The sequence below is a fragment of the Amphiura filiformis genome, chromosome 2 (genome assembly GCF_039555335.1).
Source record: "Amphiura filiformis chromosome 2, Afil_fr2py, whole genome shotgun sequence".
Classification (NCBI taxonomy): domain Eukaryota; kingdom Metazoa; phylum Echinodermata; class Ophiuroidea; order Amphilepidida; family Amphiuridae; genus Amphiura; species Amphiura filiformis.
In genome coordinates, this window is record NC_092629.1 from 97,227,695 (window position 1) to 97,362,840 (window position 135,146).

The 135,146-nt window shown below is 39.4% G+C and overlaps 2 protein-coding genes, 2 long non-coding RNA genes and 2 other non-coding genes across 8 annotated transcripts in view; 4 read left to right on the forward strand and 2 right to left on the reverse strand.

Moving 5' to 3' along the window:
• The window catches only part of LOC140137758 (uncharacterized), a 13,350-nt gene extending 4,101 nt beyond the window's left edge, over positions 1–9,249 (forward strand). Inside the window, exons 2-3 of the long non-coding RNA XR_011856895.1 lie at positions 7,485–7,582; positions 8,673–9,249. This is a non-coding gene — a long non-coding RNA (uncharacterized lncRNA). The remainder of the gene's footprint in view (positions 1–7,484; positions 7,583–8,672) is intronic.
• A 9,165-nt stretch (positions 9,250–18,414) lies between these two features.
• Positions 18,415–31,777, forward strand: LOC140146882 (uncharacterized). Its single transcript, XR_011858334.1, has 3 exons — positions 18,415–18,532; positions 29,129–29,226; positions 30,313–31,777. It is a non-coding gene; the product is annotated as an uncharacterized lncRNA (long non-coding RNA).
• A 21,215-nt stretch (positions 31,778–52,992) lies between these two features.
• Positions 52,993–66,873, reverse strand: LOC140146883 (uncharacterized). Of its 3 annotated transcripts, XM_072168773.1 has the most exons (7): positions 66,769–66,873; positions 63,652–63,790; positions 63,067–63,131; positions 62,807–62,847; positions 61,317–61,537; positions 54,536–60,577; positions 52,993–53,927 (listed from the first exon to the last, which is right to left on the reverse strand). In XM_072168773.1, exons 1-6 carry the CDS (start codon positions 66,847–66,849, stop codon positions 59,838–59,840), a joined length of 1,287 nt encoding a protein of 428 aa, XP_072024874.1. In that variant the 5' UTR covers positions 66,850–66,873; the 3' UTR covers positions 52,993–53,927; positions 54,536–59,837. The 3 variants fall into 3 exon arrangements, with proteins under 3 accessions (XP_072024874.1, XP_072024872.1, XP_072024873.1); XM_072168771.1 differs by lacking the exon at positions 62,807–62,847 and having other exon boundaries at positions 63,026–63,131; XM_072168772.1 differs by lacking the exons at positions 62,807–62,847; positions 66,769–66,873 and adding an exon at positions 66,434–66,538 and having other exon boundaries at positions 63,026–63,131.
• Positions 66,874–67,374: 501 nt separating this feature from the next.
• LOC140145335 (scavenger receptor cysteine-rich domain-containing group B protein-like) lies at positions 67,375–119,981 on the reverse strand. Its single transcript, XM_072167091.1, has 5 exons — positions 119,563–119,981; positions 99,533–99,847; positions 92,819–93,142; positions 68,101–68,424; positions 67,375–67,619 (listed from the first exon to the last, which is right to left on the reverse strand). Exons 1-5 carry the CDS (start codon positions 119,630–119,632, stop codon positions 67,375–67,377), a joined length of 1,278 nt encoding a protein of 425 aa, XP_072023192.1. The 5' UTR covers positions 119,633–119,981.
• On the forward strand, positions 97,723–97,795 carry Trnav-gac (transfer RNA valine (anticodon GAC)). Its single transcript has one exon. It is a non-coding gene; the product is annotated as a tRNA-Val (tRNA).
• On the forward strand, positions 98,604–98,676 carry Trnav-gac (transfer RNA valine (anticodon GAC)). Its single transcript has one exon. It is a non-coding gene; the product is annotated as a tRNA-Val (tRNA).
• Positions 119,982–135,146: the final 15,165 nt, after the last annotated feature.

The window sequence follows — 135,146 nt, forward strand, 5'->3', positions numbered from 1 at the left end:
ATTAAACTTTGTGATAGATGGTCTAATCACATGATTATTCTTACCTTCAAATGTATCAAAAATATGTGTCCTGAATATTTATGTAATCAATTTGACTTTGTCCATAATGTTCATGATCACAAAACAAGGAGTCATTCTTCTAACACATTGATCATGCCTAAATATAATTCTAATAGTGGTAAATGTACATTTATTGTAAGAGCTTCAAATTTATGGAATAACTTGCCACCATCATATCATATAAACCTTGAAACTCTGTCTTTGCATCAATTCAAGACGAGCATCATTATTTCTGCTAAATCATAATCATTTATTATCATATTGTATGTATTTTTGATTTATATCGTTCATGTACTTGAGATGCATTATTTTCTTTCTTTCACATTATTATTCATGTTCTTGTATATATTTTAAACATCATGTTATTTTGTAAATATTCTGTAAAAATGTTGTAAATATTGTTGTATGAGGGCCTGCTTGGAAAGCAGTGCTTGCCACTGAAGTAGCTTAAATCCATCAATAAAGATTTCACAAATAAAAAAACCCTCGACTTTAAGTAACTCGGGCCCCGACTTAGTAACTCTGGGTCTGAGATAGTAACTTGGGGCTTCAACTTAGTAACTCGGGGTCCGAGATAGTAACTCGGGGCCTCGTATTATTAACTTGGGGTCCAAGATTGTAACTCGGGCCTCGACTTAGTAACTCGGGTCTGAGATAGTAACACAGACCCCGAGATAGTAACCCGGGGTCCGAGATAGTAACTCGGGCCTCGACTTAGTAACTCGGGTCTGAGATAGTAACTTGGGGCCTCAACTTAGTAACTTGGTATCTGAGATAGTAACACGGACCCCAAGATAGTAACTCGGGGTCCGAGATAGTAATCCGGGCCCCGACTTTATAACTCAGGGTCCGGGATAGTAACTCAGGGTCCGAGATAGTAAGCCGGGGCCCCAACTTAGTAACTCGGAGTCCGAGATAGTAATTCGGGCCCCCGACTTTATAACTCAGGGTCCGGGATAGTAACTCAGGGTCCGAGATAGTAAGTCGGGGCCCCGACTTAGTAACTCGGAGTCCGAGATAGTAATTCGGGGCCCCGAGATACTAATTGGGGATCCGAGATAGTAGCTCAGGGTCCCGAGATACTAATTCAGGGTCTGATATAGTAACTCGGGCCCCGACTTAATAACACGGGGCCCTTAGATAGTAACTCAGGGTTCCGACTTAATATCTTGGGGTCAGAGATATAATAACTCGGGGTCCGAGATAGTAACTCGGGGCCTCAACTTAGTAACTCGGGGTCTGAGATAGTAACGCGGACAACGAGATAGTAACTCGGGGTCTGAGTTAGTAACTTGGGGGCCCCAACTTAGTAACTCGGGTACCGAGATAGTAACTCGGGGCTTCAACTTAGTAACTCAGGGTCTGAGATAGTAACACGGACAACGAGATAGTAACTCGGGTCCGAGTTACTAACTTGGGGGCCCCAACTTAGTAACTTAGGGCCCCAACTTAGTAACTCGGGGTCCGAAATAGTAACTCGGGCCCCGACTTAGTAACTCGGGGTCGGGGAGAGTAACACGGACGACGAGATAGTAACTCGGGTCTGAGTTAGTAACTTGGGGCCCCAACTTAGTAACTTAGGGCCCCAACTTAGTAACTCGGGGTCCGAAATAGTAACTCGGGCCCCGACTTAGTAACTCGGGGTCTGAGATAGTAAACCGGGGCCTCGACTTAGTAACTCGGGGTCCGAGATAGTAACTCGGGGCTTCGACTTAGTAACTCGGGTCTGAGATAGTAACACTGACCCCGAGATAGTAACTCGGGGTCTGAGATAGTAACTCGGGCCCTGACTTATTAACTCGGGGTCCGAGATAGTAACTCGGGGCCCGACTTATTAACTCGGGGTCCGAGATAGTAACTTGGGGCCTCGACTTAATAACTCGGGGTCTGAAACAGTAACACGGACCCGAGATAGTAACTCGGGGTCTGAGATAGTAATTCAGGACCCCAATTAGTATCTCGGGGCCCCAAGTTACTATCTCGGACTCCGAGTTACTAAGTCGGGGCCCGAATTACTATTTCGGACCCCGAGTTCCTATCTTGGGTCTGTGTTACTATCTCAGATACCAAGTTACTAAGTTGAGGCCCCAAGTTACTATCTTGGACCCTGAGGTACTAAGTCGAGGCCCTGAGTTACTATCTCTGACCCCCAGTTACTACGTCGGGGCCCCGAGTTACTATCTTCGACCCCCATCTCAGGGTCCGTGTTATTATTTCAGACCCGAGTTACTAAGTCGAGGCCTGAGTTACTATCTCGGACCCTGGTTACTATCTTGGGGTCCGTGTTACTATCTCAGACCCCAAGTTACTAAGTTGAGGCCCTGAGTTACTATCTCTAACCCCTAATTACTAAGTTGGGGCCCTGAGTTACTATCTCAGACCCCGAGTTACAATCTCTGGGTGTGTGTTACTACCTCAGACCCGGGGTAATAAGTCGAGGCCCCGAGTTAATATCACGGACCCCGAGTTACTAAGTCGAGGCCCCGAGTTACTATCTCAGTCCCCGAGTCGGGGTCGAGTTACTATCTCAGACCCCAAGTTACTAAGTCGAGGCCCTGAATTACTATCTCGGACCCTGAGTTACTACCTCGTACCCCGAGTTACTAAGTCGGGGCCCTGAATTACTATCTCAGACCCTGAGTTACTATCTCGGGGTCCGTGTTACTGTTTCAGACCCCGAGTTATTAAGTCGAGGCCCCAAGTTACTATCTCGGACCCCGAGTTACTATCTCGGCCCCGAATTACTATCTCAGACCCAAGTTACTAAGTCGAAGCCCCGAGTTACTATCTCAGACCCTGAGTTACTATCTCGGGGTCCGTGTTACTGTTTCAGACCCCGAGTTATTAAGTCGAGGCCCCAAGTTACTATCTCGGACCCCGAGTTACTATCTCGGGGAGAGTGTTACTATCTCAGACCCAAGTTACTAAGTCGAAGCCCCGAGTTACTATCTCAGACCCTGAGTTACTATCTCGCGGTCCGTGTTACTGTTTCGGACCCCAAGTTATTAAGTCGAGGCCCCAAGTTACTATCTCTGACCCCGAGTTAATAAGTCAGGGGCCCTGAGTTACTATCTCGGACCCCGAGTTACTAAGTCGAGGCACCGAGTTACTAAGTCGAGGCCCCAAGTTACTATCTCGGACCCCGAGTTACTATCTTGGACCCAGAGTTACTAAGTCTGAGATACTATCTCGGGCCTATCTTGGACCCAAGATACTAAGTCCGGGCCCGAGTTACTAACTCAGATATCGAGTTACTAAGTCGGGGCCCGAGTTACTATCTTGGACCCTGAGTTACTATCTCGGTCCTGAGTCGAGGCCCCGGGTTACTAAGTCGGGCCCCGAGTTACTATCTCGGACACACAAGTTTTAAGGTGTATTTTGGACGAAAAGAATTCCCCGTTTCATCTCTACATAATCATATGACCTATTTTTTCGCGATTGCACGAACAAGTATACGTAATTCGTGGCAACACTGATTAGTGTATATTTCTATGCTGGGCTTTTTTCATGAGCCACTCCCGTCTAGGCGGAAGTACCTATACACCCTACGCAAGTCAATTGAAGCCGTACAATTTATCGCTAATTTACGACCATAAAATTTAGACACTTCTCTTGTCTGTATTAGCATCAACTCTCTCATGTCACGTTTTCATGTCAGAAATTAACATAACTCCCGAAACCGAAAACAGAAATTATCTTCGTTCAACTTTTCAGTAGGCAACAAAAGACTAGAATAAACACTCTAGTGTATGCCACAACTTTATCATGCTCACAAGTGAAACAGGACATTGAAGTTCATGATTCCCATTGTGCTACATGTGTATACCACTCTCATGTGTACAACAATATTATCACTATAGATGATTTCCATTGTGCTATACAACATTCCCATGTATACTACAACTTTTATCACAGGTGGAACAGAGTACTATAGATGATTTCCATTGTGCAATACAACACTCCCATGTATACTACAACTTTATCACAGGTGGAACAGAGCACTATAGATGATTTCCATTGTGCTATACAACACTCCCATGTATACTACAACTTTGTCACAGGTGGAACGGAGCATTATAGATGATTTCCATTGTGCTATACAACACTCCCATGTATACTACAACTTTATCACAGGTGGAACTGAACACTATAGATGATTTCCATTGTGTTAGACAACACTCCCATGTATACTACAACTTTATCACAGGTGGAACAGAGTACTATAGATGATTTCCATTGTGCTATATACAACACTCCCTTGTATACTACAACTATATCACAGGTGGAACTGAACACTATAGATCATTTCCATTGTGCTATACAACACTCCCATGTATACTACAACTTTATCACAGGTGGAACAGAGTACTATTGATGATTTCCATTGAGTTATACAACACTCCCATGTATGCTACAACTTTATCATGGGTGGAACAGAGTACTATAGATGATTTCCATTGAGCTATACAACACTCCCATGTATACTACAACTATATCACAGGTGGAACTGAACACTATAGATGATTTCCATTGTGCTATACAACATTCCCATACTACAACTTTATCACAGGTGGAACAGAGGACTATAGATGATTTCCAATGTGCTATACAACACACCCATGTATACTACAACTTTATCATGGGTGGAACAGAGCACAAAGATGATTTCCATTGAGCTATACAACACTCCCATGTATACTACAACTTTATCATGGGTGGAACAGAGTACTATAGATGATTTCCATTGAGTTATACAACACTCCCATGTATACTACAACTTTATCATGGGTGGAACAGAGTACTGTAGATGATTTCCATTGTGCTATACAACACTCCCATGTATACTACAACTATATCACAGGTGGAACTGAACACTATAGATGATTTCCATTGAGCTATACAACACTCCCATGTATGCTACAACTTTATCATGGGTGGAACAGAGTACTATAGATGATTTCCATTGAGCTATACAACACTCCCATGTATACTACAACTTTATCATGGGTGGAACAGAGTACTATAGATGATTTCCATTGAGCTATACAACACTCCCATGTATGCTACAACTTTATCATGGGTGGAACAGAGTACAAAGATGATTTCCATTGAGCTATTCAACACTCCCATGTATACTACAACTTTATCATGGGTGGAACAGAGTACAAAGATGATTTCCATTCAGCTATACAACACTCCCATGTATACTACAACTTTATCATGGGTGGAACAGAGTACTATAAATGATTTCCATTGAGCTATACAACACTCCCATGTATGCTACAACTTTATCATGGGTGGAACAGAGTACTATAGATAATTTCCATTGAGCTATACAACACTCCCATGTATACTACAACTTTATCATGGGTGGAACAGAGTACTATAGATGATTTCCATTGAGCTATACAACACTCCCATGTATGCTACAACTTTATCATGGGTGGAACAGAGTACAACTTAGATGATTTCCATTCAGCTATACAACACTCCCATGTATACTACAACTTTATCATGGGTGGAACAGAGTACTATAGATGATTTCCATTGAGCTATACAACACTCCCATGTATGCTACAACTTTATCATGGGTGGAACAGAGCACAAAGATTATTTCCATTGAGCTATTCAACACTCCCATGTATACTACAACTTTATCATGGGTGGAACAGAGTACTATAGATGATTTCCATTGAGCTATACAACACTCCCATGTACACTACAACTTTATCATACAACACTCCCATGTATACTACAACTTTATCATGGGTGGAACAGAGTACAAAGATGATTTCCATTGAGCTATTCAACACTCCCATGTATACTACAACTTTATCATGGGTGGAACAGAGTACAAAGATGATTTCCATTCAGCTATACAACACTCCCATGTATACTACAACTTTATCATGGGTGGAACAGAGTACTATAGATGATTTCCATTGAGCTATACAACACTCCCATGTATACTACAACTTTATCATGGGTGGAACAGAGTACTATAGATGATTTCCATTGAGCTATACAACACTCCCATGTATACTACAACTTTATCATGGGTGGAACAGAGTACAAAGATGATTTCCATTGAGCTATTCAACACTCCCATGTATACTACAACTTTATCATCTGTGGAACAGAGTACAAAGATGATTTCCATTCAGCTATACAACACTCCCATGTATACTACAACTTTATCATGGGTGGAACAGAGTACTATAGATGATTTCCATTGAGCTATACAACACTCCCATGTATGCTACAACTTTATCATGGGTGGAACAGAGTACTATAGATGATTTCCATTGAGCTATACAACACTCCCATGTATACTACAACTTTATCATACAACACTCCCATGTATACTACAACTTTATCATGGGTGGAACAGAGCACAAAGATGATTTCTATTGAGTTATACAACACTCCCATGTATACTACAACTTTATCATGGGTGGAACAGAGTACTATAGATGATTTCCATTCAGCTATACAACACTCCCATGTATACTACAACTTTATCATGGGTGGAACAGAGTACTATAGATGATTTCCATTGAGCTATACAACACTCCCATGTATGCTACAACTTTATCATGGGTGGAACAGAGTACAAAGATGATTTCCATTGAGCTATTCAACACTCCCATGTATACTACAACTTTATCATGGGTGGAACAGAGTACAAAGATGATTTCCATTCAGCTATACAACACTCCCATGTATACTACAACTTTATCATGGGTGGAACAGAGTACTATAGATTATTTCCATTGAGCTATATAACACTCCCATGTATGCTACAACTTTATCATGGGTGGAACAGAGTACTATAGATGATTTCCATTGAGCTATACAACACTCCCATGTATACTACAACTTTATCATGGGTGGAACAGAGTACTATAGATGATTTCCATTGAGCTATACAACACTCCCATGTATGCTACAACTTTATCATGGGTGGAACAGAGTACTATAGATGATTTCCATTGAGCTATACAACACTCCCATGTATGCTACAACTTTATCATGGGTGGAACAGAGTACAAAGATGATTTCCATTGAGCTATTCAACACTCCCATGTATACTACAACTTTATCATGGGTGGAACAGGACACTATCTATTGTGCTATATAATGTAAATTATTTGTAGTATCCTGTCCCTCCTGTGACAAAGTTGTGGTATACAAGGGAATGTTGTATAGCACAATTAAAATTATGATTTAGGTGTCCTTCCCACCCGTGACAAAGTTGTGGTATACAAGGGAATGTTGTATTGTTTAAATCAAATCATCTTTACTATCCTATCCCACCTGTGACAAAGTTGCGGTATTCATGGGTATCTTGTAAAGCACAATTTTAATCTTCCATATTTTACCCACATGTAACATTTATGTTTTTTGTGTTTTATATTTTAAAGAATGGTGCAAACTTCATGAAGTAAATGAACATGTGAAGCCATTGGCTGCGAGTTTGGGTGTCAGGGCATCTGATGTTTTGCAATTGATCTTCCTAGAGGTGAGTTAAGGTTTACACTATATGTTTTGGGCAGAATTTTCGGCCGAATGTTAAATAAGTTTAGCTTAGATTTGCATGTTTCATAAATGAAAATTTGCAATTATTTCTTGATATTTCTTGATTTGTTTTTTAATATATCTAAGCAATAGTTTTGCCATTTTAACCCTCCCAAAAAACATCATGCAAATGGGGTGGAAATGACACTACTTATATCAATCATTGGGATTTCCTTAATAAAACCAATACCATTCCTCATGTGTGTCAGCTTTACTTGTCTCAATATTCGAATGCAAATGCTGCTAGTTCATGCTACCTTCTAACTCGCCTTATGAAAGACGTACATAGAACATATTGACCATTTTAGGTGGCATTTTGTCTTTATTTGTATTTTCAGATAGCTAACTCAAATACTACACCTTACAGATACAATAGCTAGCTATGTCAAATCCATTATGTTCATTTAACTTAAATCAGCAAAGAAAAGTGTTTAAATGGGATTTTGTGAATTTGCATAAGTCAAAAAGCTGTTTTGAAAAATCACATCCTGTACGATAATTTTAAAGTAATTCTGTGCACAACACCATAGTTAAGTTTGCCACCTTAAATATCTACCGTATATAATTTTTAAAAATTCTGTGACTTATTTATAATTCTATTACTCTTACGACCCATTATTCAAAATCGCGCATTGTGATTTTTTTAAACACGTCACATGAGAGCCCATTATTCTGCAATAATGGGTCAAGCGCTGTAACACACTCTACGCACAGCATTACGCTGTGCAATATTTCCGCGATACACGCTCCACCTTGAAGTAAACAACTGAAAATATTTGTGCCAAAAATGATATTTTCTTTTAAATCGCACTATTTTCTGGTAATAGAATAGAAATAAAGGGTGCAGCATTATCCTTTACACGCAAATAATGTGTCCTTGGCAGTAAAAACGTTTAAATAATGGGTGAGGACACATTATTTGGGTGTAAAGGATAATGCATTACCCTTTATTTCTTAAATAAAAGGAAGGTCTGAAAATGTTGTGTTAATTATTATTAATATTCATGTTATTCTCATTAATAACTTTTCTGCAGGCACTAGCACTGTCTAAGGAGTAAGGATTCCTTCAATAGTTTGCAGATTGAAGCAGCCTTTTAACAGGCAACAACACAAAGAACAAGAGAGTATAGAGAATCAAGAATGCAGCCAATAAGAACTGCCCTGAAGTCTTTGGATGTCATTATTGGAACTTAATAACAATCCATTGTCATAGTCCATTTGGGACAAGATCAAGGCACAAACCACCAGATAGTAGATGCCATGGTCCTTGAAACCAATTGATATTTTATGTAGTTGCTAATTTATAATAGATTACAGGGATACAATGTAGGCCTATATGATATGTGCAGCCACTGTCATCTGTGTATCAAATATAACACAGAGGTTGCATACTGGATTGCAGAGCTGGATTGATGGAATCATCGCCAACTGTTAGCATAGCAGGAGATAAGCTATGTGTATGATAATTTGATGCGCCAATAGAAAACTCTATCTCCTCATCATTTAGCTTCCAGAGATTTTATGGTCATCCAGTGTTTTATTCAGTGATGCTAGATGAGGCTGTTTTCATGGAGTTTGGATAAGATACATTAAAATATCTGTATAACTGAATGTCATCACCGTAACATATAGAGAGGTTTCTTGATTGACAAGTGTATAATATTATGGTGAATGACATACATGTAACAGGGCCAATCATGGATCCTTGTGACAGGCTTTGTCGTCTAGATTTTAAAGGGGAGTGGTTACTCACTCTCTAGTATGATGCTAGGCGAGTGGTCAAATCATTCTCTAGCATGATTGCTAGGAGAGCTGTTAACATTGTATTTGAACACAGATATTGGAACATCTGTGATTTGAAGTGATGATTTTTATGTGAGCTGGCTATCTGGTGAATATAACTGGTATTACCATATAGTCACATAACAGTAAAAAATTAATTCTTAAGGTTGGTCTTAACCCTCAGGGAATTATGGGCCTCATAACTGCTAAATTTTGGTCTTTTAAAATGACAAAGACTTGATGAATTCATATGCGAGGTCAAATTTGGGCAAAATGCTCAGTTATGGAGAAAATTAAAAACAATTTTACCCAAATTTTCATGGGCATTGTACCAAAAAAAATTCTTTACAAAATTAATTTTAAAAACCTATTTTTATTCATTTTTTAAAATTTTGACCAACTTTGAGAAATTTTTACCAAAACTGGTTGAAAAATGCTCAATTTGCCGGAAAAAAAAAAAACATGAAAAAAGCCTGATTTTTCGCTCAATTTTCATTTTTTTTTTGGTGAAGTTGATCAAAATTTTAAAAAGTAAATGGTCCTAGATATCTATACGCTGGCGAAGTTACGTAATAATCGGATTAACTACCATAGCAATAGGTACAAACAATTTTTGATTATATCGCGCTGCACTTACTACGTTCATGCGGTACCTCTGCATTGAACCATAGATGTCAAAGAAATGTTAATCACTTGCACCTGTAAGATTAGTCTCTTTGAAAAGAGCGGTATTGTATTCAATCTACTATATGATTGACGACAGGTGATGAGTGCAACCTGCTTGTAGTGCAGCGCGGTATATTCAAAATTGTTTGCACCTATTGCTATGGTAGTTAATCCGATTAATTACGTAACTTCGCCAGCGTATATCTAGTTTTTTTTGAAAAATAAAATTTTTACTGAAGAATGTTTTTGTTGTTGCCAAAAATAATTTGGGTAAAAAATTGGTTTGAATGTAAAGGTTTCTTGATCAATTTTCATGAGCACAGCAATGAAATTCAGACATGGAACTTTCATAACTTTCAGCTAACTCCAATTAGGCTGGAATTAGCAAAGTCAAACACTGAAAGAGATGCAAATTATTATAATTATATTCTCACAGTACAGGGTGTCCCAGAAAACATCTCCAGAAATAGACAATATCATCAAAATATTTTAAAAGCAGTGGGTAGCTCATTGTGCACATTATATACACAAATTTTATTTTAATTCGGTTGGCTGGATGCAAAGAAATGAGTGATTGATCACACAATGCACACATCAACAACTCATTCCAAGTTTGATTAACAGGCACTTTTGTCACACTTGCTCACCCCTTCGTAAAGTTTGTGTATCTCATTCAATTCAGTCCTCTGATCTATTTTATACGATGGTATTATGTTAATCATGCTTGCACTGAAGGTGAAAAACGTGAGTGAATATAACATTTGATCTGCCTTTATTTGATACACAGTGCCTTAATTGTAAGAAACTTAACATGGATTGCAGAAATTGGATAGCTATACAATTAACAGATTTAATTCTTTACGCAATATGTTAAACTTTCAAAAACCCAAGAAATACATGATTAAGCTTAGAGCTTCTAATTTTTATACTGTGCTATATTATGGTTAATGTTTTAATTTTTTAAGTTAAAACTTTGCATTCATGGCAATATTTGAAGCAACATTTTGTCCAAGAAAACTTTGATTTTTGCAAGCTTTCCAGCTTTAATTCTTTGTGTTGTGCAATATGTTATATTGCAACTTTCCAAAGAACATGTGAGCCAAGAATGACAATGATCAAGTGCTTGTACATCTTTACGTGTAATTTTGATACCATGCAACATTATGTTCAAATTTTAAAAGATTTACATTTTACATAGCCATTTCTTGGAAAATTCCAAAACATTAATTATTGTGTGAGAAAACTTTTTTTTCAGCTGGAATTCTTTATACAATAATTCTTTATGCAATAATTATATTAATATTAACGAAAAAATATATTTACAAGTACCAAGCACCATTTTAGATTCAAGCTTTAATATCACACAGTATTTTCACATTTTAACAAAAGTTTATTACATGTTTAGCAAAACACAGATTGTGTAAGAAGAATAAAAAGAATTTCACCAAACAAAACACAAAGTCAATTGATAAGCATTAGTGTGCATTGTGTTGAATGATCTTTCTTTCAAACTTAATGAAATGAATTGAGATGTATGTTATGTAATCGCTCATATCTTTGCAATCAGTCAACCGATTCAAGTGTGTAAGATGCAGAATAAGAGGGGCTACATGCTGTTTTTATGTTTTTGGATTTGGATGCTTATTTGTCAGCTTATGTCAAAATTCATTCACCTTGTAATCTTTTTCTGGAACACCCTGTATATTAATTTAATTTGCTAGGTAACAGTAAGGAACTTCTTTAAAAGTTTTGCAAATTTCAATCTGCATAATTAATTAGAGCTGATTTTGACTTCTCAAAAAAATTAGTCATAATTGAAAATTATGCAGATTGAAATTAGCAAAAAGTTAAATGTAATGTGTTTCTAGATAGCCCTTACAGCTACCCACATTGCAACATTATAACATTTCCATTAGAGATAGAATTTAACTTCTTTCCACAAAATGTTAGTTTTCACTGTCAGATATGTCCTCTTTTAAATTTGGCCTGAGCAAATGATGCAATAAAAAGAAAATCACTGTATAATACCAGCACATAAGCCGCCAATGTGAGCCACTCCTTCAAATGTGACTGGTGTCGGTCCTGCACGCCTTGTATGGAGAGTATTGTGAACATTGTGTGTTAAGTTTTGAAAAACATGAGGTTGTTCTCCTCAGCAAATGTTACAATATGACCTGATTTTAAAAAAAATTGTCAAATCAGCAGTTTTAGGTAAAAAAATCCTTTAAGATGGGTAGGGGTTTCAGATTGCCATCAGCACACCCCTGTTAAAATTTAATTTGAGCCCCCTCCCCCAACATTTTTTGTTTCAAATGAATGAGCATCAAGTCAGAGTGAGAATCTTGGATAAATCTGCAATATATGATTAAAAGTAAGTTTTATTCAAAGTGTCATATTAAGGGACTGTGTATTCTCAGAAATGCATTAATTAAAAGTGCTGTAACTTTAAATTAAACAAAATTTAATGCAAGTATATATTTTTGTTATGCAAAAGTATTTTTTGAAGAAACTTCAAAAAAGCACATTGTTTTGCCTTAAATTATTTGGAACACACTGTACCCAAATTTGGATTTCATGTTTTTTTTTTGTAATTAGACACTCCATTCATGGAACGGTTTTTCATGATTTGGATATTAGTCTTATTTTTGAATTTTTGAATTTTCGTCTTATTTGGTCAATAATTCAAAATAAGGCCTAAGCGCGAGTCTAGGTTACAAAAAAAACACAAAATCCAAATTTTGGATTTTTCCTTCCTATAGACTAGTGTGTTCTAAACAATTTTAGGCAAAATCATGAGGTTTTTTCTTATTTTCTTCAAAATTGTTCTTTTCACCCCAAATTTGTATTTATATTTAGATAATTTCCTTTCCAAAAATGTATACTTTTATCTTGGATTAGTAACTTTTGGGCCATTCCATTTAAAATCCACACCACCCCTGTGGAAGATTTAGCTAAAGTCTTTCAAAGAGGGAGTATGAGTTTTGAATAGAATAAACCATTGGGTAACTTCATTTGAAATACTCACTCCAGCTGTGGAAGATATAGGTAAAGCCATAATACAGAGGGGAGTATGGGTTTCAAAATGATAAACCCTGACCAGTTACATTTGAAAAACATACTCCCTGTGGATTTCAACTGAATACTAGCCCATTATGCATTTCTGAGAATGCACAGTCCCTTTAAATATAATAAATTAAATGAAAATATAAATCATAGTCAATTGAAAACATACCAGTTACATTAAATATCATTTATAGAAAAATAAAGTTATCTATTACTTGACTGAGTTTGTGTACCAAACCAAATTTGATTGATGGGAACAAAGAAAAATATTGTTAGTAAATTGCATGTGTATGTGATTGTGACATGCATAAAAACAGATGGTTGAGTGGTTCTAATAATTGCACAAGTGCATGATTGCTATTATTGTATGTAAACGAGAAATTACGTAACTTTTAGTATTTCAATTTTAAGTGTTCTATTATGATGCTATAATAATAAACAGTTCAAGAGAGAAATTAAACATTAGCCAGTGTAATTATTGCATGTTTTACTGTCTCTTACCAGGTATTATGACTATCATCAGGGTTATAAATATATTCACCAGTGTTGCAATATGTCGGCAAAATTCATGACATTTTTTTTTTTTGAAAAAGGCACAAAAATCATGGAAAAGTTCAGGGAGGAGACTGGATGTGATATGTCTATTTTTGACATCACTATTGGGTCACTATCATGAAATCTTCACAAATAATTAATTCTAAATCATAAAATGTGTTATGTGTTTGCTAAATCAAAATGTGACATGATCTAGTCCATGGGGGCCAAAGTCGGCAAATTTGAAATTGAGATAAAAGCAAAAATATGGAGTAAAAAACAATAAAATACATAAGAAAATACACATCACAAAACCTCATAACTTTAGAACCAAGTATGCTAGACCCTTGGATGTTTTCAGTATATGATAGCCTAATGATACTAAAATGTAATAATTAGAGTAACTCAATTTTCAAAATGCCTCCTTTGGCCCCATGGAGCAGATCGTGTCACAAATTATGTTATTCCAAAACCACTTTCAGCATTGTAGTTTCGTAAGGCTTGTACTTTCATAATGCGTGTCCTGTACTGCCTTGAAAAGTCATGAATTTTGGTTTAAATTACAAACATTTCATAAATAAATGTGGAATGTATTGTTAATTGAAATTCAAAGAGAAAGTGACCATCCAAACTTGTTAAAGACAGGCATTCAAGAAGGAAGCAATAGGCCTATATCATATCAATAATGGGTGTTTGGAGGCCAATGGAAGTACTATGACTACCACAAACAAAATTGATGGATACAAATGAAAACCCAGCCCATCCCCAACATGCCATTAAACCTAGAATCCGTACCCTAAAAACCCAACCTGAATTACCTTAAACCCCAAACAGTACCCTTAAACCAAACAAACACGTACCCTTAAAGCCTAACTACTTGTACCCTTAAACCCTAACACGTACCCTTAACCTCCAAAACGCAGGACTAACCTTAAACCCCAACACTTACCCTTAAACCCAAACATATACCTTTAAAATTCCCAACAAGTTAGCCCTAACCTTTAAACCCAAACCCAACCTACCTGTACCCTTCCTTAACCCCCCAACATGTAGGCCCTGGTCCCCAAACTATATGTACCTATATGTCCAACAAGTCAGACCTACCCTTTAAACCCAAACCCAACCTGTAGGCCTACCCTTAAACCCCAACACGTAGGTACCATTATTCCCCAAACTGCACCTTTAAACCCCAACACGTAGGCCAAGGCCTATCCTTAAACCCAACCTGAACTGCCTTGAACCCCAACCAGTCCCTGAAACCCAACATACAAACATGTACCCTTAAAGCCCAACCGCATGTACCCTTAAACACCGACACGTACCCTTAACCCCCAAACGTAGGCATACCTTTAAAGCCCAACATTTACCCTTAAACCCCAACATGTACGTGTACCTTAAAAACTCCCACAAGTCAGACCTGCCCTTTAAACCCAAACCCAACCTGTAGGCCTACCCTTCCCTAAACCCCAACATGTAGGCCCTTGTCCCCAAACTGTAGACCTATACGTAGGCCTAACCCCAACATACGTACCTTTAAAACTCTAACCTAAAGTCAGGCTTGCCTTTAAAACCCAAACCCAACCTGTAGGCCTAACCTTATACCCCAATATGAAGGCCCTGCCCTAAATCCCCAACCTGTACCTGTAGCTGTAAACCACAACACATGCCCTTAAACCCCATGACATCTACGAAACTCCAACATGTACCCTTTAAACTCCAAACCACCCCCCTGAAACCCATGTAGGGCCGCGTACCTTTAAAATGCCCCCATCCATTACCTGACACACAATGACAGGCCAGATCATTTTGGAATTTGGAAACCGCATAGGCTTAATTCTGTGGCATAGTTTAAAAAACACTGAAATATTGTCTAAAAACGTGACAACAGCGAGCAGGAAATTGTGCATACTATTTGCCACCGTTTTCCTATTGTTTTTCTGTGCCTTTTATGTATTGCAAGATGCCCAAAACACACGTGCCTCCTATTTTTCTGTAGGCCAATGCTCTTTAGCCTGGCTTCAACATTTTGTTTGAGCTTGGTCATATCAAGACCCAAGCGTGTCTCGCACGGAACGACCATTTAAACAAACAAACGAAAGTAGGCCTAAATATTATACCACCTATGGCTAGAATTTTCTTTGGATGTGGGGATCCAAATTTACAAAAGTGAGCGTCAATGAAATTGCGACCCCCCCTCACCGATACACCTACTTACCCCTACGCTAAAATTTTATTGAAATCAGTCTTTTTGAATAAATTAAACACACTATCTGTGGTCATTTGTGACTCTCTATATTTTGGTCATCAATTTGTTTTTCTTTCAAACCTCCCCGCCCCCCCTCCGTATAATTGGGACCCATCCCTTTCCGAAGAAAATGAGAGCCCCCTAAGCCCTACTAAAACACAGATCCCATGGAAGTATCAATCCGGAGCAGACGCCAGTACCAATCTGTTAAATACAGCCTTGGATACCTTCATCAAATGAACGGGTTATTTTCTCCTAACATTATGCAAATACGAAAATACCAACATGCAAATTAACCTCAATGCACACCGAGTGTATATAAGTACTATCACCATGATATCATAGTATACTACGACTCTGTCACGGTCAAAACGTGATGAACCACTGGTTTTTCATGGCAACGGGATCATCGCGCAGCACCGGGGCCGGAAATGCCAGTCTTAACTTAAAGTTTCACCTTTGTCCGGCCATTATGGACATCTCACACCATTAATGATGCATCACTGTAGCATGTAGGGGCTTTATCCGTCTTCCATAGGCTGAGATACAGCTACTTTTCCGTAATTTTAAACATTTTTTTGCAAATTTGACGTTTTGACCTCTTTAATGACCTTTGACCCCAATACAAAAAAAACCTCATATACACCGCTAAAATGCATTGTTACAGTTTAAATTTAAAAATCTACTATGCTTAGTTATGGAGATAAAAATTCTTGAAGTTATTTACCTTAAAACCGGAAATGACGTCTAAATGACCTTTGACCAAAAAAATAAAAATACAGTGCATACATCGGGTAACACTAATGCATATATGAAGTTTATGTCACTCTGGTCTGGTTACGTTTTGAGATTTAAAAAATGAACATATTTGATGATTTTTGGTTTTGACCGGAAGCGACCCTTAATGACCTTTGACCCCAAAACTGTAGACACCCCAAAGACCCTGGTTAGTAGCAATGCATGTGTGCTAATGACAACACTCTGCTGTGTAATTTGTAAAAACAGTGATTTTTTAAATATTTTTAGCTTTCAGACCGGAAATGACCCCTTAATGACCTTTTGACCCAAATTCTGTGAATAATTTATAGGCACTGGATATAGCCGATGCATATGTGTAAGTGACATCATCGTACTATGTTATCTGTGGCAGAAGAAGCATTTTGAAGATATTTGGTTTTATACCGGAAATGACCCTTAATGACCTTTTGACCCCAAATTTGTGAATATCCTATAGACACTGGATATAGCCGATGCATATGTGCAAATGACGTCATTGTAGGATGTAACATGTAGGAGAAGAAGCATTTTGAAATTTGTTGCCAGAAAGAAAGAAAGAAAGAAGAAAGAACTAGATCTGGTTACAGATCTGGACCTCGCCGGGGCCGGAAATGCCAGCCTTAACTTAAAGTTTGACCTTTGACCGGCTATTATGGACATCACACACCATTAATGGTGCATCACTGTTGCATGTAGGGCTTTATCCGTCTTCCATAGGCTGAGATACAGCTACTTTTCCGTATTGTTAATCTTTTTTTTTTCAAATTTGACGTTTTGACCGCCTTAATGACCTTTGACCCCAATATAAAAAAACCTCATACACACCGCAAAAATGCATTGTTACAGTTTAAACTAAAAAAATCTACTATGCTTAGTTATGGAGATAAACATTCTTGAAGTTATTTAGCTTAATACCGGACATGACGTCAAATGACCTTTGACCAAAAAAAATAAAAATACCGTGCATACATCGGGTAACACTTATGCATATATGAAGTTTATGCCCCTCTGGTCTGGTTACGTTTTGAGATTTTAAAAAATGAACATATTTGATGATTTTTGGTTTTTGACCGGAAGCGACCCCTTAATGACCTTTGACCCCAAAACTGTAGACACCCCAAAGACCCTGGATAGTAGCAATGCATGTGTGCTAATGACAACACTCTGCTATGTAATTTGTAAAAACAGTGATTTTTTGAATATTTTTAGCTTTCAGACCGGAAATGACCCCTTAATGACCTTTGACCCAATTTCTGTGAATAATTTATAGGCACTGGATATAGCCGATGCATATGTGTAAGTGACATCATCGTACTATGTAATTTGTGGCAGAAGAAGCATTTTGAAGATATTTGGTTTTATACCGGAAATGACACCTTAATGACCTTTGACCCCAAATTTGTGAATATCCTATAGACACTAGATATAGCCGATGCATATGTGCAAGTGACGTCATTGTAGGATGTAACATGTAGGAGAAGAAGCATTTTGAAATTTGTTGCCAGAAGAAAGAAGAAAGAAGAAAGATCCGATAGCATCACAAGACCTAGCCGGTGTCGTGTGCCAGACCCCTCTCATGATGAAATCGTAGTAGTATATATGAATATTAATGAACTCTACGTCATCCGCGTCATACATTTTTTTAATAATCGACTCGTACAGATCGTGAATGATTTTAAAAATAGATCTAGCTCGTCACCAGTCACCACAGTGAAATTAATTAACACACACACGGCGGTTGAATTTTAAACCACAGTATTATAGAAAAGTGTACTTTTGTTCCAGTTTCTAACCAGTAATTTCGGAATTCAAGCATTTTAAACAACAGTAAGTGTACATTTCGTCCAGTTTCTTACCAGTTGCAATGAATTATGGTAGTCATGGTAGTGTAAGCTTACCAATATTAATACCAAAAGCTGTGATAGTTTCTGCACTGTACATACTGTACAACTCTGTACAGTGTGAGTATGTACGCGAGTATAACAACTTGAGCAAGTCACAATATTTTCTCAAGTTGATTTATCCTTTCTATAAATAGCGACGTATACAGAAAAAATATACACAACCACGTTCTCCGAGTACTGTACATACTACATAGTATAATTTAAAACTCTAGTCCGGTACTCATGGACTATAGCGGGGTACACCCATCGTATGTGTACATTACTACATGGACCTAATCCATGGGTTCCTACAAGACCGATGACTGGACCGATGACACACATTCGATAGGTGTATCGTATAATATGTGTGAGTTACGGCTTTTGACAATTGGCTCCTAGTCCTAGCCTGAGGTACTCACACGTCCGTCACTACGATTTCCACTAGGGGTAGCGGGGTGAATGACCCCTAAATTTAAAAAAATATTAATTTTTCACCCTCTATTGGGAATATGTGCAAGCTCGGGGGTGAAAACTGACCCTCTAGCTACTTTTGGACCGTACTCCTACCCCTGACTACACTGCAAAATATTTTTCACCCCCAAGATTTAATTTTCACCCCATGTATTTGGATTTTCTGCAAGCTCTGGAGTGAAAAACACAGGAAAACAACCCCCGACTTTTGGGCCTTAATGCTGTAGGCCTACCCCTGATTTCCACTGTCCTTCTCCGTACGAAGGTCTGAGACTCCTGAGCATATCTGGTCCAGGGTACACATAAAATACCACGTTTTCTCATAAATACCACTTCCTACCATTCCTCACGTGAAGATGAGACTTAAACAAAACATATTTGGTGCATGTTCGTAAATTTTGAGCACATTTGAGGATGGAAAATGTTTTGAATTCTTTCTATAAATAGATGCCGTCAGTGTGACGTCATCACCGCGACGTGAGTTCACGGTGCCCCGTTTTTACGTACGTAGGGCATTCATGGCCCTAGTGAGGAAGGAACAGGGCCATGTTGTTTCGGGCTAACCTAGTCCATACATTCAACATATAGCGGGGACTCTAGTCGTCTCTACAAATATGTCAATGACAGCAAGAACATGATGAAGTCTAACTTGGAATTTGCACATCATCTTGATCTTGATACTGCCCAACAGTCCTAGAGGAGTAAAACGGTTAGGTTGATATGCGCATGCATGCAAATTTTAGTCTATAGATTTCTTGTAGATGTTGGGTTATGTTGGTTTTAAATTGTGTGGATCTATTATGTTTAAGGGGGTACTACACCCCTAGCCAATTTTTTGCTTATTTTTGTGTTTTCTCAAAAATCAAAGTGCATTGGTGACAAGTAAGATATAGGGCCTAGATATATGTATATTATAGAGACAAGGACTATAACTACTGCACTGAAAATTCAGCAACTCAAGGCAAGTAGTTATTGATTTATTGATCAAATATTGGTTTTCCCTAATTTTTGACTGTAACTCCACAACTGCTGTCTGTGCTGAAATAAAATTTCCAGTGTAGCAGTTGTAGTCCTTGCCCCTATAATATACATATCTTGCTTGTCACCAATGCTCTATAATTTTGAGAAAATGTAAAAATAGGCACAAAATTGGGCAGGGTGTAGTACCCGTTATCCAAATGATTTGATCGAGTAATTTATCAACTACCATGTATCCACGACAACACAATACTATAGGGACTGTGCAATAATTATGTCTACACCCAGGGTGATGTCTACACCCTGGGCCCTTAATTACTTAGTAACTCGGGGTCTGAAACAGTAACTTGGACCCCGAGATAGTAACTCGACTTTAAGTAACTCGGCCCCGACTTAGTAACTCTGGGTCTGAGATAGTAACTTGGGGCCTCGACTTAGTAACTCGGGGTCCGAGATAGTAACTCGGGCCTCGTCTTATTAACTCGGGGTCCAAGATTGTAACTCGGGCCTCGACTTAGTAACTCGGGTCTGAGATAGTAACACGGACCTCGACTTAGTAACTCGGGTCTGAGATAGTAACTTGGGGCCTCAACTTAGTAACTTGGTATCTGAAATAGTAACACGGACCCCAAGATAGTAACTCGGGGTCCGAGATAGTAATCCAGGCCCCCGACTTTATAACTCGGGGTCCGGGATAGTAACTCAGGGTCCGAGATAGCAAGTCGGGGGCCCGACTTAGTAACTCGGAGTCCGAGATAGTAATTCAGGGCCCCAAGATACTACTTGGGATCCGAGATAGTAGCTCAAGGTCCCGAGATACTAATTCAGGGTCTGATATAGTAACTCAGGCCCCAACTTAATAACACGGGCCCTTAGATAGTAACTCAGGGTTCCGACTTAATATCTTGGGGTCAGAGATATAATAACTCGGGGTCCGAGATAGTAACTCGGGGCCTCAACTTAGTAACTCGGGGTCTGAGATAGTAACACGGACAACGAGATAGTAACTCGGGTCTGAGTTAGTAACTTGGGGCCCCAACTTAGTAACTTGGGGCCCCAACTTAGTAACTCGGGTACCGAGATAGTAACTCGGGGCTTCAACTTAGTAACTCGGGGTCTGAGATAGTAACACGGACAACGAGATAGTAATCTGGTCTGAGTTACTAACTTGGGGCCCCAACTTAGTAACTTAGGGCCCCAACTTAGTAACTCGGGGTCCGAAATAGTAACTCGGCCCCGACTTAGTAACTCGGGGTCTGAGATAGTAAACCGGGGCCTCGACTTAGTAACTCGGGGTCCGAGATAGTAACTCAGGGCCTCGACTTATTAACTCGGGTCTGAGATAGTAACACGCACCCCGAGATTGTAACTCGGGGTCCGAGATAGTAACTCGGGGCCCCGACTTAGTAATTGGGGGTTAGAGATAGTAACTCGGGGCCTCAACTTAGTAACTTGGGGTCTGAGATAGTAACACGGACCCCGAGATAGTAACCCGGGTCCGAGATAGTAACTCGGGCGTCGACTTAGTAACTCGGGTCTGAGATAATAACACGGACCCGGAGATTGTAACTCGGGGTCCAAGATAGTAACTCGGGGCCCCGACGTAGTAACTGGCGGTCAGAGATAGTAACTCGGGGCCTCGACTTAGTAACTCGGGGTCCGAGATAGTAACTTGGGGCCTCAACTTAGTAACTTGGTATCTGAGATAGTAACACAGACCCGAGATAGTAACTCGGGGTCCGAGATAGTAATTCGGGCCCCCGGCTTCATAACACAGGGTCCGGGATAGTACGGTAACTCAGGGTCAGAGATAGTAAGTCGGGGCCCTGACTTAGTAACTCGGAGTCCGAGATAATAACTTGGGACCCCGAGATACTAATTGGGGGTCCGAGATAGTAGCTCAGGGTCCCGAGATACTAATTCAGGGTCTGATATAGTAACTCGGGCCCCAACTTAGTAACACAGGGCCCTTAGATAGTACCTCGGGGTTCCGACTTAATAACTTGGGGTCAGAGATATAATAACACGGGGTCCGAGATACTAACTCGGGGCCTCAACTTAGTAACTCGGGTCTGAGATAGTAACACGGACCACGAGATAGTAACTCAGGGTCCGAGTTAGTAACTTGGGGCCCCAACTTAGTAAGACGGGGACCGAGACAGTAAGTCGGGGCCTCGACTTAGTAACTCGGAGTCTGAGATAGTAACACTGACCCCGAGATAGTAACTCGGGGTCCGAGATAGTAACTTGGGGCTTCGACTTAGTAACTCGGGTCTGAGATAGTAACACTGACCCCGAGATAGTAACTCGGGGTCTGAGATAGTAACTCGGGCCCTGACTTATTAACTCGGGGTCCGAGATAGTAACTCGGGGCCCGACTTATTAACTCGGGGTCCGAGATAGTAACTTGGGGCCTCGACTTAATAACTCGGGGTCTGAAACAGTAACACAGACCCGAGATAGTAACTCGGGGTCTGAGATAGTAATTCAGGACCCCAATTAGTATCTCGGCCCCAAGTTACTATCTCGACCTGAGTTACTAAGTCGGGGCCCGAATTACTATCCCGGTGGGTTCAGTTTGTATTTAAAGGTAGGACGTATGACCGTTCCAGGATTTGAAAATGACCCCTATTTCACGGGGAATCAAGGACATTTGCAGCAATTTTACCCCTATTTTGCGTGAAATCAAGGAAAATTTGCCCCAAATACCTCCCCTATTTTTATCATTTTGAGGACGCATTTTCATTTCACCCCCTTATTACGAGGAATCGAGGACATTTTTCCGAAATAAATACCCCTATTTTTACCATTTCAAGGACGCTTTTGAATTTCCCCCCTATTCACGGGGAAATGAGGACAATAACGAAAAACTGTAGCGGTAAAACGCGGACGAAAGTCCTAGAAATACACCCTATTTTTCATTTCAAGGACAATTTTGCTCCAAAACACCCCTAATTTGGAAAATCGCGAACATTTTTGTCCTCGAAAATTCCGCGGACATTTCTTGAAAAGTACCCCTTATTGGAACCATCATGCGTACACATTGTTAGTGAAGACTGAACCCACCGGGATTACTATCTCGGACCCCGAGTTCCTATCTTGGGTCTGTGTTACTATCTCAGATACCAAGTTACTAAGTTGAGGCCCCAAGTTACTATCTTGGACCCTGAGGTACTAAGTCGAGGCCCCGAGTTACTATCTCTGACCCCAGTTACTACGTCGGGGCCCTGAGTTACTATCTTGGACCCCAAGTTACAATATCAGGGTCCGTGTTATTATTTCAGACCCGAGTTACTAAGTCGAGGCCTGTGTTGCTATCTCCGACCCCGGGTTACTTTCCTGGGGTCTGTGTTACTATCTCAGACCCCAAGTTACTAAGTTGAGGCCCCGAGTTACTATCTCTAACCCCTAATTACTAAGTCGGGGCCCCGAGTTACTATCTCAGACCCCGAGTTACAATCTCTGGGTGCGTGTTACTATTTCAGACCCGAGTTAATAAGTCGAGGCCCCGAGTTACTATCACGGACCCCGAGTTACTAAGTCGAGGCCCCGAGTTACTATCTCAGACCCTGAGTTACTAAGTCGGGGTCGAGTTACTATCTCAGACCCCAAGTTACTAAGTCGAGGCCCTGAATTACTATCTCGGACCCCGTTACTACCTCGTACCCCGAGTTACTAAGTCGGGGCCCTGAATTACTATCTCAGACCCCGAGTTACTATCTCGGGGTCTGTGTTACTGTTTCAGACCCCGGGTTATTAAGTCGAGGCCCCAAGTTACTATCTCGGACCCCGAGTTACTATCTCGGGGTCAGTGTTACTATCTCAGACCCTGAGTTACTAAGTCGAGGCCCCGACTTACTATCTCTAACCCTGAGTTACTATCCCGGACCCTGAGTTATAAAGTCCGGGGCCCGAATTACTATCTCGGACCCCGAGTTACTATATAGGGTCCGTGTTACTATCTCGGATACCAAGTTACTAAGTTGAGGCCCTGGTTACTATCTCGGACCCCGAGTTACTAAGTCAAGGCCCTGAATTACTATCTCGGACCCCGAGTTACTAGGTCGGGGCCCTGAATTACTATCTCAGACCCCGAGTTACTATCTCGCGGTCCGTGTTACTGTTTCAGACCCCAAGTTATTAAGTCGAGGCCCCAAGTTACTATCTCTGACCCCGAGTTACTAAGTCGGGGCCCCGCGCTACTACCTCGGACCCCGAGTTACTAAGTCGAGGCACCGAGTTACTAAGTCGAGGCCCCGAGTTACTGTCTTAGACCCTGAGTTACTAAGTCGAGGCCCCAAGTTACTATCTCGGACCCCGAGTACTATCTTGGACCCAGAGTTACTAAGTCTGAGATACTATCTCGGGCCTATCTTGGACCCAAGATACTAAATCCGGGCCCGAATTACTAACTCAGATATCGAGTTACTAAGTCGGGGCCCGAGTTACTATCTTGGACCCTGAGTAACTATCTCGGGTCCCGAATTGAGGCCCCGGGTTACTAAGTCGGGCCCTGAGTTACTATCTCGGACCCGAGTTACTAAGTCGGGCCCGAGTTACAGTCGGGGCCCTGAGTTACTATCTCGGACACACAAGTTTTAAGGTGTATTTTGGACGAAAAGAATTCCCCGTTTCATCTCTACATAATCATATGACCTATTTTTTCGCGATTGCACGAACAAGTATACGTAATTCGTGGCAACACTGATTAGTGTATATTTCTATGCTGGGCTTTTTTCATGAGCCACTCCTGCCTAGGCGGAAGTACCTATACACCCTACGCAAGTCAATTGAAGCCGTACAATTTATCGCTAATTTACGACCATAAAATTTAGACACTTCTCTTGTCTGTATTAGCATCAACTCTCTCATGTCACGTTTTCATGTCAGAAATTAACATAACTCCCGAAACCGAAAACAGAAATTATCTTCGTTCAACTTTTCAGTAGGCAACAAAAGACTAGAATAAACACTCTAGTGTATGCCACAACTTTATCATGCTCACAAGTGAAACAGGACATTGAAGTTCATGATTCCCATTGTGCTACATGTGTATACCACACTCTCATGTGTACAACAATATTATCACTATAGATGATTTCCATTGTGCTATACAACATTCCCATGTATACTACAACTTTTATCACAGGTGGAACAGAGTACTATAGATGATTTCCATTGTGCAATACAACACTCCCATGTATACTACAACTTTATCATGGGTGGAACAGAGTACAAAGATGATTTCCATTGAGCTATACAACACTCCCATGTATACTACAACTTTATCATGGGTGGAACAGAGTACTGTAGATGATTTCCATTGAGCTATACAACACTCCCATGTATACTACAACTTTATCATGGGTGGAACAGAGTACTGTAGATGATTTCCATTGAGCTATACAACACTCCCATGTATACTACAACTTTATCATGGGTGGAACAGAGCACAAAGATGATTTCCATTGAGCTATACATCACTCCCATGTATACTACAACTTTATCATGGGTGGAACAGAGTACTGTAGATGATTTCCATTGAGCTATACAACACTCCCATGTATACTACAACTTTATCATGGGTGGAACAGAGTACTGTAGATGATTTCCATTGAGCTATACAACACTCCCATGTGTACTACAACTTTATCATGGGTGGAACAGAGCACAAAGATGATTTCCATTGAGCTATACAACACTCCCATGTATACTACAACTTTATCATGGGTGGAACAGAGTACTGTAGATGATTTCCATTGAGCTATACAACACTCCCATGTATACTACAACTTTATCATGGGTGGAACAGAGCACAAAGATGATTTCCATTGAGCTATTCAACACTCCCATGTATACTACAACTTTATCATGGGTGGAACAGAGTACTATAGATGATTTCCATTGAGCTATACAACACTCCCATGTATACTACAACTTTATCATGGGTGGAACAGAGCACAAAGATGATTTCCATTGAGCTATACAACACTCCCATGTATACTACAACTTTATCATGGGTGGAACAGAGCACAAAGATGATTTCCATTGAGCTATACAACACTCCCATGTATACTACAACTTTATCATGGGTGGAACAGAGTACTGTAGATGATTTCCATTGAGCTATACAACACTCCCATGTATACTACAACTTTATCATGGGTGGAACAGAGTACTGTAGATGATTTCCATTGAGCTATACAACACTCCCATGTATACTACAACTTTATCATGGGTGGAACAGAGCACAAAGATGATTTCCATTGAGCTATACAACACTCCCATGTATACTACAACTTTATCATGGGTGGAACAGAGTACTATAGATGATTTCCATTGAGCTATACAACACTCCCATGTATACTACAACTTTATCATGGGTGGAACAGAGCACAAAGATGATTTCCATTGAGCTATACAACACTCCCATGTATACTACAACTTTATCATGGGTGGAACAGAGCACAAAGATGATTTCCATTGAGCTATACAACACTCCCATGTATACTACAACTTTATCATGGGTGGAACAGAGTACTGTAGATGATTTCCATTGAGCTATACAACACTCCCATGTATACTACAACTTTATCATGGGTGGAACAGAGTACTGTAGATGATTTCCATTGAGCTATACAACACTCCCATGTATACTACAACTTTATCATGGGTGGAACAGAGCACAAAGATGATTTCCATTGAGCTATACAACACTCCCATGTATACTACAACTTTATCATGGGTGGAACAGAGTACTGTAGATGATTTCCATTGAGCTATACAACACTCCCATGTATACTACAACTTTATCATGGGTGGAACAGAGCACAAAGATGATTTCCATTGAGCTATTCAACACTCCCATGTATACTACAACTTTATCATGGGTGGAACAGAGTACTATAGATGATTTCCATTGAGCTATACAACACTCCCATGTATACTACAACTTTATCACGGGTGGAACAGAGTACTGTAGATGATTTCCATTGAGCTATACAACACTCCCATGTATACTACAACTTTATCATGGGTGGAACAGAGCACAAAGATGATTTCCATTGAGCTATTCAACACTCCCATGTATACTACAACTTTATCATGGTGGAACAGAGTACTATAGATGATTTCCATTGAGCTATACAACACTCCCATGTATACTACAACTTTATCATGGGTGGAACAGAGCACAAAGATGATTTCCATTGAGCTATACAACACTCCCATGTATACTACAACTTTATCATGGGTGGAACAGAGTACAAAGATGATTTCCATTGAGCTATACAACACTCCCATGTATACTACAACTTTATCATGGGTGGAACAGAGTACTGTAGATGATTTCCATTGAGCTATACAACACTCCCATGTATACTACAACTTTATCATGGGTGGAACAGAGTACTGTAGATGATTTCCATTGAGCTATACAACACTCCCATGTATACTACAACTTTATCATGGGTGGAACAGAGCACAAAGATGATTTCCATTGAGCTATACAACACTCCCATGTATACTACAACTTTATCATGGGTGGAACAGAGTACAAAGATGATTTCCATTGAGCTATACAACACTCCCATGTATACTACAACTTTATCATGGGTGGAACAGAGTACAAAGATGATTTCCATTGAGCTATACAACACTCCCATGTATACTACAACTTTATCATGGGTGGAACAGAGTACTTTAGATGATTTCCATTGAGCTATACAACACTCCCATGTATACTACAACTTTATCATGGGTGGAACAGAGCACAAAGATGATTTCCATTGAGCTATTCAACACTCCCATGTATACTACAACTTTATCATGGGTGGAACAGAGTACTATAGATGATTTCCATTGAGCTATACAACACTCCCATGTATACTACAACTTTATCATGGGTGGAACAGAGTACTGTAGATGATTTCCATTGAGCTATACAACACTCCCATGTATACTACAACTTTATCATGGGTGGAACAGAGTAGGCCTACTATAGATGATTTCCATTGAGCTATACAACACTCCCATGTATACTACAACTTTATCATGGGTGGAACAGAGCACAAAGATGATTTCCATTGAGCTATACAACACTCCCATGTATACTACAACTTTATCATGGGTGGAACAGAGTACAAAGATGATTTCCATTGAGCTATACAACACTCCCATGTATACTACAACTTTATCATGGGTGGAACAGGACACAAAGATGATTTCCATTAAGCTATACAACACTCCCATGTATACTACAACTTTATCATGGGTGGAACAGAGCACAAAGATGATTTCCATTGAGCTATACAACACTCCCATGTATACTACAACTTTATCACGGGTGGAACAGAGTACTGTAGATGATTTCCATTGAGCTATACAACACTCCCATGTATACTACAACTTTATCATGGGTGGAACAGAGCACAAAGATGATTTCCATTGAGCTATACAACACTCCCATGTATACTACAACTTTATCATGGGTGGAACAGAGCACAAAGATGATTTCCATTAAGCTATACAACACTCCCATGTATACTACAACTTTATCATGGGTGGAACAGAGCACAAAGATGATTTCCATTGAGCTATTCAACACTCCCATGTATACTACAACTTTATCATGGGTGGAACAGAGTACTATAGATGATTTCCATTGAGCTATACAACACTCCCATGTATACTACAACTTTATCATGGGTGGAACAGAGCACAAAGATGATTTCCATTGAGCTATACAACACTCCCATGTATACTACAACTTTATCATGGGTGGAACAGGACACTATCTATTGTGCTATAATGTAAATTATTTCTAGTGTCCTGTCCCTCCTGTGACAAAGTTGTGGTATACAAGGAATGTTGTATAGCACAATTAAAATTATGATTTAGGTGTCCCTTCCCACCCGTGACAAAGTTGTGGTATACAAGGAATGTTGTATTGTTTAAATCAAATCATCTTTACTATCCTATCCCACCTGTGACAAAGTTGCGGTGTTCATGGGTATCTTGTAAAGCACAATTTTAATCTTCTATATTTTACCCACATGTAACATTTATGTTTTTTGTGTTTTATATTTTAAAGAATGGTGCAAACTTCATGAAGTAAATGAACATGTGAAGCCATTGGCTGCGAGTTCGGGTGTCAGGGCATCTGATGTTTTGCAATTGATCTTCCTAGAGGTGAGTTAAGGTTTACACTATATGTTTTGGGCAGAATTTTCGGCCGAATGTTAAATAAGTTTAGCTTAGATTTGCAAGTTTCATAAATGAAAATTTGCAATTATTTCTTGATATTTCTTGATTTATTTTTTAATATATCTAAGCAATAGTTTTGCCATTTTAACCCTCCCAAAAAACATCATGCAAATGGGGTGGAAATGACACTACTTATATCAATCATTGGGATTTCCGTAATAAAACCAATACCATTCCTCATGTGTGTCAGCTTTACTTGTCTCAATATTCGAATGCAAATGCTGCTAGTTCATGCTACCATCTAACTCGCCTTATGAAAGACGTACATAGAACATATTGACCATTTTAGGTGGCATTTTGTCTATATGTATTTTCAGATAGCTAACTCAAATACTACACCTTACAGATACAATAGCTAGCTATGTCAAATCCATTATGTTCATTTAACTTAAATCAGCAAAGAAAAGTGTTTAAATGGGATTTTGTGAATTTGCATAAGTCAAGAAGCTGTTTTGAAAAATCACATCCTGTACGATAATTTTAAAGCAATTCTGTGCACAACACCATAGTTAAGTTTGCCACCTTAAATATCTACGTATATAATTTTTAAAAATTCTGTGACTTATTTATAATTCTATTACTCTTACGACCCATTATTCAAAATCGCGCACTGTGATTTGTTAAAACACGTCACATGAGAGCCCATTATTCTGCAATAATGGGTCAAGCGCCGTAACACACTCTACGCACAGCATTACGCTGTGCAATATTTCCGCGATACACGCTCCACCTTGAAGTAAACAACTGAAAATATTTGTGCCAAAAATGATATTTTCTTTAAATCGCACTATTTTCTGGTAATAGAATAGAAATAAAGGGTGCAGCATTATCCTTTACACGCAAATAATGTGTCCTTGGCAGTAAAAACGTCTAAATAATGGGTGAGGACACATTATTTGGGTGTAAAGGATAATGCATTACCCTTTATTTCTTAAATAAAAGGAAGGTCTGAAAATGTTGTGTTAATTATTATTAATATTCATGTTATTCTCATTAATAACTTTTCTGCAGGCACTAGCACTGTCTAAGGAGTAAGGATTCCTTCAATAGTTTGCAGATTGAAGCAGCCTTTAACAGGCAACAACACAAAGAACAAGAGAGTATAGAGAATCAAGAATGCAGCAAATAAGAACTGCCCTGAAGTCTTTGGATGTCATTATTGGAACTTAATAACAATCCATTGCCATAGTCCATTTGGGACAAGATCAAGGCACAAACCACCAGATAGTAGATGCCATGGTCCTTGAAACCAATTGATATTTTATGTAGTTGCTAATTTATAATAGATTACAGGGATACAATGTATATGATATGTGCAGCCACTGTCATCTGTGTATCAAATATAACACAGAGGTTGCATACTGGATTGCAGAGCTGGATTGATGGAATCATCGCCAACTGTTAGCATAGCAGGAGATAAGCTATGTGTATGATAATTTGATGCGCCAATAGAAAACTCTATCTCCTCATCATTTAGCTTCCAGAGATTTTATGGTCATCCAGTGTTTTATTCAGTGATGATGCTAGATGAGGCTGTTTTCATGGAGTTTGGATAAGATACATTAAAATATCTGTATAACTGAATGTCATCACCGTAACATATAGAGAGGTTTCTTGATTGACAAGTGTATAATATTATGGTGAATGACATACATGTAACAGGGCCAATCATGGATCCTTGTGACAGGCTTTGTCGTCTAGATTTTAAAGGGAGTGGTTACTCACTCTCTAGTATGATGCTAGGCGAGTGGTCAAATCATTCTCTAGCATGATTGCTAGGAGAGCTGTTAACATTGTATTTGAACACAGATATTGGAACATCTGTGATTTGAAGTGATGATTTTTATGTGAGCTGGCTATCTGGTGAATATAACTGGTATTACCATATAGTCACATAACAGTAAAAAAATAATTCTTAAGGTTGGTCTTAACCCTCAGGGAATTATGGGCCTCATAACTGCTAAATTTTTGGTCTTTTAAAATGACAAAGACTTGATGAATTCATATGCGAGGTCAAATTTGGGCAAAAATGCTCAGTTATGGGGAAAATTAAAAAACAATTTTACCCAAATTTTCATGGGCATTGTACCAAAAAAATTCTTTACAAAATTAATTTTTAAAACCTATTTTTTATTCATTTTTTTAAATTTTGACCAACTTTGAGAAATTTTTACCAAAACTGGTTGAAAAATGCTCAATTTTGCCGGAAAAAAAAAACATGAAAAAAAGCCTGATTTTTCGCTCAATTTTCATTTTTTTTTTGGTGAAGTTGATCAAAATTTTAAAAAGTAAATGGTCCTAGATATCTATACGCTGGCGAAGTTACGTAATAATCGGATTAACTACCATAGCAATAGGTACAAACAATTTTTGATTATATCGCGCTGCACTACTACGTTCATGCGGTACCTCTGCATTGAACCATAGATGTCAAAGAAATGCTAATCACTTGCACCTGTAAGATTAGTCTCTTTGAAAAGACGGTATTGTATTCAATCTACTATATGATTGACGACAGGTGATGAGTGCAACCTGCTTGTAGTGCAGCGCGGTATATTCAAAATTGTTTGCACCTATTGCTATGGTAGTTAATCCGATTAATTACGTAACTTCGCCAGCGTATATCTAGTTTTTTTTAAATAAAATTTTTTACTGAAGAATGTTTTTGTTGTTGCCAAAAATAATTTGGGTAAAAAAATTGGTTTGAATGTAAAGGTTTCTTGATCAATTTTCATTAACACAGCAATGAAATTCAGACATGGAACTTTCATAACTTTCAGCTAACTCCAATTAGGCTGGAATTAGCAAAGTCAAACACTGAAAGGGATGCAAATTATTATAATTATATTCTCACAGTACAGGGTGTCCCAGAAAACATCTCCAGAAATAGACAATATCATCAAAATATTTTAAAAGCAGTGGGTAGCTCATTGTGCACATTATACACAAATTTTATTTTAATTCGGTTGGCTGGATGCAAAGAAATGAGTGATTGATCACACAATGCACACATCAACAACTCATTCCAAGTTTGATTAACAGGCACTTTTGTAACACTTGCTCACCCCTTCGTAAAGTTTGTGTATCTCATTCAATTCAGTCCTCTGATCTATTTTATACGATGGTATTATGTTACTCATGCTTGCACTGAAGGTGAAAAACGTGAGTGAATATAACATTTGATCTGCCTTTACTTTGATACACAGTGCCTGAATTGTAAGAAACTTAACATGGATTGCAGAAATTGGATAGCTATACAATTAACAGATTTAATTCTTTACGCAATATGTTAAACTTTCAAAAACCCAAGAAATACATGATTAAGCTTAGAGCTTCTAATTTTTATACTGTGCTATATTATGTTTAATGTTTTAATTTTTAAGTTAAAACTTTGCATTCATGGCAATATTTGAAGCAACATTTTGTCCAAGAAAACTTTGGTTTTTGTAAGCTTTCCAGCTTTAATTTTTGTGTTGTGCAATATGTTATATTGCAACTTTCCAAAGAACATGTGAGCCAAGAATGACAATGATCAAGTGCTTGTACATCTTTACGTGTAATTTTGATACCATGCAACATTATGTTCAAATTTTAAAAGATTTACATTTTACATAGCCATTTCTTGGAAAATTCCAAAACATTAATTATTGTGTGAGAAAACTTTTTTTTTTTTTTTTAATTCTTTATACAATAATTCTTTATGCAATAATTATATTAATATTAACGAAAAAATATATTTACAAGTACCAAGCACCATTTTAGATTCAAGCTTTAATATCACATAGTATTTTCACATTTTAACAAAAGTTTATTACATGTTTAGCAAAACACAGATTGTGTAAGAAGAATAAAAAGAATTTCACCAAACAAAACACAAAGTCAATTGATAAGCATTAGTGTGCATTGTGTTGAATGATCTTTCTTTCAAACTTAATGAAATGAATTGAGATGTATGTTATGTAATCGCTCATATCTTTGCAATCAGTCAACCGATTCAAGTGTGTAAGATGCAGAATAAGAGGGCTACATGCTGTTTTTATGTTTTGGATTTGGATGCTTATTTGTCAGCTTATGTCAAAATTCATTCACCTTGTAATCTTTTTCTGGAACACCCTGTATATTAATTTAATTTGCTAGGCAACAGTAAGGAACTTCTTTAAAAGTTTTGCAAATTTCAATCTGCATAATTAATTAGAGCTAATTTTGACTTGTCCAAAAATTAGTCATAATTGAAAATTATGCAGATTGAAATTAGCAAAAAGTTAAATGTAATGTGTTTCTAGATAGCCCTTACAGCTACCCACATTGCAACATTATAACATTTCCATTAGAGATAGAATTTTAAACTTCTTTTCCACAAAATGTTAGTTTTCACTGTCAGATATGTCCTCTTTTAAATTTGGCCTGAGCAAATGATGCAATAAAAAGAAAATCACTGTATAATACCAGCACATAAGCCGCCAATGTGAGCCACTCCTTCAAATGTGACTGGTGTCGGTCCCACGCCTTGTATGGAGAGTATTGTGAACATTGTGTGTTAAGTTTTGAAAAACATGAGGTTGTTCTCCTCAGCAAATGTTACAATATGACCTGATTTAAAAAAATTGTCAAATCAGCAGTTTTAGGTAAAAAAATCCTTTAAGATGGGTAGGGGTTTCAGATTGCCATCAGCACACCCCTGTTAAAATTTAATTTGAGCCCCCTCCCCCAACATTTTTGTTTCAAATGAATGAGCATCAAGTCAGAGTGAGAATCTTGGATAAATCTGCCATATATGATTAAAAGTAAGTTTTATTCAAAGTGTCATATTAAGGGACTGTGTATTCTCAGAAATGCATTAATTAAAAGTGCTGTAACTTTAAATTAAACAAAATTTAATGCAAGTATATATTTTTGTTATGCAAAAGTATTTTTTGAAGAAACTTCAAAAAAGCACATTGTTTTGCCTTAAATTATTTGGAACACACTGTACCCAAATTTGGATTTCATGGGTTTTTTTTTTGTAATTAGACACTCCATTCATGGAACGGTTTTTCATGATTTGGATATTAGTCTTATTTTTGAATTTTTGAATTTTCGTCTTATTTGGTCAATAATTCAAAATAAGGCCTAAGCGCGAGTCTAGGTTACAAAAAAAACCACAAAATCCAAATTTTGGATTTTTCCTTCCTATAGTGTGTTCCAAACAATTTTAGGCAAAATCATGAGGTTTTTTCTTATTTTCTTCAAAATTGTTCTTTTCACCCCAAATTTGTATTTATATTTAGATAATTTCCTTTCCAAAAATGTATACTTTTATCTTGGATTAGTAACTTTTGGGCCATTCCATTTAAAATCCACACCACCCCTGTGGAAGATTTAGCTAAAGTCTTTCAAAGAGGGAGTATGAGTTTTGAATAGAATAAACCATTGGGTAACTTCATTTGAAATACTCACTCCAGCTGTGGAAGATACATTGTATAGGTAAAGCCATAATACAGAGGGGAGTATGGGTTTCAAAATGATAAACCCTGACCAGTTAGGCAGTTACATTTGAAAAATATACTCCCCTGTAGATTTCAACTGGAATACTAGCCCATTATGCATTTCTGAGAATGCACAGTCCCTTTAAGGGGGTACTACACCCCTAGCCAATTTTTTTTGCCTATTTTTGTGTTTTTCTCGAAAATTATAGCGCATTGGTGATAAGTAAGATATGTATATTATAGGGGCAAGGACTACAACTACTGCACTGAAAATTCAGCAACTCAAGGCCAGTAGTTATTGATTTATTGATAAAATATTGGTTTTCCTCATTTGTGACTGTAACTCCACAACTGTTGTCTGTGCTGAAATAAAATTTCCAGTGTAGCAGTTGTAGTCGTTGCCCCTATAATCTACATATCTTACTTGTCACCGATGCTCTATAATTTTTGAGAAAATGCAAAAATAGGCACAAAATTGGGCAGGGTGTAGTACCCCTTAAATATAATAAATTAAATGAAAATATAAATCAATTCTCGCTATTCGCAATAAGGGGCGCCGCCAGCTGGATTTGCGATGTAATCGTGATGTATCATGGGAAAGGTCGACATCAAGTCCGCGCAATACGAATATTACCATGCTATTACATAGGAACACGTGACAATATTTTAGTTTGTCAATATAACGGTATTACACGCAAATCGATAGAGAAAAAATTAATTGTGCACATTTCAAATCACATTATTAAGTATTAATGAGTATCGATTCGCGTGTAACACCTTTATTTTGACAAACTAAAAAAATATTGTCACGTGTTCCTATGTAATAGCATGGTAATATTCGTATTGCGCGGACTTGGATGTCGACCTTTTCCCATGATACATCACAATTACATCGCAAACCGCTGGCGGCGCCCTTATTGCGAATAGCGAGAATTGAAAACATACCAGTTACATTAAATATCATTTATAGAAAAATAAAGTTATCTATTACTTGACTGAGTTTGTGTACCAAACCAAATTTGATTGATGGGAACAAAGAAAAATATTGTTAGTAAATTGCATGTGTATGTATATTGTGACATGCATAAAAACAGATGGTTGAGTGGTTCTAATAATTGCACAAGTACATGATTGCTATTATTGTATGTAAACGAGAAATTATGTATAACTTTTAGTATTTCAATTTTAAGTGTTCTATTATGATGCTATAATAATAAACAGTTCAAGAGAGAAATTAAACATTAGCCAGTGTAATTATTGCATGTTTTACTGTCTCTTACCAGGTATCATGACTATCATCAGGGTTATAAATATATTCACCAGTGTTGCAATATGTCGGCAAAATTCATGACATTTTTTTTGTTTTGAAAAAGGCACAAAAATCATGGAAAAGTTCAGGGAGGAGACTGGATGTGATATGTCTATTTTTGACATCACTATTGGGTAACTATCATGAAATCTTCACAAATAATTAATTCTAAATCATAAAATGTGTTATGTGTTTGCTAAATCAAAAATAATTATGTTATTCCAAAACCACTTTCAGCATTGTAGTTTCGTAAGGCTTGTGCTTTCATAATGCGTGTCCTGTACTGCCTTGAAAAGTCATGAATTTTGGTTTAAATTACAAACATTTCATAAATAAATGTGGAATGTATTGTTAATTGAAATTCAAAGAGAAAGTGACCATCCAAACTTGTTAAAGACAGGCATTCAAGAAGGAAGCAATATATCAGATCAATAATGGGTGTTTGGAGGCCAATGGAAGTACTATGACTACCACAAACAAAATTGATGGATACAAATGAAAACCCAGCCCATCCCCAACATGCCATTAAACCTAGAATCCGTACCCTAAAAACCCAACCTGAATTACCTTAAACCCCAAACAGTACCCTTAAACCCAACAAACACGTACCCTTAAAGCCTAACTACTTGTACCCTTAAACCCTAACACGTACCCTTAACCTCCAAAACGCAGGACTAACCTTAAACCCCAACACTTACCCTTAAACCCAAACATGTACCTTTAAAATTCCCAACAAGTTAGCCCTAACCTTTAAACCCAAACCCAACCTACCTGTACCCTTCCTTAACCCCCAACATGTAGGCCCTGGTCCCCAAACTATATGTACCTATATGTCCAACAAGTCAGACCTACCCTTTAAACCCAAACCCAACCTGTAGGCCTACCCTTCCCTAAACCCCAAACTGCACCTTTAAACCCCAACACGTAGGCCAAGGCCTATCCTTAAACCCAACCTGAACTGCCTTGAACCCCAACCAGTCCCTGAAACCCAACATACAAACATGTACCCTTAAAGCCCAACCGCATGTACCCTTAAACCCCGACACGTACCCTTAACCCCCAAACGTAGGCATACCCTTAGAGCCCAACATTTACCCTTAAACCCCAACATGTACGTGTACCTTAAAAACTCCCACAAGTCAGACCTGCCCTTTAAACCCAAACCCAACCTGTAGGCCTATACCCTTCCCTAAACCCCAACATGTAGGCCCTTGTCCCCAAACTGTAGACCTATACGTAGGCCTAACCCCAACATATGTACCTTTAAAACTCTAACCTAAAGTCAGGCTTGCCTTTAAAACCCAACCCAACCTGTAGGCCTACCCTTAAACCTCAATATGAAGGCCCTGCCCTAAATCCCCAACCTGTACCTGTAGCTGTAAACCACAACACATGCCCTTAAACCCCATGACATCTACGAAACTCCAACATGTACCCTTTAAACTCCAAACCAACCCCCTGAAACCCATGTAGGGCCGCGTACCTTTAAAATGCCCCCATCCATTACCTGACACACAATGACAGGCCAGATCATTTTGGAATTTGGAAACCGCATAGGCTTAATTCTGTGGCATAGTTTAAAAAACACTGAAATATTGTCTAAAAACGTGACAACAGCGAGCAGGAAATTGTGCATAGGCCTACTATTTGCCACCGTTTTCCTATTGTTTTTCTGTGCCTTTTATGAAGTATAATATTGCAAGATGCCCAAAACACACGTGCCTCCTATTTTTCTGTAGGCCAATGCTCTTTAGCCTGGCTTCAACATTTTGTTTGAGCTTGGTCATATCAAGACCCAAGCGTGTCTCGCACGGAACGACCATTTAAACAAACAAACGAAAGTAGGCCTAAATATTATACCACCTATGGCTAGAATTTTCTTTGGATGTGGGGATCCAAATTTACAAAAAGTGAGCGTCAATGAAATTGCGACCCCCCTCACCGATACACCTACTTACCCCTACGCTAAAATTTTATTGAAATCAGTCTTTTTGAATAAATTAAACACACTATCTGTGGTCATTTGTGACTCTCTATATTTTGGTCATCAATTTGTTTTTCTTTAAAACCTCCCCCGCCCCCCCCTCCGTATAATTGGGACCCACCCCTTTCCGAAGAAAATGAGAGCCCCTAAGCCCTAAACACAGATCCCATGCAAGTATCAATCCGAGCAGACGTCAGTACCAATCTGTTAAATACAGCCTTGGATACCTTCATCAAATGAACGGGTTATTTTCTCCTAACATTATGCAAATACGAAAATACCAACATGCAAATTAACCTCAATGCACACCGAGTGTATATAAGTACTATCACCATGATATCATAGTATACTACGACTCTGTCACGGTCAAAACGTGATGAACCACTGGTTTTTCATGGCAACGGGATCATCGCGCAGCACCGGTGTCCCGGCTAGGTAAGAAAGATCCGATAGCATCACAAGACCTAGCCGGTGTCCCGGCTAGGTAAGAACTAGATCTGGCTACAGATCTGGACCTAGCCGGGGCCGGAAATGCCAGTCTTAAAGTTTGACCTTTAACCGCTAAACTTTGACCTTTAATCTTAAACTTAACATTTGACCCCTAGACCTTTGGGGTCATAATTTTTTTCATGTTTAGAATGTCGTAATAATCATTCCTGTATCACCACCTTAATCCTCCTTCTTTCTCCCCCCTCTCCTTCCCCAACTCAACCCTCCGTTTCTCATGATCTCCCCTCCCTCTTAAATTTCAAATAATTACTCTGTTTTGTACCAATCGGCACCTTAATCTCTCCTCTCCCCCTCCCTCTCTCTTAAATTTCAAATCATTACTCTTTATTGTATTAAGGTTTATTAAAATAATGCGACTTTTGCTGGGTAACTTTAAAGACCCCAACCCCACCCCTCTACCTTACTCCTTTCTCTCACCCTCCCGCCAGCTGTCCCTCCCCTTACCTCCCAAGTTCCTCTATTATTTCCCCTACCCCACCCTCCGTTTTTCATAATCTCCCCCTCTCAATACTCCAAATACTATTATTACTCTGTTTAGTACCAATCGCCATCTTAATCTCTTCTTCCCCAAATAATCTTTATTGTATTATTAAAATAAAAATGCGACTTTTGCTGAGTAACTTTAAAGACCCCATCTACCTTACTCCTTCTTTCTCTCACCATCCCGCCATTTATGTCTCCCTCCCAAGTTCCTTTATTACTTCCCCACCCACCCTCCGTTTCTCCCTCCTCTCTTCAATTCCAAATAATTACTTTTTTTGTAACAATCGCCACCTTAATCTCTGCTTCCCCTCTCTCTCTTAAATTCCAAATAATTACTCTTTATTGTATTGATAAGGTTTGTTAACATAAAAATGCGACTTTTCTGGGTAATTTAAAGATCCCTCTCTCACTCCCTTAGTCCTTCTTTCTCTCACCCTCCCTCCATTTGTCTCCCCCTCCCGTGTTCCTCTATTACTTCCCCTATCCCACCCCTTCGTTTCTCATGATCCCTCCTCCCTCTCTTAAATTCCAAATAAATACTGTGTTTTGTACTAATCGCCATCTTAATCTCTCCTTCCCTCTCTATAAGTCTTTATTGTATTTATAAGGTTTATTAGAATAAAAATGCGACTTTTCCCTGGGTAATTTAAAGATCCCCTCTTTCTCCCTTACTCCTTCTTTCTCTCACCCTCCCGCCATTTGTCTCTCTCTCTCCCAAGTTCCTCTATTACTTCCCCCACCCACCCCTCCGTTTCTCATGATCTCTCCTCCTCTCTTAAATTCCAAATAATTACTGTTTTGTACTAATCGCCTTCTTAATCTCTCCTTCCCTCTCCTCTTATATTCCAAATAATTGCTCTTTATTGTATTCAGGTTTATTAAAATAAAATTGCGACTTTTGCTGGGTAACTTTAAAACCCCCCTCTCTACCTTACTCCTTTTTCTTACCCTCCCCCCCATTTGTTTCTCCCCCTTACCTTCCAAGTTTATCTATTACATCCCTCCACCACTCCCCTTTCCATCATTTCTCTCAATCTCCCCTTCCCCTCTCTTAAATTCCAAATAATTTCTGGCTCTCAATCTCTTCTTTCCCCTCTCTTGAATTCCAAATAATTAAATGACTTCACTTTAGGCCGTATAAAATTAATGTTTTGGTTCTCGTCCAGAGGATTTTCATGAATTGATGAGGAGGGAGGTGTTTTTTTTTTTTTTTTTTTCAATGTAAAATTAGCATTGTCAGTAGTTTTCGGTCTTCTCCAACAGTGCTCGAGGAAACGATGAGGCCCTTTTTTTTTTTTTTTTCAAATGTGAGATTCTGAGGGATAAACCCCCTAGAGTACCACAAAAAGACTTGGAAGTGATGCTTGTTCTCTAATAAACTTATTTATATGTATGAAGATTTCATAAATCATTCCAAAGTCTAAAAAAATTGAAAAATCTAAAAAAAAAAAAAAATCTGACAAATCCCAGAAATTGAGGAGGGAGAGAACGAGAACCAAAATATTAATATTACACGGCCTTATGTTCAAAGTATCATGAGCATGATCAGCACACGTTGAGTGGGTAGTAGGCGGCGAATCTCAGAGTGCAGTGCTTGTATGTTTACATGACTACTCACATGATATGGCACGTCACCCAAACGGTATCGCTTTCCAATTATTGTATGTCTCGATTCTTGTTTATGTCATGGTCTAGGAAAAGTTGATAAAAATTGGAAATTGAACGCTGAACATTAATATGTATACATGTAGCACATGTATCATCATGCATGATCATCATGGTCGTCATGATTCCCTATCATGATGATGATGATGATGATGATGGTGATGGTATGATGATGATGATGATGATGATGATGATGATGATGATGATGATGATGGTGATGATATGATGATGATGATGATGATGATGATGATGATGATGAGATCGGTTCTACCTTATGATGATGATGATGATGATGATTCATCATCATCATCATCATCATATCATCATCATCATCATAACCATAATAGGCTCTACCTTATTCTTCTTTCTCTCACCCTCCCGCCATTTGTCTCTCTCCCTTACCACCCAAGTTTCTCTCTTACTGCCCCCACCCCACCCACCCGTTTCACAGTCTCTCCTCCTCTTTAAAATTCCAAATAATTACTGTGTACCAATCGCCACCTTAATCTCTCACGCGTCACGATTCTCGAGTACCCTGCTACTCAAGTATTTTATCTCATGATTGACAGGCACTAATTGACAGGCAAAATGATGGATTACCCAATTATTACAGTATGTCCCACTTATTTTTAGTTTCGTAAAATCGGAGGAACATATCTACAAGGTGTGCTTTTTCTAAAATTTGTAGGCAAAAACGGATAAATTACTTCAAATATTGTGGCTATTTCAAAATTTAACCCTTGACTCCAAGCAATGGGTAATGACCATGCTGTCAGTGCAGATGGCATCAACGTACTATGTTACATGTCGCAGATATAATTTTTAAAAGCTTTTTAGACTCGGACCGAAATGACCCCTTAATGACCTTTTGACCCCAATTCTGTGAACACCCTATAGGCACTAGATATAGCCAATGCATATGTGGAAGTGACGTCATCGTACTATGTAATTTGTGGCAGAAGAAGCATTTTGAAGATATTTGGTTTTATACCGGAAATACCCCTTAATGACCTTTTGACCCCAATTCTGTGTTAACCCTATAGACACAAGATATAGCCGATCCTTATGTGCAAGTGACGGTATTGTAGGATGTTTTATGTAGGAAGAAAACCATTTTTAGCTCAAATCACATTTTTGGCTCATTTGACCCCTCTGTGACCTTTAACCCATTAAAAGTAATGTGACATGTATAGTCGTAGTCAATGATGATTGTGACCAAGTTAGGTCAAAATCGGTCAAAGCATGTCCGAGCTGGAGCAAAAAATGTGTATATTTGTTGCCAGAAAAACCAACCGATAGCATTTCAAGACCTAGCCGCAGTCCCGGCTAGGTAACTAGATCTGGCTACAGATCTGGACCTAGCCGGGGCCGGAAATGCCAGTCTTAAAGTTTGACCTTTAACCGCTAAACATTGACCTTTAATCTTAAACTTAACATTTGACCCCTAGACCTTTGGGGTCATAATTTTTTTCATGTTTAGAATGTCGTAATAATCATTCCTGTATCACCACCTTAATCCCTCCTTCTTTCTCCCCCCCTCCTTCCCCCAACTCAACCCTCCGTTTCTCATGACCTCCCCTCCCTCTCTTAAATTTCAAATAATTACTCTGTTTTGTACCAATCGGCACCTTAATCGCTCCTCTCCCCCTCCCTCTCTCTTAAATTTCAAATCATTACTCTTTATTGTAAAATAATGCGACTTTTGCTGGGTAACTTTAAAGACCCCAACCCCGCCCCTCTACCTTACTCCTTTCTCTCACCCTCCTGCCAGCTGTCCCTTACCTCCCAAGTTCCTCTATTATTTCCCCTACCCCACCCCTCCGTTTTTCATAATCTCCCCCTCTCAATACTCCAAATACTATTATTACTCTGTTTAGTACCAATCGCCATCTTAATCTCTTCTTCCCCAAATAATCTTTATTGTATTATTAAAATAAAAATGCGACTTTTGCTGAGTAACTTTAAAGACCCCATCTACCTTACTCCTTCTTTCTCTCACCATCCCGCCATTTATCTCCCCCTCCCAAGTTCCTTTATTACTTCCCCACCCACCCTCCGTTTCTCCCTCCCTCCAAATAATTACTTTTTTTGTAACAATCGCCACCTTAATCTCTGCTTCCCCCTCTCTCTTAAATTCCAAATAATTACTCTTTATTGTATTGATAAGGTTTGTTAACATAAAATGCGACTTTTCCTGGGTAATTTAAAGATCCCCTCTCTCACTCCCTTAGTCCTTCTTTCTCTCACCCTCCCTCCATTTGTCTCCCCCTCCCATGTTCCTCTACTACTCCCCCTACCCCACCCCTTCGTTTCTCATGATCCCTCCCTCCCTCTCTTAAATTCCAAATAAATACTGTGTTTTGTACTAATCGCCACCTTAATCTCTCCTTCCCCCTCTCTCCTCTCTATAATTCCAAATAATTAGTCTTTATTGTATTTATAAGGTTTATTAGAATAAAAATGCGACTTTTCCCTGGGTAATTTAAAGATCCCCTCTTTCTCTCTTACTCCTTCTTTCTCTCGCCCTCCCGCCATTTGTCTCCCTCTCCCAAGTTCCTCTATTACTTCCCCCACCCCACCCCTCCGTTTCTCATGATCTCTCCCTCCCTCTCTTAAATTCCAAATAATTACTGTTTTGTACTAATCGCCTTCTTAATCTCTCCTTCCCCTCTCCCTCTTATATTCCAAATAATTGCTCTTAATTGTATTCCAACTACCTTCCAAGTAGTTCCAACCCTCCACCACTCCCCTTTCCATCATTTCTCTCAATCTCCCCTTCCCCCTCTCTTAAATTCCAAATAATTTCTGGCTCTCAATCTCTTCTTTCCCCTCTCTTGAATTCCAAATAATTAAATGACTTCACTTTATGTTCAAAGTATCATGAGCATGATCAGCACACGTTGAGTGGGTAGTAGGCGGTGAATCTCAAAGTGCAGTGCTTGTATGTTTACATGACTGCTCACATGATATGGCACGTCACCCAAACGGTATCGCTTTCCAATTATTGTATGTCTCGATTCTGGTTTATGTCATGGTCTATGGTCTCAGGTCGTCATCATTCCCTATGATGATGATGATGATGATGATGATGATGATGATGATGATGATGATGATGATGATGATGATGATGATGATGGTGATGGTATGATGATGATGATGATGATGATGATGATGATGATGATGATGATTCATCATCATCATCATCATATCATCAACATATCATCATCATCATAACCATAATAGGCTCTACCTTATTCCTTCTTTCTCTCACCCTCCCGCCATTTGTCTCTCCCCCTTACCTCCCAAGTTCCTCTCTTACTGCCCCCACCCCACCCACGTTTCACATAATCTCTCCTCCTCTTTAAAATTCCAAATAATTACTGTGTACCAATCGCCACCTTAATCTCTCACGCGTCACGATTCTCGAGTACCCTGCTACTCAAGTATTTTATCTCATGATTGACAGGCACTAATTGACAGGCAAAATGATGGATTACCCAATTATTACAGTATGTCCCACTTATTTTTAGTTTCGTAAAATCGGAGGAACATATCTACAAGGTGTGCTTTTTCTAAAAATTTGTAGGCAAAAAACGGATAAATTACTTCAAATATTGTGGCTATTTCAAAATTTAACCCTTGACTCCAAGCAATGGGTAATGACCACGCTGTCAGTGCAGATGGCATCAACGTACTATGTTGCATGTAGCAGATATAATTTTTAAAAGCTTTTTAGACTCGGACCGAAATGACCCCTTAATGACCTATGACCCCAATTCTGTGAACACCCTATAGGCACTAGATATAGCCGATGCATATGTGGAAGTGACGTCATCGTACTATGTAATTTGTGGCAGAAGAAGCATTTTGAAGATATTTGGTTTTATACCGGAAATTCCCCCTTAATGACCTTTGACCCCAATTTTGTGTTAACCCTATAGACACAAGATATAGCCGATCCTTATGTGCAAGTGACGTTATTGTATGATGTTTTATGTAGGAAGAAAAGCATTTTTAGCTCAAATCACATTTTTGGCTCATTTGACCTCTCTGTGACCTTTAACCCATTAAAAGTAATGTGACATGTATAGTCTTAGTCAATGATGGTTGTGACCAAGTTAGGTCAAAATCGGTCAAAGCATGTCCGAGCTGGAGCAAAAAATGTGTATATTTGTTGCCAGAAAAACCGACCGATAGCATTTCAAGACCTAGCCGCAGTCCCGGCTAGGTAACTAGATCTGGTTACAGATCTGGACCTAGCCGGGGCCGGAAATGCCAGCCTTAACTTAAAGTTTGACCTTTGACCGGCTATTATGGACATCTCACACCATTAATGGTGCATCACTGTATCATGTAGGGGCTTTATCCGTCTTCCATATGCTGAGATACAGCTACTTTTCCGTAATTTTAAACATTTTTTTGCAAATTTGACGTTTTGACCTCCTTAATGACCTTTGACCCCAATATAAAAAAAACCTCATTTACATCGAGAAAATGCATTGTTACAGTTTAAATTAAAAAAATCTACTATGTTTAGTTATGGAGATAAAAATTCTTGAAGTTATTTAGCTTAAAACCGGAAATGACATCTAAATGACCTTTGACCAAAAAAATAAAAATACTGTGCATACATCGGGTAACACTAATGCATATATGAAGTTTATGTCACTCTGGTCTGGTTATGTTTTGAGATAAAAAAAAAAATGAACATATTTGATGATTTTTGGGTTTTGACCGGAAGCGACCCTTAATGACCTTTGACCCCAAAACTGTAGACACCCCAAAGACCTTGGTTAGTAGCAATGCATGTGTGCTAATGACAGCACTCTGCTATGTAATTTGTAAAAACAGTGATTTTTGAATATTTTTAGCTCTCAGACCGGAAATGACCCCTTAATGACCTTTGACCCAAATTCTGTGAATAAATTATAGACACCGACCAAAGTCAAGTCACATGACCTAAGCATGTCACCATCACATGTTATTTGTGGAAGAAGAAGCATTTTAGAGTAAAAATCACATTTTTGCCATTGTGAGCAGGTCAAAGGTCAAATGGAGTTCAATGTCATGTCACATGTGGGGACATGGTCAGTGGTGTTTGTGACCAAGTATGGTCAAAACTGTCAAAGCATAACAGAGCTAGGGCGAAACGTGGCAAGTCACGCACGTGTTGCCAGAAAGAAGAAAGATCCGATAGCATCACAAGACCTAGCCGGTGTCCCGGCTAGGTAACTAGATCTGGTTACAGATCTGGACCTAGCCGGAGCCGGAAATGCCTGTCTTAAAGTTTATGGACGTCTCACACCATTAATGGTGCATCACTGTAGCATGTAGGGGCTTTATCCGTCTTCCATAGGCTGAGATACAGCTACTTTTCCGTAATTTTAAACATTTTTTGCAAATTTGACGTTTTGACCTCTTTAATGACATTTGACCCCAATATAAAAAAAACACCATATACACCACGAAAATGCATTGTTACAGTATAAATTAAAAAATCTACTATGCTTAGTTATAGAGATAAAAATTCTTGAAGTTATTTAGCTTAAAACCGGAAATGACATCTAAATGACCTTTGACCAAAAAAATAAAAATACCGTACATGCATCGGGTAACACTAATGCATATATGAAGTTTATGTCACTCTGGTCTGGTTACGTTTTGAGATTTAAAAAAATGAACATATTTTATGATTTTTGGTTTTGACCGGAAGCGACCCCTTAATGACCTTTTGACCCCGAAACTGTAGACACCCCAAAGACCTTTATTAGTAGCAATGCATGTGTGCTAATGACAATACTCTGCTATGTAATTTGTAAAAACAGTGATTTTTTGAATATTTTTAGCATTCTGACCAGAAATGACCCCCTTAATGACCTTTGACCCCTTATCTGTGAACACCCTATAGACACCAACCAAAGTCAAGTCACATGACCTAAGCATGTCACCATCACATGTAATTTGTGGAAGAAGAAGCATTTTGAAGATATTTGGTTTTATACCGGAAATGACCCCTTAATGACCTTTGACCCCAAATCTGTGAACACCCTATAGACACTGGATATAGACAATGCATATGTGCAAGTGACGTCATTGTAGCATGTAACATGTAAGAGAAGAAGCATTTTGAAATTTGTTGCCAGAAGAAAGAAAGATCCGGTAGCATTTCAAGACCTAGTTGGTGTCCTGGCTAGGTAACTAGATCTGGCTACAGATCTGGACCTAGCCGGGGCCGGAAATGCCAGTCTTAAAGTTTGACCTTTGACCGGCTATTATTTGATGTCAGTGATTGATATTATGGACATCTCACACCATTAATGGTGCATCACTGTAGCATGTAGGGGCTTTATCCGTCTTCCATAGGCTGAGATACAGCTACTTTTCCGTAATTTTAAACATTTTTTTGCAAATTTGATGTTTTGACCTTCTTAATGACCTTTGACCAATATAAAAAAAACCTCATATACACCGAGAAAATGCATTGTTACAGTTTAAATAAAAAAAATCTACTATGCTTAGTTATGGAGATAAAAATTCTTGAAGTTATTTAGCTTCAAACCGGAAATGACGTCTAAATGACCTTTGACCAAAATAATAAAAATACCGTGCATACATCGAGTAACACTAATGCATATATGAAGTTTATGTCACTCTGGTCTGGTTACGTTTTGAGATTAAAAAAGAACATATTTGACGATTTTTGGTTTTTGACCGGAAGTGACCCCTTAATGACCTTTGACCCCAAAACTGTAGACACCCCAAAGACCCTGGTTAGTAGCAATGCATGTGTGCTAATGACAACACTCTGCTATGTATTTTGTAAAAACAGTGATTTTTTGAATATTTTTAGCTTTCAGACCGGAAATGACCCCTTTAATGACCTTTGACACCATATCTGTGAACACCCTATAGACACCGTTCAAAGTCAAGTCACATGTCCTAAGCATGTTACCATCACATGTAATTTGTGGAAGAAGAAGCATTTTGAACATATTTGGTTTTATACCGGAAATGACCCCTTAATGACCTTTGACCCCAAATCTGTGAACACCCTATAGACACTGGATATAGCCGATGCATATGTGCAAGTGACGTCATTGTAGGATGTAACATGTAAGAGAAGAAGCATTTTGAAATTTGTTGCCAGAAGAAGAAGAAAGAAGAAGAAAGAAGAAAGATCCGATAGCATCACAAGACCTAGCCGGTGTCCCGGCTAGGTAACTAGATCTGGTTACAGATCTGGACCTAGCCGGAGCCGGAAATGCCAGTCTTCAAGTTTATGGACATCTCATACCATTAATGGTGCATCACTCTAGCATGTAGGGGCTTTATCCGTCTTCCATAGGCTGAGATATAGCTACTTTCCGTAATTTTTAAACATTTTTTGCAAATTTGACGTTTTGACCTCCTTAATGACCTTTGACCCCAATACAAAAAAAACCTAATATACACCACGAAAATGCATTGTTACAGTTTAAATAAAACAAATCTGCTATGCTTAGTTTTGGAGATAAAAATTCTTGAAGTTATTTAGCTTTAAACCGGAAATGACGTCTAAATGACCTTTGACCAAAAAAATAAAAATACCATGCTCACATCGGGTAACACTAATGCATATATGAAGTTTATGCAACTCTGGTCTGGTTACGTTTTGAGATAAAAAAAAATGAACATACTTGATGATTTTTAGTTTTTGACCGGAAGCGCCCCCTTAATGACCTTTTGACCCCAAAACTGTAGACACCCCAAAGACCCTGGTTGGTAGCAATGCATGTGTGCTAATGACAACACTCTGCTATGTAATTTGTAAAAACAGTGATTTTTTGAATATTTTTAGCTTTCAGACCGGAAATGACCCCTTAATGACCTTTGACCCAAATTCTGTGAATAATTTATAGGCACTGGATATAGCTGATGCATATGTGCAAGTGACGTCATTGTAGGATGTAACATGTAGGAGAAGAAGCACTTTGAAGATATTTGGTTTTATACCGGAAATGACCCCTTAATGACCTTTGACCCAAATTCTGTGAATAATTTATAGGCACTGGATATAGCCGATGCATATGTGCAAGTGACGTCATTGTAGGATGTAACATGTAGGAGAAGAAGCATTTTGAAATTTGTTGCCAGAAGAAAGAAGAAACTAGATCTGGTTACAGATCTGGACCTAGCTGGGGCCGGAAATGCCAGTCTTAACTTAAAGTTTGACCTTTGACCGGCTATTATGGACATCTCACACCATTAATGGTGCATCACTGTAGCATGTAGGGGCTTTATCCGTCTTCCATAGGCTGAGATACAGCTACTTTTCCGTAATTTTCAACATTTTTTTGTTGCAAATTTGACGTTTTGACCTCCTTAATGACCTTTGACCCCAATATAAAAAAAAACCTTATATACACCGAGAAAATGCATTGTTACAGTTTAAATTAAAAAAATCTACTATGCTTAGTTATGGAGATAAAAATTCTTGAAGTTATTTAGCTTAAAACCGGAAATGACGTCTAAATGACCTTTGACCAAAAAATAAAAATACCGTGCATACATCGGGTATCACTAATACATATATGAAATTTATGTCACTCTGGTCTGGTTACGTTTTGAGATATAAAAAACGAACATATTTGATGATTTTGGTTTTTGACCGGAAGCGACCCCTTAATGACCTTTGACCCCAAAACTGTAGACACCCCAAAGACCCTGGTTGGTAGCAATGCATGTGTGCTAATGATAACACTCTGCTGTGTAATTTGTAAAGACAGTGATTTTTTGAATATTTTTAGCTTTCAGACCGGAAATGACCCCCTTAATGACCTTTGACCCAAATTCTGTGAATGATTTATAGGCACTGGATATAGCCGATGCATATGTGCAAGTGACGTCATTATATGATGTAACATGTAGGAGAAGAAGCATTTTGAAGATATTTGGTTTTATACCGGAAATGACCCTTAATGACCTTTGACCCCAAATTTGTGAATATCCTATAGACACTGGATATAGCCGATGCATATGTGCAAGTGACGTCATTGTAGGATGTAATATGTAAGAGAAGAAGCATTTTGACATTTGTTGCCAGAAGAAAGAAGCAGAAAGAAGCAGAAGAAGAAAGAAGAAAGATCCGATAGCATCACAAGACCTAGCCGGTGTCCCGGCTAGGTAAGAAGAAAGATCCGATAGCATCACAAGACCTAGCCGGTGTCCCGGCTAGGTAAGAAAGATCCGATAGCATCACAAGACCTAGCCGGTGTCCCGGCTAGGTAAGAAGAAAGAATTGAGAAGAGACAGAACAAGCCGACATCCGTCGTCGGCTTGTAAGAATTGAGAAGAGACAGAACAAGCCGACATCCGTCGTCGGCTTGTAAGAAAGAAGAAAGAACTAGAGCAACTGTGCCCTTTGCAAGGGCACGAGGTAAGTTAGGCGGATGATTGTGACGATCTGATCAAGCAATACTGTGCTGGGTGCTGGATAGTATTAATTTTAATAAGACTGTTTCATAAATTGCCGTTTTAATATACCTTGATCGTGGAAAGCTGGCATTTTGAAAACTTGACCTTTGACCTCATTATTGCCCCTTAATGACCTCAAATGAATTTTAAAATATTTTAAACATGTTTAGAATGTCATAAGGATCATTGCATTTAAATTTCAGCTCAATTGGAGCAATTTGAAAAAACTTGACCTTTGACCCCTTTATGACCCCTTAATGACCTTAAATAAATTTTAAAATATTTTAAACATGTTTAGAATGTCCTAAGGATCATTGCATTTAAATTTCAGCTCAATCGGAGCATTTTCGGTTAAAATGACCTTTTTGACCCCTGCGACCCCTTGGATGACCTCTGACGTTAAATAACTCATAGCTTTTGTAGCCAGCCACCCAATACTGCTTGTGACTGAGTTTGGTCGAAATCCGATCAAGGATGTGGAAGTAGTAGCAAATTGTGAGAAGAAAGAAGAAAGTGGAAGAAAGAAATGGCAAGAAAGAAATAAGTTAGGCTGCCCGCCTAACTTAACTAGAGTAACTGTGCCTTTGCAAGGGCACGAGGTAAGTTAGGCGGATGACTGTGACGATCTGATCAAGCAGCAATACTGTGCTGGATAGTATTAATTTTAATAAGACTGTTTCATTAATTTCGGTTTTAATATACCTTGATCGTGGAAAGCTTGCATTTTGAAAACTTGACCTTTGACCTATGTATGACCCCTTAATGACCTTAAAAGAATTTTAAAATATTTAAAACATGTTAAGAATGTCATAAGGATCATTGCATTTAAATTTCAGCTCAATTGGAGCATTTTGAAAAACTTGACCTTTGACCCCTTTATGACCCCTTAATGACCTTCAATAAATTCTAAAATGTTTTAAACATGTTTAGAATGTCATAAGGATCATTGCATTTAAATTTCAGCTCAATCAGAGCATTTTCGGTTAAAATGACCTTTTTTGACCCCTGTGACCTCTTGGATGACCTGTGACGTTAAACAACCCATAACTTTTGTAGCCAGCTACCCAATACTGCTTGTGACTGAGTTTGGTCGAAATCCGATCAAGCATGTGGCAGCAGTAGCAAATTGTGAGAAAGAAGAAAGAAAGAGGAAAGAAAGAAACGGCAAGAAAGAAATAAGTTAGGCTGCACGCCTAACTTAAGAAGAATTGAGAAGAGACAGAACAAGCCGACATTCGTCGTCGGCTTGTAAGAAGAAGAAAGAATTGGAAGAAGACAGAACAAGCCGACGTTCCGTCGTCGGCTTGTAATAATTATCTTCCAGGTGCTATTTCAAAATGGCCATTTGTTTCTAGACATGCAATATTTCATGTGCATTACATTAGGTCAACGAATTATATTTTAGCCCTTATGAAAGAAAACAGGTTTTTTAATCTATCCCTATTATTTAACATAAGAATAATACAGTTTGTCTTTACTACTCAGTACAGTATACGAACACCACACCCAGCAAACACAAAAATGTTCTTAAGAACACGTTTTGGTTTTATTCAAATGTTTTAAGAAAATTGAAATGTCGCGTTATATAACATGTATAAAGGTCAGTTTTCGGTCACAAAAACGTTTTTAAAAGAGTTTAATGGAAAACACTGCAACAGCATTGTCAAAATGTTATTGTTAAATATTTTTGCAAAATATTTTGTCAACTCTAGAAAAACGTTTCAGAATGTATATGGGTATAAACGATTATAATAATACGACCAATAAAACAATTAAGAACTAGTAGAAGAAACATTAAAGAATTACGAGGAGAAGAAGAAGAAGAAGAAAAATAGAAGGAGGAGGAAGAAGAAGAAGGCAAAACTATAATGAAGAGAAAATAAATAGCCTGGCTCGATGAATAGAAAAAAGAAGAAGTAGAAGGGACGAAGAAGAAGAGAGGAGGAGGAAGTAGAATAAAGAAAATCAGGAGAATAGCAACTTCACGGTAAGTTTGATTTCCCGTATGACCATTACAAGAGCACATAATCATGTTAATAGCTTTGTGATAAGAAATAAATGACAATATCCACCATAATACGTCCACACTGCTAATTATACATAGGATCTGCGATTATGACAAATATACATAAGGGAAAATGTGACGAAACTGGTTTTTGTTATTTTTTTTCCTATGGGCTACTCTTCATACGATGATCGTACCATCAGGGACAATAGTTTTAAATATGATGTGGTCTTTATAGCACAACAAAAGTGTAATTTCTAAACTTTACATGATAAATATTTTATAACATGTAAACATGCATTACGAACCTGATAATTTGAACATGATCAGATGTCCACGTAACCATGGTAACTGTTGCTAATTTGGTATAATGTGCATATAAAATAGGGGTTATAATAGAATGTGAGGCGTGCTTAAGGTTAGCAACTATTCTAAACTTGCGATTTGGTAGTTCACAGCATAACGGGCATTTGTAATGATATAAGTGTACCCCAGGGTCATGAATTATAGAAGGGTAAAGATTTCTTGGTAAGGCAAAAGGGGGTACAAAGTTTTTTTTGACAGGCCAAGAAACTTATGCCGTCAGGTTTAATTTGGCTTCCCCAAAAAAATCAAGCATGAATAAAGGGATGGGGAAAAGGTTGTTTGGCATGTGGAGGGGAGGCCAAAGATCTGTCAGCGTGTCGAAAGGGGTGGCAAACAAATTTTGGCACAGACCATTTTAAGAATGCACAGGTACATATATATTATGTATAAGATCTGCTAATTGAAGGTTTTTAACATATCACATGTATAAGACTCTAAAAGACACATACTACGTATGAAGATTCCATTTAATGCTTTTCAAAATGGCTGACATTGTTACCATGATTACACGACCGAGTTGCTTTGATTAAACACACATTGTACATCAAGGTTTACTGTTATATAGCTAGGCACAACGGATATACACCAATATAGTGCTGATATCGGTATATTTTTATAACAAAATAAGTAAACGTGTTTGAACTTGTAAACATGTAAAATAATTATTTACAAACAAAGACGACATAACATACAATGCTGATTGATACAAAATAAATACTTATACAAGAAATATACAAAAAGCACATATATCGAAAAACCAACCAAATTTAGGGACAGGTCAAATTTTCAGCGAATTGGGTACTTTTAAAGGCACTTCTGCCCAAATGGGTTCTTGCCTGGTATCTTGGCCGAATTCTTATAAATATATTTACATTAGTATAATGCACAGGCTTATACATAGAGATAAAATAGAGATGAAAACCGCAGCTTGATTTCTGTATTCTGCCCGAGTCCTCGCTTTGCACCATCCACTGCACCAGACGAGTTGTTGTGAATTTGGTTTCCAGTCCATATAGTTTAGTTGGATAAAGGACCTAGAGTGCACCCTCGGAAATCAACTTCTAATCAACATTCAGAAAACATGCGTAAAAAAGATAAGCTACGTTGTAAAAAATCAAAAGTGTCTCTAAGGGTCAACAGGGATCAAATTTCATCAGGGTAACATATTCCGCTGGTAATAACGATTCAGAAAAAAGTATAGTGTGACATTTGCGACATACCGTTCTTGAGTTATAAGCAGAAATGTCAAAATGGGGTGTGTGGGTGGGGACAGTTTATTTGGCCACACATACGCATGTTTTCTGATCTAGCAATATTGATTAGAAGTTGACGCTAGGCCTTACTTCCAACTAAACTAATAGTACCAATCAGATGGGCGGGATGAAACTGTTCCGAGGGTGCACACCATAGGCCCTTCTTCCAACTAAACTAATTGTGCGCTTTTAAAGGCACTTCTGCCCAAATGGGTTCTTGCCTGGTATCTTGGCCGAATTCTTATAAATATATTTACATTAGTATAATGCACAGGCTTATACATAGAGACAAAATAGAGATGAAAACCTCAGCTTGATTTCTGTATTCTGCCCAAGTCCTCGCTTTGCACCATCCACTGCACCAGACGAGTTGTTGTGAATTTGGTTTCCAGTCCATATAGTTTAGTTGGATGAAGGGCCTAGAGTGCACCCTCGGAAATCAACTTCTAATCAACATTCAGAAAACATGCGTAAAAAAAGATAAGCTATGTTTAAAAAAAAAAAAAGTGTCCCTAAGGGTCAACAGGGATCAAATTTCATCAGGGTAACATATTCCGCTGGTAATAACGATTCAGAAAAAAGTATAGTGTGACATTTGCGACATACCGTTCTTGAGTTATAAGCAGAAATGTCAAAATGGGGTGTGTGGGTGGGGACAGTTTATTTGGCCACACATACGCATGTTTTCTGATCTAGAAATGTTGATAAACTAATAGTACCAATCAGATGGGCGGGATGAACATACACATGTTTTCTGATCTAGAAATATTGATTAGAAGTTGATTTCCGAGGGTGCACGCTAGGCCTTACTTCCAACTAAACTAATAGTACCAATCAGATGGGCGGGATGAAACTGAAGTGAATAATACTTGGTGTCAATGCTACCTATTGGTTTACAAATTGTTGATTAAAAATTGTACATAGCACTTGTTTGCATAATATTTCTTCTTCTTCGTAAATAATACTGCTCAACTTCCTTAGACGAGATAACATAAGCAGCCACAACGCCATTCTTTTAAATCGGCAAACTTTGTTCACATTGTTTGTTATACATATTTTACAAATTGTTGATTAAAAATTTTACTTAGCACTGGTTTGCATGATATTTCGTCTAGCCACAACGCCATTCTTTTAAATACACCCAAATGTATTAGGAATACAACCAAATGTATTAGGAATACACCCAAATATATTAAGAATACACCCAAATGTGTTAGGAATACACTCAAATTGTTATACATATTTTTTCACAGTGCTGCTCAACAGTAACAGCGTTATACTACATACCGGGTATTTGGTTAGTGTGTAAACACAAACTATATAAAAGAATTCACCTCTCAGCAAACACATTTGTTTAAAACGTTGTAACTGTAATAAAATATTCTGGTAGCGGTTTTTGGTAAAAACTTTATTATAACATTTAAAATGTCGGACTATAAAAAAGTCTTCATCTGAAAAAAACAATGCAAACAACATTTTAAAAACATTTTTCAACATTTAAATAACATTTAATACATCAAGTTTTCATAAATGTTTTTGAATGTTATTTAAACGTTTTATACCCTTTATCATGTTTATATACCCGGGTACCCTGTATATAACCAGAAATTTCAACTTTTCCTGTAAAACGTTTTGTGTTTCCTGGGCTTGTACTGAAACTTGCATCAGATCACCATTCGCATGTACCATAAAAACTTGTGAATTAAGGGTTTTACCAAATTGAAGGACAGGAACAATGATATAGACACATTAATCCGTACATGGGTTTTACCAAATTTAAAGGGGAACTTTTGACATTTTTACTGTGTCTGAATATACAGAAATATTGATACATATACACGTAGGATATATACTCATGTAGACCTACTTAACAAGTGTGTGGTTGGTTTATGAAGAGGAACTTTTGGCTTTTTTACTGTGACTTAATATACAGAAATATAAAGGAACATGTATGATATACACTCATGTAGACCTACTTAACAAGTATATGGTTGGTTTAGGGAACTTTTGGCTTTTTTACTGTGATTGAATATACAGAAATATTGATATACACGTATGATATACACTCATGTAGACCTACTTAACAAGCGTATTTTAAAGGGGGCCTTTTGGCATTTTCCTTATTACAAGGCACATTGATATACAAACAAGACACTTTTACTTATTTGGTCATGGATGAGCGACAGATTTGTGGGTGATTATAATATGTACGCCTTCCGTAGTTTTATGATTTGGGTTGTATGTTTATGGACGGTATTTTCATTATTATGCTACATAACAGCATACATAACACAGTGATCTTTGGTACTAGGACACTATGACCCTTAGGTCCGATTTCTCGAAGCTTGGCTACTGGTCAGGCTTCCTAAACCAGTAGGCTAGCAATACCAATGTGGATCTATTTTATTGATTTCTCTTTCTAGGTGATGTATGATGCGAAATTGTAAGCACAGGTAGGCCTATATATAGGACTAATTGGGATTAACACTGATGGCTTAGAAAGCCTGGCCACTTGCCATGCTTCGAGAAACCGGCCCTTAGTGAACAAACGTAGGCCCAGGGTCGATTCTAATAACATTTGTGACGCATCAGGAAGTCCTAAACTCATTGTAATAATTTCCACAGGATTTATGTGTTAGCGCTAAAATGGGGTGCAAGAAATTGTTTGATTGGCGTAACGTTTTGGTATTAATTTTCATGACGTTTTTCAGGGTATAAGCCTATAAAATCTGATCTATTTTCGAATACTTATAGACAGTGATACACAGAAGATATTATTAGAAATGCACAGTTTCCGGCTTTATTTTAAACTTTTTTTGAACTACTTTGTTCCATTATTAGAGCAATTATTATATATTATCCATAATATATCACATTTAAATTTAAATGACTTTTTGGTCAAATTTAAATAACTTTTGAGTCGGGTTACGCCAGTCAAACCAAATTAATTTGTTTTGGCATATACGATGCTTGAGTCGGGTTACGCCAGTGAAACCAAATTAATTTGTTTTGGCATGATATACGATGCTTGAGTGGGGTTACGCCAGTCAAACCAAATTAATTTGTTTTGGCATGATATACGATGCTTGAGTCGGGTTACGCCAGTGAAACCAAATTAATTTGTTTTGGCATGATATACGATGCTTGAGTGGGGTTACGTCAGTCAAACCAAATTAATTTGTTTTGGCATAATATACGATGCTTGAGTCGGGTTACGCCAGTCAAACCAAATTAATTTGTTTTGGCATGATATACGATGCTTGAGTCGGGTTACGCCAGTCAAACCTAATTAATTTGTTTTGGCATGATATACGATGCTTGAGTCGGGTTACGCCAGTGAAACAAAATTAATTTGTTTTGGCATGATATACGATGCTTGAGTGGGGTTACGCCAGTCAAACCAAATTAATTTGTTTTGGCATGATATACGATGCTTGAGTCGGGTTACGCCAGTCAAACTAAATTAATTTGTTTTGGCATGATATACGATGCTTGAGTGGGGTTACGCCAGTCAAACCAAATTAATTTGTTTTGGCATGATATACGATGCTTGAGTCGGGTTACGCCAGTCAAACTAAATTAATTTGTTTTGGCATGATATACGATGCTTGAGTGGGGTTACGTCAGTCAAACCAAATTAATTTGTTTTGGCATGATATACGATGCTTGAGTCGGGTTACGCCAGTCAAACCAAATTAATTTGTTTTGGCATGATATACGATGCTTGAGTCGGGTTACGCCAGTCAAACCAAATTAATTTGTTTTGGCATGATATACGATGCTTGAGTCGGGTTACGCCAGTCAAACCAAATTAATTTGTTTTGGCATGATATACGATGCTTGAGTCGGGTTACGCCAGTGAAACCAAATTAATTTCTTTTGGCATGATATACGATGCTTGAGTGGGTTACGCCAGTCAAACCAAATTAATTTGTTTTGGCATGATATACGATGCTTGAGTGGGGTTACGCCAGTCAAACCAAATTAATTTGTTTTGGCATGATATACGATGCACTGTTTAAGGACTTGTGAAAAGTCTCAAATTAGTGAACTCGACTCCAGATCTATTTCTGTACATGATATTATTAAATCATACCGTTTTTACAAAAATATTTTTGAGCTGTTTATAATACTACCGTAAAACTTCGTCTACAAGCATATATAGTGATTTTGGTGAAGCTAAATTAATCCAGACGCCATACAACGACAGAATTATAACATTATGGAGTTTGAGCAAATAAATAAGCGGTACAAGTTTATACAAACAAGTATTATACCAATCTATAGAGGTTGTGCATATGATGTATCATCCCGTAAATATGGCGGACTACTCAAATGCATTCAACAAAAGCCTGATTGCATCTACCGCGATAGTTCGTCTCACACACATAACAAATGCACTACAATCAAATAGGTTGTGCGCCATGATTACGGGGAAGGACACCGGTTCAAATCCTTTGTTTGGAGCCAATCGATAAAAGCATGCAGGGTCTCTATTGTATTGGCATATTTTCGACGTCGTATTAATTTTGCTTTCATCAAAAACAAATATGCTTGTAGACGATGTTTTACGGTATTGTACATCATTTAACAAGTGATGCCAGAATCTGTATAGTTAAACGTAGGGTAATGGCGACTCTATATAATAATAACGTGGTTAGATATATACAATACATATTGGTATAAAATACAATCTCCTCAAACATAAATATGCTTTTAATCATTTTGTTAAACATTTTCAAGCACTTCAATGTTTTGCAAACATTTAAAACATTTAAGGCGTGTTCATGATGTTGGAGTAGTCATAATCCTCCAACTCCAAAATATCAACTTTCATTGACTAAATTAGGTGATTAGTGATACGAAGATTTGAATGGGTACGGAATGCAAAACATCATTCAGTATTGTGGTTTTTAAGATATGTGTTGTTTTATGAAAATATTTCGTTTTGACACTCTTTACATCATAACTCAAGAACCACAAGACCTATTAAAGTGTAGCTGTGATCTTTGAATTCTTTGTCACGCCCGCTTCAGAATGCGTACCACAACAATCGCCAGGTGTCAGATGTCATTAACACTGAAGACCGAATAAAAAAGACTAGTTTGCATATGGCGTTCTGTCAACTAGACCAAAATACCGTACTATACTGCGCATTTAAGCAACCAATCACGCCGCGCCTTTGCTCTGATGTCAGACGCAAACTATAGTCTTTTTAATTCGGTCTTCAATTATAATATTCACAGATTTGACCAATTCACAATTTACTCGTTATATGATAGACTTAATCCCCCGGGACTTAATCCTTCAGTCATTCAACAACTACGCACGGTCATTGGGCAACGTGAAGGATCGTTGCAGGGGGATCATTGGTGAAAAAGGCGCCGCAATACGAGGCTTCAAAGGATTCATGCCAGTTTAATCTTGGAGCAGGATCTGCTTTGGAATACATTTAGGGACCGTTCACAAACACTTGTAAGGGGGGGGCCTGATGCAAAAAGGGGGCCCTGAAAATGTTTGACCCTCCAAAGGGGGGGGGGGCGGAAAAAAATGACCACAACTTTTCATGGAAAAATTAAGTTTATATGCTTTTCTATGGGGTTGACCCATAATTTTCATGTCAAAAAGGGGCCCTGAAATTTTTTTGCGATGAAATTTTTTGCATCAGGCCCCCCCTTACAAGTGTTTGTGAACGGTCCCTTAGTTCCATATACCCCTATGGAAGGCATGGCCTTAATCTCTTGCACACAGGGGTTGTAGATTTCAAATGGAATCATCCATTCAGGTATAACCCAATTTGAAATCCATATACCCCTATGGAAGACATGACCTTAATCTATTGCACAGGGGTTGTAGATTTCAAATGGAATCATCCATTCAGGTATAACCCCATTTGAAATTAACATAAGTGTATTCATCCACCAAATCCTAATGAATTACAATTCCAGTGAACATTTTCATGTTGGTGTACCTCAGGGGTCGATTTTAGGCCCATTACTATTTATATTGTATGTCAATTTTTCACTCGCACCAATAGGTACCATTATACTATCATTGCGGTTACTTCTTTATTTAGATTTGTTGCGTTATTTTCCATTTCGTCCGACACTGGTAATGGATTAACATACGTATATTCATCCGACTCGTCGTCTCCAACATAATTAGAGTTTGTTTTTTCAACAGATTTTACAGGTACGCTAGACTGCATAGCGTCATCATAGGTCAAACCATTCTGCGAAAATTCACTCCCTCTATTTGTCTCTTCAACACCTTGTGCACCTCCTCCATTAGTTCTATTATCATTAGCATTGTGATCTTTAGGTCGTGGAAGAGATCCGTTTTGTTCTCTTAAAGGTATTGTAGCACCAAGTTCCAAATATGGTCCATTTTTGATATCATCACCAATAGAGGGCGGTTTATAGATAGGTGGCGCTGGAGTGAGATAATCTGCACCTTCTTGGTAAAGAATTGTAGATGGTGGTGAATCTATTATGTATGAACCAGGACGTTCTGGCGTCACCATTTGTACGCCATCAGGAGTATTTACAAACATAAAACTATGACGACCGTGAAATTCCTCCAAAGGAACACTCTGTCGATTAGGTGGTGGAATTATACCAACTGTGTCATCATGAGTAATATCGCTGGACCCAAATGTCTTTTTTCTGGAGCAACAATAGCAGCATATAACAGCAACTATGGTGAAAATGAGCAGGAAGAAAATAGTGGCACCAACAGAGATTGCAATGATGACATATAATGGAAGCGAGCTCCTCTGTGTACCTGATGAAATAAAAAAATAAAAGAAAACATTTTAGGATATTATTTAGATATTATAGATATAATGATGACACGGGACAGCGGGGTAAAGTTGAGGGGTCAAGAATTTTTTGGCAGTCAAAAGGGGTTGGGCAAGCGATTTTGGCAACACACATTTACGGGTAATCTTTTATGAGACCCCTGGGCCTCTTGGCCGAACAGAGGATACCTTAAAACATCCACTGAATGGGTAACCCAGGCAAAAGAAGAAATAAAACAAACAAACAAACAAACAAATAAAGTGTTCTAAACCAAAACAAAGGCTGTAAAAAGGCTGAGGAAGACAGTACAAAAACGTTAATAAGGATATTGTCCTGATAGACAACTGCAATTAATGCTTAGATAACTAGTAGCCTGGATTTATAAAAACATATTATTAAAGAATACACCCAAATGAATTATGAATACACCCAAATGTATTAAAAATACACCCAAATGTATTACGAATACATACACATGTATTAGGAATACACCCACATGCATTACGGATACACACAAATGTATTACGAATACACCCAAATATATCAGAAATACATCCAAATGTATTATAAATACACCCAAATGTATTAGGAATACACTCAAATATATTAGGATTATTCATCAATTCTCTTCTTCCTGTAATTTAACCGTAATTTAAAGTCGGCAAAAAGCGCTAAGCCATCAACGTTAAAGCAAACAAACAAACAGACAAACAAAGCCTTACCTTGCTGTTGATTGCAGACAACGCCAATATCCTCTGTATGAAGACAATTACTGGGGTACCAATCCGAATGAGAACATGCTCCTAAATTAGTTTCATCACCCCCACATTCAATGTTAGTTAGTAATATAGGACCCGTACTACCGGGCCCGTATTTGTAATAATGGTTCGCCCCCGGATATCCTAGTTGATTGCATATTACTTTGGCGTCATCAATATCAAACCTGGGAAGAAAAAATCAAAACAAAAATAGTCCCGTCATGCAGTGCACTAACAAAAGGAACCAAACGGGTTGGGGTATGCTGCTATGAAGAATACACCCCAAATGTATTAGGTATATGCCCAAATGTATTAGGAATACACCCAAATGTATAAGGAATACCCAAATGTATTAGGAATACCCCAAATGTATTAGGATTACTCTCAAATGTATTACGAATACACCCAAATGCATTAGGAATACATCCAAATGTATTAGGAATAGGCCCAAATGTATTAGGAATACACCTAAATGTATTAGGAATACCCCAAATGTATTAGGATTACTCTCAAATGTATTACGAATACACCCAAATGCATTAGGAATACATCCAAATGTATTAGGAATACGGCCAAATGTATTAGGAATACACCTAAATGTATTAGGAATACGCCCAAATGTATTAGGAATACACCCATTAATGTATTAGGATTACTCTCAAATGTATTACGAATACACCCAAATGCATTAGGAATACATTCAAATGTATACGCCCAAATGTATTAGGAACACACACAAAATTAATGTCTCAGAAATGTACCCAAATGTACCAGGAATACTCCAATGTATTATATTAGGAAAACAAATGTCTTAGAAATGCACCCAAATGTCTTAGAAATACACCCAAATGTCTTAGAAATGCACCCAAAGGTCTTAGAAATGCACCCAAATGGGGGTAGCGTATAATGCTGCTATAATCCGATGGTGGTATAACAAATCCTTCAATACAATTTTGTCATTAGCCTCTTCACCAAAACTGGGTTCCATACACTTGTCCTGCTGGTGATTAAGTGCATATCCAGCACGCAAAACGTTTTGTAAAAAACGTTTAAATTTTGGGTTATATAAAGGGAAGGAACTGTTTTAATAACATTCAGAAAATATTTTTTTAAACTTAATGCAAAACATTCTAACATAAAGTTATTTAAAGGTGGGTGACCAGATTGACAGCCCCATCCCCCACTTTACCCCATAAAATGCAGATTTTGGTATGAGGTCAAAGCTCATATTGCAATTTGGCGTTCCACAATCAAAAGATCGAACAACCTTGGCTGCGATGCCTTTTATAGTACTATGATTGTACTCACCTATCGTCACACACTGTACACCATACTCCGTCATAAAGCACCTCAACACGCCCCATTATATGATTGTACTTACCTATCGTCACAAACTGTACCCCATACTCCGTCATAAAACACCTCAACACGCCCCATTCTATGATTGTACTCACCTATCGTCACACACTGTACCCCACACTCCGTCATAAAGCACCTCAACACGCCCCATTATATGATTGTACTCACCTATCGTCACACACTGTACACCATACTCCGTCATAAAGCACCTCAACACGCCCCATTATATGATTGTACTTACCTATCGTCACACACTGTACCCCATACTCCGTCATAAAACACCTCAACACGCCCCATTATATGATTGTACTCACCTATCGTCACACACCGTACCCCACACTCCGTCATAAAGCACCTCAACACGCCCCATTATATTACCAATGGTATCTTTATCTACTAAACGAACCTCTATCTCCAAATCTGAAATATAAGACAGAAGACGCTTTAAAATGATATCAAAGTAACACTGTGGCTGATCTCGGTCCACCAGTCCTGGATGCACCTTGAGTACGCCCTGGGGTCTCTCAGTCCTGGGGATACCCCTGGGGTCTCCCAGTCCTGGGGTCTCTCAGTCCTGGGTACACCTGGGATACCCCCAGTCCTGGGGACTCCCAGTCCTGAGTACGACCATAGACAGGTGTCATTGAGTCTGTAAATGTAATATTAAACAGACAGACAGACACCCCGAAAGAAAGAAAGAAAGAAAGAAAGAAAGAAAGAAAGAAAGAAAGAAAGAAAGAAAGAAAGAAAGAAAGAAAGAAAGAAAGAAAGAAAGAAAGAAAGAAAGAAAGAAAGAAAGAAAGAAAGAAGAGGAGAGGAGAGAGAAGAGAATGTAGAGCAGATGAGAGGGGAAAAGAGGAAATGAGAGGAGAAGAGAAAAGAGAGGAGCAGATGGGTAAACTAGTAAAGTAAAGAAAAGAAAAAGAAAAAATGTAGATACCTGAATAATTTCCACACACAACACCAGCGTCTTCTGAATGTCCGCAGTCGTGTACACCCCAACCTTTGCTTTGGCATGTCTGTATACTTGTCTCGTCCCCAGTACATTCGATGTCGTCTAATAATATATTTCCGGTTCCCTGATAATGAAAAATGAATATAAATGAATGCGTTGAGTGATAGTCATAGGTTTCAACATAAAAAGTCCCAACAGTATGGCAAGCCACATCGTTCATAAATGCGAGTTTTGCCCGCTATACTGGTCGAGGAGCCCGCTATACTGGTCGAGCAGCACGCTATACTGGTCGAGGAGCACGCTATACTGGTCGAGCAGCACGCTATACTGGTCGAGAAGCACGCTATACTGGTCGAGTTTCACCACGCCGAACGGCGAGTTTTCACCACGCCGAACGGCGAGTTTTTCTGACGTCGATCTAAAATACTTATAGTTCACGAAAAAATACTACATGTAGGATTATAATAATGTTTAAAAACAATTTTGCAATAATGAAGGCTTTTACAACCCACTGTTTTTGGCTCCAAAGTTGGACTCACTAGCTTACTGAAAATTGGTCGCTCTATGAAAATGACAGGCCCAGGTGTTGCCCTTTGAAAATGTGACTGAAGTTCTGTTTAATGTGTAAAATGGAAAATAAATTGGAAATATCATAAATGAAATTAAAGGAAAATTGTGCTGTGTTTTATTTTAAAGGTTCTGATCTCTTTTCTTTTTTGTATTAGGCCTATAAATTAACGTAAAAATGTTCCCGCTCTTTTCTAGTTACCGGTATTCCTCTTATCATTCTTGACCAGATAGCTCGTGATTTTTATTTATGTGGCCCTTTAAGTATTTCTTTATTTTGGTTTAGGCCTATATAACATCATATAATATCATCATAATACATTTCACTTTTTTATGATTTTTCATCCTCTCTGATATGGTCTAAATGTTTATTACACAATAAAAAGTGCTTGTCAGGAATGTGCTTTGAATTATTGAAGGAAAACAATTTTTTGGGAAAACTGGATTTTTCTTTTTTGAAAAGAAAAATAGACTCTTTTAATTTTTGGATTAAAAAAATAGGCGTAATAGGCCTACATATATGCCTATTATGGGTCGGCCCTGCACATTAGGATCGGTCGGTGGAGTAGGCCCTACAAGTAGCCTACAACCAAACATTTGTTTGTGGTCTTTGAATGCGGCTTTCCTTGTAATGCTGCAGTACTATCCGGGAAATAAAATAAGAAAATGTATGAGACTAAAACCCATTGAGACTAAAACCATGGGCGGCACATCCTCGTATACATGTGAATACCCGGGGGGGTGTTAAAGGGCAAAAGAGTGCACGAAAAATGAACAAATTTCAGAGAATACCGGTTGACACTTAACCCGATCTTCAATAAATAACATTAATAAATAACCTGACTGATTGAATTTGCAACTAACATTGAATTTAAGACATTTCTGGTTGTGTATGATTTGATTTTCCGTTTACGTACCGGTATAGAGCGACCAATTTTCAGTAAGCTATGGAGTCCAACTTTGGCGCCAAAAACAGTTGTTACAATCAGGAAAGTGTTCGTGTTCCTGTTACAATATTGCAGACAAGTTTACCAAAATTGTGATTAAACATTATTATAATCCTACATGTAGTATTTTTTTTTTTTTATAAGTATTTTAGATCGACGTCAGAAAAACTCGCCGTTCGGCGTGGTGAACACTCGCCGTTCGGCGTGGTGAAAACTCGCCGTTCGGCGTGGTGAAACTCGCCGTTCGGCGTGGTGAAACTCGACCAGTATAGCGTGCTTCTCGACCAGTATAGCGTGCTGCTCGACCAGTATAGCGTACTCCTCGACCAGCATAGCGTGCTCCTCGACCAGTATAGCGGGCAAAACTCGCATTTATGAACGATGTGGCTTGCCATACAACAGCACTCTTTGCCGCCACATATCTATATATTAACCACGTCGCTACACTGTAACTACCTGGCCAAAGTATGCCGCACTTTCTGCCGCCACCGCTCTGTGCTAACCAAGTCGCTCTACTGTAACACATCGTCCACCCACCCCACACCCAACACCACCACGCACACCCCTACATCACACCCCCACACACCTGGTCAAAGTATGCCGCACGTTTTACCACCACCACTCTATGCTAACCAAGTCGTTCTACTGTAACACATCGTCCACCCACCCAACATATCCAACCCCACCCCACACACCCATACATCACACCCTACACACGCCTGGCCAAAGTATGCCGCACGTTTTTCCACCACCACTCTATGCTAACCAAGTCGTTCTACTGTAACACATCGTCCACCCACCCAACATATCCAACCCCACCCCACACACCCATACATCACACCCTACACACGCCTGGCCAAAGTATGCCGCACTTTTTGCCACAACCGCTCTATGAGTCGTTCTACTGTAACACATCGGCCACCCACCCCACATACCCAACCCCACCCCACACACCCATACATCACACCCTACACACGCCTGGCCAAAGTATGCCGTACTTTTGCCACAACCGCTCTATGAGTCGTTCTACTGTAACACATCGTCCACCCACCCCACATACCCAACCCCACCCCACACACCCATACATCACACCCTACACATGCCTGGCCAAAGTATGCCGCACTTTTTGCCACAACCGCTCTATGAGTTGCTCTACTATAAAAACATCGTCGCGTCCACGTACCCCATCCCACACACCCAACCCAACCCCAACCACACACCCCTACACCACATTCCCACATGCATACACTTACTTGGCCAAAGTATGTAGCACTCTTTGCCGCCACAGCTCTATGATAACCAAGCTGTTGACACGCCACATTTGCGTCCACCATATCCCATGAGTCATCGCAAATTGTACCTCACACCACCATCCCAACCACACCCCACACACACCTACACCACATGCACACACTTACTTGGCCAAAGTAGTATGCAGCGCTCTTTGCCGCCACAGCACTATGATAACCAAAAGCTGTTGACACGCCACATTTGCGTCCACCATATCCCATGAGTCATCGCAAATTGTACCCCACACACCCATCCCAACCCCACCCCACACACACCTACACCCCATGCACACACTTACTTGGCCAAAGTATGCAGCACTCTTTGCCGCCACCGCTCTATGATAGCCAAGCTGTTGACACGCCACATTTGCGTCCACCATATCCCATGAGTCATCGCAAATTGTACCTCACACCCCCATCCCAACCACACCCCACACACCTACACCCCATGCACACACTTACTTGGCCAAAGTATGCAGCACTCTTTGCCGCCACCGATTTATGATAACCAAGCTGTTGACACGCCACATTTGCGTCCACCATATCCCATGAGTCATCGCAAATTGTACCTCACACCCCCATCCCAACCACACCCCACACACACCTACACCACATGCACACACTTACTTGGCCAAAGTAGTATGCAGCGCTCTTTGCCGCCACAGCACTATGATAACCAAAAGCTGTTGACACGCCACATTTGCGTCCACCATATCCCATGAGTCATCGCAAATTGTACCCCACACACCCATCCCAACCCCACCCCACACACACCTACACCCCATGCACACACTTACTTGGCCAAAGTATGCAGCACTCTTTGCCGCCACCGCTCTATGATAGCCAAGCTGTTGACACGCCACATTTGCGTCCACCATATCCCATGAGTCATCGCAAATTGTACCTCACACCCCCATCCCAACCACACCCCACACACACCTACACCCCATGCACACACTTACTTGGCCAAAGTATGCAGCACTCTTTGCCGCCACCGCTCTATGATAACCAAGCTGTTGACATGCCACATTTGCGTCCACCATATCCCATGAGTCATCGCAAATTGTACCCCAATGTCCGTCATGGAAAATTTCTACTCGACCTTCTGACGGATGCTCACCATCGACGAGGCGGATTGTAGCAACACCGGCTGATGAGAAAATACCAAATTGGGCGTATTAATGAGACATCTGGGTGTATTCCTAATACATTTGGGTGTATTCCTTGTACATTTGGGTGTATTCCCAATACATCTGGGTGTATTCCTAATACATTTGATTTCAAGTTCCTAACATACTGAGATATTTTTATGTATTCTTGATACATTTGAAGTTCCTAACATACTGAGATATTTTTATGTATTCTATACATTTGATTGTATTTTATTCCTAATACATTTGGGTGTACTTCTAATACATTTGGATGCTTTATTCAGATTTTACAAACATATCATCATTGGGCTTTTTTTTGGGTTTGTAAATTTCATGGCCATATTTGGAATCAGTATGAAAAATGCAATATAATGAGTACAAACAGGCCTAGTAATAGCATTGGTTATATTTCAAAAATATCTCAAAACTTTTTATGTTGAAGCTTAGGCTATGGCTAGCATACAGTGCATTAAGACTTACGTGTTACATTGCACACAACACCAACATCTTCACTGTGACTGCAGTCATGATTGCCCCATCCGGCATTCGGACAAGATGATAAATTAGTCTCTGTTCCAAAGCACGCAATCTCGTCCAATAGAATCACTCCGTTGCCGTTCCCAAAATGACCACCAGTTTTTACCGAGGACACGGATCCGAATCCTAGCTGGGTGCATACAACGGTGGCGTCATCGATGTCGAATTGATCATCGCATACAGTGCCCCATTCACCGTCATGGTAAATCTCTATGCGACCTTCAAATGGGGATGAGCCTCCAACTAAACGTATCTCTCCTTCATTACCTAAAAAGGGAAGATGAAATTAGTATGGACTGTAAAAGTCATGACCCTAATTACCCGCACAGGGGGTGTAGATTTCAAATGGACCCAGCGAACCCCCAACTAAACGTATCTCTCCTTCATTACCTGAAATGGGAAGATGAAATTAGTATGGACTGTAAAAGTCATGACCCTAATTACCCGCACAGGGGGTGTAGATTTCAAATGGACCCAGCAAACCCCCAATTAAACGTATCTCTCCTTCATTACCTGAAATGGGAAGATGAAATTAGTATGGACTGTAAAAGTCATGACCCTATTCACACACACAGGGGGTGTAGATTTCAAATGGACCCAGCAAACCCCCAACTAAACGTATCTCTCCTTCATTACCTGAAATGGGAAGATGAAATTAGTATGGACTGTAAAAGTCATGACCCTAATTACCCACACAGGGGGTGTAGATTTCAAATGGACCCAGCAAACACCCAACTAAACGTATCTCTCCTTCATTACCTGAAATGGGAAGATGAAATTAGTATGGACTGTAAAAGTCATGACCCTAATTACCCCCACAGGGGGAGTAGATTTCAAATGGACCCAGCAAACACCCAACTAAACGTATCTCTCCTTCGTTACCTGAAATGGGAAGATGAAATTAGTATGGACTGTAAAAGTCATGACCCTAATTACCCACACAGGGGTGTAGATTTCAAATGGACCCAGCAAACCCCCAATTAAACGTATCTCTCCTTCATTACCTGAAATGGGAAGATGAAATTAGTATGGACTGTAAAAGTCATGACCCTAATTACCCACACAGGGGGTGTAGATTTCAAATGGACCCAGCGAACCCCCAACTAAACGTATCTCTCCTTCATTACCTGAAATGGGAAGATGAAATTAGTATGGACTGTAACAGTCATGACCGTAATTACCCACACAGGGGGAGAAGATTTCAAATGGACCCAGCAAACACCCAACTAAACGTATCTCTCCTTCATTACCTGAAATGGGAAGATGAAATTAGTATGGACTGTAAAAGTCATGACCCTAATTACCCACACAGGGGGGATGTAGATTTCAAATGGACCCAGCAAACACCCAACTAAACGTATCTCTCCTTCATTACCTGAAATGGGAAGATGAAATTAGTATGGACTGTAAAAGTCATGACCCTAATTACCCACACAGGGGTGTAGATTTCAAATGGACCCAGCGAACCCCCAACTAAACGTATCTCTCCTTCATTACCTGAAATGGGAAGATGAAATTAGTATGGACTGTAAAAGTCATGACCCTAATTACCCACACAGGGGGTGTAGATTTCAAATGGACCCAGCAAACACCCAACTAAACGTATCTCTCCTTCGTTACCTGAAATGGGAAGATGAAATTAGTATGGACTGTAAAAGTCATGACCCTAATTACCCACACAGGGGTGTAGATTTCAAATGGACCCAGCGAACCCCCAACTAAACGTATCTCTCCTTCATTACCTGAAATGGGAAGATGAAATTAGTATGGACTGTAAAAGTCATGACCCTAATTACCCACACAGGGGGGATGTAGATTTCAAATGGACCCAGCAAACACCCAACTAAACGTATCTCTCCTTCATTACCTGAAATGGGAAGATGAAATTAGTATGGACTGTAAAAGTCATGACCCTAATTACCCACACAGGGGGATGTAGATTTCAAATGGACCCAGCAAACACCCAACTAAACGTATCTCTCCTTCATTACCTGAAATGGGAAGATGAAATTAGTATGGACTGTAAAAGTCATGACCCTAATTACCCACACAGGGGTGTAGATTTCAAATGGACCCAGCAAACACCCAACTAAACGTATCTCTCCTTCGTTACCTGAAATGGGAAGATGAAATTAGTATGGACTGTGAAAGTCATGACCCTAATTACCCACACAGGGGGTGTAGATTTCAAATGGACCCAGCAAACCAACAACTAAACGTATCTCTCCTTCATTACCTGAAATGGGAAGATGAAATTAGTATGGAGTGTAAAAGTCATGACCCTAATTACCCGCACAGGGGGTGTAGATTTCAAATGGACCCAGCAAACACCCAACTAAACGTATCTCTCCTTCATTACCTGAAATGGGAAGATGAAATTAGTATGGACTGTAAAAGTCATGACCCTAATTACCCACACAGGGGGATGTAGATTTCAAATGGACCCAGCGAACACCCAACTAAACGTATCTCTCCTTCATTACCTGAAATGGGAAGATGAAATTAGTATGGACTGTAAAAGTCATGACCCTAATTACCCACACAGGGGGTGTAGATTTCAAATGGACCCAGCAAACCAACAACTAAACGTATCTCTCCTTCATTACCTGAAATGGGAAGATGAAATTAGTATGGACTGTAAAAGTCATGACCCTAATTACCCACACAGGGGGTGTAGATTTCAAATGGACCCAGCAAACCAACAACTAAACGTATCTCTCCTTCATTACCTGAAATGGGAAGATGAAATTAGTATGGACTGTAAAAGTCATGACCCTAATTACCCACACAGGGGGGGTGTAGATTTCAAATGGACCCAGCAAACCCCCAACTAAACGTATCTCTCCTTCATTACCTGAAATGGGAAGATGAAATTAGTATGGACTGTAAAAGTCATGACCCTAATTACCCACACAGGGGGATGTAGATTTCAAATGGACCCAGCAAACACCCAACTAAACGTATCTCTCCTTCATTACCTGAAATGGGAAGATGAAATTAGTATGGACTGTAAAAGTCATGACCCTAATTACCCACACAGGGGTGTAGATTTCAAATGGACCCAGCGAACCCCCAACTAAACGTATCTCTCCTTCGTTACCTGAAATGGGAAGATGAAATTAGTATGGACTGTAAAAGTCATGACCCTAATTACCCACCCAGGGGGTGTAGATTTCAAATGGACCCAGCAAACACCCAACTAAACGTATCTCTCCTTCGTTACCTGAAATGGGAAGATGAAATTAGTATGGACTGTAAAAGTCATGACCCTAATTACCCACACAGGGGGTGTAGATTTCAAATGGACCCAGCAAACACCCAACTAAACGTATCTCTCCTTCATTACCTGAAATGGGAAGATGAAATTAGTATGGACTGTAAAGGTCATGACCCTAATTACCCACACAGGGGGTGTAGATTTCAAATGGACCCAGCAAACACCCAACTAAACGTATCTCTCCTTCATTACCTGAAATGGGAAGATGAAATTAGTATGGACTGTAAAAGTCATGACCCTAATTACCCACACAGGGGTGTAGATTTCAAATGGACCCAGCAAACACCCAACTAAACGTATCTCTCCTTCGTTACCTGAAATGGGAAGATGAAATTAGTATGGACTGTGAAAGTCATGACCCTAATTACCCACACAGGGGTGTAGATTTCAAATGGACCCAGCAAACCAACAACTAAACGTATCTCTCCTTCATTACCTGAAATGGGAAGATGAAATTAGTATGGACTGTAAAAGTCATGACCCTAATTACCCACACAGGGGGATGTAGATTTCAAATGGACCCAGCAAACCAACAACTAAACGTATCTCTCCTTCATTACCTGAAATGGGAAGATGAAATTAGTATGGACTGTAAAAGTCATGACCCTAATTACCCACACAGGGGTGTAGATTTCAAATGGACCCAGCAAACCAACAACTAAACGTATCTCTCCTTCATTACCTGAAATGGGAAGATGAAATTAGTATGGACTGTAAAAGTCATGACCCTAATTACCCACACAGGGGGGGGTGTAGATTTCAAATGGACCCAGCAAACCCCCAACTAAACGTATCTCTCCTTCATTACCTGAAATGGGAAGATGAAATTAGTATGGACTGTAAAAGTCATGACCCTAATTACCCACACAGGGGGATGTAGATTTCAAATGGACCCAGCAAACACCCAACTAAACGTATCTCTCCTTCATTACCTGAAATGGGAAGATGAAATTAGTATGGACTGTAAAAGTCATGACCCTAATTACCCACACAGGGGGTGTAGATTTCAAATGGACCCAGCGAACCCCCAACTAAACGTATCTCTCCTTCGTTACCTGAAATGGGAAGATGAAATTAGTATGGACTGTAAAAGTCATGACCCTAATTACCCACACAGGGGGTGTAGATTTCAAATGGACCCAGCGAACCCCCAACTAAACGTATCTCTCCTTCGTTACCTGAAATGGGAAGATGAAATTAGTATGGACTGTAAAAGTCATGACCCTAATTACCCACACAGGGGGTGTAGATTTCAAATGGACCCAGCACACCCCCAACTAAACGTATCTCTCCTTCATTACCTGAAATGGGAAGATGAAATTAGTATGGACTGTAAAAGTCATGACCCTAATTACCCGCACAGGGGGTGTAGATTTCAAATGGACCCAGCACACCCCCAACTAAACGTATCTCTCCTTCATTACCTGAAATGGGAAGATGAAATTAGTATGGACTGTAAAAGTCATGACCCTAATTACGCACACAGGGGGTGTAGATTTCAAATGGACCCAGCAAACACCCAACTAAACGTATCTCTCCTTCGTTACCTGAAATGGGAAGATGAAATTAGTATGGACTGTGAAAGTCATGACCCTAATTACCCACACAGGGGTGTAGATTTCAAATGGACCCAGCAAACCCCCAACTAAACGTATCTCTCCTTCGTTACCTGAAATGGGAAGATGAAATTAGTATGGACTGTAAAAGTCATGACCCTAATTACCCACACAGGGGGATGTAGATTTCAAATGGACCCAGCGAACCCCCAACTAAACGTATCTCTCCTTCATTACCTGAAATGGGAAGATTAAATTAGTATGGACTGTAAAAGTCATGACCCTAATTACCCACACAGGGGGGTGTAGATTTCAAATGGACCCAGCAAACCCCCAACTAAACGTATCTCTCCTTCGTTACCTGAAATGGGAAGATGAAATTAGTATGGACTGTAAAAGTCATGACCCTAATTACCCACCCAGGGGGTGTAGATTTCAAATGGACCCAGCGAACCCCCAACTAAACGTATCTCTCCTTCATTACCTGAAATGGGAAGATGAAATTAGTATGGACTGTAAAAGTCATGACCCTAATTACCCACACAGGGGTGTAGATTTCAAGGGCCCAGCAAACCCCCAACTAAACGTATCTCTCCTTCATTACCTGAAATGGGAAGATTAAATTAGTATGGACTGTAAAAGTCATGACCCTAATTACCCACACAGGGGTGTAGATTTCAAATGGACCCAGCGAACCCCCAACTAAACGTATCTCTCCTTCATTACCTGAAATGGGAAGATGAAATTAGTATGGACTGTAAAAGTCATGACCCTAATTACCCACACAGGGGGTGTAGATTTCAAATGGACCCAGCACTAAAAAAAAAACGTATCTCTCCTTCATTACCTGAAATGGGAAGATGAAATTAGTATGGACTGTAAAAGTCATGACCCTAATTACCCACACAGGGGTGTAGATTTCAAATGGACCCAGCAAACCCCAATTAAACGTATCTCTCCTTCATTACCTGAAATGGGAAGATGAAATTAGTATGGACTGTAAAAGTCATGACCCTAATTACCCGCACAGGGGGTGTAGATTTCAAATGGACCCAGCAAACCCCCAACTAAACGTATCTCTCCTTCATTACCTGAAATGGGAAGATGAAATTAGTATGGACTGTAAAAGTCATGACCCTAATTACCCACACAGGGGGTGTAGATTTCAAATGGACCCAGCAAACACCCAACTAAACGTATCTCTCCTTCATTACCTGAAATGGGAAGATGAAATTAGTATGGACTGTAAAAGTCATGACCCTAATTACCCACACAGGGGGTGTAGATTTCAAATGGACCCAGCAAACACCCAACTAAACGTATCTCTCCTTCGTTACCTGAAATGGGAAGATGAAATTAGTATGGACTGTAAAAGTCATGACCCTAATTACCCACACAGGGGGTGTAGATTTCAAATGGACCCAGCAAACCCCCAATTAAACGTATCTCTCCTTCATTACCTGAAATGGGAAGATGAAATTAGTATGGACTGTAAAAGTCATGACCCTAATTACCCGCACAGGGGTGTAGATTTCAAATGGACCCAGCGAACCCCAACTAAACGTATCTCTCCTTCATTACCGGAAATGGGAAGATGAAATTAGTATGGACTGAAAAAGTCATGACCCTAATTACCCACACAGGGGATGTAGATTTCAAATGGACCCAGCAAACCCCCAACTAAACGTATCTCTCCTTCATTACCTGAAATGGGAAGATGAAATTAGTATGGACTGTAAAAGTCATGACCCTAATTACCCACACAGGGGGTGTGTAGATTTCAAATGGACCCAGCAACCCCCAACTAAACGTATCTCTCCTTCATTACCTGAAATGGGAAGATGAAATTAGTATGGACTGTAAAAGTCATGACCCTAATTACCCACACAGGGGTGTAGATTTCAAATGGACCCAGCAAACACCCAACTAAACGTATCTCTCCTTCATTACCTGAAATGGGAAGATGAAATTAGTATGGACTGTAAAAGTCATGACCCTAATTACCCACACAGGGGGGATGTAGATTTCAAATGGACCCAGCAAACACCCAACTAAACGTATCTCTCCTTCGTTACCTGAAATGGGAAGATGAAATTAGTATGGACTGTAAAAGTCATGACCCTAATTACCCACACAGGGGTGTAGATTTCAAATGGACCCAGCGAACCCCCAACTAAACGTATCTCTCCTTCATTACCTGAAATGGGAAGATGAAATTAGTATGGACTGTAAAAGTCATGACCCTAATTACCCACACAGGGGGATGTAGATTTCAAATGGACCCAGCAAACACCCAACTAAACGTATCTCTCCTTCATTACCTGAAATGGGAAGATGAAATTAGTATGGACTGTAAAAGTCATGACCCTAATTACCCACACACGGGGGATGTAGATTTCAAATGGACCCAGCAAACACCCAACTAAACGTATCTCTCCTTCATTACCTGAAATGGGAAGATGAAATTAGTATGGACTGTAAAAGTCATGACCCTAATTACCCACACAGGGGTGTAGATTTCAAATGGACCCAGCAAACACCCAACTAAACGTATCTCTCCTTCGTTACCTGAAATGGGAAGATGAAATTAGTATGGACTGTGAAAGTCATGACCCTAATTACCCTCACAGGGGGTGTAGATTTCAAATGGACCCAGCAAACCAACAACTAAACGTATCTCTCCTTCATTACCTGAAATGGGAAGATGAAATTAGTATGGACTGTAAAAGTCATGACCCTAATTACCCACACAGGGGGGATGTAGATTTCAAATGGACCCAGCAAACCAACAACTAAACGTATCTCTCCTTCATTACCTGAAATGGGAAGATGAAATTAGTATGGACTGTAAAAGTCATGACCCTAATTACCCACACAGGGGTGTAGATTTCAAATGGACCCAGCAAACCAACAACTAAACGTATCTCTCCTTCATTACCTGAAATGGGAAGATGAAATTAGTATGGACTGTAAAAGTCATGACCCTAATTACCCACACAGGGGGGTGTAGATTTCAAATGGACCCAGCAAACCCCCAACTAAACGTATCTCTCCTTCATTACCTGAAATGGGAAGATGAAATTAGTATGGACTGTAAAAGTCATGACCCTAATTACCCACACAGGGGGGATGTAGATTTCAAATGGACCCAGCAAACACCCAACTAAACGTATCTCTCCTTCGTTACCTGAAATGGGAAGATGAAATTAGTATGGACTGTAAAAGTCATGACCCTAATTACCCACACAGGGGGTGTAGATTTCAAATGGACCCAGCGAACCCCCAACTAAACGTATCTCTCCTTCATTACCTGAAATGGGAAGATGAAATTAGTATGGACTGTAAAAGTCATGACCCTAATTACCCACACAGGGGGATGTAGATTTCAAATGGACCCAGCAAACACCCAACTAAACGTATCTCTCCTTCATTACCTGAAATGGGAAGATGAAATTAGTATGGACTGTAAAAGTCATGACCCTAATTACCCACACAGGGGGATGTAGATTTCAAATGGACCCAGCAAACACCCAACTAAACGTATCTCTCCTTCATTACCTGAAATGGGAAGATGAAATTAGTATGGACTGTAAAAGTCATGACCCTAATTACCCACACAGGGGGTGTAGATTTCAAATGGACCCAGCAAACACCCAACTAAACGTATCTCTCCTTCGTTACCTGAAATGGGAAGATGAAATTAGTATGGACTGTGAAAGTCATGACCCTAATTACCCACACAGGGGTGTAGATTTCAAATGGACCCAGCAAACCAACAACTAAACGTATCTCTCCTTCATTACCTGAAATGGGAAGATGAAATTAGTATGGACTGTAAAAGTCATGACCCTAATTACCCACACAGGGGGATGTAGATTTCAAATGGACCCAGCAAACCAACAACTAAACGTATCTCTCCTTCATTACCTGAAATGGGAAGATGAAATTAGTATGGACTGTAAAAGTCATGACCCTAATTACCCACACAGGGGTGTAGATTTCAAATGGACCCAGCAAACCAACAACTAAACGTATCTCTCCTTCATTACCTGAAATGGGAAGATGAAATTAGTATGGACTGTAAAAGTCATGACCCTAATTACCCACACAGGGGGGGTGTAGATTTCAAATGGACCCAGCAAACCCCCAACTAAACGTATCTCTCCTTCATTACCTGAAATGGGAAGATGAAATTAGTATGGACTGTAAAAGTCATGACCCTAATTACCCACACAGGGGGGATGTAGATTTCAAATGGACCCAGCAAACACCCAACTAAACGTATCTCTCCTTCATTACCTGAAATGGGAAGATGAAATTAGTATGGACTGTAAAAGTCATGACCCTAATTACCCACACAGGGGGTGTAGATTTCAAATGGACCCAGCGAACCCCCAACTAAACGTATCTCTCCTTCGTTACCTGAAATGGGAAGATGAAATTAGTATGGACTGTAAAAGTCATGACCCTAATTACCCCACACAGGGGGTGTAGATTTCAAATGGACCCAGCGAACCCCCAACTAAACGTATCTCTCCTTCGTTACCTGAAATGGGAAGATGAAATTAGTATGGACTGTAAAAGTCATGACCCTAATTACCCACACAGGGGTGTAGATTTCAAATGGACCCAGCGAACCCCCAACTAAACGTATCTCTCCTTCGTTACCTGAAATGGGAAGATGAAATTAGTATGGACTGTAAAAGTCATGACCCTAATTACCCACACAGGGGTGTAGATTTCAAATGGACCCAGCAAACACCCAACTAAACGTATCTCTCCTTCATTACCTGAAATGGGAAGATGAAATTAGTATGGACTGTAAAAGTCATGACCCTAATTACCCACACAGGGGGTGTAGATTTCAAATGGACCCAGCGAACCCCAACTAAACGTATCTCTCCTTCGTTACCTGAAATGGGAAGATGAAATTAGTATGGACTGTAAAAGTAATGACCCTAATTACCCACACAGGGGGTGTAGATTTCAAATGGACCCAGCGAACCCCCAACTAAACGTATCTCTCCTTCGTTACCTGAAATGGGAAGATGAAATTAGTATGGACTGTAAAAGTCATGACCCTAATTACCCACACAGGGGTGTAGATTTCAAATGGACCCAGCGAACCCCCAACTAAACGTATCTCTCCTTCATTACCTGAAATGGGAAGATGAAATTAGTATGGACTGTAAAAAGTCATGACCCTAATTACCCACACAGGGGTGTAGATTTCAAGTGGGCCCAGCAAACCCCAACTAAACGTATCTCTCCTTCATTACCTGAAATGGGAAGATTAAATTAGTATGGACTGTAAAAGTCATGACCCTAATTACCCACACAGGGGGTGTAGATTTCAAATGGACCCAGCGAACCCCCAACTAAACGTATCTCTCCTTCATTACCTGAAATGGGAAGATGAAATTAGTATGGACTGTAAAAGTCATGACCCTAATTACCCACACAGGGGGGATGTAGATTTCAAATGGACCCAGCAAACCAACAACTAAACGTATCTCTCCTTCGTTACCTGAAATGGGAAGATGAAAATAGTATGGACTGTAAAAGTCATGACCCTAATTACCCACACAGGGGGTGTAGATTTCAAATGGACCCAGCGAACACCCAACTAAACGTATCTCTCCTTCATTACCTGAAATGGGAAGATGACATTAGTATAGACTGTAAAAGTCATGACCCTAATTACCCACACAGGGGGTGTAGATTTCAAATGGACCCAGCAAACCAACAACTAAACGTATCTCTCCTTCATTACCTGAAATGGGAAGATGAAATTAGTATGGACTGTAAAAGTCATGACCCTAATTACCCACACAGGGGGATGTAGATTTCAAATGGACCCAGCGAACCCCCAACTAAACGTATCTCTCCTTCATTACCTGAAATGGGAAGATGAAATTAGTATGGACTGTAAAGGTCATGACCCTAATTACCCACACAGGGGGTGTAGATTTCAAATGGACCCAGCGAACCCCCAACTAAACGTATCTCTCCTTCATTACCTGAAATGGGAAGATGAAATTAGTATGGACTGTAAAAGTCATGACCCTAATTACCCACACAGGGGGTGTAGATTTCAAGTGGGCCCAGCAAACCCCCAACTAAACGTATCTCTCCTTCATTACCTGAAATGGGAAGATTAAATTAGTATGGACTGTAAAAGTCATGACCCTAATTACCCACACAGGGGGTGTAGATTTCAAATGGACCCAGCGAACCCCCAACTAAACGTATCTCTCCTTCATTACCTGAAATGGGAAGATGAAATTAGTATGGACTGTAAAAGTCATGACCCTAATTACCCACACAGGGGGTGTAGATTTCAAATGGACCCAGCAAACCAACAACTAAACGTATCTCTCCTTCGTTACCTGAAATGGGAAGATGAAATTAGTATGGACTGTAAAAAGTCATGACCCTAATTACCCGCACAGGGGGTGTAGATTTCAAATGGACCCAGCAAACCCCCAACTAAACGTATCTCTCCTTCATTACCTGAAATGGGAAGATGAAATTAGTATGGACTGTAAAAGTCATGACCCTAATTACCCACACAGGGGGTGTAGATTTCAAATGGACCCAGCAAACACCCAACTAAACGTATCTCTCCTTCATTACCTGAAATGGGAAGATGAAATTAGTATGGACTGTAAAAGTCATGACCCTAATTACCCACACAGGGGTGTAGATTTCAAATGGACCCAGCAAACACCCAACTAAACGTATCTCTCCTTCGTTACCTGAAATGGGAAGATGAAATTAGTATGGACTGTAAAAGTCATGACCCTAATTACCCACACAGGGGTGTAGATTTCAAATGGACCCAGCAAACCCCCAATTAAACGTATCTCTCCTTCATTACCTGAAATGGGAAGATGAAATTAGTATGGACTGTAAAAGTCATGACCCTAATTACCCGCACAGGGGGTGTAGATTTCAAATGGACCCAGCGAACCCCAACTAAACGTATCTCTCCTTCATTACCTGAAATGGGAAGATGAAATTAGTATGGACTGTAAAAGTCATGACCCTAATTACCCACACAGGGGGGATGTAGATTTCAAATGGACCCAGCAAACCCCCAACTAAACGTATCTCTCCTTCATTACCTGAAATGGGAAGATGAAATTAGTATGGACTGTAAAAGTCATGACCCTAATTACCCACACAGGGGTGTAGATTTCAAATGGACCCAGCAGACCCCCAACTAAACGTATCTCTCCTTCATTACCTGAAATGGGAAGATGAAATTAGTATGGACTGTAAAAGTCATGACCCTAATTACCCACACAGGGAGTGCAGATTTCAAATGGACCCAGCAAACACCCAACTAAACGTATCTCTCCTTCATTACCTGAAATGGGAAGATGAAATTAGTATGGACTGTAAAAGTCATGACCCTAATTACCCACACAGGGGGGATGTAGATTTCAAATGGACCCAGCAAACACCCAACTAAACGTATCTCTCCTTCGTTACCTGAAATGGGAAGATGAAATTAGTATGGACTGTAAAAGTCATGACCCTAATCACCCACACAGGGGGTGTAGATTTCAAATGGACCCAGCGAACCCCCAACTAAACGTATCTCTCCTTCATTACCTGAAATGGGAAGATGAAATTAGTATGGACTGTAAAAGTCATGACCCTAATTACCCACACAGGGGGTGTAGATTTCAAATGGACCCAGCAAACACCCAACTAAACGTATCTCTCCTTCATTACCTGAAATGGGAAGATGAAATTAGTATGGACTGTAAAAGTCATGACCCTAATTACCCACACAGGGGGATGTAGATTTCAAATGGACCCAGCAAACACCCAACTAAACGTATCTCTCCTTCATTACCTGAAATGGGAAGATGAAATTAGTATGGACTGTAAAAGTCATGACCCTAATTACCCACACAGGGGGTGTAGATTTCAAATGGACCCAGCAAACACCCAACTAAACGTATCTCTCCTTCGTTACCTGAAATGGGAAGATGAAATTAGTATGGACTGTGAAAGTCATGACCCTAATTACCCACACAGGGGGTGTAGATTTCAAATGGACCCAGCAAACCAACAACTAAACGTATCTCTCCTTCATTACCTGAAATGGGAAGATGAAATTAGTATGGACTGTAAAAGTCATGACCCTAATTACCCACACAGGGGGGATGTAGATTTCAAATGGACCCAGCAAACCAACAACTAAACGTATCTCTCCTTCATTACCTGAAATGGGAAGATGAAATTAGTATGGACTGTAAAAGTCATGACCCTAATTACCCACACAGGGGTGTAGATTTCAAATGGACCCAGCAAACCAACAACTAAACGTATCTCTCCTTCATTACCTGAAATGGGAAGATGAAATTAGTATGGACTGTAAAAGTCATGACCCTAATTACCCACACAGGGGGGTGTAGATTTCAAATGGACCCAGCAAACCCCCAACTAAACGTATCTCTCCTTCATTACATGAAATGGGAAGATGAAATTAGTATGGACTGTAAAAGTCATGACCCTAATTACCCACACAGGGGGGATGTAGATTTCAAATGGACCCAGCAAACACCCAACTAAACGTATCTCTCCTTCATTACCTGAAATGGGAAGATGAAATTAGTATGGACTGTAAAAGTCATGACCCTAATTACCCACACAGGGGGTGTAGATTTCAAATGGACCCAGCGAACCCCAACTAAACGTATCTCTCCTTCGTTACCTGAAATGGGAAGATGAAATTAGTATGGACTGTAAAAGTTATGACCCTAATTACCCACACGGGGGGTGTAGATTTCAAATGGACCCAGCGAACCCCCAACTAAACGTATCTCTCCTTCGTTACCTGAAATGGGAAGATGAAATTAGTATGGACTGTAAAAGTCATGACCCTAATTACCCCCACACGGGGGGTGTAGATTTCAAATGGACCCAGCGAACCCCCAACTAAACGTATCTCTCCTTCGTTACCTGAAATGGGAAGATGAAATTAGTATGGACTGTAAAAGTCATGACCCAAATGGATTTCAAATGGACCCAGCAAACACCCAACTAAACGTATCTCTCCTTCATTACCTGAAATGGGAAGATGAAATTAGTATGGACTGTAAAAGTCATGACCCTAATTACCCACACAGGGGTGTAGATTTCAAATGGACCCAGCGTACTTCCAACTAAACGTATCTCTCCTTCGTTACCTGAAATGGGAAGATGAAATTAGTATGGACTGTAAAAGTCATGACCCTAATTACCCACACAGGGGGTGTAGATTTCAAATGGACCCAGCGAACCCCCAACTAAACGTATCTCTCCTTCGTTACCTGAAATGGGAAGATGAAATTAGTATGGACTGTAAAAGTCATGACCCTAATTACCCACACAGGGGGTGTAGATTTCAAATGGACCCAGCAACCCCCAACTAAACGTATCTCTCCTTCATTACCTGAAATGGGAAGATGAAATTAGTATGGACTGTAAAAGTCATGACCCTAATTACCCACACAGGGGGTGTAGATTTCAAGTGGGCCCAGCAAACCCCCAACTAAACGTATCTCTCCTTCATTACCTGAAATGGGAAGATTAAATTAGTATGGACTGTAAAAGTCATGACCCTAATTACCCACACAGGGGTGTAGATTTCAAATGGACCCAGCGAACCCCCAACTAAACGTATCTCTCCTTCATTACCTGAAATGGGAAGATGAAATTAGTATGGACTGTAAAAGTCATGACCCTAATTACCCACACAGGGGTGTAGATTTCAAATGGACCCAGCAAACCAACAACTAAACGTATCTCTCCTTCGTTACCTGAAATGGGAAGATGAAAATAGTATGGACTGTAAAAGTCATGACCCTAATTACCCACACAGGGGGTGTAGATTTCAAATGGACCCAGCGAACACCCAACTAAACGTATCTCTCCTTCATTACCTGAAATGGGAAGATGACATTAGTATAGACTGTAAAAGTCATGACCCTAATTACCCACACAGGGGGTGTAGATTTCAAATGGACCCAGCAAACCAACAACTAAACGTATCTCTCCTTCATTACCTGAAATGGGAAGATGAAATTAGTATGGACTGTAAAAGTCATGACCCTAATTACCCACACAGGGGGGATGTAGATTTCAAATGGACCCAGCGAACCCCCAACTAAACGTATCTCTCCTTCATTACCTGAAATGGGAAGATGAAATTAGTATGGACTGTAAAGGTCATGACCCTAATTACCCACACGGGGGGTGTAGATTTCAAATGGACCCAGCGAACCCCCAACTAAACGTATCTCTCCTTCATTACCTGAAATGGGAAGATGAAATTAGTATGGACTGTAAAAGTCATGACCCTAATTACCCACACAGGGGGTGTAGATTTCAAGTGGGCCCAGCAAACCCCCAACTAAACGTATCTCTCCTTCATTACCTGAAATGGGAAGATTAAATTAGTATGGACTGTAAAAGTCATGACCCTAATTACCCACACAGGGGTGTAGATTTCAAATGGACCCAGCGAACCCCCCAACTAAACGTATCTCTCCTTCATTACCTGAAATGGGAAGATGAAATTAGTATGGACTGTAAAAGTCATGACCCTAATTACCCACACAGGGGTGTAGATTTCAAATGGACCCAGCAAACCAACAACTAAACGTATCTCTCCTTCGTTACCTGAAATGGGAAGATGAAAATAGTATGGACTGTAAAAGTCATGACCCTAATTACCCACACAGGGGGTGTAGATTTCAAATGGACCCAGCGAACACCCAACTAAACGTATCTCTCCTTCATTACCTGAAATGGGAAGATGAAATTAGTATAGACTGTAAAAGTCATGACCCTAATTACCCACACAGGGGGTGTAGATTTCAAATGGACCCAGCAAACCCCCAACTAAACGTATCTCTCCTTCATTACCTGAAATGGGAAGATTAAATTAGTATGGACTGTAAAAGTCATGACCCTAATTACCCACACAGGGGGGATGTAGATTTCAAATGGGCCCAGCACACCCCCAACTAAACGTATCTCTCCTTCATTACCTGAAATGGGAAGATGAAATTAGTATGGACTGTAAAAGTCATGACCCTAATTACCCACACAGGGGTGTAGATTTCAAATGGACCCAGCAAACACCCAACTAAACGTATCTCTCCTTCATTACCTGAAATGGGAAGATGAAATTAGTATGGACTGTAAAGGTCATGACCCTAATTACCCACACAGGGGGTGTAGATTTCAAATGGACCCAGCAAACCCCAACTAAACGTATCTCTCCTTCGTTACCTGAAATGGGAAGATGAAATTAGTATGGACTGTAAAAGTCATGACCCTAATTACCCACACAGGGGGTGTAGATTTCAAATGGACCCAGCAAACACCCAACTAAACGTATCTCTCCTTCATTACCTGAAATGGGAAGATGAAATTAGTATGGACTGTAAAAGTCATGACCCTAATTACCCACACAGGGGGTGTAGATTTCAAATGGACCTAGCAAACACCCAACTAAACGTATCTCTCCTTCATTACCTGAAATGGGAAGATGAAATTAGTATGGACTGTAAAAGTCATGACCCTAATTACCCGCACCGGGGGTGTAGATTTCAAATGGACCCAGCAAACCCCCAACTAAACGTATCTCTCCTTCATTACCTGAAATGGGAAGATGAAATTAGTATGGACTGTAAAAGTCATGACCCTAATTACCCACAAAGGGGGTGAAGATTTCAAATGGACCCAGCAAACACCCAACTAAACGTATCTCTCCTTCATTACCTGAAATGGGAAGATGAAATTAGTATGGACTGTAAAAGTCATGACCCTAATTACCCACACAGGGGTGTAGATTTCAAATGGACCCAGCAAACACCCAACTAAACGTATCTCTCCTTCATTACCTGAAATGGGAAGATGAAATTAGTATGGACTGTAAAAGTCATGACCCTAATTACCCACACAGGGGGTGTAGATTTCAAATGGACCCAGCAAACACCCAACTAAACGTATCTCTCCTTCATTACCTGAAATGGGAAGATGAAATTAGTATGGACTGTAAAAGTCATGACCCTAATTACCCACACAGGGGTGTAGATTTCAAATGGACCCAGCAAACACCCAACTAAACGTATCTCTCCTTCATTACCTGAAATGGGAAGATGAAATTAGTATGGACTGTAAAAGTCATGACCCTAATTACCCACACAGGGGTGTAGATTTCAAATGGACCCAGCAAACACCCAACTAAACGTATCTCTCCTTCATTACCTGAAATGGGAAGATGAAATTAGTATGGACTGTAAAAGTCATGACCCTAATTACCCACACAGGGGGTGTAGATTTCAAATGGACCCAGCAAACACCCAACTAAACGTATCTCTCCTTCATTACCTGAAATGGGAAGATGAAATTAGTATGGACTGTAAAAGTCATGACCCTAATTACCCACACAGGGGTGTAGATTTCAAATGGACCCAGCAAACCCACAACTAAACGTATCTCTCCTTCATTACCTGAAATGGGAAGATGAAATTAGTATGGACTGTAAAAGTCATGACCCTAATTACCCACACAGGGGGTGTAGATTTCAAATGGACCCAGCAAACACCCAACTAAACGTATCTCTCCTTCATTACCTGAAATGGGAAGATGAAATTAGTATGGACTGTAAAAGTCATGACCCTAATTACCCACACAGGGGGTGTAGATTTCAAATGGACCCAGCAAACACCCAACTAAACGTATCTCTCCTTCATTACCTGAAATGGGAAGATGAAATTAGTATGGACTGTAAAAGTCATGACCCTAATTACCCACACAGGGGGTGTAGATTTCAAATGGACCCAGCGAACCCCCAACTAAACGTATCTCTCCTTCATTACCTGAAATGGGAAGATGAAATTAGTATGGACTGTAAAAGTCATGACCCTAATTACCCACACAGGGGGATGTAGATTTCAAATGGACCCAGCGAACCCCCAACTAAACGTATCTCTCCTTCATTACCTGAAATGGGAAGATGAAAATAGTATGGACTGTAAAAGTCATGACCCTAATTACCCACACAGGGGGTGTAGATTTCAAATGGACCCAGCAAACCCCCAACTAAACGTATCTCTCCTTCATTACCTGAAATGGGAAGATGAAATTAGTATGGACTGTAAAAGTCATGACCCTAATTACCCACACAGGGGGTGTAGATTTCAAATGGACCCAGCAAACACCCAACTAAACGTATCTCTCCTTCGTTACCTGAAATGGGAAGATGAAATTAGTATGGACTGTAAAAGTCATGACCCTAATTACCCACACAGGGGGGATGTAGATTTCAAATGGACCCAGCAAACACCCAACTAAACGTATCTCTCCTTCATTACCTGAAATGGGAAGATGAAATTAGTATGGACTGTAAAAGTCATGACCCTAATTACCCACACAGGGGATGTAGATTTCAAATGGACCCAGCGAACCCCCAACTAAACGTATCTCTCCTTCATTACCTGAAATGGGAAGATGAAATTAGTATGGACTGTAAAAGTCATGACCCTAATTACCCACACAGGGGGTGTAGATTTCAAATGGACCCAGCAAACCCCCAACTAAACGTATCTCTCCTTCATTACCTGAAATGGGAAGATGAAATTAGTATGGACTGTAAAAGTCATGACCTTAATTACCCACACAGGGGGGATGTAGATTTCAAATGGACCCAGCGAACCCCCAACTAAACGTATCTCTCCTTCATTACCTGAAATGGGAAGATGAAAATAGTATGGACTGTAAAAAATGTCATGACCCTAATTACCCACACAGGGGGGGATGTAGATTTCAAATGGACCCAGCAAACCCCCAACTAAACGTATCTCTCCTTCATTACCTGAAATGGGAAGATGAAAATAGTATGGACTGTAAAAGTCATGACCCTAATTACCCACACAGGGGGTGTAGATTTCAAATGGACCCAGCGAACCCCCAACTAAACGTATCTCTCCTTCATTACCTGAAATGGGAAGATGAAATTAGTATGGACTGTAAAAGTCATGACCCTAATTACCCACACAGGGGGTGTAGATTTCAAATGGACCCAGCGAACCAACAACTAAACGTATCTCTCCTGCATTACCTGAAACGGGAAGATGAAATTAGTATGGACTGTAAAAGTCATGACCCTAATTACCCACACAGGGGGAAATTAGTAGATTTCAAATGGACCCAGCGAACCCCCAGCGAACTAAACGTATCTCTCCTTCATTACCTGAAATGGGAAGATGAAATTAGTATGGACTGTAAAAGTCATGACCCTAATTACCCACACAGGGGGATGTAGATTTCAAATGGACCCAGCGAACCCCCAACTAAACGTATCTCTCCTTCATTACCTGAAATGGGAAGATGAAAATAGTATGGACTGTAAAAGTCATGACCCTAATTACCCACACAGGGGGTGTAGATTTCAAATGGACCCAGCGAACCCCCAACTAAACGTATCTCTCCTTCATTACCTGAAATGGGAAGATGAAATTAGTATGGACTGTAAAAGTCATGAACCTGATTACCCACACAGGGGGGATGTAGATTTCAAATGGACCCAGCAAACACCCAACTAAACGTATCTCTCCTTCGTTACCTGAAAAGGGAAGATGAAATTAGTATGGACTGTAAAAGTCATGACCCTAATTACCCACACAGGGGGATGTAGATTTCAAATGGACCCAGCAAACACCCAACTAAACGTATCTCTCCTTCATTACCTGAAATGGGAAGATGAAATTAGTATGGACTGTGAAAGTCATGACCCTAATTACCCACACAGGGGGGATGTAGATTTCAAATGGACCCAGCGAACACCCAACTAAACGTATCTCTCCTTCATTACCTGAAATGGGAAGATGAAATTAGTATGGACTGTAAAGGTCATGACCCTAATTACCCACACAGGGGGTGTAGATTTCAAATGGACCCAGCAAACACCCAACTAAACGTATCTCTCCTTCATTACCTGAAATGGGAAGATGAAATTAGTATGGACTGTAAAAGTCATGACCTTAATTACCCACACAGGGGGGATGTAGATTTCAAATGGACCCAGCAAACACCCAACTAAACGTATCTCTCCTTCATTACCTGAAATGGGAAGATGAAAATAGTATGGACTGTAAAAGTCATGACCCTAATTACCCACACAGGGGGGATGTAGATTTCAAATGGACCCAGCGAACCCCCAACTAAACGTATCTCTCCTTCATTACCTGAAATGGGAAGATGAAAATAGTATGGACTGTAAAAGTCATGACCCTAATTACCCACACAGGGGGGATGTAGATTTCAAATGGACCCAGCGAACCCCCAACTAAACGTATCTCTCCTTCATTACCTGAAATGGGAAGATGAAATTAGTATGGACTGTAAAAGTCATGACCCTAATTACCCACATAGGGTGTGAAGATTTCAAATGGACCCAGCAAACACCCAACTAAACGTATCTCTCCTTCGTTACCTGAAAAGGAAGATGAAATTAGTATGGACTGTAAAAGTCATGACCCTAATTACCCACACAGGGGGATGTAGATTTCAAATGGACCCAGCGAACCCCCAACTAAACGTATCTCTCCTTCATTACCTGAAATGGGAAGATGAAATTAGTATGGACTGTAAAGGTCATGACCCTAATTACCCACATTGTTTTAGATTTCAAATGGACCCAGCGAACCCCCAACTAAACGTATCTCTCCTTCGTTACCTGAAATGGGAAGATGAAATTAGTATGGACTGTAAAAGTCATGACCCTAATTACCCACACAGGGGGTGTAGATTTCAAATGGACCCAGCGAACCCCCAACTAAACGTATCTCTCCTTCGTTACCTGAAATGGGAAGATTAAATTAGTATGGACTGTAAAAGTCATGACCCTAATTACCCACACAGGGGGGATGTAGATTTCAAATGGACCCAGCGAACCCCCAACTAAACGTATCTCTCCTTCATTACCTGAAATGGGAAGATGAAATTAGTATGGACTGTAAAAGTCATGACCCTAATTACCCACACAGGGGGGATGTAGATTTCAAATGGACCCAGCAAACCCCCAACTAAACGTATCTCTCCTTCATTACCTGAAATGGGAAGATGAAATTAGTATGGACTGTAAAAGTCATGACCCTAATTACCCACACAGGGGGTGTAGATTTCAAATGGGCCCAGCACACCCCCAACTAAACGTATCTCTCCTTCATTACCTGAAATGGGAAGATGAAATTAGTATGGACTGTAAAAGTCATGACCCTAATTACCCACACGGGGGGTGGAGATTTCAAATGGACCCAGCAAACCAACAACTAAACGTATCTCTCCTTCATTACCTGAAAAGGGAAGATGAAATTAGTATGGACTGTAAAAGTCATGACCCTAATTACCCACACAGGGGGTGTAGATTTCAAATGGACCCAGCAAACACCCAACTAAACGTATCTCTCCTTCATTACCTGAAATGGGAAGATGAAAATAGTATGGACTGTAAAAGTCATGACCCTAATTACCCACACAGGGGGTGTAGATTTCAAATGGACCCAGCGAACCCCCAACTAAACGTATCTCTCCTTCATTACCTGAAAAGGGAAGATGAAATTAGTATAGACTGTAAAAGTCATGACCCTAATTACCCACACAGGGGGTGTAGATTTCAAATGGACCCAGCAAACCCCCAACTAAACGTATCTCTCCTTCGTTACCTGAAATGGGAAGATGAAATTAGTATGGACTGTAAAAGTCATGACCCTAATTACCCACACAGGGGGTGTAGATTTCAAATGGACCCAGCAAACATCCAACTAAACGTATCTCTCCTTCATTACCTGAAATGGGAAGATGAAATTAGTATGGACTGTAAAAGTCATGACCCTAATTACCCACACAGGGGGTGTAGATTTCAAATGGACCCAGCAAACACCCAACTAAACGTATCTCTCCTTCATTACCTGAAATGGGAAGATGAAATTAGTATGGACTGTAAAAGTCATGACCCTAATTACCCACACAGGCGCTCTAGATTTCAAATGGACCCAGCAAACCCCCAACTAAACGTATCTCTCCTTCATTACCTGAAATGGGAAGATGAAATTAGTATGGACTGTAAAAGTCATGACCCTAATTACCCACACAGGGGGGGTGTAGATTTCAAATGGACCCAGCAAACCAACAACTAAACGTATCTCTCCTTCATTACCTGAAATGGGAAGATTAAATTAGTATGGACTGTAAAAGTCATGACCCTAATTACCCGCACAGGGGGTGTAGATTTCAAATGGACCCAGCAAACACCCAACTAAACGTATCTCTCCTTCGTTACCTGAAATGGGAAGATGAAATTAGTATGGACTGTAAAAGTCATGACCCTAATTACCCACACAGGGGGATGTAGATTTCAAATGGACCCAGCGAACCCCCAACTAAACGTATCTCTCCTTCATTACCTGAAATGGGAAGATGAAATTAGTATGGACTGTGAAAGTCATGACCCTAATTACCCACACAGGGGATGTAGATTTCAAATGGACCCAGCGAACCCCAACTAAACGTATCTCTCCTTCATTACCTGAAATGGGAAGATGAAATTAGTATGGACTGTGAAAGTCATGACCCTAATTACCCACACAGGGGGTGTAGATTTCAAATGGACCCAGCAAACCCCCAACTAAACGTATCTCTCCTTCATTACCTGAAATGGGAAGATGAAATTAGTATGGACTGTAAAAGTCATGACCCTAATTACCCACACAGGGGTGTAGATTTCAAATGGACCCAGCAAACACCCAACTAAACGTATCTCTCCTTCGTTACCTGAAATGGGAAGATGAAATTAGTATGGACTGTAAAAGTCATGACCCTAATTACCCACACAGGGGGGGTGTAGATTTCAAATGGACCCAGCAAACACCCAACTAAACGTATCTCTCCTTCATTACCTGAAATGGGAAGATGACATTAGTATGGACTGTGAAAGTCATGACCCTAATTACCCACACAGGGGGTGTAGATTTCAAATGGACCCAGCAAACCCCCAACTAAACGTATCTCTCCTTCATTACCTGAAATGGGAAGATGAAATTAGTATGGACTGTAAAAGTCATGACCCTAATTACCCACACAGGGGGTGTAGATTTCAAATGGACCCAGCGAACCCCCAACTAAACGTATCTCTCCTTCATTACCTGAAATGGGAAGATTAAATTAGTATGGACTGTAAAAGTCATGACCCTAATTACCCACACAGGGGGTGTAGATTTCAAATGGACCCAGCAAACACCCAACTAAACGTATCTCTCCTTCATTACCTGAAATGGGAAGATGAAATTAGTATGGACTGTGAAAGTCATGACCCTAATTACCCACACAGGGGTGTAGATTTCAAATGGACCCAGCGAACCCCCAACTAAACGTATCTCTCCTTCATTACCTGAAATGGGAAGATGACATTAGTATGGACTGTGAAAGTCATGACCCTAATTACCCACACAGGGGGTGTAGATTTCAAATGGACCCAGCAAACACCCAACTAAACGTATCTCTCCTTCATTACCTGAAATGGGAAGATGAAATTAGTATGGACTGTAAAGGTCATGACCCTAATTACCCACACAGGGGTGTAGATTTCAAATGGACCCAGCAAACACCCAACTAAACGTATCTCTCCTTCGTTACCTGAAATGGGAAGATGAAATTAGTATGGACTGTAAAAGTCATGACCCTAATTACCCACACAGGGGGTGTAGATTTCAAATGGACCCAGCAAACCCCCAACTAAACGTATCTCTCCTTCATTACCTGAAATGGGAAGATGAAATTAGTATGGACTGTAAAAGTCATGACCCTAATTACCCACACAGGGGGGATGTAGATTTCAAATGGGCCCAGCACACCCCCAACTAAACGTATCTCTCCTTCATTACCTGAAATGGGAAGATGAAATTAGTATGGACTGTAAAAGTCATGACCCTAATTACCCACACAGGGGGTGTAGATTTCAAATGGACCCAGCAAACACCCAACTAAACGTATCTCTCCTTCATTACCTGAAATGGGAAGATGAAATTAGTATGGACTGTAAAAGTCATGACCCTAATTACCTGCACAGGGGGTGTAGATTTCAAATGGAGTCACCCATTCAGGAAACCCCATTTGAAATTCACACTTTCTGTGTGGATGACTAAGGTCATGTCTTCCAGGGGTGTATGGATTTCAACTGGAATAGCAAATTTTTAAATAACAAGATTCCTCTGAATGTCTCCGCAGTCAGTAACACCCATAACATTATATGAGTGTATTCCCCGTGCAGGGTTTGTCTGGGGCGGTCTACTCACCCGATGTCCGGTTACAAATGACCCCTGCATCCTCTGAATGTCCGCAGTCAGTAACACCCATAACATTATATGAGTGTATTCCCCGTGCAGGGTTTGTCTGGGGCGGTCTACTCACCCGATGTCCGGTTACAAATGACCCCTGCATCCTCTGAATGTCCGCAATCAGTAACACCCATAACATTATATGAGTGTATTCCCCATGCAGGGTTTGTCTGGGGCGGTCTACTCACCCGATGTCCGGTTACAAATGACCCCTGCATCCTCTGAATGTCCGCAATCAGTGTAACACCCATAACATTATATGAGTGTATCCCCCGTGCAGGGTTTGTCTGGGGCTGTCTACTCACCCGATGTCCGGTTACAAATGACCCCTGCATCCTCTGAATGTCCGCAATCAGTGTAACACCCATAACATTATATGAGTGTATCCCCCGTGCAGGGTTTGTCTGGGACTGTCTACTCACCCGATGTCCGGTTACAAATGACCCCAGCATCCTCTGAATGACCGCAATCAGTAACACCCCATCCAACATGATAACAAGCCCCCAATTCATCCTCATCACCAGCACACCCAACATCATCTAGGAGTATGTCCCCCGTGCCTGGTCCAAAATATGCATCGGTGGTCGCACTAAGGGCGGGTCCGAATCCTAGTTGACGACATACTACTTCTGCCTCCTCCATCCCCCAATCATCATCACATATCGAACCCCATTGACCTTGGTAGTAAACCTCAACTCTTCCCTCATACCGAGACTGGCCTTCTACTAGACGAACTGAAGCATAAGCTGAGAAATAGAATAAGATATCATGTATTACTTACGATCAAAATACATTTGGATGTATTCGTAATACATGTCGGTGTATTTCTTATACCTTTCGGTGTATTCCTAATACATTTCGGTGTATTCCTAATACATGTCGGTGTATTCCTAATACCTTTCGGTGTATTCCTAATACATTTCGGTGTATTCCTAATACATTTCGGGGTATTCCTAATACATTTCGGTGTATTCCTAATACATTTCGGTGTATTCCTAATACATTTCGGTGTATTCCTAATACATTTCGGTGTATTCCTAATACATTTCGGTGTATTCCTAATACATTTCGGTGTATTCCTAATACATTTCGGTGTATTCCTAATACATTTCGGTATATTCCTATATGGTCAATTCCAGCCAAACCGGGACAAAATTCTCTCTGGGGGCCATTTTGAAAATGTTTTCCTTTTCAATTCTAGACTTATCAAATGAGACGATCATATCTAGTGAATCATCAGGTGGAAGTGCCATCGGATTGAAAAATAACTTTTCTTGCCAGACCAAATAAAGTGTTAAATGCGCATATGCATGTTACCCACGAATTCAAGCCTTTTTCACCTGTTGTACGCCATAAAATTTCACTTTCTTTAATATCTTTCAATGTTTTATGTGTGGCTCATATACACTAGAAATCGGTGAAGACTTTGAACGTAAAATAGAATTTTATTATATATATCTACAAAGAAATATTTTGGTTATTACAAATTTTAAGAAAGAACCAGGTGAACACTTAAGATTGTGTCAATTCTTCGAACTCTTTCCAAAGTGGCTGTCATTTAACATTACTGTATTATTTCGAAAGATTAGAATAAATGCTTCATATAAATATAAAGTTAGATTTTGTATCTCGTCGCAGGATGAGGATCTCGGATGGATTCGTGGGTAACAGCGTCTGGAAAATAGCAATTCCTATTAATTTTTTTAATAAAAATAAAAATACTTTTCCGTATGTCAATAATTCAGGCTGCAATGGCACTAAAATGAATTTTAATCAAAATACAAACTACATGGAATATTTAGAATGGATCATTATGGCATTTTGGGTATAAAAATTTTGAGAATAATGAAGTTGCCAAATTCAAATAGACAGAGCAAACAGTTTTATATTATTATTTTAGTAAAATAATTCCATATTTTCATGCAGCAATATTCTATTAACTCGTGTTTGACAGTTCCTATGAACTAAAACACTATCAATACATTGTTAACTATAATTTAAGTAGGGATTCGTGGGTAACCAAAATGTTCGTGGGTAACACATATTTGAAGGTATGTATTGGTAAGCGGCAAAATAGAAAATATTACAGAAGGTTGGAAACCATCATGCGGTTATTCCTCCATTGTGTTTCAATGATTCCCGTTTCTCTAACCAATTGCATTTACCCAAAAAATGGTAATTTAGGATAATCAATCAAAACTTCATGATACAGCTTCAGTATACCTTCAAGAGGACGCTATTAAACAGGGCTGTTATGGAACCTATTTCGCATGTTTTCAAAATGTTAAGATGCATAAGAAACATATAATTTACGAGTAAATCCTTGGATTCGTGGGTAACGCCGAATTCGTGGGTAAAGCTATAAGTACTGTAGTACCGTTTGGGGTTTGCGTTTCTTAGGTGCATAAACTGTAAGTACTGTAAAAATTATAGCATACCCATGGCTTGAATATGTGCTGATTTAAACTTAAAATAAACAATCTCCTCGTTTTTCAAGGTTAGCATCTATTCGGGATTCGTGGGTAACAAAAGTTTAAACCGTCGTAGATTCTATTTTAAAGGGGTGAACTTATTTTTACGATTTACAATTTTAAGCGCTTGTCAAACTAAATTCAGTATCCAAAGTCATTAAATGTTAATTTAAGTTATGGCAATTATATTTGCTGGACTCGTGGGTAACAGTTGATACGTGGGTAACGTCAAATTTGATTTTATGGAATTTTATGTAAAACGTATTTGCATAAAATAATCACTTGGACCTCAGAATTATAGAACGAAACTTCGTTTCATGATATAGTCATTTATGGCATATTCACTTAACATTTTTCAGAACGATCATTTTATTTTTGATACGCGGGTAACAAAATTATTAGCCAAATTGACTTAATGGCCTCTAGAATCCACAAACTTTGGTGGAATTCAATCGTTTTACATATGATGAGAGATCATGCAAACGTCTTTCTAACGGTAATAATTTCATTTTGATTGAAGGACATTCAATGACATACAGCCTGTCTCAAAAAAAATTGTGCAAGTGAAAAGCGCCCTCTTTGGCAATTAGAAAATACCGTTGTGACTTATTGCTTACATCAACGTCACGGGCGCAGTCTTAGCTCTCAAATGCCGTTTGTTCTGTTCAATTTGCTTGTTCCAATTTCGAGATATGTTTATTTAGCAACGAAAGGGTAAAATCACAATTGTGCCACTTCTACTAGGAAAGATAGCTGTACATGTTAATCAATGATAGCTGACGTTGATGCGTTTAATGCACTCCCCTTTCGGGGCGCATGCATGCATTATATTAGACGCATCAACATCAGCACACGTGCATTATTTTGTCTAATATCTCTCCCAACAAGTAATACGCGTTCATTAACCTATAACATGTATAAGTGCGCAATATTTGTTTGTCTTTTAACATGACGGTCTTAAGTGACTAAGAGAACAGTACTTACCATGATAAAATCATGGACATGCACATGCAGAACAGCAGAATGTGAAATCCATTTTTACAGCAGAATGTGAAATATTTATTTATCTTTTAATCTCTTTTAAGTGGAAAACAGAATCATCATTCCTGCATCATGATAAAACAGTCAAAAATATTTTGTATTGTGTAATTGATGCATTCTTTTGATTTCACAAAGGAACTCTTAATAAACTTGATGCTATCACTGTTACATGTAAAGTCCTCTTCCCTAGTAAAAGTGGCACAATTGTGATTTTACCCCTTTGTCTTTAACTAAACATATCTCGAGATTAAAACAAGCAAATCGAACAGAACAAACGGCATTTGAGAGCTAAGACTACACCCCTGACGTTAAGGTAAGCATTATGTCACAACGGTATTTTCTAATTGCCAGAGTGGGCGCTCTTCACTTGCACAATTTTTTTTGAGACAGGCTGTATATGGTGCTTTATCTTTGAATTCGTGGGTAACGCCAATTCATTTAAGCCATCATAACTTGTCCCTGGTATGACTTGCTAGTAAAGGCCTATATGCACAAAGAGAGCACATTGGACGTGACATGATATGCTCCATCAATAACGTGATTTCCTTTATTAATGGCATTTTAAAGTGGAAAGTTAACATAGAGAGAATTTTGTCCCGCTTTCTCTGGAATTGACCATATACATTTCGGTGTATTCCTAATGCAGTTCGGTGTATTCCTAATACATTTCGGTGGCAGTAGCGTAGCCAGCAGAGTACCCCTCCCCCTCCGACAAAATATGAAAGCGAAAAAGGCCCCTCAGACAAAAAAAAATGGAAGAGAAAATCGGGACGGCAAAGGATAAGAAAAAAGGCAAAGAGCCCCGACGTTTCTCACCAATATTCCCGGGCAATATTCACCCAGAGCATGGGCCAAAATATGGAAGCTCAAATACTTTACATGTATAGTCTCTCTAAAAAAACCAATATAAGTATATATTCCACCTATATTACCAGGGCCAAAATGATGCAACCGGTATTTATTTTCATCTTTGCCCCCGAAATTTTGATTTTAAATGTTGGTATTTATACAGCGCCTTTCACATGTGCACATGTATCAAAGCACTTTACATTTATTCCGCTGTCGTTAGAATATGTCAGCTGCTATACAATGCCCAAGGGCGGCGCTCAATGGACAATATTCATAACAGCTCCCCCATTTCACCCCTGGGTAGAGAGAGGCAAGTAAGGTAAAGTGCCTTGCCCAAGAGCACAGCACGATGGCACCGCCAAGGCGCGAACTCACAATCCACCGATTGCAAGGCAGAGCCCGTACCGCTGTGCTGCCGTGCTACACCAAAGAAGCTGGCTACGTCCCTGTTTCGGTGTAGGGGAGAGCGGGGAGTGTTCGCCCTAGGAGCAGGTTCGCCCACTACGGGCTATCGGGGAATTTGGTGATGGCAAAATTAGGTGACATAGGTCATTATGAACTTCTCATATTAGCTACGCGACATATAGGGACGTGTTCATCGAACTGCAGCCAAAACAAAAAAATTGCACCAAAACGCAATTTTTTCTTGCATTAATAATGTTGTATTATCATACTAATACAGATGGTTTTAATTGAAATCTGTATTTGGAACATATGGGATTTGTTAAAGATTTAACTCCTTATTCGATTTGTTATTTGCATACCCTGAAGAAAATACAAAAAGGTGCACCAGGGGCACGTTCGCCCTTTTGAGGATGGGGCATGGTCGCCCTATATCTTCCCCGGGGGGACTTACCCCAAATTGGAGGGCGGACCTGCCCCATCAGCGTATTATGCAAAATATTGATAATTATACCATTAAACAAGGTATAACTACTTGACTTGAGTCCTGTTTATCAGGGACAGTCTGTGTAGCTCAGTGGTAAGAGCGCTCGCCCGACAAGCGAGAGGTCTGGGGTTCGAGTCCCCGCACAGGCAGGTATGTCCGGAGTTTTTACTCTGGTATATCTGCCTATGCGTGTAATGTTTCCATTTGTAAATTCATGTTTAATTGTGCTAGTGTGCGATGCGTAATTCTTCTCTCCCCTGTATATTGATATATTAAGAATACGATTAAGCATCATTAATTTGATCTCGTGCGCTAGTTTGTAATGTTTGAATGTTTCCATGTTCCAGTGTATGATGCGTAGGCCTCTTCCCTTGTTTGCATGATTATATTAGGCCGGCGGGTAAGCATCATTAATTGATCTCGTACACTGGTATGTAATGTGTTGTTTGTACCGTTTACCCCGCATGGCTGCTCATATCCATAAGTACCAGACTTGAGTCCTGTTTATCAGGGACAGTCTGTGTACCTCAGTGGTAAGAGCGCTCGCCCGACAAGCGAGAGGTCTGGGGTTCGAGTCCCCGCACAGGCAGGTATGTCCGGAGTTTTTACTCTGGTATATCTGCCTATGCATGTAATGTTTCCATTTGTATAATTCATGTTTAATTGTGCTAGTGTGCGATGCGTAATTCTTCTTTCCCATGTATATTGATATATTAAGAATACGATTAAGCATCATTAATTTGATCTCGTGCGCTAGTTTGTAATGTTTGAATGTTTCCATGTTCCAGTGTATGATGCGTAGGCCTCTTCCCTTGTTTGCATGATTATATTAGGCCGGCGGGTAAGCATCATTAATTGATCTCGTACACTGGTATGTAATGTGTTGTTTGTACCGTTTACCCCGCATGGCTGCTCATATCCATAAGTACCAGACTTGAGTCCTGTTTATCAGGGACAGTCTGTGTAGCTCAGTGGTAAGAGCGCTCGCCCGACAAGCGAGAGGTCTGGGGTTCGAGTCCCCGCACAGGCAGGTATGTCCGGAGTTTTTACTCTGGTATATCTGCCTATGCATGTAATGTTTCCATTTGTAAATTCATGTTTAATTGAGCTAGTGTGCGATGCGTAATTCTTCTTTCCCCTGTATAAGGTATAACTACTGAAAAGCATGGTTTTAAAGTTATGTGGTATCAGTATTACTCATACCACCGTTTATGTCCTAATCCATAATCCCCCTGAAGTTGTAAACATGATACGTTTAAGCTCACTTTTGACCCCTACCTTTTACACTGACCCGACCCCTGCAACAAATTTAGTGATTCCTCAGAAGAGAATGAATGTCCTGTATACTCTTGCTAAATGTTTGCATTGAATATGTTATTGTTACGCAGTGTTTAAACCTTTTTTGTGATTAGGGTGAACTTACCCCACCATATGGGCGAACCTGCCCCAATATGGGGCAAGTTCGCCACTTTGCAAAACTTTTTTGTTTGCTCTATCCTGTTGCTATTGTAAGGCCTATACATTTGTAGTTCTGGGATTGTGGTCGTACATAGCTAAGACATGGGGCTTTCACATGGGCTAATCAGGTCATCCCTAACCTTAAAATTGACATCGCTAGGCTGGTCAGAAAAAAATAGGGCGAACACTCCCCGCTCTCCCCTACTCCTAATACATTTGAGTGTATTGGGAGATATTTAGGTGTATTTGGAATATATTTGGGAGACATTTGGATGTATTGGGACACATTTAGGTGTAGGCCTATTTGGGAGACATATGTGTATCTTTGGTTGGGAGAATAGCTCATCCTTTTACAAATGTGGGTGTATTTGGGAAACATTTTTGCGTATTTGGGAGCTATTCGGGTGTATTTGGGAGAATCCACTTACCATTGCTATTACACACCACTCCAGCATCTTCATCGTGTACACAATCATGGTTAAATAATCCCGCGTGCGAACAGCTCTCTAGGAATGACTCATCCCCAACGCAGTCTACATCATCAAATGCAATGGGTCCCGAACCCTGACCAAAGTGAGCGTCAGCTTGTTTAGCCGTGCCGTGACCTAGCTGGCGACACACAACATGCGCGTCGTTAATATCCCATTCGTCATCACACACTGTCGACCATGTGTTATTGATGAAGATCTCAACTCGTCCCGAAAGCTCATCTGGTCCATTTACGAGCCGAACCGTGCCTGTATCTATGAGAAAAGTAAAAACCAATGTTAGTGAAGAAAGAATACACACAAGTGTGTCAGTAATTCATAAAAATGAGGAATACATCCAAATGTATTAGGAATACACACAAATGTATAAGGAATACACTCAAATGTATTAAAAATACACCCAAATGTATTAGGAATACACCCAAATGTATTAGTAATACACCCAAATGTATTAGGAATACACCCAAATGTATAAAGAATACACCCAAATATATTAGGAATACATCCAAATATATTAGGAATACACACAAATGTATTAGGAATACACACAAATGTATTAGGAATACACACACCCCTGTCTGTGTTTGCCTCCAAACGTGGACATTGTATTTTGCTATCTAACCGAGGACGTGTGTATGATGTTTTCATCGCCTAACCGTGGACTAAAATGGCGGATTTTTTGTGTGTATAATACGAAACGGAATTTTAGCCATCACCCTGCGGACGGTAGTTTTTACACGTGTGGTCCTCGGTTTCAGGCAAATAGCGTTTAAAGCATCTAGCATGCATTTGAGGTCTTTTTGCAGCAGTTTGAGACCGAGGACAGTCCTCGGTTGGAAGTAGGTCCACAGTTTAGGGTGAAAAATCTTGTGTGTGTCCTCGTTTGTCGGCAAACACGTACCGTACGCAAATGTATTAGGAATACACACAAATGTATTAGGAATACACACAAATGTATTAGGAATACACACAAATGTATTAGGAATACACACAAATGTATTAGGAATACACACAAATGTATTAGGAATACACACAAATGTATTAGGAATACACACAAATGTACGGTATAAGGAATACACTCAAATGTATTAGGAATACACCCAAATGTATTAGGAATACACCCAAATGTATTAGGAATACACCCAAATGTATTAGGAATACACACAAATGTACGGTATAAGGAATACACTCAAATGTATTAGGAATACACCCAAATGTATTAGGAATACACCCAAATGTATTAGGAATACACCCAAATATATTAGGAATACACACAAATGTATTAGGAATACACACAAATGTATAAGGAATACACTCAAATGTATTAGGAATACACCCAAATGTATTAGGAATACACCCAAATGTATTAAGAATACACCCAAATGTATTAGGAATACGCCCAAATGTATTAGGAATACACCCAAATGTATTAGTAATACACCCAAATGTATTAGGAATACACCCAAATGTATTAGGAATACACCCAAATGTATTAGGAACGATCAAATGCTTGTAACGCAACTTCTTGAGATCACATTGGATTCAATGAGGTGTCATAATGTGCAGAATTAGGTGCATCTTTTAGCCAATTTTAAGCTGAAATACCAACGTAAAGTGAAAGAGACCCCACTGGTTTCTTTATTTTTATCTCATTTTGTTTGGCTCGACATTTTTAGGAACATATGATACCGATATGAAAATAACATTTTGTGAACGGTTTGGGTTTTTTTTTGGGGGGGGGGGTGTTTTTAATGGAAATCGTATATTATTTTTTGTTTGGTCCTAAGCACAATGGCATAAGTAGGCCTAGCCTTGCCTCTAGCCGGGCTTCAAGAAACCGACCCTTATGACTCACTGTTATGCGGTTAACTCAATTCATTGACAATGACAATGACAATGACAATGGAATGCCTCGCATTGGTATTTTCTCTTTTCTTATTATTTTGTGGCCTAATGAACCGTTATATTCCAACAATAATTGAGGGTATTGGCATCATACAAAGGCGGCATTCAACTCGAGGGGTAATTAGTACGTATAGCAGGGCCTGACTGCGATAGCTGCCAGATGTTATTATGAGGGTATTGGCATCATACAAAGGCGGCATTCAACTCGAGGGGTAATTAGTACGTATAGCAGGGCCTAACTGCGATAGCTGCCCAGGTGTTATTATGTATACAATAGAGAATGCAGAAATTGTCAGATGCAGGGCGTAGCCAGGTTTTTTGGTCGGTCGGGGGGGGGGGGGAATAAAGTTATGACCGGTTTTCATTTAACCCGGTATTATCGATGGGATATATAAAGTCTTCGAACTTCAAATGATGGCTTTATTCGCCGTAGAAGTGACGTAATAAATCGGATTAACTACCATAGCAATAGATGAATACAATTTTGACTATATCGCCCTGCACTACAAGCTGGTTGCACTCATCATTTGTGTATGTCTGCAATCATAGATTGAATACAATACCGCTCTTTTCAAAGATTACTAATCTTACAGGTGCGAATGATCAGCATGATATGGTTCAATGCATAGGTACAGCGTGTACGTTGTAGTGCAGGGCGATATAGTCAAAAATTGTATTCAACTATTGCTATGGTAGTTAATCCGATTATTACGTCACTTCTACAGCAAATAAAGCCGTCATTTGAAGTTCGAAGACTTTAGATCAGTCTCTCTAATTATTTATATATCCCACCGATAATACCGGGTTAAATGAAAACCAATTCTACTTTTTACGCATGTTTTCTGAATGTTGATTAGAAGTTGATTTCCGAGGGTGCAATCTAGGTCCTTTATCCAACTAAACTATATGGACTGGAAACCAAATTCACAACAACTCGTCTGGTGCAGTGGATGGTGCAAAGCGAGGACTTGGGCAGAATACAGAAATCAAGCTGGGGTGTTCATCTCTTTATCTATGCCCGTGGAACGGTGGCATAGATATTGTATTTGTTGTGTTTAGTTATCTATGCCCGTGCAACGGGGCATAGATATTGTATTCGTTGTGTTTAGTCTTCGGCTTCTCCTTCTCCTTCTCCTTCTTCTCAAGATCAGTCCTTTGCACTCCTCTAGCTTAAGAACTAAAGTAGCCCCTGGGCCCATACTTGGTACAATGATGGCCCATGACCCCTAGATACATCCTAGGGTACCCCCGACCCCAAAGGTCAAAGGTCATGGGCTACAGGGGGCAATATGTGTAAAATTTCAAACAGCTCTAGCTCAAATACTATAGCGCCCTCAGGGTTCATACTTGGTACAATGATGGCCTATGACCCTAGAAGTATGCTATGCTAGCCGCAACCCCAGAGGTCAAAGTTCATATGCTTTAAAAAGCAAAATAGGTACGACCGGTTAACACAGTGTATCGCAATAGGTAGCATTTTGGTAGCTACCTGAATTTGCAATGATGAAGGCTTCAAATATACGTCAAGACGTACAATGGGGTTAAGAGGTTTTAAAACCGCTTAAAGGGACACAATGTTTTGGGATTAAAGGGGTATTCTCCACTCTGGTGGTGTTTCAGAGAGAGTGAGGGTTTGATGGAGTATAAGAGAGAGTGATGGCTTGGTGGGGTATTAGAGAGAGTTTGGGCCAGCCTGGTGGTGTTTTAGAGCGAGTGAGTGTCTGGTGGATTATAAGAGAGTGTGAGGGTCTGGTGAGGTATTAGAGAGAGTGTGCGCCAGTCTGGTGGTGTTTTAGAGCTAGTGAGTGTCTGGTGGAGTATAAGAGAGAGTGCGGGTCTGGTGGGGTATTAGAGAGAGTGTGGGCCAGTCTGGTGGTGTTTTAGAGCTAGTGAATGTCTGGTGGAGTATAAGAGAGAGTGATGGCTGGGTGGGGTATTAGAGAGAGTTTGGATCAGCCTGGTGGTGTTTAAGAGCGAGTGAGTGTCTGGTGGAGTATAAGAGAGAGTGAAGGCTTGGTGGGGTATTAGAGAGAGTATGGGTCAGCATGTTGGTGTTTAAGAGCGAGTGAGTGTCTGGTGGAGTATAAGAGAGAGTGAGGGTCTGGTGTGGTATTAGAGAGAGTGTGGGCCTGTCTGGTGGTGTTTTAGAGCTAGTGAGTGTCTGGTGGAGTATAAGAGAGAGTGATGGCTGGGTGGGGTATTAGAGAGAGTTTGGGTCAGCCGGGTGGTGTTTTAGAGCGAGTGAGTGTCTGGTGGAGTATAAGAGAGAGTGAAGGCTTGGTGGGGTATTAGAGAGAGTATGGGTCAGCCTGTTGGTGTTTTAGAGCGAGTGAGTGTCTGGTGGAGTATAAGAGAGAGTGAAGGCTTGGTGGGGTATTAGAGAGAGTATGGGTCAGCCTGTTGGTGTTTTAGAGCGAGTGAGTGTCTGGTGGAGTATAAGAGAGAGTGATGGCTGGGTGGGGTATTAGAGAGAGTTTGGGTCAGCCTGGTGGTGTTTTAGAGCGAGTGAGTGTCTGGTGGCGTATAAGAGAGAGTGAGGGTCTGGTGGGGTATTAGAAAGAGTGTGTGCCAGTCTGGTGGTGTTTTAGAGCTAGTGAGTGTCTGGTGGAGTATAAGAGAGAGTGATGGCTTGGTGGGGTATTAAAGAGAGTTTGGGTCAGCCTGGTGGTGTTTTAGAGCGAGTGAGTGTCTGGTGGAGTATAAGAGAGAGGGTCTGGTGGGGTATTAGAGAGAATGTGGTCCAGTCTGGTGGTGTTTTAGAGAGATTGATGGTCTGATGAGGTATAAGAGAGAGTGAAGGCTTGGTAGGGTATTAGAGAGAGTATGGGTCAGCCTGGTGGTGTTTTAGAGAGAGTGAGTGTATAGTGGAGTATAAGAGAGAGTGAAGGCTTAGTGGGGTAATAGAGAGAGTATGGGTCAGCCTGTTGGTGTTTTAGAGCATGTGAGTGTCTGGTGGAGTATAAGAGAGAGAGTGGGGGTCTGGTGGGGCATGAGAGAGAGTATGGGTCAGCGTGATGGTGTTTTAGAGCGAGTGAGTGTCTGGTGGAGTATAATAGAGAGTGAGGGTCTGGTGGGGTATTAGAGAGAGTGTGGTCCAGTCTGGTGGTGTTTTAGAGCGAGTGAGTGTCTGGTGGAGTATAAGAGAGAGTGATGGCTGGGTGGGGTATTAGAGAGAGTTTGGGTCAGCCTGGTGGTGTTTTAGAGCGAGTGAGTGTCTGGTGGCGTATAAGAGAGAGTGAGGGTCTGGTGGGGTATTAGAGAGAGTTTGGGTCAGCCTGGTGGTGTTTTAGAGCGAGTGAGTGTCTGGTGGAGTATAAGAGAGAGGGTCTGGTGGGGTATTAGAGAGAATGTGGTCCAGTCTGGTGGTGTTTTAGAGAGATTGATGGTCTGATGAGGTATAAGAGAGAGTGAAGGCTTGGTAGGGTATTAGAGAGAGTATGGGTCAGCCTGGTGGTGGTTTAGAGAGAGTGAGTGTATAGTGGAGTACAAGAGAGAGTGAAGGCTTAGTGGGATATTAGAGAGAGTATGGGTCAGCCTGTTGGTGTTTTAGAGCGTGTGAGTGTCTGGTGGAGTATAAGAGAGAGGGGGGTCTGGTGGGGCATTAGAGAGAGTTTTAGAGCGAGTATAAGAGATAAAAAAAATCCAATAATGAACATGATAACTGGGCGTCTGTATGGACAATACATTATATCGATTTTGACACGTGCTTGTGTCTCAGTACATTTCCATGGTCAGTAAAATACTATAGAGGAAAACCTACCATTTTCTTGTATACACGTTCGATGTTTTATCAATTACATAAAAATTCCATTTTAGACCCCAAATGTTTTTTCAGGAAATAAAAGATTAGATTACCATAAAAACGAAACAGTAATCTTTTGCCGGGTCTAATGTAATATTCACATAGGATTTTCAACGTTTTTTCTATCCTTATTCTTGCTCAATTAAAAAAATATTTTGGCGTATATAAAATTGAAATAAAATTCTCTGCTTCTTAAACGACATCAAATGTGCCACAATTGGGTATCACGAATCGTTATATATGATGTGCAGTTAATATTCATATTTTCTTTTATACAGAGGATGCTTCAGTTTTGACAGGAAAAATATTATCTTGAAAACCCTCTCACTCGGTTATTTTAAAAGGTAACCACGCTTCCCTAGAATGTGCAATAAATTAGCATTAAAATTTTCTTATTCTAACAGCAAGCGTTTCTAGAATGTATTTTGGCGAAATGTGGCACACCGACACCGCCTGGCTAATAATTATTTGGTGCAGAAGGGACACTAAAATGAATACACGGGATCGATACACGTGAATTGCTATGCACGATTTTGATATCAGACGAAAATCTTCTGATACCGGGTTAGAAAATGATGAATATCTCCCGTCATGATTTTTTTCTCAAGAAACCAGATTTGGTCTCATAAACTTGGAAATACGTGTTGAACAGATATGATAGTCGCTAGAATGCGCTTTGAAAATTGGCCGTGCGCTTTGAACTCAAAATTTGACCATTTTATATTGCGTTGGTCCTGTTATGGACTACAGCGTGCAGCGTGTAGTACAGCTGCACTCACTGTAGGCAGTATAAAAGTCGATGACCATTGACCTCAATGGGGTATACAAGCTTAATCACGCACAACCAAGATCGATTACCCGGCTATTGTGAGTAGCCTTAGTTATGTCCCTCGACTAATTATTAGTTTAAAAGAGCTTTAAAGGTTTGAACCAAATGGCTAATCGTGGCTGTGGATTTAACCTACCATGGCGATTCCTGCCATGAAGATATAGGGTCGAAGACACTGTGTGTGGTGTAATGCTAGCCACAACCCCATAGGTCAAAGTTCATATGCTTTAAATAGCCAAATAGGTACGACCGGTTAACACAGTGTATCGCAATAGGTAGAATTTTGGTAGCTACCTGTATTTGCAATGATGAAGGCTTCAAATATACGGCACGACGTACAATGGGGTTAAGAGGTTAACCGCTTAAAGGGACAAAATGTTTTGGGATTAAAGGGGTATTCTCCAGTCTGGTGGTGTTTCAGAGAGAATGAGGGTCTGATGGAGTATAAGAGAGAGTGATGGCTTGGTGGGGTATTAGAGAGAGTATGGGGCCAGCCTGGTGGAGTTTTAGAGCGAGTGAGTGTCTGGTGGAGTATAAGAGAGAGTGTGGGTCTGCTGGGGTATAAGAGAGAGTGAAGGTTTGGTAGGGTATTAGAGAGAGTGTGGGTCAGTCTGGTGGTGTTTTAGAGAGAGCGAGTGTATAGTGGGGTGTAAGAGAGAGTGAAGGCATGGTGGGGTATTAGAGAGAGTATGGGCCAGTCTGGTGGTGTTTTAGAGAGAGTGAGTGTATAGTGGGGTATAAGAGAGAGTGAAGGCTTGGTGGGGTATTAGAGAGAGCAGGGCCAGCCTGATGGTGTTTTAGAGCGAGTGAGTGTCTGGTGGAGTATAAGAGAGAATGAGGGTCTGGTGGGGTATTAGAGAGAGTATGGTCCAGTCTGGTGGTGTTTTAGAGCGATTGATGGTCTGATGGGGTATAAGAGAGTGAAGGCATGGTGGGGTATTAGAGAGAGTCTAGGGCCAGCCTGGTGGTGTTTTAGAGCGAGTGAGTGTCTGGTGGAGTATAAGAGAGTGATGGTCTGGTGGGCCCGGGGGGGGCACTCGAATTTTTTTTTGGTAGGGGTGTGCCACCGCCAGTTTCGAACTTGAGGTCTAAGGAACTGATCGGCCAGCCAAAAAGGAGGGTCTAGGGAACTGATTGGCCGGTCAAAAAGGGGGGTCTTGGGAACTGATTGACTGGCCAAAAGGGGGTCTTGGGAACTGATCGGCCGCCAAAATCTGAAAAATCTCGGAAACTAAACCCGCAGGCCAAACTAGGGTTCAATTTTGTTGCGTTTTTGCCACAGATTTTTGAAGGAATCGATTTCACTTTGAATTGTGCATTAAATTATTAATCAGGAAAATCATTAATGCAAAATAGGTCTGGTTTGGCCCATTTATAATACGATGGAAACCTCAACAAAGCAAAACAGCATTCAAATCAAAATTACTAGACCCTGTAGACCTACAATCTACAATCTATGCTATTAGCCTACTGATAATTATAGCAGCATTACAAAAGCCCACCATAAAAACAAAAACAAAAGAATTATTTTTTTCAGTGCCGAATAGAAAAACATTTAGACTACATTGAACTGTCATGCTTATACCATGAGATGATTGAGTGAAGTGTGCAGAATTTGACAGCCATTCCACTCCCGATTTTACTAGACCAGTAGATCGTAAATTACCTTTTAATTCATTGTTTATGGAGAGCTGCAAGGATGTGTACATAATTATTAAGGTACTTTTCCTCATATTTGGCAATTTTATTCCAAAAAGAGATCTCAAAATCATTTATTTCTAGCTAAATGTTCACCAGCTGGACTCTCGCGATCGGCCTTGCTGCAATGTTTAATTATTATCAGTCAACCAGTGTTGCCACTACTAAAGGAGCCCAAAATCCCACCCAAAGTTCACCTTATTCCTTACAATGTGTTTCATTCAATGGGGAAGAAATTAATGGAAAATTCCCTTTGAAGTTTTTGGGCTCGCAAAAGTAGCTTTTGGGTCTGCTTTTGGGCTTGAAATAGTAGGACAGAAAACACGTCTCTCAAGATGCCGATGAGAGCGGAAATCGATGATCTGAGGGTCTATGGAACGGCTAGAAAAATTTTGGGGCTTCAGAGCGGGCAAACAATGAATTCAGAGGGTCTAAGGAACGGCCAGTGGCACTGAAAAAGGGGGTCGTCGCCGCGGCACATACCCGTATAGCTGGGAAATGTGAGTGCCCCCCCCGGGCTGGTGGGGTGTTAGAGAGAGTGTGGGCCACGGGCATAGATATTCGTGTTTGGTCAAACACAACTGTGGTTTCTAGTTATCTATGCCCGTGTTAACGGGGCATAGATATTGTATTTGTTGTGTTTAGTCTTCGGCTTCTCCTTATCTATGCCCGTGTAACGGGGCATAGATATTGTATTTGTTGTGTTTAGTCTTCGGCTTCTCCGTCTTCTCCTTCTTCGCCTTCTCCTTCTCCTTCTCAAGATCAGTCCTTTGCACCCCTCTAGCTCAGGAACTAAAGTAGCCCCTGGGCCCATACTTGGTACAATGATGGCCCATGACCCCTAGATACATCCTAGGGTACCCCGACCCCAAAGGTCAAAGGTCATGGGCTACAGGGGGCAATATGTGTAAAATTTCAAACAGCTCTAGCTCAACTACTATAGCGCCCTCAGGGTTCATACTTGGTACAATGATGGCCTATGACCCTAGAAGTATGCTATGCTAGCCGCAACCCCATAGGTCAAAGTTCATATGCTTTAAAAAGCAAAATAGGTACGACCGGTTAACACAGTGTATCGCAATAGGTAGCATTTTGGTAGCTACCTGTATTTGCAATGATGAAGGCTTCAAATATACGTCAAGACGTACAATGGGGGTTAAGAGGTTAACCGCTTAAAGGGACACAATGTTTTGGGATTAAAGGTGTATTCTCCAGTCTGGTGGTGTTTTAGAGCTAGTGAGTGTCTGGTGGAGTATAAGAGAGAGTGATGGCTTGGTGGGGTATTAGAGAGAGTTTGGGCCAGCCTGGTGGTGTTTTAGAGCGAGTGAGTGTCTGGTGGATTATAAGAGAGAGTGAGGGTCTGGTGAGGTATTAGAGAGAGAGTGCGCCAATCTGGGGGTGTTTTAGAGCTAGTGAGTGTCTGGTGGAGTATAAGAGAGAGTGATGGCTGGGTGGAGTATTAGAGAGAGTTGGGGTCAGCCTGGTGGTGTTTTAGAGCGAGTGAGTGTCTGGTGGAGTATAAGAGAGAGTGATGGCTGGGTGGGGTATTAGAGAGAGTATGGGTCAGCCTGTTGGTGTTTTAGAGCGAGTGGGTGTCTGGTGGAGTATAAGAGAGAGTGAAGGCTTGGTGGGGTATTAGAGAGAGTATGGGTCAGCCTGTTGGTGTTTTAGAGCGAGTGAGTGTCTGGTGGAGTATAACAGAGAGTGATGGCTGGGTGGGGTATTAGAGAGAGTTTGGGTCAGCCTGGTGGTGTTTTAGAGCGAGTGAGTGTCTGGTGGCGTATATAGAGAGAGTGAGGGTCTGGTGGGGTATTAGAGAGAGTTGCATGGGTCAGCCTGGTGGTGTTTTAGAGCGAGTGAGTGTCTGGTGGAGTATAAGAGAGAGGGTCTGGTGGAGAGAATGTGGTCCAGTCTGGTGGTGTTTTAGAGAGATTGATGGTCTGATGAGGTATAAGAGAGAGTGAAGGCTTGGTAGGGTATTAGAGAGAGTATGGGTCAGCCTGGTGGTGTTTAGAGAGAATGAGTGTATAGTGGAGTATAAGAGAGAGTGAAGGCTTAGTGGGGTATTAGAGAGAGTATGGGTCAGCCTGTTGGTGTTTTAGAGCGTGTGAGTGTCTGGTGGAGTATGAGAGAGAGTGGGGTCTGGTGGGGCATTAGAGAGAGTATGGGTCAGCCTGATGGTGTTTTAGAGCGAGTGAGTGTCTGGTGGAGTATAAGAGAGAGTGCAGGTCTGGTGGGGTATTAGAGAGAGTGTGGTCCAGTCTGGTGGTGTTTTAGAGCGAGTGAGTGTCTGGTGGAGTATAAGAGAGTGATATGGTCTGGTGGGGTGTTAGAGAGAGTGTGGGCCACGGGCATAGATATTCGTGTTTGGTCAAACACACCTGTGGTTTCTAGTTCTCCTTCTTCTCCTTCTTCTCCTTCTCAAGATCAGTCCTTTGCACCCCTCTAGCTCAGGAACTAAAGTAGCCCCTGGGCCCATACTTGGTACAATGATGGCCCATGACCCCTAGATACATCCTAGGGTACCCCCGACCCCAAAGGTCATGGGCTACAGGGGGCAATATGTGTAAAATTTCAAACAGCTCTAGCCCAACTACTATAGCGCCCTCAGGGTTCATACTTGGTACAATGATGGCCTATGACCCTAGAAGTATGCTATGCTAGCCGCAACCCCAGAGGTCAAAGATCATATGCTTTAAAAAGCAAAATAGGTACGACCGGTTAACACAGTGTATCGCAATAGGTAGCATTTTGGTAGCTACCTGTATTTGCAATGATGAAGGCTTCAAATATACGTCAAGACGTACAATGGGGTTAAGAGGTTAACCGCTTAAAGGGACACAATGTTTTGGGATTAAATGGGTATTCTCCAGTCTGGTGGTGTTTCAGAGAGAGTGAGGGTCTGATGGAGTTAAGAGAGAGTGAGGGTCTGGTGAGGTATTAGAGAGAGTGTGCGCCAATCTGGGGGTGTTTTAGAGCTAGTGAGTGTCTGGTGGAGTATAAGGGCGAGTGATGGCTGGGTGGGGTATTAGAGAGAGTTGGGGTCAGCCTGGTGGTGTTTTAGAGCGAGTGAGTGTCTGGTGGAGTATAAGAGAGAGTGAAGGCTTGGTGGGGTATTAGAGAGAGTATGGGTCAGCCTGTTGGTGTTTTAGAGCGAGTGAGTGTCTGGTGGAGTATAAGAGAGAGTGAAGGCTTGGTGGGGTATTAGAGAGAGTATGGGTCAGCCTGTTGGTGTTTTAGAGCGAGTGAGTGTCTGGTGGAGTATAAGAGAGAGTGATGGCTGGGTGGGGTATTAGAGAGAGTTTGGGTCAGCCTGGTGGTGTTTTAGAGCGAGTGAGTGTCTGGTGACGTATAAGAGAGAGTGAGGGTCTTGTGGGGTATTAGAAACAGTGTGTGCCAGTCTGGTGGTGTTTTAGAGCTAGTGAGTGTCTGGTGGAGTATAAGAGAGAGTGATGGCTTGGTGGGGTATTAGAGAGAGTTTGGGTCAGCCTGGTGGTGTTTTAGAGCGAGTGAGTGTCTGGTGGCGTATAAGAGAGAGGGTCTGGTGGGGTATTAGAGAGAATTTGGTCCAGTCTGGTGGTGTTTTAGAGAGATTGATGGTCTGATGAGGTATAAGAGAGAGTGAAGGCTTGGTAGGGTATTAGAGAGAGTATGGGTCAGCCTGGTGGTGTTTTAGAGAGAGTGAGTGTATAGTGGAGTATAAGAGAGAGAGTGAAGGCTTAGTGGGGTATTAGAGAGAGTATGTGTCAGCCTGTTGGTGTTTTAGAGCGTGTGAGTGTCTGGTGGAGTATAAGAGAGAGTGGGAGTCTGGTGGGGCATTAGAGAGAGTATGGGTCAGCCTGATGGTGTTTTAGAGCGAGTGAGTGTCTGGTGGAGTACAAGAGAGAGTGAGGGTCTGGTGGGGTATTAGAGAGAGTGTGGTCCAGTCTGGTGGTGTTTTAGAGCGAGTGAGTGTCTGGTGGAGTATAAGAGAGTGATGGTCTGGTGGGGTGTTAGAGAGAGTGTGGGCCACGGGCATAGATATTCGTGTTTGGTCAAACACAACTGTGGTTTCTAGTTCTTCTTCTTCTTCTTCTTCTCCTTCTCAAGACGCTTCCTTTGCACTCCTCTAGCTCAAGAACTAAAGTAGCTTCGGGGCCCATACTTGGTATAATGATGGCCCATGACCCCTAGATACATCCTAGGGTACCCCCGACCCCAAAGGTCAAAGGTCATGGGCTACAGGGGGCAATATGTGTAAAATTTGAAACATCTCTAGCTCAAGAACTATAGCGCCCTCAGGGTTCATACTTAGTATATTTATGACCCATGACCCCTAGAAAGTATCCTTATGTTAGCAGTGACCCCAGAGGTCAAAGGTCATAGGCTACAGGGAGCAATATGTGTATATTTAGGAATGTCACCATCTCTACGTAAGAGGTATATAGGATGTCAACCTTGAAGGTATATAGGATGTTAGCCTTGTGCTCATCGCGCTATTGCCAAGGATACTTAAATCAGGATGTGACAATAGCTTATTAGCATGTGTCCAATTGATTCTTATGTATATAGGTATTGTTATAAAGCTTTTCCAGATGGAGTATGTAAATTCAATGGAACAGCCATTAAAGGGACACTCCGTTTTAGGATTAAAGGGGTATTCAGATTTTTTTTTTTTTTTTTTTTTTTTTTTGCATGGAACATGTTTAATGATTTATTTAAGGAGGAGCGCCCTCAAGCGTTTACACAGCAAATGCAATTAAAGGGGTATTATTTGATTTTTAATTAATTAATTTTAATTTTTTCGTTGGTATACTGATAGCCCTTTTAGAATACGGGGTGTCATGATGGATTAAGAGTGTCATGGTGGGTTAGGGTGGGAAACACGGGCATAGATATTCGTGTTTGGTCAAACACAACTGTGCCATCTAGTTTTTATCTCTATGTATAAGCCTGTGCATTGTATTAATGTAAATATATTTATAGGAATTCGGCCAAGATATCAGGCAAGAACCCATTTGGGCAGAAGTGCCTTTAAAAGTACCCAATTCGCTGAAAATTTGACCTGTCCCTAAATTTGGTTGGTTTTTCGATATAAGTGCTTTTTGTATATTTCTTGTATCAGTATTCATTTTGTATCAATCAGCATTGTATGTTATGTCGTCTTTGTTTGTAAATAATTATTTGACATATTTACAAGATTAAACACGTTTACTTATTTTGTTATAAAAATATACCGATATCAGCACTATAATGGTATATCCTTTGTGCCTAGCTATATAACAGTAAACCTTAATGTACAATTTGTGTTTAATCAAAGACGCAGATCTATCAGAGTGGTGTCATTTACCTAGTTTATATTAACCATGTCTACAGCGAATTGGGACAATGTGCGCTCGTAGCAGGCAAAAATGTTGTATATTTTACACTGGTTTTGGCCCGTGATCAGGGTGAATCTTGATGGTGGGAAAATAACAGCACAGAAGCTATTCTTTTTTCTTCTTTTTCCTTTTTACCCCCCTTTTTTTTTCTATCTGGTCCTTTGCCTTCTCGATTTTCTCTTGCTATTTTAACCTGGGCATATTTCTCTACCATTATTGCCAGGGGCCCCTTCTCCTTATTCAGTGATCCCAGCAAAAGTGAAAAAAAAATGTGTATACATTTCCTAAAAGTGAAGGATACGTCATTAAAGTTGTCATTAGGTATTTATGAAATGAAAAAATTTGCAAAAAAACAAGGAAAACAGCAGTATTGTTTTATTACAGTCAATAGCTAATTTCTCTTAACCCTGGAAACTTTCGAGCCTCGTAACTGCTAAATTGTTGGGTATATATGTAAGAGTATACCGTACATATTTAGAATGGCAAAGATTTGAAAAATTCATCTGTGATGTCAAATTTGGGCTAAAATGCTCATTTTTTGCCCAAAATCCCAAAAAAGTGGGCTTTTTGGCCCACTTCGTTTTCGTTCAACGTAACAAAAAAGTTCTTGGGCCATTTTTTTATTAGGCCTAAAATTAATTTTTAAAAACAAGATAAAAATATCTAGGGACGGTTTTTTTTTTCAATTTTGACCAACTTCGAGAAAATTGTCATAAAAAAGCCTTGATTTTCGCCCAAATTTCAAATATTTTTGAAATTTGGAATGTCCTTCTGATATCAAATAATTTTTGATTTTTTTAAATCAAATATTCATACTAAACAGTTTAATTACTTTATGTTGCAATTCTTCTGACATACTGATAAACGTATTATAAGTTGGGTGCATTTCTGAGATATTTGGGTGTATTCCAAATGCAATTGGGTGTATTTTCAAGACATTTGGGTGTAATCGTTTCTTTTCTTTTTCCCTTCGTGGTATTTTCTTGTGTTTTTAAAACCTGAATCTGACATATTCACCTAACACCTCCGTGTAAATAGAATTGAATATCGCGTAACCCCATTTATAGTTTATATCATTAAAATTGCAAATTTCCTGTCCTCATTATTCATCCCGATAAAGTCATTGTACTACGGTTGATTTTATTCATCTCTGCGTAACCATGACAACGTACAGATGTTGAGCTTCTAGGTCAGCCAAGAAGTACTCCACCCATGTAATTGATAGATTCATTCCCAATCGCTTTGTATGTTTTTCCCTATACCTTTCATTAATGGCGGCATTGGGATTTTTGCTGGGGGACAGCCCAGGAGGAAAATGAAAAATCAGTAAAAAAATAATAAAATAAATTTGTGGATTTATAATGCACAACAACCCACAGGCCTTTCCACACTTTGCAGATGTTCGTTGACCACTGTGGCCCATAAGCACATCAAGCACACTCGCAAGCGCAAAATCGGAATTAACTGTAGTTTTGGGAATAAGCATTTTTCTTGATATCTACTGAAAATGCCATGAAAAGAGGATGCCAGGATCACGAAATATTCCTTTAATTTCGTTTGTATTTAAGTTTTAATTGTAACACATTGGGTGGATTAAACTGTTTTTTCTCTTATAATGGCGAATTCTACCATTATTGATCTCATTATGAAGCCAAATCATATACATTAGGATCATCAACAACTCTCACTGCATTAATCAATTATCGTTGCCATGGTTACACTAATGAGAATGGCCTCAATTAGGCCTATCTATTTTTACGAAGGATAATTGGCTCAAAACTCATTACACAATTTCCTATCATAAGTAGGCCTATGATTATGGAACTGTGTATGGAGAAAATTTTGAGAAAAAAACCTGCATCTCTATGTAAAAGGAGCAATAAGACTGAAAATGCGCTTGATTTTTTTTTCTTCCATCATGATTTTTAGAGGAACGTGCCCCCATCACCCCCCCCAAACACCCCCCCCCCCCACACCACCCACCCCGCTTCCGCAGCCTATCATCTGGGTCACTGATAAAGAACACTTTGTGTTGTTGTTGTTATTCTGTACATTGCTTGACATATTTATTTAATTATTTATTTATTTATTTATTTATTTATTTATTTATTTATTTATTTATTTATTTATTTATTGACTTATTTATTTATTTATTTATTTATTTATTTATTTATTGATTTATTGATTTATTGATTTATTGATTGATTGACCTCATTTTATTTAAATTTTTATTGAGTTAGATATTGAGCCTTTGAAATTCCTCAAAATGCACAAAATAATGAATGAAAAAATTTGACATGAACATTAAAAACTTATATCATTAATAATCTGAAAATGTAAATATCACTAATTTGCCAGTTATGACTTTCTATATACTTCTCATCATAATTGATTTGCTATCTACCGTAGATAACGCTAAAGATGCTTATACATTGTACATGTGTAATGCGATTGTACAACACACGCGATGATCTCATCGGGTGTGGTACGTCGTATGTCAACAAAAGCTTAGCAACCGTCCCGCCCAACCCCATTACATGCAGCTGCGGTTAATGTATTATATAGTAATAAATATAGCAAACTTCATGCTTCGTCTATTAAAAACACTGGTTTTGTTGAAAATAATGAAATAACTAGTATTAATACTATAATAGTTGATAATATAATGTGTCTGCTTTTGATATTTTTTCATTGCAATTATTGTATGAATAACCGAAGTCTAGGTATTCCTTTGATTGAAAACATTTTATTTTCTGCATGAAAATATTTCAACTTTAGGGCCCATTTGTCACCATTTGTCACTATTGGAAGTTGTTTCTGTTATCATTATTTGTTATCATGTATTTCAATGCCTTGAGAAATAAAGAAAGAAACACCTATTTTCAAACCCTCTCCACGCGGGTGTCGACTGCAGATGACAGGTTTCTTTTTTTTTAATTCAAAAATGTCAGAATTGTACATTTCATGACCATATTTGATATGAGCATGAAAACGCATTAAAATGAGTACAAACAAGCCTAGTATTGGTTCAGAGGTTCTTGAGATAGTTCTTGATATGTGTAACATGTGAAGACCTGAGCGCAAGAAGACCGTAAGTCCACTTGGGCACTCAACATGTATACACTATAAAAAGTTGTGTATAGTTTCGTATAGTTTGGTAATGTTTTATACATGTTCAGGGGCCAAAACAAATCTTTCACAACCTTTCATGATGTTTTCACCCTGGAACATGTATTAAACATTATAAAACCCTATGAAACTACACGCAACTTTAGTGTATACATGTTGAGGGGCCAATTGGACTATACGGTTATTCTTGCGCTCAGGTAAGAAAACATGACAAAGTAACTAAACCTACTATCTCTCTCTACTTCCTCTCCTCTCCCCAGCCCCGGCCCTCTCTATTATAAAATAGTATAATATATTGTCTTCTTTTCCTCTCTCCTATTCATCTAGCTTTTTTTACAAATTACATTTTCTTAATAATTTAGATACAATAATATTCTATACTGTTAATCTGCAAGTTACAACCCATGCAGTCCATGATACCGATAATATCAAGGTCGGGGAAGACCTGTTTGAATCATAACATACATAACGGGTGATTCATAATCGATGTCAGATAACGGGTGATTAATAATCGATAACTGATAACAACGAACGAATAGGGCAGAATGTGTTAATACTATTATTTGCACATGTGCTCGTGATAATGGTCTATTTCCTGATATGATACATAAGTCTTCAGAAAATGTTTGTATTTTCTGCAAACTTGTAGTCATCATTAAATGTTCAAAATGCCTCTTCCCCTAAAGGTGGGTAGCCTGATTGACAATCTCATCCCCACTTTACCTCATCAAAATGCTGATTTTGGTATCAGATGAACGTCATATTTTTCTCATAAACATATTGAAATTTGGCGTTCCAAATCGGTATATTTCCGAAGAAATCATCAAAAAACTGCCGAATTAGTCTCAAATATGGTATACCACATTTGAGACTATAGGCAGTTTTTTGATGATATCGTCAGAAATACACTGAGTTGGAACTTCTAATTTCAATACGTTTATGAGAAAAATAGCGCCTTTTACTTGAAATTAAATATTACATGATCATGATGATTATCATTAATAAAACACCACAAAAAAAACAGTGATACAGTGATAAGATCTACAGTGATAAGATCTACAGTGATAAGATCTACAGTGATAAGATCTACAGTGATAAGATCTACAGTGATAAGATCTACAGTGATAAGATCTACAGTGATAAGATCTACAGTGATAAGATCTACAGTGATAAGATCTACAGTGATAAGATCTACAGTGATAAGATCTACAGTGATAAGATCTACAGTGATAAGATCTACAGTGATAAGATCTACAGTGATAAGACCTACAGTGATAAGACCTACAGTGATAAGATCTACAGTGATAAGATCTACAGTGATAAGATCTACAGTGATAAGACCTACAGTGATAAGATCTACAGTGATAAGATCTACAGTGATAAGATCTACAGTGATAAGATCTACAGTGATAAGATCTACAGTGATAAGATCTACAGTGATAAGATCTACAGTGATAAGATCTACAGTGATAAGATCTACAGTGATAAGATCTACAGTGATAAGATCTACAGTGATAAGATCTACAGTGATAAGATCTACAGTGATAAGACCTACAGTGATAAGATCTACAGTGATAAGATCTACAGTGATAAGATCTACAGTGATAAGACCTACAGTGATAAGATCTACAGTGATAAGACCTACAGTGATAAGATCTACAGTGATAAGACCTACAGTGATAAGATCTACAGTGATAAGATCTACAGTGATAAGATCTACAGTGATAAGATCTACAGTGATAAGATCTACAGTGATAAGATCTACAGTGATAAGATCTACAGTGATAAGATCTACAGTGATAAGATCTACAGTGATAAGATCTACAGATAAGATCTACAGTGATAAGATCTACAGTGATAAGATCTACAGTGATAAGATCTACAGTGATAAGATCTACAGTGATAAGATCTACAGTGATAAGACCTACAGTGATAAGATCTACAGTGATAAGATCTACAGTGATAAGATCTACAGTGATAAGACCTACAGTGATAAGATCTACAGTGATAAGACCTACAGTGATAAGATCTACAGTGATAAGACCTACAGTGATAAGATCTACAGTGATAAGATCTACAGTGATAAGATCTACAGTGATAAGACCTACAGTGATAAAACCTACAGTGATAAGATCTACAGTGATAAAACACTGTAGACTACCAATATCACGCTATTCCATTAGGAATTAGTCACAATTACAAAAACATTTACATGTTCTTTTTTGTATGACTGCTTGAAAGGGATGACATTTTATGTTATAGGGCCTTACATCATAATTTGATTTTCCAAATATACCAGGTCACCTTCCTTTAAAAGTGTGATAAAATGTAATTTTATTCTCTTTAGCATACGGCATGGCGGCATATGCACTACTTGTATTAACAGGTGAAAAATACCTTTTAGGTTTTTTTTATGATGATGATGAGATAATGATTATTTGATGACAACGAAATAATACAAAATAATCAAACTTCATCTTATATTGGCTGAGTTGACCTCCTAAATACTCCTATTCCGGAGTCGGAGTAGTTCAACTGGGGATTATCACCATCATCATCATCGTCATCACCATTTTCATCATCAGCAGCAGCAGCAACATCATCGGCATCACCATAAAGTTATATTCTTTTATCGTCTTCATCACATTGTCAGCAGTAGAATTATTTTGCACACTTTTCGGGAAATACAAACTTACATGCAGTGTTTTCTTTTAATTAATAATTTCCTTTCTTTCTTAAATTAGTTGTTTCTGTTCTTTTTTATCTCTCTCTCTCTCTCTCTCTCTCTCTTTCTTATTTCTTTCTGTTTGTTTTTCTTTTCTTTCTATCGCTTAATGGCCAAGGCTTTAACGTAAAAAAAGTGTTGAGATATATTTTTTTCAAAATATCAAGCGATATCTCACTCAGGAACCACTAAATCTAGGCTTGTTTGTACTCATTTTAATGTAGACCTATTTTTCATGCTGGTTCCAAATATGGTAGGCCTAATGAAAATTTACAATTCTGAAATTTTTTAATTTAAAAATTGAAACTAATCGTCTGCAGATAGTTAAACAGCACTTTTGAATGGGAATTCTTCTGCAAGTAGGTATAGAAAATGCTAATTTTTTCATCCGCACGTGAATGTATGCATGCATATTAATGACCTTGAAAATACAATTATAACCGGATACAAAGTCAAAGCATTACTAAATAGTACTATAGTATAATACCATGATTTCATAAATCCTTCGCATTTTAACCTTACCTTGTGTGTATACACACGTTGAAATTGCACACAAAAGTATCCATATACATGCATGTAGAATAGTCCACATTATAAGCAAAACTTGAAGACGAAGATCCAAATCCTTGTTAAAATATCAATATTTCTCCAAATACTTGATGAATGCTATGCCTTTAAGCATCGAGCTATTAAACGTAAACTCCTATGTATGACAACGTACACACATACACTGTACATAAACCTCACACACATGTATATTCCAGGCAGTGTTGATGATGCGTTGATGTATTTTATAAAACCAATAGTTCATACTCAAAAATGACATACTCAACTTGTATTTCCTAAATTTGCTCAAAATTTTATTTTTACAACATTTTGACCCAAAGTGCTGATGTGTATGCCCGCATTCATCTGCCTCAAGTGTGTGTTGTGTGTGGTAGTCGACTGTTGTGTTACAATCGGTTTACAATGTGAATTATGCATTCTCGGTATATGAGAGTATACGACCGTCCCGTCATGCAATGCGGGTTTTGTCCGGTGGCGATTTTAATTGCTATCTACAGTAGATAACGCAGTAAAAGCTGAGATAGGCCTAACTAAAGTTTAGTTATATAAGTTTAGTTATATTCGTCTCACGTGAAAGTGTACATTGTGAAATGCGATTGGTGAATAATGATTGAATGCTCTAAACTCATGACAAATGAGAGAAAAAAAGAGTATTCCTTGTTCTTGCAAACTTCGGTAAGCATATTTGGGCCCGGGGATTTGGGAATAAATAGTGTAAAATTGCAAACTGCGGCAGGCTTTGCGCGAAATGAACCCATGTGTATTTCACTTAAAAATGTATTAATTTTGTCCGTCTAGAGATCGGAAGGTCGTGGGTTCGATTCCCATTCCGGCACATTCCCTTGCTTTTTTTTTTTCAAGTTGGGTTGTGTGCCGGTCTGGATTTGTATTTATTTGTTGTCTTGTTTAATGGTAAACTGTTCATTCTTTCTTATTTAATATATTCAGTTTCCTCTCGTAGCGAACAATCGTTCCCCATTGTGTTTATTTTTTCTTGTGCAGGATGCATGTCCCCATTACCTACTTTAGGCCTACTTCTATTATTCTGGGGAAACTTTTGCTGGAATCACTGAATGGGCCTTTAAAATATGATTTAATTTCTGAACAATTAATCATATATATATTTTTGGTATGTAGAGAAACCTTTATTCGTTAGCTTTAACTGTTGTTGTTGATCACTGTTGGTGATCGAAGTTTCAAGGTTGTCGCTGCAAATGCCTGGAACTCTTTGCCGAGACAATTGCGGACTGCTGGATCTACAGAAATTTTCAAGGCAATCTTAAGACTTTTCTATTTTAAGAACTTTGTAATTCATTTCTTTGTTGTAAACGCTATGGTACCTTGTGAATAGCGTCCTAAATACCTGTTTGTTGTTGTTGTTGTTGTTGTTTAATAAACCGAAACATGGGTATCAATCAGCTCACAACTTTTGAAGATAATTATGCTCTTTTAAAGAAACGTACTCGTTTTTCACTTTGTCCACGGAGGAGGGTTGGCTACTTCAAAGATTGAAAAGGAGTACACGTACCATACATATCACACTACTTCATCACCTATCTACTGCTGATAGCACACTACTTCATGACATATCTACTGCTGATACCACATTACTGCATCAACTATCTACTGCTGATAGCACACTACTTCATCCACTATCTACTGCTGATAGCACATTACTTCATCACCTATCTACTGCTGATATCACACTACTTCGTCAGATATCTACCGCTGATATCACACTACTTCATCACCATCATCATCATCGTCATCACCATTTTCATCATCAGCAGCAGCAGCAACATCATCGGCATCACCATAAAGTTATATTCTTTTATCGTCTTCATCACATTGTCAGCAGTAGAATTATTTTGCACACTTTTCGGGAAATACAAACTTACATGCAGTGTTTTCTTTTAATTAATAATTTCCTTTCTTTCTTAAATTAGTTGTTTCTGTTCTTTTTTATCTCTCTCTCTCTCTCTCTCTCTCTCTTTCTTATTTCTTTCTGTTTGTTTTTCTTTTCTTTCTATCGCTTAATGGCCAAGGCTTTAACGTAAAAAAAGTGTTGAGATATATTTTTTTCAAAATATCAAGCGATATCTCACTCAGGAACCACTAAATCTAGGCTTGTTTGTACTCATTTTAATGTAGACCTATTTTTTCATGCTGGTTCCAAATATGGTAGGCCTAATGAAAATTTACAATTCTGAAATTTTTTAATTTAAAAATTGAAACTAATCGTCTGCAGATAGTTAAACAGCACTTTTGAATGGGAATTCTTCTGCAAGTAGGTATAGAAAATGCTAATTTTTCATCCGCACGTGAATGTATGCATGCATATTAATGACCTTGAAAATACAATTATAACCGGATACAAAGTCAAAGCATTACTAAATAGTACTATAGTATAATACCATGATTTCATAAATCCTTCGCATTTTAACCTTACCTTGTGTGTATACACACGTTGAAATTGCACACAAAAGTATCCATATACATGCATGTAGAATAGTCCACATTATAAGCAAAACTTGAAGACGAAGATCCAAATCCTTGTTAAAATATCAATATTTCTCCAAATACTTGATGAATGCTATGCCTTTAAGCATCGAGCTATTAAACGTAAACTCCTATGTATGACAACGTACACACATACACTGTACATAAACCTCACACACATGTATATTCCAGGCAGTGTTGATGATGCGTTGATGTATTTTATAAAACCAATAGTTCATACTCAAAAATGACATACTCAACTTGTATTTCCTAAATTTGCTCAAAATTTTATTTTTACAACATTTTGACCCAAAGTGCTGATGTGTATGCCCGCATTCATCTGTCTCAAGTGTGTGTTGTGTGTGGTAGTCGACTGTTGTGTTACAATCGGTTTACAATGTGAATTATGCATTCTCGGTATATGAGAGTATACGACCGTCCCGTCATGCAATGCGGGTTTTGTCCGGTGGCGATTTTAATTGCTATCTACAGTAGATAACGCAGTAAAAGCTGAGATAGGCCTAACTAAAGTTTAGTTATATAAGTTTAGTTATATTCGTCTCACGTGAAAGTGTACATTGTGAAATGCGATTGGTGAATAATGATTGAATGCTCTAAACTCATGACAAATGAGAGAAAAAAAGAGTATTCCTTGTTCTTGCAAACTTCGGTAAGCATATTTGGGCCCGGGATTTGGGAATAAATAGTGTAAAATTGCAAACTGCGGCAGGCTTTGCGCGAAATGAACCCATGTGTATTTCACTTAAAAATGTATTAATTTTGTCCGTCTAGAGATCGGAAGGTCGTGGGTTCGATTCCCATTCCGGCACATTCCCTTGCTTTTTTTTTTTTTTCAAGTTGGGTTGTGTGCCGGTCTGGATTTGTATTTATTTGTTGTCTTGTTTAATGGTAAACTGTTCATTCTTTCTTATTTAATATATTCAGTTTCCTCTCGTAGCGAACAATCGTTCCCCATTGTGTTTATTTTTTCTTGTGCAGGATGCATGTCCCCATTACCTACTTTAGGCCTACTTCTATTATTCTGGGGAAACTTTTGCTGGAATCACTGAATGGGCCTTTAAAATATGATTTAATTTCTGAACAATTAATCATATATATATTTTTGGTATGTAGAGAAACCTTTATTCGTTAGCTTTAACTGTTGTTGTTGATCACTGTTGGTGATCGAAGTTTCAAGGTTGTCGCTGCAAATGCCTGGAACTCTTTGCCGAGACAATTGCGGACTGCTGGATCTACAGAAATTTTCAAGGGAAATCTTAAGACTTTTCTATTTTAAGAACTTTGTAATTCATTTCTTTGTTGTAAACGCTATGGTACCTTGTGAATAGCGTCCTAAATACCTGTTTGTTGTTGTTGTTGTTGTTGTTTAATAAACCGAAACATGGGTATCAATCAGCTCACAACTTTTGAAGATAATTATGCTCTTTTAAAGAAACGTACTCGTTTTTCACTTTGTCCACGGAGGAGGTTGGCTACTTCAAAGATTGAAAAGGAGTACACGTACCATACATATCACACTACTTCATCACCTATCTACTGCTGATAGCACACTACTTCATGACATATCTACTGCTGATACCACATTACTGCATCAACTATCTACTGCTGATAGCACACTACTTCATCCACTATCTACTGCTGATAGCACATTACTTCATCACCTATCTACTGCTGATATCACACTACTTCGTCAGATATCTACCGCTGATATCACACTACTTCATCACCATCATCATCATCGTCATCACCATTTTCATCATCAGCAGCAGCAGCAACATCATCGGCATCACCATAAAGTTATATTCTTTTATCGTCTTCATCACATTGTCAGCAGTAGAATTATTTTGCACACTTTTCGGGAAATACAAACTTACATGCAGTGTTTTCTTTTAATTAATAATTTCCTTTCTTTCTTAAATTAGTTGTTTCTGTTCTTTTTTATCTCTCTCTCTCTCTCTCTCTCTCTTTTCTTATTTCTTTCTGTTTGTTTTTCTTTTCTTTCTATCGCTTAATGGCCAAGGCTTTAACGTAAAAAAAGTGTTGAGATATATTTTTTTTTTTTTTTTAAGCGATATCTCACTCAGGAACCACTAAATCTAGGCTTGTTTGTACTCATTTTAATGTAGACCTATTTTTCATGCTGGTTCCAAATATGGTAGGCCTAATGAAAATTTACAATTCTGAAATTTTTTAATTTAAAAATTGAAACTAATCGTCTGCAGATAGTTAAACAGCACTTTTGAATGGGAATTCTTCTGCAAGTAGGTATAGAAAATGCTAATTTTTTCATCCGCACGTGAATGTATGCATGCATATTAATGACCTTGAAAATACAATTATAACCGGATACAAAGTCAAAGCATTACTAAATAGTACTATAGTATAATACCATGATTTCATAAATCCTTCGCATTTTAACCTTACCTTGTGTGTATACACACGTTGAAATTGCACACAAACGTATCCATATACATGCATGTAGAATAGTCCACATTATAAGCAAAACTTGAAGACGAAGATCCAAATCCTTGTTAAAATATCAATATTTCTCCAAATACTTGATGAATGCTATGCCTTTAAGCATCGAGCTATTAAACGTAAACTCCTATGTATGACAACGTACACACATACACTGTACATAAACCTCACACACATGTATATTCCAGGCAGTGTTGATGATGCGTTGATGTATTTTATAAAACCAATAGTTCATACTCAAAAAATGACATACTCAACTTGTATTTCCTAAATTTGCTCAAAATTTTATTTTTACAACATTTTGACCCAAAGTGCTGATGTGTATGCCCGCATTCATCTGTCTCAAGTGTGTGTTGTGTGTGGTGGTCGACTGTTGTGTTACAATCGGTTTACAATGTGAATTATGCATTCTCGGTATATGAGAGTATACGACCGTCCCGTCATGCAATGCGGGTTTTGTCCAGGTGGCGATTTTAATTGCTATCTACAGTAGATAACGCAGTAAAAGCTGAGATAGGCCTAACTAAAGTTTAGTTATATAAGTTTAGTTATATTCGTCTCACGTGAAAGTGTACATTGTGAAATGCGATTGGTGAATAATGATTGAATGCTCTAAACTCATGACAAATGAGAGAAAAAAGAGTATTCCTTGTTCTTGCAAACTTCGGTAAGCATATTTGGGCCCGGGGATTTGGGAATAAATAGTGTAAAATTGCAAACTGCGGCAGGCTTTGCGCGAAATGAACCCATGTGTATTTCACTTAAAATGTATTAATTTTGTCCGTCTAGAGATCGGAAGGTCGTGGGTTCGATTCCCATTCCGGCACATTCCTTGCTTTTTTTTTTTCAAGTTGGGTTGTGTGCCGGTCTGGATTTGTATTTATTTGTTGTCTTGTTTAATGGTAAACTGTTCATTCTTTCTTATTTAATATATTCAGTTTCCTCTCGTAGCGAACAATCGTTCCCCATTGTGTTTATTTTTTCTTGTGCAGGATGCATGTCCCCATTACCTACTTTAGGCCTACTTCTATTATTCTGGGGAAACTTTTGCTGGAATCACTGAATGGGCCTTTAAAATATGATTTAGTTCGATTCACACAATGCATTAAGGGAAGGCTTCATTTGCGGCTGCGCATTGGCGGTGTATGACGTAGTACCCAGTAGAGAGAAAACACCTTCCATTGTCAATAATGACTATTGTTATTCGATTTTTTTCTCTTATTGACAGTGTTGCTACTTTATTGGATACAAAACCATTAAATATACGCCCAATATCGTGTGAAGGTTGTGTGTAGGCTGTCTGTGTGTGTTTTTTGTTTGTTCGTTCGTCAGTTTTGTCTGTTTTCTACTTTTAGTTTAGTTTTTTGTCCCGGGTTTTTTTGTTTTCACTATGGACCACAATGACCTCATCCCAATAGTTCAATAACCTTAATTAAACAATCATAGTGTAAAATTTGACCTCAAGTTGCAGACTATGAGTTTTTGTACCCAAATTTACAAAGGTCATTCAATGAAATGTTCAAATGTACTATTGAGGTTAAAGAACTGTGCCCTATAGATGAGCATGTTGTGGATCCTAGTGTTTGTAGGAATAGATACATTGTCCACTTAATTTTGTTATTGATTTCATTAACTTTTTTGTTTGTTTCAAAATGTTTGTATTTATATTTTTCTTCTTATTTTCAGTTATGTAAAAGTTAAAAACTCTTTGATTAAATAGTCATAATTTCTGTTCTGCGGTCATGTTAATGCATTGCCGGGCCCCTCGATGATACCGCGGCCGGGACCAGGCTACAGGCCCGTACGCATTGGGGTGCACCCCACCCCCAAATTTGCAAAAGGACGAAAAAGTCCCAAAATATCACAATTTGCGAGCCAAAAAATCAGGTTTTTTTACGCATTTTTGGTCAAAAAAAGGTCCAGATTTTGAGAAGAAAGTCCACTTTTCACAAAATCGCCCCTCCCCCTTGAAAAAAGAATCCACTTTTTCAAAATCAGCACCCCCTCAAAAAAAAAAAAACCCAAAAAAACCTGCGTACAGCGCGGCCCGGGACTGCTTTCCAAGAAAAGATTCGGCGGAAATTCAGCCCGCCCAATTTGGGCGCGAATTCCGCTACTTCTGTCGGGGTTACCCTTTATTGTGTTGATACGTCTGCTTTCAAGTGCCTAGTATAATACACGCATTGATCCATATAAATGGTTTCAGGAAATTCAGGAATGCACTGGTGATGACTAAACATTATAATAATAGCTCCTGTGTTTCATTGTCGGTCCAAATATGGAATAAAAAGCGGGACTATACCAGCAAAGGTGTAGAAAATTAAAATTGTTTATTAATTGCCTAAAGGTGAAGGACAAGTCATTAAAATTTTCTTTGGGTATTTTTGAAGTGAAGATTTTTGCAAAAATACGATCCTCCTGATGAGCAAATCTCTGAATAGGCCTTTAAATATAATATACTTTTTTTGTATTTATAAATTATTAATTGGAACGCACCATCGCCTTGTGTGCCAATAGTTACAAAAGCGCGGGTTGAAATCATGATGGGGCATAATTGTAGCGTGATGATGATTATTATAATAATTACAATATAATATCTGAGACCATGGTGTCATATAATATAATATAATATAATATAATATAATATAATATAATATAATATAATATAATATAATATAATATAATATAATATAATGATTATAATATAATAATAATATAATATGATTATTATTAATAAATTACACAGAGCGAATTTAATTCAAAAGCGGATGCAGCAGGATTCGAACCTGAAACCTATTTCAAATGGGGTTACCGGCGCTACATGGGGGGCAAGGGTGGGGCATTTCCCCAGATATTTTTCTTGCCCCCGTCCCCCAAGTTTTGAGGCAAACCCAAAAAAAATTGCGTAAATTTCCAGTTTTTTTCGGGAATTTGCGCAAAATTTGTCGCTTCACCCCCCCCCTCCCCCCGTGGAATTCACTTTGCGCCCCCCCCCCGAAAAAATTCCTAGTGCCTCCACTGTCAGCTGTCTACTGCTGATCTACTGCTGATAGCACATCAGCTATCTACTGCTGATATCACACTGCATCATCAGCTATCTACTGCTGATATCACACTTCATCATCAGCTATCTACTGCTGATATCACACTTCATCATCAGCTATCTACTGCTGATATCACACTGCATCATCACCTATCTACTGCTGATATCACACTGCATCATCAGCTATCTACTGCTGATAGGCCTATCACATTACTTTATCACCTATATACTACCGTACCAGAATACTTCATCACCTATCTACAGGGTGTCCCAAAAAATACCAAGAACCCTCATTGTTCCCTCTTTTTCTCCTATTTCTGAACAATTAATCATATATATATTTTTGGTATGTAGAGAAACCTTTATTCGTTAGCTTTAACTGTTGTTGTTGATCACTGTTGGTGATCGAAGTTTCAAGGTTGTCGCTGCAAATGCCTGGAACTCTTTGCCGAGACAATTGCGGACTGCTGGATCTACAGAAATTTTCAAGGGAAATCTTAAGACTTTTCTATTTTAAGAACTTTGTAATTCATTTCTTTGTTGTAAACGCTATGGTACCTTGTGAATAGCGTCCTAAATACCTGTTTGTTGTTGTTGTTGTTGTTGTTTAATAAACCGAAACATGGGTATCAATCAGCTCACAACTTTTGAAGATAATTATGCTCTTTTAAAGAAACGTACTCGTTTTTCACTTTGTCCACGGAGGAGGGTTGGCTACTTCAAAGATTGAAAAGGAGTACACGTACCATACATATCACACTACTTCATCACCTATCTACTGCTGATAGCACACTACTTCATGACATATCTACTGCTGATACCACATTACTGCATCAACTATCTACTGCTGATAGCACACTACTTCATCCACTATCTACTGCTGATAGCACATTACTTCATCACCTATCTACTGCTGATATCACACTACTTCGTCAGATATCTACCGCTGATATCACACTACTTCATCACCTATCTACTGCATCATCAGCTATCTACTGCTGATATCACACTTCATCATCAGCTATCTACTGCTGATATCACACTGCATCATCAGCTATCTACTGCTGATATCATACTTCATCATCAGCTATCTACCGCTGATAACACACTTCATCATCAGCTATCTACTGCTGATATCACACTGCATCATCAGCTATCTACTGCTGATATCACACTTCATCATCAGCTATCTACTGCTGATATCACACTGCATCATCAGCTATCTACTGCTGATATCACACTGCATCATCAGCTATCTACTGCTGATAACACACTTCATCATCAGCTATCTACTGCTGATATCACACTGCATCATCAGCTATCTACTGCTGATATCACACTTCATCATCAGCTATCTACTGCTGATATCACACTTCATCATCAGCTATCTACTGCTGATATCACACTTCATCATCAGCTATCTACTGCTGATATCACACTGCATCATCAGCTATCTACTGCTAATATCACATTATTTTTATCACCTATATACTACCGTACCAGAATACTTCATCACCTATCTACAGGGTGTCCCAAAAAATACCAAGAACCCTCATTGCTCCCTCTTTTTCTCCTATTTCTGAAAAATTAATCACATATATATATTTTTGGTATGTAGAGAAACCTTCATTCGTTAGCTTTAATAAACCGAAACATGGGTATCAATCAGCTCACAACTTTTGAAGATAATTATGCTCTTTTAAAGAAACGTACTCGTTTTTCACTCTGTCCACGGAGGAGGGTTGGCTACTTCAAAGATTGAAAAGGAGTACACGTACAGGGTGTCCCAAAAAAAAAGAGGCCCCATATTGCGTCCTCTTTTTCTCCTATTTCTGAAACGTTGATCAAATATATTTTGGTATGTAAAGAAACCCTAAATCGTTAGCTTTAATAAACCAAAACAATTCTTTCAATCGGCTCACAATTTTTGAAGATATGCCCTCTTTAAGAAATGTACCCGTTTTTCACTCTGTCCACGGATGAGGTTTGGCTACATGAAAGATTTAAACGAAACACACGGTTAATGACATGGATAGATAATAGCATTAGTCTTGGGAAAGCATTCACTATAAGCGAGGATCACCAGCTAGCTTCAAACATCTTCGCAACCCCGTATTACTGCTGCATTCGCAAGTATCCGGCGCACAAGGCCTTAAGGATGGTACGCAACGCAATTAATGCAATGAGAACTAGTTCTGAAACCTGTATTCGTCACGGAGGCAACCACGTAGAGGGCAGAGCAGCACAGTAAACTCACTTCAAAAGAACCAAACACACACTAAACAGCCCTTTTCAGGGCTACCTTTTATTCCAAAAAGAGAAATGACTTATGTTGTCAATAAAAAGAAAGCATGAAACGAGAAAAACATAAGTAATTGCAAGTATAGCAAAAGAAGTCCCATCCCACATCAATTTCGCCCAAATTAATGACACTTAACAAAATCCATAACCCATAAGCCCACCGGTAAAGCCCATTCCCTTAAATAAAGTTGTTATTTTATAAAGTTATCAGCGAGGAATGTTTTATATTCATGCATGGTATATGCACTTTTCAATCTTTGAAGTAGCCAAACCTCCTCCGTGGACAGAGTGAAAAACGGATACATTTATTTAAAAGGACATATCTTCAAAAGTTATGAGCCGATTGAAATAATTGTTTTGGTTTATTAAAGCTAACGATTGAAGGTTTCTTTACATACCAAAATATATTTGATCAACTTTTCAGAAATAGGAGAAAAAGAGGGCGCAATGTGGGGCCTCTTTTTTTTTGGGACACCCTGTACCATACATAAATCACACTACTTCATCACCTATATACTGCTGATAGCACACTACTTCATGACCTATCTACTGCTGATACCACATTACTGCATCAACTATCTACTGCTGATAGCACACTACTTCATCCACTATCTACTGCTGATAGCACACTACTTCATCAACTATTTACTGCTGATAGCACACTACTTCGTCAGATATCTACTGCTGATAGCACACTACTTCATCACCTATCTACTGCTGATAGCACCCTACTTCATGACCTATCTACTGCTGATACCACATTACTGCATCAACTATCTACTGCTGATAGCACATTACTTCATCACCTATCTACCGCTGATATCACACTACTTCATCACCTATCTACTGCTGATAGCACACTACTTCATCAACTATCTACTGCTGATAACACACTACTTCATCACCTATCTACTGCTGATATCACACTACTTCATCAGATATCTACCGCTGATATCACACTACTTCATCACCTATCTACTGCTGATAGCACACTACTTCATCAACTATCTACTGCTGATAACACACTACTTCATCTACAATCTAATGCTGATAACACACTACTTCATCAGCTATCTACCGCTGATATCACACTACTTCATCACCTATCTACTGCTGATAGCACACTACTTCATCAACTATCTACTGCTGATAACACACTACTTCATCTACAATCTAATGCTGATAACACACTACTTCATCAGCTATCTACTGCTGATATTTAGTTTAGTTTATTACCTTCATTGCACATGCAAATATCAAAATGCGGTGTGTGATGCAAAAGGACAACCCCGAACAGACAGGCAGACCCACTAGATGGAATCCCTCAAATAAAAGAACTAAAATTACACATAATCATAAACACATTTAAATAACACTATAAAATACATTAAAAATACAATATAATACTAAAGTTGAGTTGCCAAATATAGAGTCAAGACATCGCAGAATTCATATAAGCACTAGAGAAATTGCACAAAGTAGGTATGCTGACAAGTTAATTTGAGATGTAGTGGTTAAGAAGCTCAGATTTGAAACATTTAAAAATTTGAACATTCCTAACGTCAGAAGGAGATTATTCCAGGATAAAAAAAAAAGGAGTTGTAAACACGGTTAAAAAAATGTCTGCTTGAAAACATTGTATTGCGCTTATTTGGGATAATTGTAGGCGAGTTAGAAGATCATAAAGAAATGGATTCAGTGCCACCAAATATCACTCTATCTTGCAATGAGATAAAAGCAGGGCCGGATTTACCTTTTTGGGTGGCCTGGCCAAAATTTGGAGGCCCCAAACGCACCGTGAGGAAGGCATGCGGCCAAGTTTTCAGGTTCATATAAGATCGACGGTGTCGGCAGGAGCACTACAATTTAGACGGAGACAAGCATAGATTTTACTAGGATATTTGCGCGCGAAGCGCGCGAAATAAATGCCAATTTTAGCCCAAATTGAAGCTGAATTGTGCCATGTAACAGTCCAGTGCGCGAAGCGCGCAAAATTTTCAATTTTGTACCCTATTTTGGCCCAAAACACTTTTCCGGCTAAAATGGAAGATGCACAGGGTAATTGCGGGGGGGGCTAAATTTTGGGGCCCTGGGCCCGAGCCCATCTGGCCCAATGGTAGGGCCTAAATCCGGCCCTGGATAAAAGACATGCCATGTAAACCCTAGACTGGCCCCCAGTCTCGGTTCGGTTCCATCTCTGGATAATGTAACAATAAATAATTACGTAATGCCCTATGAAAAAAAATGCCAACTCCCCCCCCCCTTATTTTCTTCAATGCCCAAAACCCATTCCTCTTCATCCACAAATCGACGCCACTAATTACACCCACCACAGTCAACCATGCAGCAATATAGAAATATACTCGTATTATAAGTGAACGCGAAAGTCCATTGAGCGATTGGGTTGATTTTTAATGCTATGTAATCTACATTACCAGTCGTTCTCCACGGACCCGAGGGAGGGTCTATGTAAACCCTTGAAGAGCAGGATGGTATCTTTAAACCTGCGTAAGTCCTCAAGACTAAAAAGAAGGATGAATCTGGTAGCACGCCTTTGAACTCTTTCTATGAGATGAGACCCTTAGTAGATGGATTCCAAATTTCTGACCCGTATTCCAAAATAGGTCTGACATGTGCCAAATAAAGAATTTATGAGTAAGGGGTCTTTCACTATTGCAAGTGTGACGGATCAAGCCCAAAATACGCGTACGGTTAGCTTTGCAAATCATATGATTGACATGCATTTTCCAATTCAAATTATTAGTGACCATGTAGTTAGGTGAAAAAGTTCAATTTGGTGACCACTCTCTGGCTAGTAAGGTTTGACCATTGATTCGACTTCTATGGACCATTTAGAAAAAAATAGCCACCATGTCCCTCGCGAAAATCCCGGCATTTTTCGCTAGAGGCCAAAATCAAAATGGCCGCCGCCACCATTTTGAAAATTTAAGTTTTGAACCAGTGCACCAATAATCATGCACAAAGACACTTTTTTCGGATATGTCGAGTACAAGGATTCCGATTCTGACATTAGTTTGACATTACGGCATCATTTTCACCCAGAAATCCAAGATGGTGGCCGGCACCATCTTGAAAAATTTAGTTTTGAACAAGAGGACCTAAAATCGTGTACAAAGACACTTTTTTGGATAAGTCGACCACAAGGATTTCAAATTTGACATTACTTTGACATTACGAACTCATATTTACCCAGAAATCCAAGATGGTGGCCGCCGGCGCCATCTTGAAAAAAAATAAGTTTTGAACCAGATTACCTAAATCGTGTACAAAGACACTTTTTCCGGCCCCTTTTTCCGAGTTAAGACACCTGTGGGGTTTAGATGCCTTATCTTAGGTTTATGTTCCTCATTTAGGGTTAAAGCGCCTTATTTAGGGTTTGGACTGCTTTATCGGCGGTATACGTCCCTTATCTGGGGTTACGGCGCATTATCTGGGGTTTAGATGCCTTATCTGGGTTTAGACTTCGATATGCTAAGGTTAAGGCATCTTAGCCACAGGTAAGGAACATAAACCCAGGATAAGGCCGTCTAAACCACAGGTAAGGCGCCTTATCCCTAGATAAGGGATGTAAACCCAAGATAAGGCAGTTTAAACCCCATATAAGAGACATGAACCCCAGATAAGGCGGAAATGACATACTTATGCTTCTGCTCTCATTCAAAAATCACATTTACGCTCTACCAAATAGGGGCCATCTTGGATTTCTGGGCAAAAATTATGTTATAACGTCAAATTAATGTCAGATTCGGATTTCTTGGGGTCGACTTACCGGAAAAAGTGTCTTTGTACACGATTTTAGGTAATCTGGTTCAACACTTATTTTTTTCAAGATGGCGCCGGCGGCCACCATCTTGGATTTCTGGGTAAATATGAGTTCGTAATGTCAAAGTAATGTCAAATTTGAAATCCTTGTGGTCGACTTATCCAAAAAGTGTCTTTGTACACGATTTTAGGTCCTCTTGTTCAAAACTAAATTTTTCAAGATGGTGCCGGCCACCATCTTGGATTTCTGGGTGAAAATGATGCCGTAATGTCAAACTAATGTCAGAATCGGAATCCTTGTACTCGACATATCCGAAAAAGTGTCTTTGTGCATGATTATAGGTGCTCTGGTTCAAAACTTAAATTTTCAAAATGGTGGCGGCGGCCATTTTGGATTTTGGCCTCTAGCGAAAAATGCCAGGATTTTCGCGAGGGACATGGTGGCTATTTTTTTTCTAAATGATCCATAGAAGTCGAATCAATCATCAAACCTTACTAGCCAGAGAGTGGTCACCAAATTGAACTTTTTCACCTAACTAATGATACTATAGATCGTATTGACTAGCAACAGAAAGTAAATTGTGGTTACCAAGTTTATAAGGCCAAAAAAAAAAGGTTCGTCTCAAAGCTGACGCGCGCGTTTGTAAAATCCCACTATTTGACAAAAACAAATGCGGACATTTTTTTTATTTCAAAAAAATATTTTTTTAGTTTTTTCCTGAAAAAATCGTCGAAAATCAGACTTTTTTCTCAAAATACAAAAAAAAAAAAAAAAAAAAAAATCGCATTTCGCATCTGTTTTTAAATTTCTCGTGAGCTTTGAGACAAACCTTTTTTTTTTTTGCCTAATCAACAGGAGCATTATGGTGACGTTTACGAGTTTTGACCTGCAGCACCACACATATTTGCATTAAAATCAATATCCCATGTTTTACTCCAGTTATTCAGAGCATTGAGGTCATTTTGCAGAGCCACTTGATCATCAATGGAAGAAATTGTTGTGATGTGACTTTTAATAAGTCAGAATTAGCACCATTGATGACCACTCTCTTCTGCAATCTGCCCTCCCAATAATTATTGAACCAGGCAAAAAGTGAGCCACCAATACCTGCATACCTCAGCTTCTCAATAAGCTTGGAATGGTTAACCGAGTCAAATGCCTTTGAGAAGTCCAGATACACAACATCAGTGTCACATCCCCTGTAATAGCCAAGATTATGAGTAAAATCAGACTGAGCAGTGATATTGGACGGTAGTTTTCAACGCAAGTGTTGTCACCTTTCTTAAACACTGGGGTGACATTTGCCAACTTCCAGGCGGATGGGACCTTACATTGCTGCAGAGAAGCATTAAAGCTCAAAAGCACACTCGAGCAACAACTTGCCTGGAATACCGTCCGGACCACATGCCTTGC

Excerpts from the sequence above, each read along its gene's own strand:
- LOC140146883 (XM_072168773.1), bottom strand. The coding sequence starts at position 66,849 with ATGGTGGACGCAAATGTGGCGTGTCAACAGCTTGGCTATCATAGAGCG. Across the intron at positions 63,132-63,651 it reads TGTGTGTGGAAATTATTCAG|ATTTGGAGATAGAGGTTCGT; the intron begins GTATCTACATTT and ends CTTATATTTCAG. Across the intron at positions 62,848-63,066 it reads ATATAATGGGGCGTGTTGAG|GTGCTTTATGACGGAGTGTG; the intron begins GTGCTTTATGAC and ends GGGCGTGTTGAG.
- LOC140145335 (XM_072167091.1), bottom strand. The coding sequence starts at position 119,632 with ATGTGGACTATTCTACATGCATGTATATGGATACTTTTGTGTGCAATT. Across the intron at positions 99,848-119,562 it reads AACGTGTGTATACACACAAG|ATACAGGCACGGTTCGGCTC; the intron begins GTAAGGTTAAAA and ends CTTTTCTCATAG. Across the intron at positions 67,620-68,100 it reads TGTTGTGTGCAATGTAACAC|CCGGTGTTGCTACAATCCGC; the intron begins GTAAGTCTTAAT and ends TTTTCTCATCAG.